Here is a 144,179-nt window from a genome sequence, read left to right on the forward strand (position 1 = left end):
ACACACAGACAGACACACAGACAGACAGACACACAGACACACAGACACACAGACACACACACAGACACACAGACAGACAGACACACAGACAGACAGACACACAGACACACAGACACACAGACACACAGACAGACAGACAGACAGACAGACAGACAGACAGACAGACACAGACAGACAGACAGACAGACACACAGACACACAGACAGACACACAGACACACAGACACACAGACACACAGACACACAGACACACAGACACACAGACACACAGACAGACAGACACACAGACACACAGACACACAGACAGACACACAGACACACAGACACACAGACACACAGACACACAGACAGACACACAGACACACAGACAGACACACAGACACACAGACACACAGACAGACACACAGACACACAGACACACAGACACACAGACACACAGACAGACACACAGACACACAGACAGACACACAGACACACAGACACACAGACACACAGACACACAGACAGTCAGACACACAGACACACAGACACACAGACAGACAGACACACAGACACACAGACACACAGACACACAGACACACAGACACACAGACACACACACAGACACACAGACAGACAGACACACAGACACACAGACACACAGACAGACACACAGACACACAGACAGACACACAGACACACAGACACACAGACACACAGACAGACACACAGACACACAGACACACAGACACACAGACAGACACACAGACACACAGACAGTCAGACAGACAGACAGACAGACAGACACACAGACAGTCAGACAGACAGACAGACAGACACACAGACACACAGACACACACACAGACACACAGACAGACAGACAGACAGACACACAGACACACAGACAGACACACAGACACACAGACACACAGACACACAGACAGACACACAGACACACAGACAGTCAGACAGACAGACAGACAGACACACAGACACACAGACACACAGACACACAGACACACAGACACACAGACAGTCAGACAGACACACAGACACACAGACAGTCAGACAGACACACAGACACACAGACACACAGACAGACACACAGACAGACACACAGACAGTCAGACAGACAGACAGACAGACACACAGACACACAGACAGACAGACACACAGACACACAGACACACAGACACACAGACAGTCAGACAGACACACAGACACACAGACAGTCAGACAGACACACAGACACACAGACACACAGACAGACACACAGACAGACACACAGACAGTCAGACAGACACACAGACACACAGACACACAGACACACAGACACACAGACACACAGACAGTCAGACAGACACACAGACACACAGACACACAGACACACAGACAGTCAGACAGACACACAGACACACAGACACACAGACACACAGACACACAGACAGTCAGACAGACACACAGACACACAGACAGTCAGACAGACACACAGACACACAGACAGACACACAGACAGACAGACACACAGACACACAGACACACAGACAGACACACAGTGTGTGTCTGTCTGTGTGTGTGTGTCTGTCTGTGTGTGTGTGTGTGTGTGTGTGTGTGTGTGTGTGTGTGTGTGTGTGTGTGTGTGTGTGTGTGTTGATGTTCTTGTGAGGACTGGGAAAAGTTAGGAAAGGTCCTGGGTTAGTGGCGGACACACACACACCGTACTATGCTCTGAAATGACTTCTTTTGGAATTAAATGTTTGTGTTTAATGTTCATGTTTGAAATCTTAATAAAATCTGGTTTAAATATAAACTTTGCCTGTAATTAATTAATTATCTTTAATTAGATTTTTAATGATCCAAGGTGTTGAGGTCATGTGGTGCGACCAATTTGAAAAATAAAGATATTAAATACTAAATATTTCATCTCCTGAACTAAAACATTAATATTTGATACAATATGCTGAAGTTAAAAGTAGTTTAAAAACATTTTTATCAGCATCATGCAGTTTACAGAAAAGAGATTTAATTTCATGACTGTGACATTATAGAGCTAAAATATGAAATCATTGTTGATTAAAAAAAACTCAAATGAAATAGAAAGACTTCATTCTAAGCACTTGACATGACTGAAATGGGGAAAAAAAGAAGTATGTTGGGAAAATTATTAATTTAGAAGAAAAAGATGGTCGCACCACATGACATTTTTTTAAGGCCACTGTTAAACCGTCTGGATGAAAAAACACTGAAATTCATCATTTCTAAGGGCAACATTGATTTTTGTACACAACATCCTTGATGTATTCAAATAATAAAATAATAATATTCAATAACAAAAAAATTTTTTTTTTTTTGTATTTTAAAATTGACATGTTGAAAAACTTTTAATGACACATCAACTTTGCAACAGCTGACACTGAACATAAAACAATAAATGTCTCTCTTTTCTCTTACACACACAACCTTTGAATCATTTTAATAGGAACATTTTTAACAATATATTTTCTGTGCACAAGGTGATGAGAGGTCGGTATGTTTCTTACAATGTAAACAACAGGAGGGTTGGACATGAAGCTAGAAACTTCACAGTCCTTTGGTTAAATGTGATATTCTGACATTTAACATTGGAGAACAAAAGGGATTTATGCAATGTAAATTTAAAAAAAAAAAAAAAAAAAAACTTAAAAATTCCAACAGAACAGAGTTTATTCATAGTACTAAACATATTTTGGATGGTTTTGACTCACCTTTTGTTTCTCCCAAAACATTATTCCTCTCTCCTACAACGTCCATTACATTACAGCATATGGACAATATGCAAATTAGACAATGACATCATTCAGCGACTTCTAGACCAGCCAATAGCTGCTTTCTTTACTTTGGACCAGCAAAGTGACCCAAAAGAGACACTTTGGCAGTCACTTCGTTTTGTTGTTTGTTTTCTACAGTTTTCTTCCTTTTGGTTTGTTCTTAGTCAAAGTAAAACATGAACATATGTTGGCTAAAACATAACTTTAAACTCCTTACTGGACAGACAGTTTAAACTGGACATTAATCTAAATGGACCAAACAGAGACAACAGATGTTAGTTTACATCTCACTCTGTAAGCCAGGCTGGGATAAGCCGTGGATTTGCACGTGCACTATTCATTGTGGCCGTGCACGTGGGCTTGTGCAGGTGTCCTCTCTGCTCCTCTGACCGACTGGGAGTGCTTTATGATGGGGAGAGGCTCCCACCGCTCGTTCCTGACAGTCACTGCTAAACAAGATGTGCTTTCAAGTCAGTCGCCAAAACACCAGAAACGTCTCCAGTAACTCCAGTAAAAGTTGCTAGTCGCTTTTAACAAAATAAGTTGCCAGATTTCACAAGAAAGTTGGCATCTGCGTCACGTGGTGTAACGATCCACCAGTGTCATTTGCTGAGGGAGAAAGAGGGAGCGCTTGTTTTGATGCAGGTGATGTCCCAGTTCGAAATGCGGTACATTCGTGGTGTTTTTTTGTTTTTTTTTAAATTGTCGTCATTTGAAAATGTGATCGTATACAAGTATGAACCGAGATCACGTTTTTTTTAATGATTAATTGTGCAGCTCTACAACCTAAGTGTTTGTACTTGTGTATTTGTTTTGTATTTGCGTATTGCTGGACCTGTTGTGTGATCCAGCTACACTGGGGGTCTCCTCGCTCTGCGTCCTCCTCAGGTTGGGTCTCTCAGACTGAAGTATCTCTGTAACACAAACACATCAGTTTCAGGTTGTGGAAACATAAATACTAACCATCAGTGTTCTAACAGGTACCATTCTGGATTGTCCCTACGACCGGGACGATGGAGGAGTCGCCCTACGACCCGGACGATGGAGGAGTCGCCCTACGACCCGGACGATGGAGGAGTCGCCCTACGACCCGGACGATGGAGGAGTCGCCCTAGGACCGGGACGATGGAGGAGTCGCCCTACGACCCGGACGATGGAGGAGTCGCCCTACGACCGGGACGAAGGAGGAGTCGCCCTACGACCCGGACGATGGAGGAGTCGCCCTACGACCCGGACGATGGAGGAGTCGCCCTACGACCCGGACGATGGAGGAGTCGCCCTACGACCCGGACGATGGAGGAGTCGCCCTACGACCCGGACGAAGGAGGAGTCGCCCTACGACCCGGACGATGGAGGAGTCGCCCTACGACCCGGACGAAGGAGGAGTCGCCCTACGACCCGGACGATGGAGGAGTCGCCCTACGACCGGACGATGGAGGAGTCGCCCTACGACCCGGACGATGGAGGAGTCGCCCTACGACCCGGACGATGGAGGAGTCGCCCTACGACCCGGACGATGGAGGAGTCGCCCTACGACCCGGACGAAGGAGGAGTCGCCCTACGACCCGGACGATGGAGGAGTCGCCCTACGACCCGGACGATGGAGGAGTCGCCCTACGACCGGGACGAAGGAGGAGTCGCCCTACGACCGGGACGAAGGAGGAGTCGCCCTACGACCCGGACGATGGAGGAGTCGCCCTACGACCGGGACGATGGAGGAGTCGCCCTACGACCGGGACGATGGAGGAGTCGCCCTACGACCGGGACGATGGAGGAGTCGCCCTACGACCGGGACGATGGAGGAGTCGCCCTACGACCGGGACGATGGAGGAGTCGCCCTACGACCGGGACGATGGAGGAGTCGCCCTACGACCGGGACGATGGAGGAGTCGCCCTACGACCCGGACGATGGAGGAGTCGCCCTACGACCGGGACGATGGAGGAGTCGCCCTACGACCCGGACGATGGAGGAGTCGCCCTACGACCGGGACGATGGAGGAGTCGCCCTACGACCGGGACGATGGAGGAGTCGCCCTACGACCGGGACGATGGAGGAGTCGCCCTACGACCGGGACGAAGGAGGAGTCGCCCTACGACCGGGACGAAGGAGGAGTCGCCCTACGACCGGGACGAAGGAGGAGTCGCCCTACGACCGGGACGATGGAGGAGTCGCCCTACGACCGGGACGATGGAGGAGTCGCCCTACGACCGGGACGATGGAGGAGTCGCCCTACGACCGGGACGATGGAGGAGTCGCCCTACGACCGGGACGATGGAGGAGTCGCCCTACGACCCGGACGATGGAGGAGTCGCCCTACGACCCGGACGATGGAGGAGTCGCCCTACGACCGGGACGATGGAGGAGTCGCCCTACGACCGGGACGATGGAGGAGTCGCCCTACGACCGGGACGATGGAGGAGTCGCCCTACGACCGGGACGATGGAGGAGTCGCCCTACGACCCGGACGATGGAGGAGTCGCCCTACGACCCGGACGATGGAGGAGTCGCCCTACGACCCGGACGATGGAGGAGTCGCCCTACGACCCGGACGATGGAGGACTCGCCCTACGACCCGGACGATGGAGGAGTCGCCCTACGACCCGGACGATGGAGGAGTCGCCCTACGACCCGGACGATGGAGGAGTCGCCCTACGACCGGGACGATGGAGGAGTCGCCCTACGACCCGGACGATGGAGGAGTCGCCCTACGACCGGGACGATGGAGGAGTCGCCCTACGACCGGGACGATGGAGGAGTCGCCCTACGACCCGGACGATGGAGGAGTCGCCCTACGACCGGGACGATGGAGGAGTCGCCCTACGACCCGGACGATGGAGGAGTCGCCCTACGACCGGGACGATGGAGGAGTCGCCCTACGACCGGGACGATGGAGGACTCGCCCTACGACCCGGACGATGGAGGACTCGCCCTACGACCCGGACGATGGAGGAGTCGCCCTACGACCCGGACGATGGAGGAGTCGCCCTACGACCGGGACGATGGAGGAGTCGCCCTACGACCGGGACGATGGAGGAGTCGCCCTACGACCGGGACGATGGAGGACTCGCCCTACGACCGGGACGATGGAGGACTCGCCCTACGACCGGGACGATGGAGGAGTCGCCCTACGACCGGGACGATGGAGGAGTCGCCCTACGACCCGGACGATGGAGGAGTCGCCCTACGACCCGGACGATGGAGGAGTCGCCCTACGACCCGGACGATGGAGGAGTCGCCCTACGACCCGGACGATGGAGGAGTCGCCCTACGACCGGGACGATGGAGGAGTCGCCCTACGACCCGGACGATGGAGGAGTCGCCCTACGACCGGGACGATGGAGGAGTCGCCCTACGACCCGGACGATGGAGGAGTCGCCCTACGACCCGGACGATGGAGGAGTCGCCCTACGACCGGGACGATGGAGGAGTCGCCCTACGACCGGGACGATGGAGGAGTCGCCCTACGACCGGGACGATGGAGGAGTCGCCCTACGACCGGGACGATGGAGGAGTCGCCCTACGACCCGGACGATGGAGGAGTCGCCCTACGACCGGGACGATGGAGGAGTCGCCCTACGACCGGGACGATGGAGGAGTCGCCCTACGACCCGGACGATGGAGGAGTCGCCCTACGACCGGGACGATGGAGGAGTCGCCCTACGACCGGGACGATGGAGGAGTCGCCCTACGACCGGGACGATGGAGGAGTCGCCCTACGACCGGGACGATGGAGGAGTCGCCCTACGACCCGGACGATGGAGGAGTCGCCCTACGACCGGGACGATGGAGGAGTCGCCCTACGACCCGGACGATGGAGGAGTCGCCCTACGACCGGGACGATGGAGGAGTCGCCCTACGACCGGGACGATGGAGGAGTCGCCCTACGACCGGGACGATGGAGGAGTCGCCCTACGACCCGGACGATGGAGGAGTCGCCCTACGACCGGGACGATGGAGGAGTCGCCCTACGACCGGGACGATGGAGGAGTCGCCCTACGACCGGGACGATGGAGGAGTCGCCCTACGACCGGGACGATGGAGGAGTCGCCCTACGACCGGGACGATGGAGGAGTCGCCCTACGACCGGGACGATGGAGGAGTCGCCCTACGACCGGGACGATGGAGGAGTCGCCCTACGACCGGGACGATGGAGGAGTCGCCCTACGACCGGGACGATGGAGGAGTCGCCCTACGACCGGGACGATGGAGGAGTCGCCCTACGACCGGGACGATGGAGGAGTCGCCCTACGACCGGGACGATGGAGGAGTCGCCCTACGACCGGGACGATGGAGGAGTCGCCCTACGACCCGGACGATGGAGGAGTCGCCCTACGACCGGGACGATGGAGGAGTCGCCCTACGACCGGGACGATGGAGGAGTCGCCCTACGACCGGGACGATGGAGGAGTCGCCCTACGACCGGGACGATGGAGGAGTCGCCCTACGACCGGGACGATGGAGGAGTCGCCCTACGACCGGGACGATGGAGGAGTCGCCCTACGACCGGGACGATGGAGGAGTCGCCCTACGACCGGGACGATGGAGGAGTCGCCCTACGACCGGGACGATGGAGGAGTCGCCCTACGACCGGGACGATGGAGGAGTCGCCCTACGACCGGGACGATGGAGGAGTCGCCCTACGACCGGGACGATGGAGGAGTCGCCCTACGACCGGGACGATGGAGGAGTCGCCCTACGACCGGGACGATGGATGTAGCTCGGTCTTCATGCAGTCAGAGCAGGAGGTGATCACCTCTGTTGCATGGTCAGACTGAAGTAGATGCTGGTTAATTCATCCTGGTTTACTTTCAGATATTAATGTCTGTCAATGTGGATGAAAACATTCCTAAAGTTAAAACTACTGTCGCGTGCTGTAGACTCTGAGTTAGAATAACTGGAGCTGCAGCTCTTAGTTCAAGTATTTGAAATGACCTTAACAGATTTGAGTTTATTATATGAATCTTTTTATGTCCATAAGATTTCACAATAACATAATAATAACAATAACACAATATCAAAATGTTTTTTGGGGCAAATTTTACGATACATTAGCTTAGCTTCAGAATGCGTGCACGGACATACAAATCATCCTCATCATCATACTCTTCATCTTGTTCTGACGTTTGGAATGGCTTGGGAAGAACGTTTTTCCTCAAAACCCTGTTCTGTAGTTTCCTAAAAACTTTTATTTACTTTACTTGACGACACAATGGCTGAGAAGAAAATTAGTTTTAGTCTATGCTTGTGAGATAGTGTTGTTAAATGTAAGAAATCAGTTTCATCAGTATTTCCTACATGTGTAACTATGACAGAAAATGAGATTCTACAGTTAAATGTTTCACGTCCTGCAACTGATGTGACTGCTTCCTGTGAACGCCTGACTTTTAGGCCCACTGAGATCTGATGCAACAAACATGCTAGTTGTGTTTAGAGGCACAAAGGGACCTCCCCACTGAACCTGCTCAGGATTACAGGCACAACACTACAGAGGGAAAGATCACAACGTTTCTGGGTTCCTACCTCCTTTACCAACATCCACCAGGTTCTGCTGTAGAGCAACAGCACACACATAAACACACAGATCCATCAAGGTGTGTTGACATGTAAAGTGTGACAGGAGGCGTTTATCCAGACCACACGTGGCCTTCTCGGCATCACGGCTGCTCCTGTGTTCATTCAGCAGGAAACACTGCTGCTTCTGTCCCTCCATGAAAAGCCCCCTGTTGGACTTGGCTTTGGCTGGAAGCTCCACAGCGTCACTTTAAAGGACTCTTAGTCTTCACTTCCAAACCAAAAGGATGGTAAAATGTGGAAAATAATGTTGACATGTGGAGACTTGAAGTCATGGTCTGAGGAAGGGTGCATTAATGCAGACGGTATATGTTCTTTCATTAGTTCAGTAAACTACTGGTAGAAAGGATGCAGCTGGTTTCACGGTGAACAGAACAGTTAACATGTTTGGCTGATTTTTAAACTTCAAGCTGTGAATTAAGCATGTTGTCTAGGAACGAACATTTTCCTTTTCCTGTTTTCAACACAAGCAGTTCAACACAGTGGTAATCACTCTGAAATCAGCCGATGCTCTGTGGATCATGTCTGTTCCAGTATTCAGCTTCAGCTAGTACACTAACGTTGGCACACAGCTAAAGCCAGGATCTTAGACTGTATATAAAAGATGGACGGAGCCTCCGTGACGTCACCCACAGCTTTCTGAAGAGCTGAATTGAAGCTTGGTGGGCGGTTCCTACCATCACCATCTTCTCGCCCGGAAAATACAAATATGGGCAAAGAGGTGGAGCTGAGAGGGGGGCTGTGAGCGTCATGGTGGATGATTGACATCGAGCGAACTCCAAGCTTTCTGTAGCTAAGAGCTAACCGAGCTAACCTGGAGATAACAGGAGATAACAGGAGCTAACCAGCTAACGGAGGTAAGCGGGCTAAAGCTAAGTCTTACTTGAAGCAGGAGATCGGGTACCAGTCAATCAAAAGGACACGCCCCTAAATATGCCGAACTTCGAGATTGAATTACTTTTAAACGGGCGAGTTAGAAAAAAATTCCCTCCCCCCACAGTTGTCATGAAGGTAAACCTGACCTATTAAACCTAAAATGGATTTTTGTACCAGGATGTAAAGATGTTTATTTCTGCTGTAAACATGTTTATTTCTGCTGTAAACATGTTTATTCCTGCTGTGAAGTTGGTCTTTTTAACATGGGAGTCTATGGGGATTTGCTCTGTTTTGCAGCCCCTAGTGGATGAAGGCGGAACTGCAGGTTTATACACTTCCACATAGGCTTCACTTTTAACCGCCGGAGGTTGCCGCTTGACCAGGATGCAAACGTCAGCATACAGCCATAGCTAGCACGCTAACGTTAGCACACAGCAGAGGCGTATAAAGTAGAAGTAGAAGTAGAAAGTAGACGTCCTGTCTGGTCACTGCAGGTAGATGAGCCTTTAAATGAAAACACCTGTTCTAAATGCATTGTTAGCTCTAAAAACGTAGGAGGGCCTCTACTTTATTTTTACTTCTACTTCTACTTGATACACCTCTGGAACACAGAGACTGCCAGGATGCATAAAACCCTTTTTGCTAAACAGAATTAAATCTGTTTTACTTGCTCAGGTAGAGATCTGCTCCAAGTTTTTATGTAAAATCAACAATGTAATGATAACTTACATCATTATGAAAACCGTCTAACAGAAGTAAACAGCTGTTAAACCCACCTGTTTACAGCTGCTATAATGCAACACTTTGAATGAACTTGATAGTTTTCCATTGCGATGTGGTGGAGCTGCTGCTCTCTTATCACTCTGTAAGTGTATTAGTGTGTGGTAAAGGCAGGACTCACTGTCAGCTGCTGGGCTGCCATTGGGCAACGAGCCCAAATCAACAACCATGCCATCCAGACAGACGTTGAGCTCTCCTCCAGCTACAACCGAGCCTTTGTTCTCCGTCTGCAGCACCAGACTCAGCTGGACGTTCTCCACTAGAGGGAGGAAAACAGAGAAGATGAGTGGTCAGATGAGGAAAGCAGTAAGGTTTCAGGTGAGAGGAATCGCAGTAATGTAGAGGAACCGCCCCTTTAAATCTCAACAACCATATGTCACAACTTTAGCTTCATTCAATTTCTGCATATGTGATTATTAAAATCATTGAGAAACAAATGTTATTATAAAATGTAGACTGTCTGACTCCTCGCTTTACAAGTACCCAAGAACTGTTGCTATGCGAATCCAAGCTTTTATAAAGGAAAACGTATCTGTTGCCACGCTAATCAAAGCTTTTATAAAGGACAACGTATCTGTTGCCACGCTAATCCAAGCTTTTATAAAGGACAAGGCATCCATTGCTATGCCAATCCAAGCTTTTTTGATGGACAACGCATCTGTTGCTACGCTAATCCACGCTTTTATAAAGGACAACGTATCTGTTGCTACGCTAATCCACGCTTTTATAAAGGAAAACGCATCTGTTGCTACGCTAATCCACGCTTTTATAAAGGAAAACGCATCTGTTGCTACGCTAATCCACGCTTTTATAAAGGAAAACGCATCTGTTGCTACGCTAATCCACGCTTTTATAAAGGACAACGCATCTGTTGCTACGCTAATCCACGCTTTTATAAAGGACAACGTATCTGTTGCTACGCTAATCCACGCTTTTATAAAGGAAAACGCATCTGTTGCTACGCTAATCCACGCTTTTATAAAGGAAAACGCATCTGTTGCTACGCTAATCCACGCTTTTATAAAGGAAAACGCATCTGTTGCTACGCTAATCCAAGCTTTTATGAAGGACAACGCATCTGTTGCTACGCTAATCCAAGCTTTAATACGGGACAACGCATCTGTTACTATGCGAATCCAAGCTTTTATGAAGGACAACGAATCTGCTGCTACACTAATCCAAGCTTTTATGAAGGACAACGAATCTGCTGCTACACTAATCCAAGCTTTTATGAAGGACAACGAATCTGCTGCTACACTAATCCAAGCTTTATGAAGGACAACGAATCTGCTGCTACACTAATCCAAGCTTTTATGAAGGACAACGCATCCATTGCAATGCGAATCCGAGCTTTTATGAAGGACAACGCATCTGTTGCTACGCTAATCCAAGTTTTTATGAAGGAGTACGCATCTGTTGCTACGCTAATACAAGCTTTTATAAAGGAGAAAGGTATCTTTTGCTACACTAATCCAAGCTTTTATAAAGGAGAACGCATCTGTTGCTACGCTAATCCAAGCTTTTATAAAGGACAACGCATCTGTTGCTACGCTAATCCACGCTTTTATAAAGGAAAACGCATCTGTTGCTACGCTAATCCAAGCTTTTATGAAGGACAACGCATCTGTTGCTACGCTAATCCAAGCTTTAATACGGGACAACGCATCTGTTACTATGCGAATCCAAGCTTTTATGAAGGACAACGAATCTGCTGCTACACTAATCCAAGCTTTTATGAAGGACAACGAATCTGCTGCTACACTAATCCAAGTTTTTATGAAGGAGAACACATCTGTTGCTACGCTAATACAAGCTTTTATACAGGACAACGCATCTGTTGCTTCGCTAATACAGGCTTTTATACAGGACAACGCATCTGTTGCTACGCAAATCCAAGTTTTTATGAAGGAACACGCATCTGTTGCTACGCTAATCCAAGTTTATTTAAAGGAGTACGCATCTGTTGCTACGCTAAACCAAGCTTTCATAAAGGAGAACACATCTGTTGCTACACTAATCCAAGCTTTTATAAACGACAACGCATCTGTTGCTACGCTAATCCGAGCTTTTATAAAGGACAACGCATCTGTTGCTACGCTAATCCAAGCTTTTCGAAAGGACAACGCATCTGTTGCTACGCAAATTCAAGCTTTCATAAAGGACAATGCATGTGTTGCTACGCTAATCCAAGCTTTTATTAAGGACAACGCATCTGTTGCTACGCTAATCCTAGCTTTTATAAAGGAGAAAAGTATCTTTTCCTACACTAATCCAAGCTTTTATAAAGGAAAACGCATCTGTTGCTATGCTAATCCAAGCTTTAATACAGCACAACGCATCTGTTGGTATGCAAATCCAAGCTTTTATAAAGGAGTATGCATCTGTTGCTATCCTAATCCAAGCTTTTATAAAGGACAACCTATCTGTGGCTACGGTAATCCAAGCTTTTATAAAGGAGAACACATCTGTTGCTACGCTAATCCAAGCTTTAATACAGGACAACGCATCTGTTGCTATGCAAATCCAAGCTTTTATGAAGGACAACATATCTGTTGCTACACTAATCCAAGCTTTTATAAAGGACAAAGCATTTCTTGCTATGCTAATCCAAGCATTTATAAATTAGAACGCATCTGTTGCTACGCTAATCCAAGTTTTTATGAAGGAGTACGCATCTGTTGCTACGCTAATCCAAGCTTTTATACAGGACATCGCATCTTTTGCTACGCTAATCCAAGCATTTATAAATTAGAACGCATCTGTTGCTACGCTAATCCAAGCTTTTATAGAGGAGAACGTATCTGTTGCTACGCTAATCCAACCTTTTATAAACGACAACGCGTCTGTTGCTACGCTAATCCAAGCTTTTATACAGGACAACGCATCTGTTGCTATGCTAATCAAAGCTTTTATGAAGGAGTGCGCATCTTTTGCTACGCTAATCCAAGCTTTTATACAGGACAACACATCTGTTGCTACGCTAACCCAAGCTTTTATAAATTACAACGCATCTGTTGCTACGCTGATCCAAGCTTTTATAAAGGAAAAAAGTATCTTTTGCTACGCTAATCCAAGCTTTTATAAAGGGGAACACATCTGTGGCTACGCTAATCCAAGCTTTTATACAGGACAAAGCATCTGTTGCTATGCGAATCCAAGCTTTTATACAGGACAACGCATCTGTTGCTATGCCAATCCAAGCTTTTATAGAGGAGAACGTATCTGTTGCTACGCTAATCCAAGCTTTTATAAACGACAACGCATCTGTTGCTACGCTAATCCGAGCTTTTATAAAGGACAACGCATCTGTTGCTACGCTAATCCAAGCTTTTCGAAAGGACAACGCATCTGTTGCTACGCAAATTCAAGCTTTCATAAAGGACAATGCATGTGTTGCTACGCTAATCCAAGCTTTTATTAAGGACAACGCATCTGTTGCTACGCTAATCCTAGCTTTTATAAAGGAGAAAAGTATCTTTTCCTACACTAATCCAAGCTTTTATAAAGGAAAACGCATCTGTTGCTATGCTAATCCAAGCTTTAATACAGCACAACGCATCTGTTGGTATGCGAATCCAAGCTTTTATAAAGGAGTATGCATCTGTTGCTACACTAATCCAAGCTTTTATAAAGGACAACCTATCTGTGGCTACGGTAATCCAAGCTTTTATAAAGGAGAACACATCTGTTGCTACGCTAATCCAAGCTTTAATACAGGACAACGCATCTGTTGCTATGCAAATCCAAGCTTTTATGAAGGACAACACATCTGTTGCTACACTAATCCAAGCTTTTATAAAGGACAAAGCATTTGTTGCTATGCTAATCCAAGTTTATTTAAAGGACAACGCATCTGTTGCTACGCTAATCCAAGCTTTTATAAAGGACAACGCATCCATTGCTATGCAAATCCAAGCTTTTATAAAGGACAACGTATCTGTGGCTACGGTAATCCAAGCTTTTTTAAAGGAGAACACATCTGTTGCTACGCTAATCCAAGCTTTAATACAGGACAACGCATCTTTTGCTACGCTAATCCAAGCATTTATAAATTAGAACGCATCTGTTGCTACGCTAATCCAAGCTTTTATAGAGGAGAACGTATCTGTTGCTACGCTAATCCAACCTTTTATAAACGACAACGCGTCTGTTGCTACGCTAATCCAAGCTTTTATACAGGACAACGCATCTGTTGCTATGCTAATCAAAGCTTTTATGAAGGAGTGCGCATCTTTTGCTACGCTAATCCAAGCTTTTATACAGGACAACACATCTGTTGCTACGCTAACCCAAGCTTTTATAAATTACAACGCATCTGTTGCTACGCTGATCCAAGCTTTTATAAAGGAAAAAAGTATCTTTTGCTACGCTAATCCAAGCTTTTATAAAGGGGAACACATCTGTGGCTACGCTAATCCAAGCTTTTATACAGGACAACGCATCTGTTGCTATGCGAATCCAAGCTTTTATACAGGACAACGCATCTGTTGCTATGCCAATCCAAGCTTTTATAGAGGAGAACGTATCTGTTGCTACGCTAATCCAAGCTTTTATGAACGACAACGCATCTGTTGCTACGCTAATCCGAGCTTTTATAAAGGACAACGCATCTGTTGCTACGCTAATCCAAGCTTTTCGAAAGGACAACGCATCTGTTGCTACGCAAATTCAAGCTTTCATAAAGGACAATGCATCTGTTGCTACGCTAATCCAAGCTTTTATAAAGGACAACGCATCTGTTGCTACGCTAATCCTAGCTTTTATAAAGGAGAAAAGTATTATTTCCTACTCTATTCCAAGCTTTTATAAAGGAGAACGCATCTGTTGCTACGCTAATCCAAGCTTTAATACAGGACAATTTATCCGTTGGTATGCAAATCCAAGCTTTTATGAAGGACAACGAATCTGTTGCTACACTAATCCAAGCTTTTATAAAGAAGAACGCATCTGTTGCTACGCTAATCAGAGCTTTTATAAAGGACAACGCATCTGTTGCTATGCTAATCCAAGCTTTTAGAAAGGACAACGCATCTGTTGCTACGCAAATTCAAGCTTTTATAAAGGACAATGCATCTGTTCCTACACTAATCCAAGCTTTTATAAAGGACAACGCATCTGTTGCTACGCTAATCCTAGCTTTTATAAAGGAGAAAAGTATCTTTTCCTACACTATTCCAAGCTTTTATAAAGGACAATGCATCTGTTGCTACGCTAATCCAAGCTTTTATAAAGGACAACGCATCTGTTGCTACGCTAATCCTAGCTTTTATAAAGGAGAAAAGTATCTTTTCCTACACTATTCCAAGCTTTTATAAAGGACAACGCATCTGTCGCTACACTAATCCAAGCATTTACAAAGCAGAAAGTATCTGTTGCTACAATAATCCAAGCTTTTATAAAGGACAACGCATCTGTTGCTACGCTAATCCAAGCTTTAATAAAAGACAATGCATATGTTGCTACGCGAATCCAAGCTTTTATATAGAAGTACGAATCTGTTGCTACACTAATCCAAGCTTTTATAAAGGACAACGCATCTGTTGCTACACTAATTCAAGCTTTTATAAAGCAGAAAGTATCTGTTGCTACGCTAACCCAAGCTTTTATAAATTACAACGCATCTGTTGCTACGCTGATCCAAGCTTTTATAAAGGAGAAAAGTATCTTTTGCTACGCTAATCCAAGCTTTTATAAAGGGGAACGCATCTGTGGCTACGCTAATCCAAGCCTTTATAGAGGAGAACGTATCTGTTGCTACGCTAATCCAAGCTTTTATAAACGACAACGCGTCTGTTGCTACGCTAATCCGAGCTTTTATAAAGGACAACGCATCTGTCGCTACGCTACTCCAAGCTTTTATAAAGGACAACGCATCTGTTGCTATGCTAATCCAAGCTTTAATACGGGACATCGCATATGTTGCGATGCAAATCCAAGCTTTTATGAAGGACAACGAATCTGTTGCTCCACTAATCCAAGTTTTTATAAAGGAGAACGCATCTGTTGCTACGCTAATCCAAGCTTTCATAAAGGAGAATGCATCTGTTGCTACGATAATCCAAGCTTTCATAAAGGAGAACACATCTGTTGCTACGCTAATCCAAGCTTTCATAAAGGACAACGCATCTGTTGCTACGCTAATCCAAGCTTTTACAAAGCAGAAAGTATCTGTTGCTACGATAATCCAAGCTTTTATAAAGCACAACACATCTGTTGCTACACTAATCCAAGCTTTTATAAAGGACAAAGCATTTGTTGCTATGCTAATCCAAGTTTATTTAAAGGACAACGCATCTGTTGCTACGCAAATCCAAGCTTTTATAAAGGAACACGCATCCATTGCTATGCAAATCCAAGCTTTTATAAAGGACAACGTATCATTTCCTACGCTAATCCAAGCTTTTATAAAGGACAACGCATCTGTTGCTACGCTAATCCAAGCTTTTATACAGGACAACGCATCTGTTGCTATGCTAATCAAAGCTGTTATGAAGGAGTGCGCATCTTTTGCTACGCTAATCCAAGCATTTATAAAGGACAACGCATCTGTTGCTCCGCTAATCCAAGCTTTTATAAATTAGAACGCATCTGTTGCTACGCTAATCCAAGTTTTGATGAAGGAGTACGCATCTGTTGCTACGCTAATACAAGCTTTTATACAGGACAACGCATCTGTTGCTCCGCTAATCCAAGCTTTTATAAATTAGAACGCATCTGTTGCTACGCTAATCCAAGCTTTTATAGAGGAGAACGTATCTGTTGCTACGCTAATCCAACCTTTTATAAACGACAACGCATCTGTTGCTACGCAAATTCAAGCTTTTATAAAGGACAACGCATCTGTTGCTCCGCTAATCCAAGCTTTTATAGAGGAGAACGTATCTGTTGCTACGCTAATCCAAGCTTTTATAAATTAGAACGCATCTGTTGCTACGCTAATCCAAGCTTTTATAGAGGAGAACGTATCTGTTGCTACGCTAATCCAACCTTTCATAAACGACAAAGCGTCTTTTGCTACGCCAATCCGAGCTTTTATAAAGGACAACGCATCTGTTGCTATGCTAATCCAAGCTTTTAGAAAGGACAACGCATCTGTTGCTACGCAAATTCAAGCTTTTATAAAGGACAATGCATCTGTTGCTACGCTAATCCAAGCTTTTATAAAGGACAACGCATCTGTTGCTACCGTAATCCAAGCTTTAATACAGGAGAAAAGTATTATTTCCTACTCTATTCCAAGCTTTTATAAAGGAGAACGCATCTGTTGCTACGCTAATCCAAGCTTTAATACAGGACAATTTATCCGTTGGTATGCAAATCCAAGCTTTTATGAAGGACAACGAATCTGTTGCTACACTAATCCAAGCTTTTATAAAGGAGAACGCATCTGTTGCTACGCTAATCAGAGCTTTTATAAAGGACAACGCATCTGTTGCTATGCTAATCCAAGCTTTTAGAAAGGACAACGCATCTGTTGCTACGCAAATTCAAGCTTTTATAAAGGACAATGCATCTGTTCCTACGCTAATCCAAGCTTTTATAAAGGACAACGCATCTGTTGCTACGCTAATCCTAGCTTTTATAAAGGACAACGTATCATTTGCTACGCTAATCCAAGCTTTTATACAGGACAACGCATCTGTTGCTATGCTAATCAAAGCTTTTATGAAGGAGTGCGCATCTTTTGCTACGCTAATCCAAGCATTTATAAAGGACAACGCATCTGTTGCTCCGCTAATCCAAGCTTTTATAAATTAGAACGCATCTGTTGCTACGCTAATCCAAGTTTTTATGAAGGAGTACGCATCTGTTGCTACGCTAATCCAAGCTTTTATACAGGACATTGCATCTTTTGCTACGCTAATCCAAGCATTTATAAAGGACAACGCATCTGTTGCTCCGCTAATCCAAGCTTTTATAAATTAGAACGCATCTGTTGCTACGCTAATCCAAGCTTTTATAGAGGAGAACGTATCTGTTGCTACGCTAATCCAACCTTTTATAAACGACAAAGCGTCTTTTGCTACACCAATCCGAGCTTTTATAAAGGACAACGCATCTGTTGCTATGCTAATCCAAGCTTTTAGAAAGGACAACGCATCTGTTGCTACGCAAATTCAAGCTTTTATAAAGGACAATGCATCTGTTGCTACGCTAATCCAAGCTTTTATAAAGGACAACGCATCTGTTGCTACGCTAATCCTAGCTTTTATAGAGGAGAAAAGTATTATTTCCTACACTATTCCAAGCTTTTATAAAGGAGAACGCATCTGTTGCTACGCTAATCCAAGCTTTAATACAGGACAATTTATCCGTTGGTATGCAAATCCAAGCTTTTATGAAGGACAACTAATCTGTTGCTACACTAATCCAAGCTTTTATAAAGGAGAACGCATCTGTTGCTACGCTAATCCAAGCTTTAATACAGGACAACGCATCTGTTGCTATGCAAATCCAAGCTTTTATGAAGGACAACGAATCTGTCGCTACACTAATCCAAGCATTTACAAAGCAGAAAGTATCTGTTGCTACGCTAATCCAAGCTTTTATAAAGCACAACACATCTGTTGCTACACTAATCCAAGCTTTTATAAAGGACAAAGCATTTGTTGCTATGCTAATCCAAGTTTATTTAAAGGACAATGCATCTGTTCCTACGCTAATCCAAGCTTTTATAAAGGACAACGCATCAATTGCTATGCAAATCCAAGCTTTTATAAAGGACAACGAATCTGTTGCTACGCTAATCCAAGCTTTAATACAGGACAACGCATCTGTTGCTATGCAAATCCAAGCTTTTATGAAGGACAACGAATCTGTCGCTACACTAATCCAAGCATTTAGAAAGCAGAAAGTATCTGTTGCTACGCTAATCCAAGCTTTTATAAAGGACAAAGCATTTGTTGCTATGCTAATCCAAGTTTATTTAAAGGACAACGCATCTGTTGCTCCGCTAATCCAAGCTTTTATAAATTAGAACGTATAAGTTGCTACGCTAATCCAAGCTTTAATACAGCACAACGCATCTGTTGGTATGCGAATCCAAGCTTTTATAAAGGAGTATGCATCTGTTGCTACACTAATCCAAGCTTTTATAAAGGACAACCTATCTGTGGCTACGGTAATCCAAGCTTTTATAAAGGAGAACGCATCTGTTGCTACGCTAATCCAAGCTTTAATACAGGACAACGCATCTGTTGCTATGCAAATCCAAGCTTTTATGAAGGACAACACATCTGTTGCTACACTAATCCAAGCTTTTATAAAGGACAAAGCATTTCTTGCTATGCTAATCCAAGTTTATTTAAAGGACAAGGCATCTGTTGCTACGCTAATCCAAGCTTTTATAAAGGACAAAGCATCAATTGCTATGCAAATCCAAGCTTTTATAAAGGACAACGTATCATTTGCTACGCTAATCCAAGCTTTTATAAAGGACAACGCATCTGTTGCTACGCTAATCCAAGCTTTTATACAGGACAACGCATCTGTTGCTATGCTAATCAAAGCTTTTATGAAGGAGTGCGCATCTTTTGCTACGCTAATCCAAGCATTTATAAGGGACAACGCATCTGTTGCTCCGCTAATCCAAGCTTTTATAGAGGAGAACGTATCTGTTGCTACGCTAATCCAAGCTTTTATAAATTAGAACGCATCTGTTGCTACGCTAATCCAAGCTTTTATAGAGGAGAACGTATCTGTTGCTACGCTAATCCAACCTTTCATAAACGACAAAGCGTCTTTTGCTACGCCAATCCGAGCTTTTATAAAGGACAACGCATCTGTTGCTATGCTAATCCAAGCTTTTAGAAAGGACAACGCATCTGTTGTTACGCAAATTCAAGCTTTTATAAAGGACAATGCATCTGTTGCTACGCTAATCCAAGCTTTTATAAAGGACAACGCATCTGTTGCTACGCTAATCCTAGCTTTTATAAAGGAGAAAAGTATTATTTCCTACTCTATTCCAAGCTTTTATAAAGGAGAACGCATCTGTTGCTACGCTAATCCAAGCTTTAATACAGGACAATTTATCCGTTGGTATGCAAATCCAAGCTTTTATGAAGGACAACGAATCTGTTGCTACACTAATCCAAGCTTTTATAAAGGAGAACGCATCTGTTGCTACGCTAATCAGAGCTTTTATAAAGGACAACGCATCTGTTGCTATGCTAATCCAAGCTTTTAGAAAGGACAACGCATCTGTTGCTACGCAAATTCAAGCTTTTATAAAGGACAATGCATCTGTTCCTACGCTAATCCAAGCTTTTATAAAGGACAACGCATCTTTTGGTACGCTAATCCTAGCTTTTATAAAGGAGAAAAGTATCTTTTCCTACACTATTCCAAGCTTTTATAAAGGACAATGCATCTGTTGCTACGCTAATCCAAGCTTTTATAAAGGACAACGCATCTGTTGCTACGCTAATCCTAGCTTTTATAAAGGAGAAAAGTATCTTTTCCTACACTATTCCAAGCTTTTATAAAGGACAACGCATCTGTCGCTACACTAATCCAAGCATTTACAAAGCAGAAAGTATCTGTTGCTACAATAATCCAAGCTTTTATAAAGGACAACGCATCTGTTGCTACGCTAATCCAAGCTTTAATAAAAGACAATGCATATGTTGCTACGCGAATCCAAGCTTTTATATAGAAGTACGAATCTGTTGCTACACTAATCCAAGCTTTTATAAAGGACAACGCATCTGTTGCTACACTAATTCAAGCTTTTATAAAGCAGAAAGTATCTGTTGCTACGCTAACCCAAGCTTTTATAAATTACAACGCATCTGTTGCTACGCTGATCCAAGCTTTTATAAAGGAGAAAAGTATCTTTTGCTACGCTAATCCAAGCTTTTATAAAGGGGAACGCATCTGTGGCTACGCTAATCCAAGCCTTTATAGAGGAGAACGTATCTGTTGCTACGCTAATCCAAGCTTTTATAAACGACAACGCGTCTGTTGCTACGCTAATCCGAGCTTTTATAAAGGACAACGCATCTGTCGCTACGCTACTCCAAGCTTTTATAAAGGACAACGCATCTGTTGCTATGCTAATCCAAGCTTTAATACGGGACATCGCATATGTTGCGATGCAAATCCAAGCTTTTATGAAGGACAACGAATCTGTTGCTCCACTAATCCAAGTTTTTATAAAGGAGAACGCATCTGTTGCTACGCTAATCCAAGCTTTCATAAAGGAGAACGCATCTGTTGCTACGCTAATCCAAGCTTTCATAAAGGAGAACACATCTGTTGCTACGCTAATCCAAGCTTTCATAAAGGACAACGCATCTGTTGCTACGCTAATCCAAGCTTTTACAAAGCAGAAAGTATCTGTTGCTACGATAATCCAAGCTTTTATAAAGCACAACACATCTGTTGCTACACTAATCCAAGCTTTTATAAAGGACAAAGCATTTGTTGCTATGCTAATCCAAGTTTATTTAAAGGACAACGCATCTGTTGCTACGCTAATCCAAGCTTTTATAAAGGAACACGCATCCATTGCTATGCAAATCCAAGCTTTTATAAAGGACAACGTATCATTTCCTACGCTAATCCAAGCTTTTATAAAGGACAACGCATCTGTTGCTACGCTAATCCAAGCTTTTATACAGGACAACGCATCTGTTGCTATGCTAATCAAAGCTGTTATGAAGGAGTGCGCATCTTTTGCTACGCTAATCCAAGCATTTATAAAGGACAACGCATCTGTTGCTCCGCTAATCCAAGCTTTTATAAATTAGAACGCATCTGTTGCTACGCTAATCCAAGTTTTGATGAAGGAGTACGCATCTGTTGCTACGCTAATACAAGCTTTTATACAGGACAACGCATCTGTTGCTCCGCTAATCCAAGCTTTTATAAATTAGAACGCATCTGTTGCTACGCTAATCCAAGCTTTTATAGAGGAGAACGTATCTGTTGCTACGCTAATCCAACCTTTTATAAACGACAACGCATCTGTTGCTACGCAAATTCAAGCTTTTATAAAGGACAACGCATCTGTTGCTCCGCTAATCCAAGCTTTTATAGAGGAGAACGTATCTGTTGCTACGCTAATCCAAGCTTTTATAAATTAGAACGCATCTGTTGCTACGCTAATCCAAGCTTTTATAGAGGAGAACGTATCTGTTGCTACGCTAATCCAACCTTTCATAAACGACAAAGCGTCTTTTGCTACGCCAATCCGAGCTTTTATAAAGGACAACGCATCTGTTGCTATGCTAATCCAAGCTTTTAGAAAGGACAACGCATCTGTTGCTACGCAAATTCAAGCTTTTATAAAGGACAATGCATCTGTTGCTACGCTAATCCAAGCTTTTATAAAGGACAACGCATCTGTTGCTACGCTAATCCTAGCTTTTATAAAGGAGAAAAGTATTATTTCCTACTCTATTCCAAGCTTTTATAAAGGAGAACGCATCTGTTGCTACGCTAATCCAAGCTTTAATACAGGACAATTTATCCGTTGGTATGCAAATCCAAGCTTTTATGAAGGACAACGAATCTGTTGCTACACTAATCCAAGCTTTTATAAAGGAGAACGCATCTGTTGCTACGCTAATCAGAGCTTTTATAAAGGACAACGCATCTGTTGCTATGCTAATCCAAGCTTTTAGAAAGGACAACGCATCTGTTGCTACGCAAATTCAAGCTTTTATAAAGGACAATGCATCTGTTCCTACGCTAATCCAAGCTTTTATAAAGGACAACGCATCTGTTGCTACGCTAATCCTAGCTTTTATAAAGGAGAAAAGTATCTTTTCCTACACTATTCCAAGCTTTTATAAAGGACAATGCATCTGTTGCTACGCTAATCCAAGCTTTTATAAAGGACAACGCATCTGTTGCTACGCTAATCCTAGCTTTTATAAAGGAGAAAAGTATCTTTTCCTACACTATTCCAAGCTTTTATAAAGGACAACGCATCTGTCGCTACACTAATCCAAGCATTTACAAAGCAGAAAGTATCTGTTGCTACAATAATCCAAGCTTTTATAAAGGACAACGCATCTGTTGCTACGCTAATCCAAGCTTTAATAAAAGACAATGCATATGTTGCTACGCGAATCCAAGCTTTTATATAGAAGTACGAATCTGTTGCTACACTAATCCAAGCTTTTATAAAGGACAACGCATCTGTTGCTACACTAATTCAAGCTTTTATAAAGCAGAAAGTATCTGTTGCTACGCTAACCCAAGCTTTTATAAATTACAACGCATCTGTTGCTACGCTGATCCAAGCTTTTATAAAGGAGAAAAGTATCTTTTGCTACGCTAATCCAAGCTTTTATAAAGGGGAACGCATCTGTGGCTACGCTAATCCAAGCCTTTATAGAGGAGAACGTATCTGTTGCTACGCTAATCCAAGCTTTTATAAACGACAACGAATCTGTTGCTACGCTAATCCGAGCTTTTATAAAGGACAACGCATCTGTCGCTACGCTACTCCAAGCTTTTATAAAGGACAACGCATCTGTTGCTATGCTAATCCAAGCTTTAATACGGGACATCGCATATGTTGCGATGCAAATCCAAGCTTTTATGAAGGAAAACGAATCTGTTGCTCCACTAATCCAAGTTTTTATAAAGGAGAACACATCTGTTGCTATGCTGATCCAAGCTTTCATAAAGGACAACGCATCTGTTGCTACGCTAATCCAAGCTTTTACAAAGCAGAAAGTATCTGTTGCTACGATAATCCAAGCTTTTATAAAGCACAACACATCTGTTGCTACACTAATCCAAGCTTTTATAAAGGACAAAGCATTTGTTGCTATGCTAATCCAAGTTTATTTAAAGGACAACTCATCTGTTGCTACGCTAATCCAATCTTTTATAAAGGAACACGCATCCATTGCTATGCAAATCCAAGCTTTTATAAAGGACAACGTATCATTTCCTACGCTAATCCAAGCTTTTATAAAGGACAACGCATCTGTTGCTACGCTAATCCAAGCTTTTATACAGGACAACGCATCTGTTGCTATGCTAATCAAAGCTGTTATGAAGGAGTGCGCATCTTTTGCTACGCTAATCCAAGCATTTATAAAGGACAACGCATCTGTTGCTCCGCTAATCCAAGCTTTTATAAATTAGAACGCATCTGTTGCTACGCTAATCCAAGTTTTGATGAAGGAGTACGCATCTGTTGCTACGCTAATACAAGCTTTTATACAGGACAACGCATCTGTTGCTCCGCTAATCCAAGCTTTTATAAATTAGAACGCATCTGTTGCTACGCTAATCCAAGCTTTTATAGAGGAGAACGTATCTGTTGCTACGCTAATCCAACCTTTTATAAACGACAACGCATCTGTTGCTATGCTAATCCAAGCTTTTAGAAAGGACAACGCATCTGTTGCTACGCAAATTCAAGCTTTTATAAAGGACAATGCATCTGTTGCTACGCTAATCCAAGCTTTTATAAAGGACAACGCATCTGTTGCTACGCTAATCCTAGCTTTTATAAAGGAGAAAAGTATTATTTCCTACTCTATTCCAAGCTTTTATAAAGGAGAACGCATCTGTTGCTACGCTAATCCAAGCTTTAATACAGGACAATTTATCCGTTGGTATGCAAATCCAAGCTTTTATGAAGGACAACGAATCTGTTGCTACACTAATCCAAGCTTTTATAAAGGAGAACGCATCTGTTGCTACGCTAATCAGAGCTTTTATAAAGGACAACGCATCTGTTGCTATGCTAATCCAAGCTTTTAGAAAGGACAACGCATCTGTTGCTACGCAAATTCAAGCTTTTATAAAGGACAATGCATCTGTTCCTACGCTAATCCAAGCTTTTATAAAGGACAACGCATCTGTTGCTACGCTAATCCTAGCTTTTATAAAGGAGAAAAGTATCTTTTCCTACACTATTCCAAGCTTTTATAAAGGACAATGCATCTGTTGCTACGCTAATCCAAGCTTTTATAAAGGACAACGCATCTGTTGCTATGCTAATCCTAGCTTTTATAAAGGAGAAAAGTATCTTTTCCTACACTATTCCAAGCTTTTATAAAGGACAACGCATCTGTCGCTACACTAATCCAAGCATTTACAAAGCAGAAAGTATCTGTAGCTACAATAATCCAAGCTTTTATAAAGGACAACGCATCTGTTGCTACGCTAATCCAAGCTTTAATAAAAGACAATGCATATGTTGCTATGCAAATCCAAGCTTTTATGAAGGACAACGAATCTGTCGCTACACTAATCCAAGCATTTACAAAGCAGAAAGTATCTGTTGCTACGCTAATCCAAGCTTTTATAAAGCACAACACATCTGTTGCTACACTAATCCAAGCTTTTATAAAGGACAAAGCATTTGTTGCTATGCTAATCCAAGTTTATTTAAAGGACAACGCATCTGTTGCTACACTAATCCAAGCTTTTATAAAGGACAAAGCATTTCTTGCTATGCTAATCCAAGTTTATTTAAAGGACAACGCATCTGTTGCTACGCTAATCCAAGCTTTTATAAAGGAACACGCATCCATTGCTATGCAAATCCAAGCTTTTATAAAGGACAACGTATCATTTGCTAAGGCTAATCCAAGCTTTTATACAGGACAACGCATCTGTTGCTATGCTAATCCAAGCTTTTATAAATTAGAACGCATCTGTTGCTACGCTAATCCAAGTTTTTATGAAGGAGTACGCATCTGTTGCTACGCTAATCCAAGCTTTTATACAGGACATCGCATCTTTTGCTACGCTAATCCAAGCATTTATAAAGGACAACGCATCTGTTGCTCCGCTAATCCAAGCTTTTATAAATTAGAACGCATCTGTTGCTACGCTAATCCAAGCTTTTATAGAGGAGAACGTATCTGTTGCTACGCTAATCCAACGTTTTATAAACGACAAAGCGTCTTTTGCTACGCCAATCCGAGCTTTTATAAAGGACAACGCATCTGTTGCTATGCTAATCCAAGCTTTTAGAAACAACAACGCATCTGTTGCTACGCAAATTCAAGCTTTTATAAAGGACAATGCATCTGTTGCTACGCTAATCCAAGCTTTTATAAAGGACAACGCATCTGTTGCTACGCTAATCCTAGCTTTTATAGAGGAGAAAAGTATTATTTCCTACACTATTCCAAGCTTTTATAAAGGAGAACGCATCTGTTGCTACGCTAATCCAAGCTTTAATACAGGACAATTTATCCGTTGGTATGCAAATCCAAGCTTTTATGAAGGACAACGAATCTGTTGCTACACTAATCCAAGCTTTTATAAAGGAGAACGCATCTGTTGCTACGCTAATCCAAGCTTTAATACAGGACAACGCATCTGTTGCTATGCAAATCCAAGCTTTTATGAAGGACAACGAATCTGTCGCTACACTAATCCAAGCATTTACAAAGCAGAAAGTATCTGTTGCTACGCTAATCCAAGCTTTTATAAAGCACAACACATCTGTTGCTACACTAATCCAAGCTTTTATAAAGGACAAAGCATTTGTTGCTATGCTAATCCAAGTTTATTTAAAGGACAACGCATCTGTTGCTACACTAATCCAAGCTTTTATAAAGGACAAAGCATTTGTTGCTATGCTAATCCAAGTTTATTTAAAGGACAACGCATCTGTTGCTCCGCTAATCCAAGCTTTTATAAATTAGAACGTATCTGTTGCTATGCTAATCCAAGCTTTAATACAGCACAACGCATCTGTTGGTATGGGAATCCAAGCTTTTATAAAGGAGTATGCATCTGTTGCTACACTAATCCAGGCTTTTATAAAGGACAACCTATCTGTGGCTACGGTAATCCAAGCTTTTATAAAGGAGAACGCATCTGTTGCTACGCTAATCCAAGCTTTAATACAGGACAACGCATCTGTTGCTACACTAATCCAAGCTTTTAGAAAGGACAAAGCATTTGTTGCTACGCTAATCCAAGCTTTTATAAAGGGGAACGCATCTGTGGCTACGCTAATACAAGCCTTTATAGAGGAGAACGTATCTGTTGCTACGCTAATCCAAGCTTTTATAAACGACAACGCGTCTGTTGCTACGCTAATCCGAGCTTTTATAAAGGACAACGCATCTGTTGCTATGCTAATCCAAGCTTTAATACGGGACATCGCATATGTTGCGATGCAAATCCAAGCTTTTATGAAGGACAACGAATCTGTTGCTCCACTAATCCAAGTTTTTATAAATGAGAACACATCTGTTGCTACGCTAATCCAAGCTTTCATAAAGGATAACGCATCTGTTGCTACGCTAATCCAAGCTTTTACAAAGCAGAAAGTATCTGTTGCTACGATAATCCAAGCTTTTATAAAGCACAACACATCTGTTGCTACACTAATCCAAGCTTTTATAAAGGACAAAGCATTTGTTGCTATGCTAATCCAAGTTTATTTAAAGGACAACGCATCTGTTGCTACGCTAATCCAATCTTTTTATAAAGGAACACGCATCCATTGCTATGCAAATCCAAGCTTTTATAAAGGACAACGTATCATTTCCTACGCTAATCCAAGCATTTATAAAGGACAACGCATCTGTTGCTCCGCTAATCCAAGCTTTTATAAAGGAGAACGCATCTGTTGCTACGCTAATCCAAGTTTTGATGAAGGAGTACGCATCTGTTGCTACGCTAATACAAGCTTTTATACAGGACAACGCATCTGTTGCTCCGCTAATCCAAGCTTTTATAAATTAGAACGCATCTGTTGCTACGCTAATCCAAGCTTTTATAGAGGAGAACGTATCTGTTGCTACGCTAATCCAACCTTTTATAAACGACAACGCATCTGTTGCTACGCAAATTCAAGCTTTTATAAAGGACAATGCATCTGTTGCTACGCTATTCCAAGCTTTTATAAAGGACAACGCATCTGTTGCTACGCTAATCCAAGCTTTAATACAGGACAATTTATCCGTTGGTATGCAAATCCAAGCTTTTATGAAGGACAACGAATCTGTTGCTACACTAATCCAAGCTTTTATAAAGGAGAACGCATCTGTTGCTACGCTAATCAGAGCTTTTATAAAGGACAACGCATCTGTTGCTATGCTAATCCAAGCTTTTAGAAAGGACAACGCATCTGTTGCTACGCAAATTCAAGCTTTTATAAAGGACAATGCATCTGTTCCTACGCTAATCCAAGCTTTTATAAAGGACAACGCATCTGTTGCTACGCTAATCCTAGCTTTTATAAAGGAGAAAAGTATCTTTTCCTACACTATTCCAAGCTTTTATAAAGGACAATGCATCTGTTGCTACGCTAATCCAAGCTTTTATAAAGGACAACGCATCTGTTGCTACGCTAATCCTAGCTTTTATAAAGGAGAAAAGTATCTTTTCCTACACTATTCCAAGCTTTTATAAAGGACAATGCATCTGTTGCTACGCTAATCCAAGCTTTTATAAAGGAGAACGCATCTGTTGCTATGCTAATCCAAGCTTTTAGAAAGGACAACGCATCTGTTGCTACGCAAATTCAAGCTTTTATAAGGGACAATGCATCTGTTCCTACGCTAATCCAAGCTTTTATAAAGGACAACGCATCTGTTGCTACGTTAATCCTAGCTTTTATAAAGGAGAAAAGTATCTTTTCCTACACTATTCCAAGCTTTTATAAAGGACAACGCATCTGTCGCTACACTAATCCAAGCATTTACAAAGCAGAAAGTATCTGTAGCTACAATAATCCAAGCTTTTATAAAGGACAACGCATCTGTTGCTACGCTAATCCAAGCTTTAATAAAAGACAATGCATATGTTGCTATGCAAATCCAAGCTTTTATGAAGGACAACGAATCTGTCGCTACACTAATCCAAGCATTTACAAAGCAGAAAGTATCTGTTGCTACGCTAATCCAAGCTTTTATAAAGCACAACACATCTGTTGCTACACTAATCCAAGCTTTTATAAAGGACAAAGCATTTGTTGCTATGCTAATCCAAGTTTATTTAAAGGACAACGCATCTGTTGCTACACTAATCCAAGCTTTTATAAAGGACAAAGCATTTCTTGCTATGCTAATCCAAGTTTATTTAAAGGACAACGCATCTGTTGCTACGCTAATCCAAGCTTTTATAAAGGAACACGCATCCATTGCTATGCAAATCCAAGCTTTTATAAAGGACAACGTATCATTTGCTAGGCTAATCCAAGCTTTTATACAGGACAACGCATCTGTTGCTATGCTAATCAAAGCTTTTATAAATTAGAACGCATCTGTTGCTACGCTAATCCAAGTTTTTATGAAGGAGTACGCATCTGTTGCTACGCTAATCCAAGCTTTTATACAGGACATCGCATCTTTTGCTACGCTAATCCAAGCATTTATAAAGGACAACGCATCTGTTGCTCCGCTAATCCAAGCTTTTATAAATTAGAACGCATCTGTTGCTACGCTAATCCAAGCTTTTATAGAGGAGAACGTATCTGTTGCTACGCTAATCCAACCTTTTATAAACGACAAAGCGTCTTTTGCTACGCCAATCCGAGCTTTTATAAAGGACAACGCATCTGTTGCTATGCTAATCCAAGCTTTTAGAAAGGACAACGCATCTGTTGCTACGCAAATTCAAGCTTTTATAAAGGACAATGCATCTGTTGCTACGCTAATCCAAGCTTTTATAAAGGACAACGCATCTGTTGCTACGCTAATCCTAGCTTTTATAAAGGAGAAAAGTATCTTTTCCTACACTATTCCAAGCTTTTATAAAGGACAATGCATCTGTTGCTACGCTAATCCAAGCTTTTATAAAGGAGAACGCATCTGTTGCTACGCTAATCAGAGCTTTTATAAAGGACAACGCATCTGTTGCTATGCTAATCCAAGCTTTTAGAAAGGACAACGCATCTGTTGCTACGCAAATTCAAGCTTTTATAAAGGACAATGCATCTGTTCCTACGCTAATCCAAGCTTTTATAAAGGACAACGCATCTGTTGCTACGTTAATCCTAGCTTTTATAAAGGAGAAAAGTATCTTTTCCTACACTATTCCAAGCTTTTATAAAGGACAATGCATCTGTCGCTACACTAATCCAAGCATTTACAAAGCAGAAAGTATCTGTAGCTACAATAATCCAAGCTTTTATAAAGGACAACGCATCTGTTGCTACGCTAATCCAAGCTTTAATAAAAGACAATGCATATGTTGCTATGCAAATCCAAGCTTTTATGAAGGACAACGAATCTGTCGCTACACTAATCCAAGCATTTACAAAGCAGAAAGTATCTGTTGCTACGCTAATCCAAGCTTTTATAAAGCACAACACATCTGTTGCTACACTAATCCAAGCTTTTATAAAGGACAAAGCATTTGTTGCTATGCTAATCCAAGTTTATTTAAAGGACAACGCATCTGTTGCTACACTAATCCAAGCTTTTATAAAGGACAAAGCATTTCTTGCTATGCTAATCCAAGTTTATTTAAAGGACAACGCATCTGTTGCTACGCTAATCCAAGCTTTTATAAAGGAACACGCATCCATTGCTATGCAAATCCAAGCTTTTATAAAGGACAACGTATCATTTGCTAGGCTAATCCAAGCTTTTATACAGGACAACGCATCTGTTGCTATGCTAATCAAAGCTTTTATAAATTAGAACGCATCTGTTGCTACGCTAATCCAAGTTTTTATGAAGGAGTACGCATCTGTTGCTACGCTAATCCAAGCTTTTATACAGGACATCGCATCTTTTGCTACGCTAATCCAAGCATTTATAAAGGACAACGCATCTGTTGCTCCGCTAATCCAAGCTTTTATAAATTAGAACGCATCTGTTGCTACGCTAATCCAAGCTTTTATAGAGGAGAACGTATCTGTTGCTACGCTAATCCAACCTTTTATAAACGACAAAGCGTCTTTTGCTACGCCAATCCGAGCTTTTATAAAGGACAACGCATCTGTTGCTATGCTAATCCAAGCTTTTAGAAAGGACAACGCATCTGTTGCTACGCAAATTCAAGCTTTTATAAAGGACAATGCATCTGTTGCTACGCTAATCCAAGCTTTTATAAAGGACAACGCATCTGTTGCTACGCTAATCCTAGCTTTTATAGAGGAGAAAAGTGTTATTTCCTACACTATTCCAAGCTTTTATAAAGGAGAACGCATCTGTTGCTACGCTAATCCAAGCTTTAATACAGGACAATTTATCCGTTGGTATGCAAATCCAAGCTTTTATGAAGGACAACGAATCTGTTGCTACACTAATCCAAGCTTTTATAAAGGAGAACGCATCTGTTGCTACGCTAATCCAAGCTTTAATACAGGACAACGCATCTGTTGCTATGCAAATCCAAGCTTTTATGAAGGACAACGAATCTGTCGCTACACTAATCCAAGCATTTACAAAGCAGAAAGTATCTGTTGCTACGCTAATCCAAGCTTTTATAAAGCACAACACATCTGTTGCTACACTAATCCAAGCTTTTATAAAGGACAAAGCATTTGTTGCTATGCTAATCCAAGTTTATTTAAAGGACAACGCATCTGTTGCTCCGCTAATCCAAGCTTTTATAAATTAGAACGTATCTGTTGCTACGCTAATCCAAGCTTTAATACAGCACAACGCATCTGTTGGTATGGGAATCCAAGCTTTTATAAAGGAGTATGCATCTGTTGCTACACTAATCCAGGCTTTTATAAAGGACAACCTTTCTGTGGCTACGGTAATCCAAGCTTTTATAAAGGAGAACGCATCTGTTGCTACGCTAATCCAAGCTTTAATACAGGACAACGCATCTGTTGCTACACTAATCCAAGCCTTTATAAACGACAAAGCATTTGTTGCTATGCTAATCCAAGTTTATTTAAAGGACAATGCATCTGTTGCTACGCTAATCCAAGCTTTTATAAAGGACAACGCATCAATTGCTATGCAAATCCAAGCTTTTATAAAGGACAACGTATCATTTGCTACGCTAATCCAAGCTTTTATAAAGGACAACGCATCTGTTGCTACGCTAATCCAAGCTTTAATACAGGACAACGCATCTGTTGCTATGCAAATCCAAGCTTTTATGAAGGACAACGAATCTGTCGCTACACTAATCTAAGCATTTAGAAAGCAGAAAGTATCTGTTGCTACGCTAATCCAAGCTTTTATAAAGGACAAAGCATTTGTTGCTATGCTAATCCAAGTTTATTTAAAGGACAACGCATCTGTTGCTCCGCTAATCCAAGCTTTTATAAATTAGAACGTATCTGTTGCTACGCTAATCCAAGCTTTAATACAGCACAACGCATCTGTTGGTATGCGAATCCAAGCTTTTATAAAGGAGTATGCATCTGTTGCTACACTAATCCAAGCTTTTATAAAGGAAAACCTATCTGTGGCTACGGTAATCTAAGCTTTTATAAAGGAGAACGTATCTGTTGCTACGCTAATCCAAGCTTTAATACAGGACAACGCATCTGTTGCTATGCAAATCCAAGCTTTTATGAAGGACAACACATCTGTTGCTACACTAATCCAAGCTTTTATAAAGGACAAAGCATTTGTTGCTATGCTAATCCAAGTTTATTTAAAGGACAATGCATCTGTTGCTACGCTAATCCAAGCTTTTATAAAGGACAACGCATCAATTGCTACGCTAATCCAAGCTTTTATAAAGGACAACGTATCATTTGCTACGCTAATCCAAGCTTTTATAAAGGACAACGCATCTGTTGCTACGCTAATCCAAGCTTTTAGAAAGGACAACGCATCTGTTGCTACGCAAATTCAAGCTTTTATAAAGGACAATGCATCTGTTGCTACGCTAATCCAAGCTCTTATAAAGGACAACGCATCTGTTGCTATGCTAATCCTAGCTTTTATAAAGGAGAAAAGTATCTTTTCCTACACTATTCCAAGCTTTTATAAAGGACAATGCATCTGTTGCTACGCTAATCCAAGCTTTTATAAAGGACAACGCATCTGTTGCTACGCTAATCCTAGCTTTTATAAAGGAGAAAAGTATCTTTTCCTACACTATTCCAAGCTTTTATAAAGGACAACGCATCTGTCGCTACACTAATCCAAGCATTTACAAAGCAGAAAGTATCTGTTGCTACAATAATCCAAGCTTTTATAAAGGACAACGCATCTGTTGCTACGCTAATCCAAGCTTTAATAAAAGACAATGCATATGTTGCTACGCGAATCCAAGCTTTTATATAGAAGTACGAATCTGTTGCTACACTAATCCAAGCTTTTATAAAGCAGAAAGTATCTGTTGCTACGCTAACCCAAGCTTTTATAAATTACAACGCATCTGTTGCTACGCTGATCCAAGCTTTTATAAAGGAGAAAAGTATCTTTTGCTACGCTAATCCAAGCTTTTATAAAGGGGAACGCATCTGTGGCTACGCTAATCCAAGCCTTTATAGAGGAGAACGTATCTGTTGCTACGCTAATCCAAGCTTTTATAAACGACAACGCGTCTGTTGCTACGCTAATCCGAGCTTTTATAAAGGACAACGCATCTGTCGCTACGCTACTCCAAGCTTTTATAAAGGACAACGCATCTGTTGCTATGCTAATCCAAGCTTTAATACGGGACATCGCATATGTTGCGATGCAAATCCAAGCTTTTATGAAGGACAACGAATCTGTTGCTCCACTAATCCAAGTTTTTATAAAGGAGAACACATCTGTTGCTACGCTAATCCAAGCTTTTACAAAGGACAACGCATCTGTTGCTACGCTAATCCAAGCTTTTACAAAGCAGAAAGTATCTGTTGCTACGATAATCCAAGCTTTTATAAAGCACAACACATCTGTTGCTACACTAATCCAAGCTTTTATAAAGGACAAAGCATTTGTTGCTATGCTAATCCAAGTTTATTTAAAGGACAACGCATCTGTTGCTACGCTAATCCAAGCTTTTATAAAGGACAACGCATCCATTGCTATGCAAATCCAAGCTTTTATAAAGGACAACGTATCATTTGCTACGCTAATCCAAGCTTTTATAAAGGACAACGCATCTGTTGCTACGCTAATCCAAGCTTTTATACAGGACAACGCATCTGTTGCTATGCTAATCAAAGCTGTTATGAAGGAGTGCGCATCTTTTGCTACGCTAATCCAAGCATTTATAAAGGACAACGCATCTGTTGCTACGCTAATCCAAGCATTTATAAAGGACAACGCATCTGTTGCTACGCTAATCCAAGTTTTGATGAAGGAGTACGCATCTGTTGCTACGCTAATACAAGCTTTTATAAAGGACATCGCATCTGTTGCTATGCTAATCCGAGTTTTTAAGAAGGACAACGAATCGGTTGCGACGCTAATCCGAGTTTTTAAGAAGGACAACGAATCGGTTGTGACGCTAATCCAAGTTTTTATACAGGACAACGTATCTGTTGCTACGCTAATCCAAGCTTTTATACAGGACAACGCATCTGTTGCTATGCTAATCAAAGCGTTTATGAAGGAGTGCGCATCTTTTGCTACGCTAATCCAAGCATTTATAAAGGACAACGCATCTGTTGCTCCGCTAATCCAAGCTTTTATAAATTAGAACGCATCTGTTGCTACGCTAATCCAAGCTTTTATAGAGGAGAACGGATCTGTTGCTACGCTAATCCAAGCTTTTATAAACGACAAAGCGTCTGTTGCTACGCGAATCCAAGCTTTTATAAAGGACAACGCATCTGTTGCTATGCTAATCCAAGCTTTTAGGAAGGACAACGCATCTGTTGCTACGCAAATTCAAGCTTTTATAAAGGACAATGCATCTGTTGCTACGCTAATCCAAGCTTTTATAAAGGACAACGCATCTGTTGCTACGCTAATCCTAGCTTTTATAAAGGAGAAAAGTATCTTTTCCTACACTATTCCAAGCTTTTATAAAGGAAACGCATCTGTTGCTACGCTAATCCAAGCTTTTATAAAGGAGTACACATCTGTCGCTACACTAATTCAAGCATTTACAAAGCAGAAAGTATTTGTTGCTACGATAATCCAAGCTTTTATAAAGGACAACGCATCTGTTGCTACGATAATCCAAGCTTTTATAAAGGACAACGCATCTGTTGCTACGCTAATCCAAGCTTTAATAAAAGACAACGCATATGTTGCTACGCGAATCCAAGCTTTTATATAGAAGTACGAATCTGTTGCTACACTAATCCAAGCTTTTATAAAGGACAACGCATCTGTTGCTACACTAATCCAAGCTTTTATAAAGCAGAAAGTATCTGTTGCTACGCTAACCCAAGCTTTTATGAATTACAACGCATCTGTTGCTACGCTGATCCAAGCTTTTATAAAGGAGAAAAGTATCTTTTGCTACGCTAATCCAAGCTTTTATAAAGGGGAACGCATCTGTGGCTATGCTAATCCAAGCCTTTATAGAGGAGAACGTATCTGTTGCTACGCTAATCCAAGCTTTTATAAACAACAACGCGTCTGTTGCTACGCTAATCCGACCTTTTATAAAGGACAACGCATCTGTCGCTACGCTACTCCAAGCTTTTATAAAGGACAACGCATCTGTTGCTATGCTAATCCAAGCTTTAATACGGGACATCGCATATGTTGCGATGCAAATGCAAGCTTTTATGAAGGACAACGAATCTGTTGCTCCAGTAATCCAAGTTTTTATAAAGGAGAACACATCTGTTGCTACGCTAATCCAAGCTTTTATAAAGGACAACGCATCTGTTGCTACGCTAATCCAAGCTTTTACAAAGCAGAAAGTATCTGTTGCTACGATAATCCAAGCTTTTATAAAGCACAACACATCTGTTGCTACACTAATCCAAGCTTTTATATAGGACAAAGCATTTGTTGCTATGCTAATCCAAGTTTATTTAAAGGACAACGCATCTGTTGCTACGCTAATCCAAGCTTTTATAAAGGACAACGCATCCATTGCTATGCAAATCCAAGCTTTTATAAAGGACAACGAATCGGTTGTGACGCTAATCCAAGTTTTTATACAGGACAACGCATCTGTTGCTACGCTAATCCAAGCTTTTATACAGGACAACGCATCTGTTGCTATGCTAATCAAAGCGTTTATGAAGGAGTGCGCATCTTTTGCTACGTTAATCCAAGCATTTATAAAGGACAACGCATCTGTTGCTCCGCTAATCCAAGCTTTTATAAATTAGAACGCATCTGTTGCTACGCTAATCCAAGCTTTTATAGAGGAGAACGGATCTGTTGCTACGCTAATCCAAGCTTTTATAAACGACAAAGCGTCTGTTGCTACGCGAATCCGAGCTTTTCTAAAGGACAACGCATCTGTTGCTATGCTAATCCAAGCTTTTAGGAAGGACAACGCATCTGTTGCTACGCAAATTCAAGCTTTTATAAAGGACAATGCATCTGTTGCTACGCTAATCCAAGCTTTTATAAAGGACAACGCATCTGTTGCTACGCTAATCCAAGCTTTTATAAATTAGAACGCATCTGTTGCTACGCTAATCCAAGCTTTTATAGAGGAGAACGGATCTGTTGCTACGCTAATCCAAGCTTTTATAAACGACAAACCGTCTGTTGCTACGCGAATCCGAGCTTTTATAAAGGACAACGCATCTGTTGCTATGCTAATCCAAGCTTTTAGGAAGGACAACGCATCTGTTGCTACGCAAATTCAAGCTTTTATAAAGGACAACGCATCTGTTGATACGCTAATCGAAGCTTTAACAAAAGACAACGCATATGTTGCTACGCGAATCCAAGCTTTTATATAGAAGTACGAATCTGTTGCTACACTAATCCAAGCTTTTATAAAGGACAACGCATCTGTTGCTACACTAATCCAAGCTTTTATAAAGCAGAAAGTATCTGTTGCTACGCTAACCCAAGCTTTTATGAATTACAACGCATCTGGTGCTACGCTGATCCAAGCTTTTATAAAGGAGAAAAGTATCTTTTGCTACGCTAATCCAAGCTTTTATAAAGGGGAACGCATCTGTGGCTATGCTAATCCAAGCCTTTATAGAGGAGAACGTATCTGTTGCTACGCTAATCCAAGCTTTTATAAACAACAACGCGTCTGTTGCTACGCTAATCCGACCTTTTATAAAGGACAACGCATCTGTCGCTACGCTACTCCAAGCTTTTTATAAAGGACATCGCATATGTTGCGATGCAAATGCAAGCTTTTATAAAGGAGAACACATCTGTTGCTACGCTAATCCAAGCTTCTATAAAGGACAACGCATCTGTTGCTACGCTAATCCAAGCTTTTACAAAGCAGAAAGTATCTGTTGCTACGATAATCCAAGCTTTTATAAAGCACAACACATCTGTTGCTACACTAATCCAAGCTTTTATAAAGGACAAAGCATTTGTTGCTATGCTAATCCAAGTTTATTTAAAGGACAACGCATCTGTTGCTACGCTAATCCAAGCTTTTATAAAGGACAACGCATCCATTGCTATGCAAATCCAAGCTTTTATAAAGGAAAACGTATCATTTGCTACGCTAATCCAAGCTTTTATAAAGGACAACGCATCTGTTGCTACGCTAATCCAAGCTTTTATACAGGACAACGCATCTGTTGCTATGCTAATCAAAGCTTTTATGAAGGAGTGTGCATCTTTTGCTACGCTAATCCAAGCATTTATAAAGGACAACGCATCTGTTGCTCCGCTAATCCAAGCTTTTATAAATTGGAACGCATCTGTTGCTACGCTAATCCAAGTTTTTATGAAGGAGTACGCATCTGTTCCTACGCTAATCTAAGCTTTTATACAGGACAACGCATCTGTTGCTATGCTAATCAGAGCTTTTATAGAGGACAACGCATCTTTTGCTACGATAATCCAAGCATTTATAAAGGACAACGCATCTGTTGCTCCGCTAATCCAAGCTTTTATAAATTAGAACGCATCTGTTGCTACGCTAATCCAAGCTTTTATAGAGGAGAACGTATCTGTTGCTACGCTAATCCAAGCTTTTATAAACGACAAAGCGTCTGTTGCTACGCTAATCCAAGCTTTTATAAACGACAAAGCGTCTGTTGCTACGCTAATCCGAGCTTTTATGAAGGACAACGCATCTGTTGCTATGCAAATTCAAGCTTTCATAAAGGACAATGCATCTGTTGCTACGCTAATCCAAGCTTTTATAAAGGACAACGCATCTGTTGCTACGCTAATCCAAGCTTTTATAAAGGAGAAAAGTATCTTTTCCTACACTATTCCAAGCTTTTATAAAGGAGAACGCATCTGTTGCTACGCTAATCCAAGCTTTTATACAGGACATCGCATCTGTTCCTATGCTAATCCGAGTTTTTAAGAAGGACAACGAATCGGTTGCGACACTAATCCAAGCTTTTATACAGGACAACGCATCTGTTGCTATGCTAATCAAAGCTTTTATGAAGGAGTGTGCATCTCTTGCTACGCTAATCCAAGCATTTAGAAAGGACAACGCATGTGTTGCTCCGCTAATCCAAGCTTTTATAAATTGGAACGCATCTGTTGCTACGCTAATCCAAGTTTTTATGAAGGAGTACGCATCTGTTGCTACGCTAATCCAAGCTTTTATACAGGACAACGCATCTGTTGCTATGCTAATCAAAACTTTTATGAAGGAGTGCGCATCTTTTGCTACGCTAATCCAAGCATTTATAAAGGACAACGCATCTGTTGCTCCGCTAATCCAAGCTTTTATAAATTAGAACGCATTTGTTGATACGCTAATCCAAGCTTTTATAGAGGAGAACGTATCTGTTGCTACGCTAATCCAAGCGTTTATAAACGACAAAGCGTCTGTTGCTACGCTAATCCGAGCTTTTATAAAGGACAACGCATCTGTTGCTACGCTAATCCAAGCTTTTAGAAAGGACAACGCATCTGTTGCTACGCAAATTAAAGCTTTTATAAAGGACAACGCATCTGTTGCTACGCTAATCCTAGCTTTTATAAAGGAGAAAAGTATCTTTTCCTACACTATTCCAAGCTTTTATAAAGGAGAACGCATCTGTTGCTACTCTAATCCAAGCTTTTATAAAGGACAACGCATCTGTTGCTACGCTAATCCTAGCTTTTATAAAGGACAACGCATCTGTTGCTACGCTAATCCTAGCTTTTATAAAGGAGAAAAGTATCTTTTCCTACACTATTCCAAGCTTTTATAAAGGAGTACGCATCTGTCGCTACACTAATCCAAGCATTTACAAAGCAGAAAGTTTCTGTTGCTACGATAATCCAAGCTTTTATGAAGGACAACGCATCTGTTGCTACGCTAATCCAAGCTTTAATAAAAGACAACGCATATGTTGCTACGCGAATCCAAGTTTTTCTATAGAAGTACGAATCTGTTGCTACACTAATCCAAGCTTTTATAAAGGACAACGCATCTGTTGCTACACTAATCCAAGCTTTTATAAAGCAGAAAGTATCTGTTGCTACGCTAACCCAAGCTTTTATAAATTACAAAGCATCTGTTGCTACGCTGATCCAAGCTTTTATAAAGGAGAAAAGTATCTTTTGCTACGCTAATCCAAGCTTTTATAAAGGACAACGCATCTGTTGCTACGCTAATCCAAGCTTTTACAAAGCAGAAAGTATCTGTTGCTACGCTAATCCAAGCTTTTATGAAGCACAACACATCTGTTGCTACACTAATCCAAGCTTTTATAAAGGACAAAGCATTTGTTGCTATGCTAATCCAAGTTTATTTAAAGGACAACGCATCTGTTGCTACGCTAATCCAAGCTTTTATAAAGGACAACGCATCCATTGCTATGCAAATCCAAGCTTTTATAAAGGACAACGTATCATTTGCTACGCTAATCCAAGCTTTTATAAAGGACAACGCATCTGTTGCTACGCTAATCCAAGCTTTTATACAGGACAACGCATCTGTTGCTATGCTAATCAAAGCTTTTATGAAGGAGTGTGCATCTTTTGCTACGCTAATCCAAGCATTTATAAAGGACAACGCATCTGTTGCTCCGCTAATCCAAGCTTTTATAAATTAGAACGCATCTGTTGCTACGCTAATCCAAGTTTTTATGAAGGAGTACGCATCTGTTGCTACGCTAATCCAAGCTTTTATACAGGACATCGCATCTGTTGCTATGCTAATCCGAGTTTTTAAGAAGGACAACGAATCGGTTGCGACGCTAATCCAAGTTTTTATACAGGACAACGCATCTGTTGCTACGCTAATCCAAGCTTTTATACAGGACAACGCATCTGTTGCTATGCTAATCAAAGCTTTTATACAGGACAACGCATCTTTTGCTACGCTAATCCAAGCATTTATAAAGGACAACGCATCTGTTGCTCCGCTAATCCAAGCTTTTATAAATTAGAACGCATCTGTTGCTACGCTAATCCAAGCTTTTATAGAGGAGAATGTATCTGTTGCTCCGCTAATCCAAGCTTTTATAAATTAGAACGCATCTGTTGTTACGCTAATCCAAGCTTTGATAGAGAAGAACGTATCTGTTGCTACGCTAATCCAAGCTTTTATAAACGACAAAGCGTCTGTTGCAACGCTAATCCGAGCTTTTATAAAGGACAACGCATCTGTTGCTATGCTAATCCAAGCTTTTAGAAAGGACAACGCATCTGTTGCTATGCAAATTCAAGCTTTTATAAAGGACAATGCATCTGTTGCTACGCTAATCCAAGCTTTTATAAAGGACAACGCATCTGTTGCTATGCTAATCCAAGCTTTTATACAGGACATCGCATCTGTTGCTATGCTAATCCGAGTTTTTAAGAAGGACAACGAATCGGTTGCAACACTAATCCAAGTTTTTATACAGGACAACGCATCTGTTGCTACGCTAATCCAAGCTTTTATACAGGACAACGCATCTGTTGCTATGCTAATCAAAGCTTTTATGAAGGAGTGCGCATCTTTTGCTACGCTAATCCAAGCATTTATAAAGGACAACGCATCTGTTGCTCCGCTAATCCAAGCTTTTATAAATTAGAACGCATCTGTTGCTACGCTAATCCAAGCTTTTATAGAGGAGAACGTATCTGTTGCTACGCTAATCCAAGCTTTTACAAAGCAGAAAGTATCTGTTGCTACGCTAATCCAAGCTTTTATAAAGCACAACACATCTGTTGCTACACTAATCCAAGCTTTTATAAAGGACAAAGCATTTGTTGCTATGCTAATCCAAGTTTATTTAAAGGACAACGCATCTGTTGCTACGCTAATCCAAGCTTTTATAAAGGACAACGCATCCATTGCTATGCAAATCCAAGCTTTTATAAAGGACAACGTATCATTTGCTACGCTAATCCAAGCTTTTATAGAGGACAACGCATCTGTCGCTACGCTAATCCAAGCTTTTATACAGGACAACGCATCTGTTGCTATGCTAATCAAAGCTTTTACACAGGACAACGCATCTTTTGCTACGCTAATCCAAGCATTTATAAAGGACAACGCATCTGTTGCTACGCTAATCCAAGCTTTTATAAATTAGAACGCATCTGTTGCTACGCTAATCCAAGCTTTTATATAGGAGAATATATCTGTTGCTATGCTAATCCAAGCTTTTAGAAAGGACAACGCATCTGTTGCTCCGCTAATCCAAGCTTTTATAAAGGACAACGCATCTGTTGCTATGCTAATCCAAGCTTTTAGAAAGGACAACGCATCTGTTGCTACGCAAATTCAAGCTTTTATAAAGGACAATGCATCTGTTGCTACGCTAATCAAAGCTTTTATAAAGGACAACGCATCTGTTGCTACGCTAATCCAAGCTTTTATACAGGACATCGCATCTGTTGCTATGCTAATCCGAGTTTTTAAGAAGGACAACGAATCGGTTGCGACACTAATCCAAGTTTTTATACAGGACAACGCATCTGTTGCTACGCTAATCCAAGCTTTTATACAGGACAACTCATCTGTTGCTACGCTAATGCTAGCTTTTATAGAGGAGAAAAGTATCTTTTCCTACACTATTCCAAGCTTTTATAAAGGAGAACGCATCTGTTGCTACGCTAATCCAAGCTTTAATACAGGACAACTTATCCGTTGGTATGCAAATCCAAGCTTTTATGAAGGACAACGAATCTGTTGCTACACTAATCCAAGCTTTTATAAAGGAGAACGCATCTGTCGCTACACTAATCCAAGCATTTACAAAGCAGAAAGTATCTGTTGCTACGATAATCCAAGCTTTTATAGAGGACAACGCATCTGTTGCTACGCTAATCCAAGCTTTAATACAGGACATTGCATATGTTGCTATGCAAATCCAAGTTTTTATGAAGGACAACGCATCTGTTGCTACCCTAATCCGAGCTTTTATAAAGGACAACGCATCTGTTGCTACGCTAATCCAAGCTTTTCGAAAGGACAACGCATCTGTTGCTACGCAAATTCAAGCTTTTATAAAGGACAATGCATGTGTTGCTACGCTAATCCAAGCTTTTATAAAGGACAACGCATCTGTTGCTACGCTAATCCTAGCTTTTATGAAGGAGAAAAGTATCTTTTCCTACACTAATCCAAGCTTTTATAAAGGAGTACGCATCTGTCGCTACACTAATCCAAGCATTTACAAAGCAGAAAGTATCTGTTGCTACGATAATCAAAGCTTTTATAAAGGACAACGCATCTGTTGCTACGCTACTCCAAGCTTTTATAGAGGACAAAGCATCTGTTGCTACGCTAATCCAAGCTTTAATACGGGACATTGCATATGTTGCTATGCAAATCCAAGTTTTTATGAAGGACAACGAATCTGTTGCTACACTAATCGAAGCTTTTATAAAGGAGAACGCATCTGTTGCTACGCTAATCCAAGCTTTTATAAAGGAGTACGCATCTGTCGCTACACTAATCCAAGCATTTACAAAGCAGAAAGTATCTGTTGCTACGATAATCCAAGCTTTTATAGAGGACAACGCATCTGTTGCTACGCTAATCCAAGCTTTAATACGGGACATTGCATATGTTGCTATGCAAATCCAAGTTTTTATGAAGGACAACACATCTGTTGCTACGCTAATCCGAGTTTTTATAAAGGACAACGCATCTGTTGCTACGCTAATCCAAGCTTTTCGAAAGGACAACGCATCTGTTGCTACGCAAATTCAAGCTTTTATAAAGGACAATGCATGTGTTGCTACGCTAATCCAAGCTTTTATAAAGGACAACGCATCTGTTGCTACGCTAATCCTAGCTTTTATAAAGGAGAAAAGTATCTTTTCCTACACTAATCCAAACTTTTATAAAGGAAAACACATCTGTTGCTACGCTAATCCATGCTTTAATACAGCAAAACGCATCTGTTGGTATGCGAATCCAAGCTTTTATGAAGGACAACGAATCTGTTGCTACACTAATCCAAGCTTTTATAAAGGAGAACGCATCTCTTGCTACGCTAATCCAAGCTTTTATAAAGGAGTATGCATCTCTTGCTACACTAATCCAAGCTTTTATAAAGGAGAACGCATCTGTTGCTACGCTAATCCAAGCTTTAATACAGGACAACGCATCTGTTGCTATGCAAATCCAAGCTTTTATGAAGGACAACGAATCTGTCGCTACACTAATCCAAGCATTTACAAAGCAGAAAGTATCTGTTGCTACGATAATCCAAGCTTTTATAAAGCACAACAAATCTGTTGCTACACTAATCCAAGCTTTTATAAAGGACAAAGCATTTGTTGCTATGCTAATCCAAGTTTATTTAAAGGAAAACGCATCTCTTGCTACGCTAATCCAAGCTTTTATAAATTAGAACGCATCTGTTGCTACGCTAATCCAAGCTTTTATATAGGAGAATATATCTGTTGCTATGCTAATCCAAGCTTTTAGAAAGGACAACGCATCTGTTGCTCCGCTAATCCAAGCTTTTATAAAGGACAACGCATCTGTTGCTATGCTAATCCAAGCTTTTAGAAAGGACAACGCATCTGTTGCTACGCAAATTCAAGCTTTTATAAAGGACAATGCATCTGTTGCTACGCTAATCAAAGCTTTTATAAAGGACAACGCATCTGTTGCTACGCTAATCCAAGCTTTTATACAGGACATCGCATCTGTTGCTATGCTAATCCGAGTTTTTAAGAAGGACAACGAATCGGTTGCGACACTAATCCAAGTTTTTATACAGGACAACGCATCTGTTGCTACGCTAATCCAAGCTTTTATACAGGACAACTCATCTGTTGCTACGCTAATGCTAGCTTTTATAGAGGAGAAAAGTATCTTTTCCTACACTATTCCAAGCTTTTATAAAGGAGAACGCATCTGTTGCTACGCTAATCCAAGCTTTAATACAGGACAACTTATCCGTTGGTATGCAAATCCAAGCTTTTATGAAGGACAACGAATCTGTTGCTACACTAATCCAAGCTTTTATAAAGGAGAACGCATCTGTCGCTACACTAATCCAAGCATTTACAAAGCAGAAAGTATCTGTTGCTACGATAATCCAAGCTTTTATAGAGGACAACGCATCTGTTGCTACGCTAATCCAAGCTTTAATACAGGACATTGCATATGTTGCTATGCAAATCCAAGTTTTTATGAAGGACAACGCATCTGTTGCTACCCTAATCCGAGCTTTTATAAAGGACAACGCATCTGTTGCTACGCTAATCCAAGCTTTTCGAAAGGACAACGCATCTGTTGCTACGCAAATTCAAGCTTTTATAAAGGACAATGCATGTGTTGCTACGCTAATCCAAGCTTTTATAAAGGACAACGCATCTGTTGCTACGCTAATCCTAGCTTTTATGAAGGAGAAAAGTATCTTTTCCTACACTAATCCAAGCTTTTATAAAGGAGTACGCATCTGTCGCTACACTAATCCAAGCATTTACAAAGCAGAAAGTATCTGTTGCTACGATAATCAAAGCTTTTATAAAGGACAACGCATCTGTTGCTACGCTACTCCAAGCTTTTATAGAGGACAAAGCATCTGTTGCTACGCTAATCCAAGCTTTAATACGGGACATTGCATATGTTGCTATGCAAATCCAAGTTTTTATGAAGGACAACGAATCTGTTGCTACACTAATCGAAGCTTTTATAAAGGAGAACGCATCTGTTGCTACGCTAATCCAAGCTTTTATAAAGGAGTACGCATCTGTCGCTACACTAATCCAAGCATTTACAAAGCAGAAAGTATCTGTTGCTACGATAATCCAAGCTTTTATAGAGGACAACGCATCTGTTGCTACGCTAATCCAAGCTTTAATACGGGACATTGCATATGTTGCTATGCAAATCCAAGTTTTTATGAAGGACAACACATCTGTTGCTACGCTAATCCGAGTTTTTATAAAGGACAACGCATCTGTTGCTACGCTAATCCAAGCTTTTCGAAAGGACAACGCATCTGTTGCTACGCAAATTCAAGCTTTTATAAAGGACAATGCATGTGTTGCTACGCTAATCCAAGCTTTTATAAAGGACAACGCATCTGTTGCTACGCTAATCCTAGCTTTTATAAAGGAGAAAAGTATCTTTTCCTACACTAATCCAAACTTTTATAAAGGAAAACACATCTGTTGCTACGCTAATCCATGCTTTAATACAGCAAAACGCATCTGTTGGTATGCGAATCCAAGCTTTTATGAAGGACAACGAATCTGTTGCTACACTAATCCAAGCTTTTATAAAGGAGAACGCATCTCTTGCTACGCTAATCCAAGCTTTTATAAAGGAGTATGCATCTCTTGCTACACTAATCCAAGCTTTTATAAAGGAGAACGCATCTGTTGCTACGCTAATCCAAGCTTTAATACAGGACAACGCATCTGTTGCTATGCAAATCCAAGCTTTTATGAAGGACAACGAATCTGTCGCTACACTAATCCAAGCATTTACAAAGCAGAAAGTATCTGTTGCTACGATAATCCAAGCTTTTATAAAGCACAACAAATCTGTTGCTACACTAATCCAAGCTTTTATAAAGGACAAAGCATTTGTTGCTATGCTAATCCAAGTTTATTTAAAGGAAAACGCATCTCTTGCTACGCTAATCCAAGCTTTTATAAAGGACAATGCATCCATTGCTATGCAAATCCAAGCTTTTATAAAGGACAACGTATCATTTGCTACGCTAATCCAAGCACTTATAAAGGACAACGCATCTGTTGCTCCGCTAATCCAAGCTTTTATAAATTAGAACGCATCTGTTGCTACGCTAATCCAAGTTTTTATGAAGGAGTACGCATCTGTTGCTACGCCAATACAAGCTTTTATACAGGACATCGCATCTGTTGCTATGCTAATCCGAGTTTTTAAGAAGGACAACGAATCGGTTGCGACGCTAATCCAAGCTTTTATACAGGACAACGCATCTGTTGCTATGCTAATCAAAGCTTTTATGAAGGAGTGTGCATCTTTTGCTACGCTAATCCAAGCATTTATAAAGGACAACGCATCTGTTGCTCCGCTAATCCAAGCTTTTATAAATTAGAACGCATCTGTTGCTACGCTAATCCAAGCTTTTATAAAGAACGTATCTGTTGCTACGCTAATCCAAGCTTTTATAAACGACAAAGCGTCTGTTGCTACGCTAATCCGAGCTTTCATAAAGGAGAACGCATCTGTTGCTACGCTAATCCAAGCTTTTATAAAGGAGTACGCATCTGTCGCTACACTAATCCAAGCTTTTATAAAGCAGAAAGTATCTGTTGCTACGATAATCAAAGCTTTTATAAAGGACAACGCATCTGTTGCTACGCTACTCCAAGCTTTTATAGAGGACAACGCATCTGTTGCTACGCTAATCCAAGCTTTAATACGGGACATTGCATATGTTGCTATGCAAATCCAAGTTTTTATGAAGGACAACGAATCTGTTGCTACACTAATCCAAGTTTTTATAAAGGAGAACGCATCTGTTGCTACGCTAATCCAAGCTTTTATAGAGGACAACGCATCTGTTGCTACGCTAATCCAAGCTTTAATACGGGACATTGCATATGTTGCTATGCAAATCCAAGTTTTTATGAAGGACAACGAATCTGTTGCTACACTAATCCAAGCTTTTATAAAGGAGAACGCATCTGTTGCTACCCTAATCCAAGCTTTTATAAAGGAGTACGCATGTGTCGCTACACTAATCCAAGCATTTACAAAGCAGAAAGTATCTGTTGCTACGTTAATCCAAGCTTTTATAAAGGACAACGCATCTGTTGCTACGCTAATGCAAGCTTTAATAAAAGACAATGCATATGTTGCTACGCGAATCAGGGCTTTTATATAGAAGTACGAATCTGTTGCTACACTAATCCAAGCTTTTATAAAGGACAACGCATCTGTTGTTACACTAATCCAAGCTTTTATAAATTACAACGCATCTGTTGCTACGCTGATCCAAGCTTTTATAAAGGAGAAAAGTATCTTTTGCTACGCTAATCCAAGCTTTTATAAAGGGGAACGCATCTGTGGCTACGCTAATCCAAGCCTTTATAGAGGAGAACGTATCTGTTGCTACGCTAATCCAAGCTTTTATAAACGACAACGCGTCTGTTGCTACGCTAATCCAAGCTTTTATAAAGGACAACGTATCTGTCGCTACGCTACTCCAAGTTTTTATAAAGGACAACGCATCTGTTGCTATGCTAATCCAAGCATTAATATGGGACATCGCATATGTTGCGATGCAAATCCAAGCTTTTATGAAGGACAACGAATCTGTTGCTCCACTAATCCAAGTTTTTATAAAGGAGAACACATCTGTTGCTACGCTAATCCAAGCTTTTATAAAGGACAACGCATCTGTTGCTACGCTATTCCAAGCTTTTATAAAGGAGAAAGGTATCTTTTGCTACACTAATCCAAGCTTTTATAAAGGAGAACGCATCTGTTGCTACGCTAATTCAACCTTTTATAAAGGACAACGCATCTGTTGCTACGCTAATCCAAGCTTTAATACGGGACATCGCATATGTTGCTATGCCAATCCAAGCTTTTATGAATCACAACGCATCTGTTGCTACGCTACTCCAAGCTTTTATAGAGGACAACGCATCTGTTGCTACGCTAATCCAAGGTTTAATACGGGACATTGCATCTGTTGCTATGCTAATCCGAGTTTGTAAGAAGGACAACGAATCGGTTGCGACGCTAATCCAAGTTTTTATATAGGACAACGCATCTGTTGCTACGCTAATCCAAGCTTTTATACAGGACAACGCGTCTGTTGCTATGCTAATCAAAGCTTTTATGAAGGAGTGCGCATCTTTTGCTACGCTAATCCAAGCATTTATAAAGGACAACGCATCTGTTGCTCCGCTAATCCAAGCTTTTATAAATTAGAACGCATCTGTTGCTACGCTAATCCAAGCTTTTATAAAGGACAACGCATCTGTTGCTACGCTAATCCGAGCTTTTATAAAGGACAACGCATCTGTTGCTGCGCAAATTCAAGCTTTTATAAAGGACAACGCATCTGTTGCTACGCTAATCCAAGCTTTAATACGGGACATTGCATATGTTGCTATGCAAATCCAAGTTTTTATGAAGGACAACGAATCTGTTGCTACACTAATCCAAGCTTTTATAAAGGAGAACGCATCTGTTGCTACGCTAATCCAAGCTTTTATAAAGGAGTACGCATATGTCGCTACACTAATCCAAGCATTTACAAAGCAGAAAGTATCTGTTGCTACGATAATCCAAGATTTTATAAAGGACAACGCATCTGTTGCTACGCTAATCCAAGCTTTTATAAAGGACAATGCATCTGTTGCTACGCTAATCCAAGCTTTTATAAAGGAGTACGCATCTGTCGCTACACTAATCCAAGCATTTACAAAGCAGAAAGTATCTGTTGCTACGATAATCCAAGCTTTTATAGAGGACAACGCATCTGTTGCTACGCTAATCCAAGCTTTAATACGGGACATTGCATATGTTGCTATGCAAATCCAAGTTTTTATGAAGGACAACGCATCTGTTGCTACGCTAATCCGAGCTTTTATAAAGGACAACGCATCTGTTGCTACGCTAATCCAAGCTTTTCGAAAGGACAACGCATCTGTTGCTACGCAAATTCAAGCTTTTATAAAGGACAATGCATGTGTTGCTACGCTAATCCAAGCTTTTATAAAGGACAACGCATCTGTTGCTACGCTAATCCTAGCTTTTATAAAGGAGAAAAGTATCTTTTCCTACACTAATCCAAACTTTTATAAAGGAAAACACATCTGTTGCTACGCTAATCCAAGCTTTAATACAGCAAAACGCATCTGTTGGTATGCGAATCCAAGCTTTTATGAAGGACAACGAATCTGTTGCTACACTAATCCAAGCTTTTATAAAGGTGAACGCATCTCTTGCTACGCTAATCCAAGCTTTTATAAAGGAGTATGCATCTGTTGCTACACTAATCCAAGCTTTTATAAAGGACAACCTATCTGTGGCTACGGTGATCCAAGCTTTTATAAAGGAGAACGCATCTGTTGCTACGCTAATCCAAGCTTTAATACAGGACAACGCATCTGTTGCTATGCAAATCCAAGCTTTTATGAAGGACAACGAATCTGTCGCTACACTAATCCAAGCATTTACAAAGCAGAAAGTATCTGTTGCTACGATAATCCAAGCTTTTATAAAGCACAACACATCTGTTGCTACACTAATCCAAGCTTTTATAAAGGACAAAGCATTTGTTGCTATGCTAATCCAAGTTTATTTAAAGGAAAACGCATCTCTTGCTACGCTAATCCAAGCTTTTATAAAGGACAATGCATCCATTGCTATGCAAATCCAAGCTTTTATAAAGGACAACGTATCATTTGCTACGCTAATCCAAGCACTTATAAAGGACAACGCATCTGTTGCTCCGCTAATCCAAGCTTTTATAAATTAGAACGCATCTGTTGCTACGCTAATCCAAGTTTTTATGAAGGAGTACGCATCTGTTGCTACGCCAATACAAGCTTTTATACAGGACATCGCATCTGTTGCTATGCTAATCCGAGTTTTTAAGAAGGACAACGAATCGGTTGCGACGCTAATCCAAGCTTTTATGAAGGAGTGTGCATCTTTTGCTACGCTAATCCAAGCATTTATAAAGGACAACGCATCTGTTGCTCCGCTAATCCAAGCTTTTATAAATTAGAACGCATCTGTTGCTACGCTAATCCAAGCTTTTATAAAGAACGTATCTGTTGCTACGCTAATCCAAGCTTTTATAAACGACAAAGCGTCTGTTGCTACGCTAATCCGAGCTTTCATAAAGGAGAACGCATCTGTTGCTACGCTAATCCAAGCTTTTATAAAGAACGTATCTGTTGCTACGCTAATCCAAGCTTTTATAAACGACAAAGCGTCTGTTGCTACGCTAATCCGAGCTTTCATAAAGGAGAACGCATCTGTTGCTACGCTAATCCAAGCTTTTATAAAGGACAACGAATCTGTTGCTCCACTAATCCAAGCTTTTATAAAGGAGAAAGGTATCTTTTGCTACACTAATCCAAGCTTTTATAAAGGAGAACGCATCTGTTGCTACGCTAATTCAACCTTTCATAAAGGAGAACGCATCTGTTGCTATGCTAATCCAAGCTTTTATAAAGGAGTACGCATCTGTCGCTACACTAATCCAAGCATTTACAAAGCAGAAAGTATCTGTTGCTACGCTAATCCAAGCTTTAATACGGGACATTGCATCTGTTGCTATGCTAATCCGAGTTTGTAAGAAGGACAACGAATCGGTTGCGACGCTAATCCAAGTTTTTATATAGGACAACGCATCTGTTGCTACGCTAATCCAAGCTTTTATACAGGACAACGCATCTGTTGCTATGCTATTCCAAGCTTTAATACGGGACATCGCATTTGTTGCGATGCAAATCCAAGCTTTTATGAAGGACAACGAATCTGTTGCTCCACTAATCCAAGCTTTTATAAAGGAGAAAGGTATCTTTTGCTACACTAATCCAAGCTTTTATAAAGGAGAACGCATCTGTTGCTACGCTAATTCAACCTTTCATAAAGGAGAACGCATCTGTTGCTATACTAATCCAAGCTTTTATAAAGGAGTACGCATCTGTCGCTACACTAATCCAAGCATTTACAAAGCAGAAAGTATCTGTTGCTACGATAATCAAAGCTTTTATAAAGGACAACGCATCTGTTGCTACGCTACTCCAAGCTTTTATAGAGGACAACGCATCTGTTGCTACGCTAATCCAAGCTTTAATACGGGACATTGCATATGTTGCTATGCAAATCCAAGTTTTTATGAAGGACAACGAATCTGTTGCTACACTAATCCAAGCTTTTATAAAGGAGAAAGCATCTGTTGCTACCCTAATCCAAGCTTTTATAAAGGAGTACGCATGTGTCGCTACACTAATCCAAGCATTTACAAAGCAGAAAGTATCTGTTGCTACGATAATCCAAGCTTTTATAAAGGACAACGCATCAGTTGCTACGCTAATCCAAGCTTTAATAAAAGACAATGCATATGTTGCTACGCGAATCAGGGCTTTTATATAGAAGTACGAATCTGTTGCTACACTAATCCAAGCTTTTATAAAGGACAACGCATCTGTTGTTACACTAATCCAAGCTTTTATAAATGACAACGCATCTGTTGCTACGCTAACCCAAGCTTTTATAAATTACAACGCATCTGTTGCTACGCTGATCCAAGCTTTTATAAAGGAGAAAAGTATCTTTTGCTACGCTAATCCAAGCTTTTATAAAGGGGAACGCATCTGTGGCTACGCTAATCCAAGCCTTTATAGAGGAGAACGTATCTGTTGCTACGCTAATCCAAGCTTTTATAAACGACAACGCGTCTGTTGCTACGCTAATCCAAGCTTTTATAAAGGACAACGTATCTGTAGCTACGCTACTCCAAGTTTTTATAAAGGACAACGCATCTGTTGCTATGCTAATCCAAGCATTAATATGGGACATCGCATATGTTGCGATGCAAATCCAAGCTTTTATGAAGGACAACGAATCTGTTGCTCCACTAATCCAAGTTTTTATAAAGGAGAACACATCTGTTGCTACGCTAATCCAAGCTTTTATAAAGGACAACGCATCTGTTGCTACGCTATTCCAAGCTTTTATAAAGGAGAAAGGTATCTTTTGCTACACTAATCCAAGCTTTTATAAAGGAGAACGCATCTGTTGCTACGCTAATTCAACCTTTTATAAAGGACAACGCATCTGTTGCTACGCTAATCCAAGCTTTAATACGGGACATCGCATATGTTGCTATGCCAATCCAAGCTTTTATGAATCACAACGCATCTGTTGCTACGCTACTCCAAGCTTTTATAGAGGACAACGCATCTGTTGCTACGCTAATCCAAGCTTTAATACGGGACATTGCATCTGTTGCTATGCTAATCCGAGTTTGTAAGAAGGACAACGAATCGGTTGCGACGCTAATCCAAGTTTTTATATAGGACAACGCATCTGTTGCTACGCTAATCCAAGCTTTTATACAGGACAACGCATCTGTTGCTATGCTAATCAAAGCATTTATAAAGGACAACGCATCTGTTGCTCCGCTAATCCAAGCTTTTGTAAATTAGAACGCATCTGTTGCTACGCTAATCCAAGCTTTTATAAAGGACAACGCATCTGTTGCTACGCTAATCCGAGCTTTTATAAAGGACAACGCATCTGTTGCTGCGCAAATTCAAGCTTTTATAAAGGAGAACGCATCTGTTGCTACGCTAATCCAAGCTTTTATAAAGGAGTACGCATATGTCGCTACACTAATCCAAGCATTTACAAAGCAGAAAGTATCTGTTGCTACGATAATCCAAGATTTTATAAAGGACAACGCATCTGTTGCTACGCTAATCCAAGCTTTTATAAAGGACAATGCATCTGTTGCTACGCTAATCCAAGCTTTTATAAAGGACAACGCATCTGTTGCTACGCTAATCCAAGCTTTTATAAAGGAGAAAAGTATCTTTTCCTACACTATTCCAAGCTTTTATAAAGGAGAATGCATCTGTTGCTACGCTAATCCAAGCTTTAATACAGGACAACTTATCCGTTGATATGCAAATCCAAGCTTTTATGAAGGACAACGAATCTGTTGCTACACTAATCCAAGCTTTTATAAAGGAGAACGCATCTGTTGCTACGCTAATCCAAGCTTTTATAAAGGAGTACGCATCTGTCGCTACACTAATCCAAGCATTTACAAAGCAGAAAGTATCTGTTGCTACGATAATCCAAGCTTTTATAAAGGACAACGCATCTGTTGCTACGCTAATCCAAGCTTTAATAAAAGACAACGCATATGTTGCTACGCGAATCCAAGCTTTTATATAGAAGTACGAATCTGTTGCTACACTAATCCAAGCTTTTATAAAGGACAACGCATCTGTTGCTACACTAATCCAAGCTTTTATAAAGCAGAAAGTATCTGTTGCTACGCTAACCCAAGCTTTTCTAAATTACAACGCATCTGTTGCTACGCTGATCCAAGCTTTTATAAAGGAGAAAAGTATCTTTTCCTACGCTAATCCAAGCTTTTATAAAGGGGAACGCATCTGTGGCTACGCTAATCCAAGCCTTTATAGAGGAGAACGTATCTGCTGCTAAGCTAATCCAAGCTTTGATAAACGACAACGCGTCTGTTGCTACGCTAATCCGAGCTTTTATAAAGGACAACGCATCTGTCGCTACGCTACTCCAAGTTTTTATAAAGGACAACGCATCTGTTGCTATGCTATTCCAAGCTTTAATACGGGACATCGCATTTGTTGCGATGCAAATCCAAGCTTTTATGAAGGACAACGAATCTGTTGCTCCACTAATCCAAGTTTTTATAAAGGAGAACACATCTGTTGCTACGCTAATCCAAGCTTTTATAAAGGACAACGCATCTGTTGCTACGCTAATCCAAGATTTTATAAAGGAGAAAGGTATCTTTTGCTACACTAATCCAAGCTTTTATAAAGGAGAACGCATCTGTTGCTACGCTAATCCAAGCTTTTATAAAGGAGTACGCATCTGTCGCTACACTGATCCAAGCATTTGCAAAGCAGAAAGTATCTGTTGCTACGATAATCCAAGCTTTTATAAAGGACAACGCATCTGTTGCTACGCTAATCCAAGCTTTAATACGGGACATTGCATATGTTGCTATGCAAATCCAAGTTTTTATGAAGGACAACGAATCTGTTGCTACACTAATCCAAGCTTTTATAAAAGAGAACGCATCTGTTGCTACGCTAATCCAAGTTTTTATGAAGGAGTACGCTTCTGTTGCTACGCTAATACAAGCTTTTATACAGGACAAAGCATCTGTTGCTATGCTAATCCAAGCTTTTATGAAGGAGTACGCATCTTTTGCTACGCTAATCCAAGCATTTATAAAGGACAACGCAACTGTTGCTCCGCTAATCCAAGCTTTTATAAATTAGAACGAATCTGTTGCTACGCTAATCCAAGTTTTTATGAAGGAGTACGCATCTGTTGCTACGCTAATACACGCTTTTATACAGGACAAGGCATCTGTTGCTATGCTAATCCAAGCTTTTATGAAGGAGTACGCATCTGTTGCTACGCTAATCCAAGCTTTTATACAGGACAACGCATCTGTTGCTATGCTAATCCGAGTTTTTAAGAAGCACAACGAATCGGTTGCTACGCTAATCCAAGCTTTTATAAAGGACAACGCATCTGTTGCTAGGCTAATCCAAGCTTTAATGAAAGACAACGCATCTGTTGGTATGCGAATCCAAGCTTTTACGAAGGACAACGCATCTGTTGCTACACTACTCCAAGCTTTTATAAAGGACAACGCATCTGTTGCTACGCTAATCCAAGCTTTTATAATGGACAACACATCTGTTGCTACGCTAATCCAAGCTTTTATAAAGGACAACGTATCTGTTGCTACGCTAATTTAAGCTTTTATAAAGGACAACGCATCTGTTGCTACGCTAATCCAAGCTTTTATAAATGACAACGCATCTGTTGCTACGCTAACCCAAGCTTTTATAAATTACAACGCATCTGTTGCTACGCTGATCCAAGCTTTTATAAAGGAAAAAAGTATCTTTTGCTACGCTAATCCAAGCTTTTATAAAGGAGAAAAGTATCTTTTCCTACAGTATTCCAAGCTTTTATAAAGGAGAACGCATCTGTTGCTACGCTAATCCAAGCTTTTATAAAGGAGTACGCATCTGTCGCTACACTAATCCAAGCATTTACAAAGCAGAAAGTATCTGTTGCTACGATAATCCAAGCTTTTATAAAGGACAACGCATCTGTTGCTACGCTAATCCAAGCTTTAATAAAAGACAATGCATCTGTTGCTACGCTAATCCAAGCTTTTATAAAGGAGAAAGGTATCTTTTGCTACACTAATCCAAGCTTTTATAAAGGAGAAAGCATCTGTTGCTACGCTAATCCAAGCTTTTATAAAGGAGTACGCATCTGTCGCTACACTGATCCAAGCATTTACAAAGCAGAAAGTATCTGTTGCTACGATAATCCAAGCTTTTATAAAGGACAACGCATCTGTTGCTACGCTACTCCAAGCTTTTATAGAGGACAACGCATCTGTCGCTACGCTAATCCAAGCTTTAATACGGGACATTGCATATGTTGCTATGCAAATCCAAGTTTTTATGAAGGACAACGAATCTGTTGCTACGCTAATCCAAGTTTTTATGAAGGAGTACGCATCTGTTGCTACGCTAATACAAGCTTTTATACAGGACAACGCATCTGTTGCTATGCTAATCCAAGCTTTTATGAAGGAGTACGCATCTTTTGCTACGCTAATCCAAGCATTTATAAAGGACAACGCAACTGTTGCTCCGCTAATCCAAGCTTTTATAAATTAGAACGAATCTGTTGCTACGCTAATCCAAGTTTTTATGAAGGAGTACGCATCTGTTGCTACGCTAATACAAGCTTTTATACAGGACAAGGCATCTGTTGCTATGCTATTCCAAGCTTTTATGAAGGAGTACGCATCTGCTGCTACGCTAATACAAGCTTTTATACAGGACAACGCATCTGTTGCTATGCTAATCCGGGTTTTTAAGAAGGACAACGAATCGGTTGCTACGCTAATCCAAGCTTTTATACAGGACAACGCATCTGTTGCTACGCTAATCCAAGCTTTAATAAAAGACAACGCATCTGTTGGTATGCGAATCCAAGCTTTTACGAAGGACAACGCATCTGTTGCTACACTACTCCAAGCTTTTATAAAGGACAACGCATCTGTTGCTATGCTAATCCAAGCTTTTATAATGGACAACACATCTGTTGCTACGCTAATCCAAGCTTTTATTAAGGACAACGCATCTGTTGGTATGCGAATCCAAGCTTTTATGAAGGACAACGCATCTGTTGCTACGCTAACCCAAGCTTTTATAAATTACAACGCATCTGTTGCTACGCTGATCCAAGCTTTTATAAAGGAAAAAAGTATCTTTTGCTACGCTAATCCAAGCTTTTATAAATTAGAACGAATCTGTTGCTACGCTAATCCAAGTTTTTATGAAGGAGTACGCATCTGTTGCTACGCTAATACAAGCTTTTATACAGGACAAGGCATCTGTTGCTATGCTATTCCAAGCTTTTATGAAGGAGTACGCATCTGTTGCTACGCTAATCCAAGCTTTTATACAGGACAACGCATCTGTTGCTATGCTAATCCGGGTTTTTAAGAAGGACAACGAATCGGTTGCTACGCTAATCCAAGCTTTTATAAAGGACAACGCATCTGTTGCTACGCTAATCCAAGCTTTAATAAAAGACAACGCATCTGTTGGTATGCGAATCCAAGCTTTTACGAAGGACAACGCATCTGTTGCTACACTACTCCAAGCTTTTATAAAGGACAACGCATCTGTTGCTATGCTAATCCAAGCTTTTATAATGGACAACACATCTGTTGCTACGCTAATCCAAGCTTTTATAAAGGACAACGCATCTGTTGGTATGCGAATCCAAGCTTTTATGAAGGACAACGCATCTGTTGCTACGCTAACCCAAGCTTTTATAAATTACAACGCATCTGTTGCTACGCTGATCCAAGCTTTTATAAAGGAAAAAAGTATCTTTTGCTACGCTAATCCAAGCTTTTATAAAGGGGAACGCATCTGTGGCTACGCTAATCCAAGCTTTTATACAGGACAACGCATCTGTTGCTATGCCAATCCAAGCTTTTATAGAGGAGAACGTATCTGTTGCTACGCTAATCCAAGCATTTATAAACGACAACGCATCTGTTGCTACGCTAATCCGAGCTTTTATAAAGGACAACACATCTGTTGCTACGCTAATCCAAGCTTTTCGAAAGGACAACGCATCTGTTGCTACGCAAATTCAAGCTTTTATAAAGGACAATGCATCTGTTGCTACGCTAATCCAAGCTTTTATGAAGGAGTACGCATCTTTTGCTACGCTAATCCAAGCATTTATAAAGGACAACGCAACTGTTGCTCCGCTAATCCAAGCTTTTATAAATTAGAACGAATCTGTTGCTACGCTAATCCAAGTTTTTATGAAGGAGTACGCATCTGTTGCTACGCTAATACAAGCTTTTATACAGGACAAGGCATCTGTTGCTATGCTATTCCAAGCTTTTATGAAGGAGTACGCATCTGTTGCTACGCTAATCCAAGCTTTTATACAGGACAACGCATCTGTTGCTATGCTAATCCGGGTTTTTAAGAAGGACAACGAATCGGTTGCTACGCTAATCCAAGCTTTTATAAAGGACAACGCATCTGTTGCTACGCTAATCCAAGCTTTAATAAAAGACAACGCATCTGTTGGTATGCGAATCCAAGCTTTTACGAAGGACAACGCATCTGTTGCTACACTACTCCAAGCTTTTATAAAGGACAACGCATCTGTTGCTATGCTAATCCAAGCTTTTATAATGGACAACACATCTGTTGCTACGCTAATCCAAGCTTTTATAAAGGACAACGCATCTGTTGGTATGCGAATCCAAGCTTTTATGAAGGACAACGCATCTGTTGCTACGCTAACCCAAGCTTTTATAAATTACAACGCATCTGTTGCTACGCTGATCCAAGCTTTTATAAAGGAAAAAAGTATCTTTTGCTACGCTAATCCAAGCTTTTATAAATTAGAACGAATCTGTTGCTACGCTAATCCAAGTTTTTATGAAGGAGTACGCATCTGTTGCTACGCTAATACAAGCTTTTATACAGGACAAGGCATCTGTTGCTATGCTATTCCAAGCTTTTATGAAGGAGTACGCATCTGTTGCTACGCTAATCCAAGCTTTTATACAGGACAACGCATCTGTTGCTATGCTAATCCGGGTTTTTAAGAAGGACAACGAATCGGTTGCTACGCTAATCCAAGCTTTTATAAAGGACAACGCATCTGTTGCTACGCTAATCCAAGCTTTAATAAAAGACAACGTATCTGTTGCTACGCTAATCCAAGCATTTATAAACGACAACGCATCTGTTGCTACGCTAATCCGAGCTTTTATAAAGGACAACACATCTGTTGCTACGCTAATCCAAGCTTTTCGAAAGGACAACGCATCTGTTGCTACGCTAATCCAAGCTTTAATAAAAGACAACGCATCTGTTGCTATGCTAATCCAAGCTTTTATAATGGACAACACATCTGTTGCTACGCTAATCCAAGCTTTTATAAAGGACAACGCATCTGTTGGTATGCGAATCCAAGCTTTTATGAAGGACAACGCATCTGTTGCTACGCTAACCCAAGCTTTTATAAATTACAACGCATCTGTTGCTACGCTGATCCAAGCTTTTATAAAGGAAAAAAGTATCTTTTGCTACGCTAATCCAAGCTTTTATAAAGGGGAACGCATCTGTGGCTACGCTAATCCAAGCTTTTATACAGGACAACGCATCTGTTGCTATGCGAATCCAAGCTTTTATACAGGACAGCGCATCTGTTGCGATGCCAATCCAAGCTTTTATAGAGGAGAACGTATCTGTTGCTACGCTAATCCAAGCATTTATAAACGACAACGCATCTGTTGCTACGCTAATCCGAGCTTTTATAAAGGACAACACATCTGTTGCTACGCTAATCCAAGCTTTTCGAAAGGACAACGCATCTGTTGCTACGCAAATTCAAGCTTTTATAAAGGACAATGCATCTGTTGCTACGCTAATCCAAGCTTTTATAAAGGACAACGCATCTGTTGCTACGTTAATCCAAGCTTTAATACAGCACAACGCATCTGTTGGTATGCGAATCCAAGCTTTTATAAAGGACAACGCATCTGTTGCTACGCTAATCCAACCTTTTATAAAGGAGAACGCATCGTTTGCTACGCTAATTCAAGCTTTTATACAGGACAACGCATCTGTTGCTACGCTAATCCAAGCTTTAATAAAAGACAACGCATCTGTTGCTACGCTAATCCAAGCTTTTATAAAGGACAACGCATCTGTTGGTACGCTAATCCTAGCTTTTATAAAGGAGAAAAGTATCTTTTCCTACAGTATTCCAAGCTTTTATAAAGGAGAACGCATCTGTTGCTACGCTAATCCAAGCTTTTATAAAGGAGTACGCATCTGTCGCTACACTAATCCAAGCATTTACAAAGCAGAAAGTATCTGTTGCTACGATAATCCAAGCTTTTATAAAGGAGAACACATCTGTTGCTACGCTAATCCAAGCTTTAATAAAAGACAACGCATCTGTTGCTACGCTAATCCAAGCTTTAATACGGAACATCGCATATGTTGCTATGCCAATCCAAGCTTTTATGAAGGACAACGCATCTGTTGCTACGCTACTCCAAGCTTTTATAGAGGACAACGCATCTGTTGCTACGCTAATACAAGCTTTTATGAAGGACAACGAATGTGTTGCTACGCTAATCCAAGCTTTTATAAGGAAGTACGAATCTGTTGCTACGCTAATCCAAGCTTTTATAAAGTACATCGCATCTGTTGCTACGCTAATCCAAGCTTTTATAAAGGACAACGCATCTGTTGCTACGCTAATCCAACCTTTTATAAAGGAGAACGCATCGTTTGCTACGCTAATTCAAGCTTTTATACAGGACAACGCATCTGTTGCTACGCTAATCCAAGCTTTAATAAAAGACAACGCATCTGTTGCTACGCTAATCCAAGCTTTTATAAAGGACAACGCATCTGTTGGTACGCTAATCCTAGCTTTTATAAAGGAGAAAAGTATCTTTTCCTACAGTATTCCAAGCTTTTATAAAGGAGAACGCATCTGTTGCTACGCTAATCCAAGCTTTTATAAAGGAGTACGCATCTGTCGCTACACTAATCCAAGCATTTACAAAGCAGAAAGTATCTGTTGCTACGATAATCCAAGCTTTTATAAAGGAGAACACATCTGTTGCTACGCTAATCCAAGCTTTAATAAAAGACAACGCATCTGTTGCTACGCTAATCCAAGCTTTAATACGGAACATCGCATATGTTGCTATGCCAATCCAAGCTTTTATGAAGGACAACGCATCTGTTGCTACGCTACTCCAAGCTTTTATAGAGGACAACGCATCTGTTGCTACGCTAATACAAGCATTTATGAAGGACAACGAATGTGTTGCTACGCTAATCCAAGCTTTTATAAGGAAGTACGAATCTGTTGCTACGCTAATCCAAGCTTTTATAAAGTACATCGCATCTGTTGCTACGCTAATCCAAGCTTTTATAAAGGACAACGCATCTGTTGCTACGCTAATCCAACCTTTTATAAAGGAGAACGCATCGTTTGCTACGCTAATTCAAGCTTTTATACAGGACAACGCATCTGTTGCTACGCTAATCCAAGCTTTAATAAAAGACAACGCATCTGTTGCTACGCTAATCCAAGCTTTTATAAAGGACAACGCATCTGTTGGTACGCTAATCCTAGCTTTTATAAAGGAGAAAAGTATCTTTTCCTACAGTATTCCAAGCTTTTATAAAGGAGAACGCATCTGTTGCTACGCTAATCCAAGCTTTTATAAAGGAGTACGCATCTGTCGCTACACTAATCCAAGCATTTACAAAGCAGAAAGTATCTGTTGCTACGATAATCCAAGCTTTTATAAAGGAGAACACATCTGTTGCTACGCTAATCCAAGCTTTAATAAAAGACAACGCATCTGTTGCTACGCTAATCCAAGCTTTAATACGGAACATCGCATATGTTGCTATGCCAATCCAAGCTTTTATGAAGGACAACGCATCTGTTGCTACGCTACTCCAAGCTTTTATAAATTAGAACGAATCTGTTGCTACGCTAATCCAAGTTTTTATGAAGGAGTACGCATCTGTTGCTACGCTAATACAAGCTTTTATACAGGACAAGGCATCTGTTGCTATGCTATTCCAAGCTTTTATGAAGGAGTACGCATCTGTTGCTACGCTAATCCAAGCTTTTATACAGGACAACGCATCTGTTGCTATGCTAATCCGGGTTTTTAAGAAGGACAACGAATCGGTTGCTACGCTAATCCAAGCTTTTATAAAGGACAACGCATCTGTTGCTACGCTAATCCAAGCTTTAATAAAAGACAACGCATCTGTTGGTATGCGAATCCAAGCTTTTACGAAGGACAACGCATCTGTTGCTACACTACTCCAAGCTTTTATAAAGGACAACGCATCTGTTGCTATGCTAATCCAAGCTTTTATAATGGACAACACATCTGTTGCTACGCTAATCCAAGCTTTTATAAAGGACAACGCATCTGTTGGTATGCGAATCCAAGCTTTTATGAAGGACAACGCATCTGTTGCTACGCTAACCCAAGCTTTTATAAATTACAACGCATCTGTTGCTACGCTGATCCAAGCTTTTATAAAGGAAAAAAGTATCTTTTGCTACGCTAATCCAAGCTTTTATAAAGGGGAACGCATCTGTGGCTACGCTAATCCAAGCTTTTATACAGGACAACGCATCTGTTGCTATGCGAATCCAAGCTTTTATACAGGACAGCGCATCTGTTGCGATGCCAATCCAAGCTTTTATAGAGGAGAACGTATCTGTTGCTACGCTAATCCAAGCATTTATAAACGACAACGCATCTGTTGCTACGCTAATCCGAGCTTTTATAAAGGACAACACATCTGTTGCTACGCTAATCCAAGCTTTTCGAAAGGACAACGCATCTGTTGCTACGCAAATTCAAGCTTTTATAAAGGACAATGCATCTGTTGCTACGCTAATCCAAGCTTTTATGAAGGAGTACGCATCTTTTGCTACGCTAATCCAAGCATTTATAAAGGACAACGCAACTGTTGCTCCGCTAATCCAAGCTTTTATAAATTAGAACGAATCTGTTGCTACGCTAATCCAAGTTTTTATGAAGGAGTACGCATCTGTTGCTACGCTAATACAAGCTTTTATACAGGACAAGGCATCTGTTGCTATGCTATTCCAAGCTTTTATGAAGGAGTACGCATCTGTTGCTACGCTAATCCAAGCTTTTATACAGGACAACGCATCTGTTGCTATGCTAATCCGGGTTTTTAAGAAGGACAACGAATCGGTTGCTACGCTAATCCAAGCTTTTATAAAGGACAACGCATCTGTTGCTACGCTAATCCAAGCTTTAATAAAAGACAACGCATCTGTTGGTATGCGAATCCAAGCTTTTACGAAGGACAACGCATCTGTTGCTACACTACTCCAAGCTTTTATAAAGGACAACGCATCTGTTGCTATGCTAATCCAAGCTTTTATAATGGACAACACATCTGTTGCTACGCTAATCCAAGCTTTTATAAAGGACAACGCATCTGTTGGTATGCGAATCCAAGCTTTTATGAAGGACAACGCATCTGTTGCTACGCTAACCCAAGCTTTTATAAATTACAACGCATCTGTTGCTACGCTGATCCAAGCTTTTATAAAGGAAAAAAGTATCTTTTGCTACGCTAATCCAAGCTTTTATAAATTAGAACGAATCTGTTGCTACGCTAATCCAAGTTTTTATGAAGGAGTACGCATCTGTTGCTACGCTAATACAAGCTTTTATACAGGACAAGGCATCTGTTGCTATGCTATTCCAAGCTTTTATGAAGGAGTACGCATCTGTTGCTACGCTAATCCAAGCTTTTATACAGGACAACGCATCTGTTGCTATGCTAATCCGGGTTTTTAAGAAGGACAACGAATCGGTTGCTACGCTAATCCAAGCTTTTATAAAGGACAACGCATCTGTTGCTACGCTAATCCAAGCTTTAATAAAAGACAACGCATCTGTTGGTATGCGAATCCAAGCTTTTACGAAGGACAACGCATCTGTTGCTACACTACTCCAAGCTTTTATAAAGGACAACGCATCTGTTGCTATGCTAATCCAAGCTTTTATAATGGACAACACATCTGTTGCTACGCTAATCCAAGCTTTTATAAAGGACAACGCATCTGTTGGTATGCGAATCCAAGCTTTTATGAAGGACAACGCATCTGTTGCTACGCTAACCCAAGCTTTTATAAATTACAACGCATCTGTTGCTACGCTGATCCAAGCTTTTATAAAGGAAAAAAGTATCTTTTGCTACGCTAATCCAAGCTTTTATAAAGGGGAACGCATCTGTGGCTACGCTAATCCAAGCTTTTATACAGGACAACGCATCTGTTGCTATGCGAATCCAAGCTTTTATACAGGACAGCGCATCTGTTGCGATGCCAATCCAAGCTTTTATAGAGGAGAACGTATCTGTTGCTACGCTAATCCAAGCATTTATAAACGACAACGCATCTGTTGCTATGCTAATCCGAGCTTTTATAAAGGACAACACATCTGTTGCTACGCTAATCCAAGCTTTTCGAAAGGACAACGCATCTGTTGCTACGCAAATTCAAGCTTTTATAAAGGACAATGCATCTGTTGCTACGCTAATCCAAGCTTTTATAAAGGACAACGCATCTGTTGCTACGTTAATCCAAGCTTTAATACAGCACAACGCATCTGTTGGTATGCGAATCCAAGCTTTTATAAAGGACAACGCATCTGTTGCTACGCTAATCCAACCTTTTATAAAGGAGAACGCATCGTTTGCTACGCTAATTCAAGCTTTTATACAGGACAACGCATCTGTTGCTACGCTAATCCAAGCTTTAATAAAAGACAACGCATCTGTTGCTACGCTAATCCAAGCTTTTATAAAGGACAACGCATCTGTTGGTACGCTAATCCTAGCTTTTATAAAGGAGAAAAGTATCTTTTCCTACAGTATTCCAAGCTTTTATAAAGGAGAACGCATCTGTTGCTACGCTAATCCAAGCTTTTATAAAGGAGTACGCATCTGTCGCTACACTAATCCAAGCATTTACAAAGCAGAAAGTATCTGTTGCTACGATAATCCAAGCTTTTATAAAGGAGAACACATCTGTTGCTACGCTAATCCAAGCTTTAATAAAAGACAACGCATCTGTTGCTACGCTAATCCAAGCTTTAATACGGAACATCGCATATGTTGCTATGCCAATCCAAGCTTTTATGAAGGACAACGCATCTGTTGCTACGCTACTCCAAGCTTTTATAGAGGACAACGCATCTGTTGCTACGCTAATACAAGCTTTTATGAAGGACAACGAATGTGTTGCTACGCTAATCCAAGCTTTTATAAGGAAGTACGAATCTGTTGCTACGCTAATCCAAGCTTTTATAAAGTACATCGCATCTGTTGCTACGCTAATCCAAGCTTTTATAAAGGACAACGCATCTGTTGCTACGCTAATCCAACCTTTTATAAAGGAGAACGCATCGTTTGCTACGCTAATTCAAGCTTTTATACAGGACAACGCATCTGTTGCTACGCTAATCCAAGCTTTAATAAAAGACAACGCATCTGTTGCTACGCTAATCCAAGCTTTTATAAAGGACAACGCATCTGTTGGTACGCTAATCCTAGCTTTTATAAAGGAGAAAAGTATCTTTTCCTACAGTATTCCAAGCTTTTATAAAGGAGAACGCATCTGTTGCTACGCTAATCCAAGCTTTTATAAAGGAGTACGCATCTGTCGCTACACTAATCCAAGCATTTACAAAGCAGAAAGTATCTGTTGCTACGATAATCCAAGCTTTTATAAAGGAGAACACATCTGTTGCTACGCTAATCCAAGCTTTAATAAAAGACAACGCATCTGTTGCTACGCTAATCCAAGCTTTAATACGGAACATCGCATATGTTGCTATGCCAATCCAAGCTTTTATGAAGGACAACGCATCTGTTGCTACGCTACTCCAAGCTTTTATAGAGGACAACGCATCTGTTGCTACGCTAATACAAGCTTTTATGAAGGACAACGAATGTGTTGCTACGCTAATCCAAGCTTTTATAAGGAAGTACGAATCTGTTGCTACGCTAATCCAAGCTTTTATAAAGTACATCGCATCTGTTGCTACGCTAATCCAAGCTTTTATAAAGGACAACGCATCTGTTGCTACGCTAATCCAAGCTTTTATAAAGTACAACGCATCTGTTGCTACGCTAATCCAAGCTTTTATAAAGGACAACGCATCTGTTGCTACGCTACTCCAAGCTTTTATAGAGGACAACGCATCTGTTGCTACGCTAATACAAGCTTTTATGAAGGACAACGAATGTGTTGCTACGCTAATCCAAGCTTTTATAAGGAAGTACGAATCTGTTGCTACGCTAATCCAAGCTTTTATAAAGTACATCGCATCTGTTGCTACGCTAATCCAAGCTTTTATAAAGGACAACGCATCTGTTGCTACGCTAATCCAACCTTTTATAAAGGAGAACGCATCGTTTGCTACGCTAATTCAAGCTTTTATACAGGACAACGCATCTGTTGCTACGCTAATCCAAGCTTTAATAAAAGACAACGCATCTGTTGCTACGCTAATCCAAGCTTTTATAAAGGACAACGCATCTGTTGGTACGCTAATCCTAGCTTTTATAAAGGAGAAAAGTATCTTTTCCTACAGTATTCCAAGCTTTTATAAAGGAGAACGCATCTGTTGCTACGCTAATCCAAGCTTTTATAAAGGAGTACGCATCTGTCGCTACACTAATCCAAGCATTTACAAAGCAGAAAGTATCTGTTGCTACGATAATCCAAGCTTTTATAAAGGAGAACACATCTGTTGCTACGCTAATCCAAGCTTTAATAAAAGACAACGCATCTGTTGCTACGCTAATCCAAGCTTTAATACGGAACATCGCATATGTTGCTATGCCAATCCAAGCTTTTATGAAGGACAACGCATCTGTTGCTACGCTACTCCAAGCTTTTATAGAGGACAACGCATCTGCTGCTACGCTAATCCAAGCTTTTATAAAGGAGTACGAATGTGTTGCTACGCTAATCCAAGCTTTTATAAAGAAGTACGAATCTGTTGCTACGCTAATCCAAGCTTTTATAAAGTACAACGCATCTGTTGCTACGCTAATCCAAGCTTTTATAAAGGACAACGCATCTGTTGCTACGCTAATCCAACCTTTTATAAAGGAGAACGCATCGTTTGCTACGCTAATTCAAGCTTTTATACAGGACAACGCATCTGTTGCTACGCTAATCCAAGCTTTAATAAAAGACAATGCATCTGTTGCCACGCTAATCCAAGGTTTTATAAAGGCATCTTTTATACTAGCAGCTGGAAACGTTCGGCAGTAATCTGAGATAAATACACAACCTTCTGACCTCCACTGGGGTTAAGTCACTGCTTCATAGGACTGTGACTGTATGATTTTTTCCCCCGATTCGATTCGATTCCAATTTTCAATGTTTAATTCTCACGATTGGTCGATATTGTGGATTTTTGTAAATTAGAAAAAAAAAAATGTACAAAACATTTTTTTTTGCTCGTTATTTTTCTTGATTTCAAGGAGGAAAAAACAACACAGTAGCTAAACCATCATTCTGCTGCTACATGGGAACATGCTATAATTATTTTTATTTGAAAAATAAATTCTTTTTTTTTTAAACAAAAAAAATTATTTTAAAATTGTGAAGCAAAAAATCCCAATGTTCAATTTTTTTATTCGATTTTCCCACCACTACTGCATCATGTGGCTGATTGTTATGAATTAATAACCTGTTTTTGTCTTTCAGTTTTAACCTGTGTGAAGAGATGCTGCTCACACCAGCAGCCTCTTTGCATCATGTCAGGAAATCTTGAACACTGATAGATTTGCAGAAATAAAATTATTCTTATTATACTATTATTTTATGTTTTTATGGGTGTGGAACCATTGGAATCTGTGTTGTGGCAGTATCCTCCCAGGTATCAAACATGACTGAGCTGCACAAGCGGGATGTTTTATGCCTTCGAGCATCCAGCAAAGCGAGGCGGAGTCCCACCTGGTTCTTACACGATGATTTGACTCAGACATGGTGACTTCTTGCAAATCGTTTCATTTCAGTTACATCTTCCCAGGATGTCACTTATCTCTGAGCAGCACTGTGGGTAAACATGCTAACAACATTGTGAGCGTGTGCAGTGATTACTTTTGCCGTCATATGTGCGCAGCGTCTCCAGCAGGTCAATGGTAGCGCTGCCAAGCAGCTCCTTTCTCAAGGTGTGACAGCTCCACAACTTGAGGTCCAGACGACTCTGAGGAGTCACGTTCCTGCCAGACATCGACATGCACGTTTAACATCCTGATCGATAAAGGTTCTCGCTACATGGTAGTTCTGATTTACATGTTTTTCCTGATCACATCATCATGTCGGTCTTACAGGGTGAGGTCCTCGTTCCACTGCAGCTCCAGGTGCCCGCTGCGTTTGCCAGTTTTTTTGGTTTCGCTGGTCAGGCCGTCAGCGGTCACCTCCACGAAGGAGCTGAGTCGTGACGAACGGCTGGGAAGCTTGGGGGACTGTGGCTTTGCCGACACCACTGAAGACACACACACACGTTCCCCATTTTACATGTTATACACTCACAGAACATGTCATACACGATCCACATACAACATGTTAAACACGCCATGGACATGGACCAGCTAGGCGTGATGCTGCTGCTGTTCTCGGTCAGAAAACTTTACTGTAAGCAGCTTAATGCAGTTTCATGTGCTGAACATGAAGTAACAGGATTCAGAATGTCGGGTGGGGCGTCTCCTTCATCACAAACAGTTTATAACATGATTTCAGGCGTTTCCTGGGTTTCATGGAAGTGACGTGACAGCTGCAGGTTTTCTGCTTTTCCAAACTCCTGCACTGCCCCCTAGTGGCAGAAAGAAGACATGCAGGACACTTTTCTATTCTATTCTATTTAGAACTGCAACTAATGATTATTTTAATAGTCGACTAATCTGTAAACATTTTTTCAATTAGTTGAGTATTCAGGATTATTTGTGACCCGCCCACCATCTGTGCTTCCAGGTGACGCAGCTCTTCTTACACCACTCTCCTCATCTGCATCATGTGAATGTCCTCCTGATTCCCAGTAAGTCACTGGGTTTGCAGCTGTGGTTGGAGAGGGGGGCAGTGATTCCACCTCCTTCCCCCCAGCAGGCGTGTCCCGGCAGAGAGGGGAAGTGGTCCAGGAAGACCACCCCGACAGAAATTAGACTAAGGGAGCATTCACATCAGGAATGTCCAATTGGGGACTCGATTGTGGGCTCTGCTCAGTTGTAGGGTGGTGTATCCATGCGGAACGAGTTCACACTGCACGTTGGTCAAACAAGCCAGATGACTGGAACATCTGGGGACAACTGGGGACATCTGGGATGACTGGAACATCTGGGGACAACTGGGGACATCTGGGATGACTGGAACATCTGGGGACAACTGGGGACATCTGGGATGACTGGAACATCTGGGGACAACTGGGGACATCTGGGATGACTGGAACATCTGGGGACAACTGGGGACATCTGGGATGACTGGAACATCTGGGGACAACTGGGGACATCTGGGATGACTGGAACATCTGGGGACAACTGGGGACATCTGGGATGACTGGAACATCTGGGGACAACTGGGGACATCTGGGATGACTGGAACATCTGGGGACAACTGGGGACATCTGGGATGACTGGAACATCTGGGGACAACTGGGGACATCTGGGATGACTGGAACATCTGGGGACAACTGGGGACATCTGGGATGACTGGAACATCTGGGGACAACTGGGGACATCTGGGATGACTGGAACATCTGGGGACAACTGGGGACATCTGGGATGACTGGAACATCTGGGGACAACTGGGGACATCTGGGATGACTGGAACATCTGGGGACAACTGGGGACATCTGGGATGACTGGAACATCTGGGGACAACTGGGGACATCTGGGATGACTGGAACATCTGAAAGATCTGGAAACACACTGGAAAACAACGTGGAAGGAGGTACAAAGAGAGGAAGTCTATGGAGGTGAAGGCTGACCACTAATAGACTGGTTTTGACCAGGTCTGAGACCACGTGGTGGTATGAGAACTAAATCGCTATGGAAACATGATTCAGCAGTATTGTCTTGTTGAACAGCGATTGAGTTGTGATCATCAGAAGCACCGTTGGACCAGTTCCTCTCCGGCTCCATGGTTGTAGACTTCCTTCTCCTCAACACTGAAGGACTTTCAGACAAAATCTTTCTAGAAAGTTCTAGACTTGTAAAGAGAACTGAGACCAAACACAGACCCAAAACCTTTTCGAGCCATTACCTTTCAGGATCAGCTGAGACTTCTCAGCAGTCTGGACAGAACCAGGTCTGGTCACGCTGGCAGCCGCCATGACATCACAGCTCTGTAACCAGAGAAAAGCACGTCATAACAACACACTGCCATTGGCTCACACAGCCAGGTGTCCTGAGGTGAGACTGGAACACAACCAGGTAAAACCATGCATAGTTAACGTTTACGGTCCAAATGTTGATGACGACTCATAGGGCAGGGCGATATATCGAATATACTGGAGATATCGTGGCTAGTCCCCTGTGCGATATAGAAAATGTCTAGATTCATCATATTGGAGTATCCTGTTGTCACGCAGGTGTTTTTAGCTGTGGGGGGGGGGTTTCCTCCCTCCTCCTCGACTCTGCACCGCTTTGCACAGAGAGTTAAAGCAAGCGCACCTCGTTACGTACATAACGTGAGCTACGTGCTACGTCATGAGAGGCAGCATGGAGACACTTTCTCGCTAAATCTGGCGACTTCTTGTGAAAAGCGACAAATCTAGAGACTTTTACAGGAGTTACTGGAGACTTTCCTGGTGTTTTGGCGACTGACTTTAAAGCGCATATTGTAAAGTTATTGTCAGAAGGAGAGTCTCTCCCCGTCCTAAAGCACTCAGTCGCTCCGGCTGCAGCTGCAGCCAGTCAGAGGAGCAGAGAGGACACCTGCACGACTCCACCTACAGTCACAATGAACAGCCAAATCCGCCACTGATCCCGCTCTGGATTACAGAGTGGGACGGAAATTACAACGTTTTTCACGTCACGCAAAAATGATTAATTATATCTGATTACATTCACAGCCTCTGTCACTTACTCACCTCATCCACTGTGTGTGACACAAGCATATTTATCTGGCTCCTCATGTCTCTAGAAAGTACAGAAAGCAGTGGGAATCAAACCCTGAATTAAAAACTGTCTGAAGCCGTTTATTGGAGACGATACGAGGACATTCTGCCTGGATTATAAGACTGATTTCTACGCTAAACTCTGCGATTAAAAAATACACGACAACTCAAAAACGTATCCATAAAGCAAAGCCTTATAATAGTTCATCATTTGAAAAGTCCCCCCTAGAGCACCTATTTTCATACGTTGCATTTATTATATCATGCAAAGTCACTTTATTTTGTTTTAAAATGACATGTTTCTGCCACTGCTTTAACTGTTCAATAAATACGGTTTTGATCAGTTTGCTTCGTTACAATTTCATCCTTTTGGCATGAATGTTTAAAATCAGCATATCTTAATGCAGTATGAACAGTTATGTTTTAATGGAGACACAAAATCATCTTACTGATGTGACTGTATGCACCAAAGCATTTACCTTAGCCTTGAATTAATATCGAGATATATATCGTATATCGTGACATGCCATAAAAATATCGGGATATTACTAAAAGGTCATATCGCCCAGCCCTAGCGGCGACTCCTTCCATTCCTTTCTTGCAGCACTCTCAAACCACCTAGATGATACGGTCATGGTGGGAGGAGACCTCAACCTCGTCTTGAACTCTGGTGTGGATAGGCTCAGCACTACAGGAAATACCAGGGATTGGCAATCTGTCAATACTGTCAAACAATACATGAAGAATTTTGGTCTTTGTGATGCATAGCGATCTCACAACCCTACTTTAGGAGAATACACATTCTTCTCATCAGTTCACCACTCATATTCTCGATTAGATCACTACCTCTACCAACCTTAAAATGGGAATATGACAGACCTTCTGGTGACAGATATCTTTAAACACCTTCACAATGATTAAAAACCCAAACTTACGACTTATACAAGATAAAATTCTTCACAGGACACATTACACAGGCAAAAGAATGTTCCAGATGGGTCCTGCAGCATATAACCTCTGTTCACAGTGCACAGATAGCAGACCAGGAACCTCATTTATCAAACTGTGCGTAGCAACACTGACTACAGGCGGCGTACGTACGGAAAACAGGAAATGCGGCGCAAAAAAACTTCCCGATTTACAAAGCGGTGCACACGCACGTCCCACGCCAGTTTCCTTCATAAATCAGGATCAACAGGAAGTTTAACACAGTGAGGGAACATCTGGCCACGCCCACATGGTGGCTATAAAAGGTCAGGTGAACACCCTGATAAATATTAATCCATCTCATTTCCATGATGGTTCTGCAGGAAAAAAAGAGGAATTTTCTGGAAAATGAGGAAGAAATTCTAACAGATAAAGTTGTAAAATGTAAAAGTATTTTATCTGGTGGAGACGGGATGGACATCAGCACCAGCAGAAAGACAGAGGAGGTCAGCAGGGGACAGATGCTGTCAGCGTCTCATCAGACCACCGGACTTATCCAGAAAGGACAAATAAAGTGGTCAGACAATAAAATGTAGGGAGAAAGTGCATCTTGGTCCACAGGAGGAGGAAGGGGGGGCGCTGCCCACTCCCACAGATTAGAAGCTGGCGGGAAAATGAAGGAATCCAGAGATACGCTGGAACAAAATGCTCCAGATGATGCTGGAAGTGCTTCATTCCTTTGTTTCAGATTATAAAATGAACGGACATAAATGAGACGTCTCTGACTCCAGTTTATTTACTGGGAACATACTGGTGTTCCTGTGTGTCCCAGCTGGGTTGCAGCGCTGCAGATGTGGTCGGAGAGGGGGGGGCAGTGGGTCCACCTTGTGTCCTAGCTGCGGTGTCCTCGCAGAGGAACCAATAATCACCATGAAGGAGGAGGTGCAGGAGATGGAGAGGAATAAACACCACCCTGACAGAAACCACACTAAAGATAAACTTGTGAATAAATGAGAATTCTCCTCCTCTGATGTGTTGCATCACTTCTAGACGTTTGGCAGCAGCGTTTGGTTCCAACGTGAGAGGATGATTGACAACACAATCATTCAGATTGGATGATTGATCAGGTGAACGCAGGTGAAGCGCTGACGCCATTTAGTAGCATGTTATGTAGCGTCTCCACTATCTGCACACATCTGCAGCTGTACAACAGGTTTCCTCCTGGGCATGGAGGCACCTCCACCTGCCTCCATCTGCCCGATGGCCGCTACACCACGTCTGGCTGTGGAGAACATCGTTCTGTTCCTCTGCTCTGGGTTGGGAAAAGGAGCGGACCCGACCGGTCAGTCCCTTCCCTTTGGAAGGTGCCGGACTGGAGTCCAGAGTCTCCATGTTCCATGTCCACCAGCAGGGACAGATAAGCCACTGTGCGTCTTTACGCATTGGTGGTGGGATGAGGGCGGACGAGGGGTTTGGGTTGGATAAAAAGATCATCTTGAACAGAAACACATTATAGTCTGGTCATTCAGCACATTAAAGAAAAACAGGAAGCCTACGCAACTGAAACCAGCAGCAGACGGAAAGCAGAGCCGTTTCTACACATCTGGACCAGAGCCACATTTCATCCCTCTGACAGAACCTGGACCGCACCGCGATCCTGCACCGCACCGCCATCCTGCACCGCACCACGATCCTGCACCGCACCGCGATCCTGCACCGCACCGCGATCCTGCACCGCACCACGATCCTGCACCGCACCACGATCCTGCACCGCACCGCCATCCTGCACCGCACCGCCATCCTGCACCGCACCGCGATCCTGCACCGCACCGCGATCCTGCACCGCACCACAATCCTGCACCGCACCACAATCCTGCACCGCACCACGATCCTGCACCGCACCACGATCCTGCACCGCACCACGATCCTGCACCGCACCGCGATCCTGCACCGCACCGCAATCCTGCACCGCACCGCCATCCTGCACCGCACCGCGATCCTGCACCGCACCGCGATCCTGCACCGCACCGCGATCCTGCTCCGCACCACGATCCTGCACCGCACCGCGATCCTGCACCGCACCGCGATCCTGCACCGCACCACGATCCTGCACCGCACCGCGATCCTGCACCGCACCGCAATCCTGCACCGCACCGCCATCCTGCACCGCACCGCGATCCTGCACCGCACCGCGATCCTGCACCGCACCACGATCCTGCACCGCACCACGATCCTGCACCGCACCGCCATCCTGCACCGCACCGCCATCCTGCACCGCACCGCGATCCTGCACCGCACCGCGATCCTGCACCGCACCGCGATCCTGCACCGCACCACAATCCTGCACCGCACCACAATCCTGCACCGCACCACAATCCTGCACCGCACCACGATCCTGCACCGCACCGCGATCCTGCACCGCACCCTGCACCGCACCGCGATCCTGCACCGCACCGCAATCCTGCACCGCACCACAATCCTGCACCGCACCACAATCCTGCACCGCACCGCCATCCTGCACCGCACCGCGATCCTGCACCGCACCACGATCCTGCACCGCACCGCCATCCTGCACCGCACCGCGATCCTGCACCGCACCGCCATCCTGCACCGCACCACGATCCTGCACCGCACCGCCATCCTGCACCGCACCGCGATCCTGCACCGCACCACGATCCTGCACCGCACCACGATCCTGCACCGCACCACGATCCTGCACCGCACCACGATCCTGCACCGCACCACGATCCTGCACCGCACCGCAATCCTGCACCGCGATCCTGCACCGCACCGCGATCCTGCACCGCACCGCGATCCTGCACCGCACCACGATCCTGCACTGCACCACAATCCTGCACCGCACCACAATCCTGCACCACAATCCTGCACTGCACCACAATCCTGCACCGCACCACAATCCTGCACCGCACCGCGATCCTGCACCGCACCACAATCCTGCACCGCACCACGATCCTGCACCACAATCCTGCACTGCACCACAATCCTGCACCGCACCACAATCCTGCACCGCACCGCGATCCTGCACCGCACCGCGATCCTGCACCGCGATCCTGCACCGCACCGCGATCCTGCACCGCACCGCGATCCTGCACCGCACCGCGATCCTGCACCGCACCACAATCCTGCACCGCAATCCTGCACCGCACCACAATCCTGCACCGCACCACGATCCTGCACCGCACCACGATCCTGCACCGCACCGCAATCCTGCACCGCACCACGATCCTGCACCGCACCACGATCCTGCACCGCACCGCGATCCTGCACCGCACCGCGATCCTGCACCGCACCGCGATCCTGCACCGCACCGCCATCCTGCACCGCACCACGATCCTGCACCGCACCGCGATCCTGCACCGCACCGCGATCCTGCACCGCACCGCGATCCTGCACCGCACCGCGATCCTGCACCGCACCACAATCCTGCACCGCACCACAATCCTGCACCGCACCATGATCCTGCACCGCACCATGATCCTGCACCGCACCGCCATCCTGCACCGCACCGCGATCCTGCACCACAATCCTGCACCGCACCGCGATCCTGCACCGCACCGCGATCCTGCACCACAATCCTGCACCGCACCGCGATCCTGCACCGCACCGCGATCCTGCACCGCACCGCGATCCTGCACCGCACCGCGATCCTGCACTGCACCGCGATCCTGCACCGCGATCCTGCACCGCACCGCGATCCTGCACCGCGATCCTGCACTGCAAATAGTTCCTACCAATCCCGGGGCCTCATTTATAAAGCTGTATGCATGTACAAAACCCTGCGTTCACTAATTCACTAAACTTTCGGGATTTATAAAAACATGACATGGTGGAACAATGTCTCCATGGCAACCCTGACCTGCCGTACGCAACAAAACATCTGGAGAAACAGGAAACGGCAAAAACCAACTGCAGAAGAAAAAAACCAAAGAAATGCTGTGAAATTTCAGACATTTGTGAAAAATTCAAAATAAACTTTCACATAAAATGTTGAACATTAAAAAGATGTTTTAAAAGAAAGAAAAGCAGATCTGATATCGATCCTCCACCAGGAAAACAACAGATTTAACAACAGAAATGCTATGAATGAACACAAATTAGTTCTATGTGAACAAGTCTAAACCAGTTAGTCTGGATCAGTTAGTCTGGATCTATTAAACTGGATCAGTTAGTCTGGATCTGTTAAACTGGATCAGTTAGTCTGGATCTGTTAAACTGGATCAGTTAGTCTGGATCTATTAAACTGGATCAGTTAGTCTGGATCTATTAAACTGGATCAGTTAGTCTGGATCTGTTAAACTGGATCAGTTAGTCTGGATCTATTAAACTGGATCAGTTAGTCTGGATCTGTTAAACTGGATCAGTTAGTCTGGATCTGTTAAACTGGATCAGTTAGTCTGGATCTATTTAACTGGATCAGTTAGTCTGGATCTATTAAACTGGATCAGTTAGTCTGGATCTATTAAACTGGATCAGTTAGTCTGGATCTGTTAAACTGGATCAGTTAGTCTGGATCTATTAAACTGGATCAGTTAGTCTGGATCTATTAAACTGGATCAGTTAGTCTGGATCTATTAAACTGGATCAGTTAGTCTGGATCTATTAAACTGGATCAGTTAGTCTGGATCTATTAAACTGGATCAGTTAGTCTGGATCAGTTAGTCTGGATCTGTTAAACTGGATCAGTTAGTCTGGATCTGTTAAACTGGATCAGTTAGTCTGGATCTATTAAACTGGATCAGTTAGTCTGGATCTATTAAACTGGATCAGTTAGTCTGGATCAGTTAGTCTGGATCTGTTAAACTGGATCAGTTAGTCTGGATCTGTTAAACTGGATCAGTTAGTCTGGATCTATTAAACTAGATCAGTTAGTCTGGATCAGTTAGTCTGGATCTGTTAAACTGGATCAGTTAGTCTGGATCTATTAAACTGGATCAGTTAGTCTGGATCTATTAAACTGGATCAGTTAGTCTGGATCTATTAAACTGGATCAGTTAGTCTGGATCTATTAAACTGGATCAGTTAGTCTGGATCTATTAAACTGGATCAGTTAGTCTGGATCTATTAAACTGGATCAGTTAGTCTGGATCTATTAAACTGGATCAGTTAGTCTGGATCAGTTAGTCTGGATCTGTTAAACTGGATCAGTTAGTCTGGATCTGTTAAACTGGATCAGTTAGTCTGGATCTATTAAACTAGATCAGTTAGTCTGGATCAGTTAGTCTGGATCTGTTAAACTGGATCAGTTAGTCTGGATCTATTAAACTGGATCAGTTAGTCTGGATCTGTTAAACTGGATCAGTTAGTCTGGATCTATTAAACTGGATCAGTTAGTCTGGATCTATTAAACTGGATCAGTTAGTCTGGATCAGTTAGTCTGGATCTGTTAAACTGGATCAGTTAGTCTGGATCTGTTAAACTGGATCAGTTAGTTTGGATCTGTTAAACTGGATCAGTTAGTCTGGATCTATTAAACTGGATCAGTTAGTCTGGATCTATTAAACTGGATCAGTTAGTCTGGATCTATTTAACTGGATCAGTTAGTCTGGATCTATTAAACTGGATCAGTTAGTCTGGATCTATTAAACTGGATCAGTTAGTCTGGATCAGTTAGTCTGGATCTGTTAAACTGGATCAGTTAGTCTGGATCTGTTAAACTGGATCAGTTAGTCTGGATCTGTTAAACTGGATCAGTTAGTCTGGATCTGTTAAACTGGATCAGTTAGTCTGGATCTATTAAACTGGATCAGTTAGTCTGGATCAGTTAGTCTGGATCTGTTAAACTGGATCAGTTAGTCTGGATCTGTTAAACTGGATCAGTTAGTCTGGATCTGTTAAACTGGATCAGTTAGTTTGGATCTATTAAACTGGATCAGTTAGTCTGGATCTATTAAACTGGATCAGTTAGTCTGGATCTGTTAGTCTGGATCTGTTAAACTGGATCAGTTAGTCTGGATCTGTTAAACTGGATCAGTTAGTCTGGATCTGTTAAACTGGATCAGTTAGTTTGGATCTGTTAAACTGGATCAGTTAGTCTGGATCTATTTAACTGGATCAGTTAGTCTGGATCTGTTAAACTGGATCAGTTAGTCTGGATCTGTTAAACTGGATCAGTTAGTCTGGATCTGTTAAACTGGATCAGTTAGTCTGGATCTGTTAAACTGGATCAGTTAGTCTGGATCTGTTAAACTGGATCAGTTAGTTTGGATCTGTTAAACTGGATCAGTTAGTCTGGATCTATTTAACTGGATCAGTTAGTCTGGATCTATTTAACTGGATCAGTTAGTCTGGATCTGTTAAACTGGATCAGTTAGTCTGGATCTGTTAAACTGGATCAGTTAGTCTGGATCTGTTAAACTGGATCAGTTAGTTTGGATCTGTTAAACTGGATCAGTTAGTCTGGATCTATTTAACTGGATCAGTTAGTCTGGATCTATTTAACTGGATCAGTTAGTCTGGATCTATTTAACTGGATCAGTTAGTCTGGCCCCTATGAGCATGCGGGGGACTGGCTCCTGGTGTGGATGGATCCCGAGGTATTGTTTCCTCACATCAGCACCAAGTCAGAATTTTTATCACTTACTGAATGTTTTTAGTTGTTTTATTAAACAGAATTCAGTTAAAGAGACAGTATTCAGGGAATGATGTTTTTCGGGGAATGTGGGTGGGTGGGTGTGTGTGTGTGGGGGGGGGGGGGGGGGGGGGGTGTCTTTGCTCTATGTGCTTCTGTGTGTGTGTGTGTGTGTGTGTGTGAGGAAAGAGCTTGTGTCTATTATTTTTAAATGCCTTGTTATCCACTGTTTGTTTTAATCCTTATGACTTGATTTTATCCTGAAAAGCACTTTGTGTTGCCTGAGGCATGAAAAGTGCTCAAGAAATAAAGTTTGATTTGATTAAACTGGATCAGTTAGTCTGGATCAGTTAGTCTGGATCTAATAAACTGGATCAGTTAGTCTGGATCTGTTAAACTGGATCAGTTAGTCCGGATCAGTTAGTCTGGATCAGTTAGTCTGGATCAGTTAGTCTGGATCAGTTAGACTGGATCAGTTAGTCTGGATCAGTTAGTCTGGATCAGTTAGTCTGGATCTATTAGTCTGGATCAGTTAGTCTGGATCAGTTAGTCTGGATCAGTTAGTCTGGATCTATTAGTCTGGATCAGTTAGTCTGGATCTATTAGTCTGGATCAGTTAGTCTGGATCTATTAAACTGGATCAGTTAGTCCGGATCAGTTAATCTGGATCTATTAAACTGGATCTGTTAAGATGGATCTATTAAACTGGATCAGTTAGTCCAGATCAGTTAGTCTGGATCTATTAGACTGGATCAGTTAGTCTGGATCTATTAGTCTGGATCAGTTAGTCTGGATCTATTAGTCTGGATCAGTTAGTCTGGATCTATTAAACTGGATCAGTTAGTCCGGATCAGTTAATCTGGATCTATTAAACTGGATCAGTTAATCTGGATCTATTAGACTGGATCAGTTTGTCTGGATCTGTTAAGATGGATCAGTTAGTCTGGATCTATTAGACTGGATCAGTTTGTCTGGATCTGTTAAGATGGATCAGTTAGTCTGGATCAGTTAGTCTGGATCTATTAGACTGGATCAGTTGTCTGGATCAGTTTGGATCTATTAAACTGAAGTTAGTCTGGATCTATTAGACTGGATCAGTTGTCTGGATCAGTTAGTCTGGATCTATTAAACTGAATCAGTTAGTCCGGATCAGTTAGTCTGGATCTATTAAACTGGATCAGTTAGTCTGGATCTATTAAACTGAATCAGTTAGTCCGGATCAGTTAGTCTGGATCTATTAAACTGGATCAGTTAGTCTGGATCTATTATACTGGATCAGTTTGTCTGGATCTGTTAAGATGGATCTATTAAACTGGATCAGTTAGTCTGGATCAGTTAGTCTGGATCTATTAGTCTGGATCAGTTAGTCTGGATCTATTAAACTGAATCAGTTAGTCCGGATCAGTTAGTCTGGATCTATTAAACTGGATCAGTTAGTCTGGATCTATTATACTGGATCAGTTTGTCTGGATCTGTTAAGATGGATCTATTAAACTGGATCAGTTAGTCCGGATCAGTTAGTCTGGATCTATTAGTCTGGATCAGTTAGTCTGGATCTATTAGTCTGGATCTATTAGTCTGGATCAGTTAGTCTGGCTCTATTAGACTGGATCAGTTAGTCTGGATCTATTAGTCTGGATCAGTTAGTCTGGATCTATTAGTCTGGATCAGTTAGTCTGGATCTATTAAACTGGATCAGTTAGTCTGGATCTATTAGTCTGGATCAGTTAGTCTGGATCTATTAGACTGGATCAGTTAGTCTGGATCTATTAGACTGGATCAGTTAGTCTGGATCTATTAGTCTGGATCAGTTAGTCTGGATCTATTAAACTGGATCAGTTAGTCTGGATCTATTAGTCTGGATCAGTTAGTCTGGATCTATTAAACTGGACCAGTTCGTCTCTACATATCAGCGCTAAACCCTTCAGTTCAGATGCTCATCCTGCTAACAGCTCTAGGTCACCTGTGGTTTTCGTCTTCCAGGTGTGTTCCTGGAGTAATTACAGATGAAAACTGGTTGCAGTCAGTTCCAAAGCTGCTGCTGACTCGATCAGCACAACAACAACAAAACCTCCCCGCATCTTCCGTAAACGTTGCGGATCAGCCGCACGCAGCTTTGATCTGCGTTCATTTCTGGCGCCGCTTCACGCCACTGGTGACGTCATGGCTCGCGCTATGCTTGTGTATTCTGATGAAAACACCTGGTTGGTTTATTCTGATGAAAACACCTGGCTGCTGCTGCGCCACAACACAAACACGGAACATGACTGAGGGAATTCTGCGCACCACAGTCAACAAGCGCGCTACAAAGACATTGATGCTTCCTATCGTTATTTTCAAAATAAAACTGTTTGCTTTTTTTTCTTTCTTTTTTTTTTTTAATCACCGTGTGTTTTCACCAAAACAATGTCCTACTGTCTTACATCATTAACCATTTCCTCATAAAATATCTGATTGTACGTTAATAAAACATGATTGATTGTTAATGTAAAATAGTCCCTCAAACGTTCCACAAACCAGTTTATGTTTTACCTGATGAGCAGCTGTCACATTTATCACCCGGTGTATTGTAAGGTTGGCTCAAATTAATACTAAATATTCAGTCTCCGGTTTAATGCATTTTAGTGTATTATTTTAGAGGCATTGGGGAGAGATGCACCAAGTTCCAAGAAATACTACTAGTACTAATAATACTCATATTACCACCACTACTAATAATTATTAATACGATAATAATTATTTCTTATTATCATTATTATTATTATCATTACTGTTGTTGTTGTTGTTATGAATACGAATTCCTCCTAACTACCAAGTTGCTTTACTCTGAAGGAACTTTTACTCTGAAGGAACTGTCCGTGACGTCACGTGGACGTTCGGATGACTTGACGGAAGCTAGCGGTTAGCCAGCTAGCTTCGTAGTGCTTTTAGTAAAGGACATGTCGATAAAACCTGTTCTAAACACCAGAAAGGAAGTCCAGACACACTCATAGTGTCGCGATTCACGCCAGCAGACCCAGTAAGAACTGACAAGGTGGAAACTGGAGCGTAAAGGTGAAAATATTCCTACCTTTCTCAGCTGAGCTCCGCCGTTGTCGTTACTGAACTTTCATTTCCGCCTCTTCACTGACAAAACCACGTGACCGGGTTTACGTCACCCGCTGCAAAAAGAGTTGTGCTTTATCATCCATCCATCCATCCTGCTTATCATCCATCCATCCTGCTTATCATCCATCCATCCTGCTTATCATCCATCCATCCATCCTGCTTATCATCCATCCATCCATCCTGCTTATCATCCATCCATCCTGCTTATCATCCATCCATCCATCCTGCTTATCATCCATCCATCCTGCTTATCATCCATCTATCATCCATCCATCCTGCTTATCATCCATCCATTCATCCTGCTTATCATTCATCCATCCTGCTTATCATCCATCCATCCTGCTTATCATCCATCTATCATCCATCCATCCATCCATCCTGCTTATCATCCATCCATCCTGCTTATCATCCATCCATCCTGCTTATCATCCATCTATCATCCATCCATCCATCCATCCATCCTGCTTATCATCCATCCATCCATCCATCCATCTATCATCCATCCATCCATCCTGATTATCATCCATCCATCCTGCTTATAATCCTTGCATATATCCATCTTACTTAAAATCCATTCATCCATCCATGAAGTGGGACAGGAGGTTCTCATGGGGATGTGTTGGAATGGGAGATTCTCATCATGATCTGGTGGAACGGGAGGTTCTCATGGTGATGTGTTGGAACGGGAGGTTCTCATGGTGATGTGGTGGAACGGGAGGTTCTCATGGTGATGAGGTGGAACGGGAGGTTCTCATGGTGATGAGGTGGAACGGGAGATTCTCATGGTGATGAGGTGGAACGGGAGATTCTCATGGTGATGAGGTGGAACGGGAGATTCTCATGGTGATGAGGTGGAACGGGAGATTCTCATGGTGATGTGGTGGAACGGGAGGTTCTCATGGTGATGAGGTGGAACGGGAGATTCTCATGGTGATGTGTTGGAACGGGAGATTCTCATCATGATCTGGTGGAACGGGAGGTTCTCATGGTGATGTGGTGGAACGGGAGGTTCTCATGGTGATGTGGTGGAACGGGAGATTCTCATGGTGATGAGGTGGAACGGGAAGTTCTCATGGTGATGTGGTGGAACGGGAGGTTCTCATGGTGATGAGGTGGAACGGCAAGTTCTCATGGTGATGAGGTGGAACGGGAGATTCTCATGGTGATGAGGTGGAACGGCAAGTTCTCATGGTGATGAGGTGGAAAGGGAGATTCTTATGGTGATGTGGTGGAACGGGAGGTTCTCATGGTGATGTGGTGGAACGGGAGGTTCTCATGGTGATGTGGTGGAACGGGAGATTCTCGTGGTGATGAGGTGGAACGGGAGATTCTCATGGTGATGTGGTGGAACGGGAGATTCTCATGGTGATGAGGTGGAACGGCAAGTTCTCATGGTGATGAGGTGGAACGGGAGATTCTTATGGTGATGTGGTGGAACGGGAGGTTCTCATGGTGATGTGGTGGAACGGGAGGTTCTCATGGTGATGAGGTGGAACGGGAGGTTCTCATGGTGATGTGGTGGAACGGGAGGTTCTCATGGTGATGTGGTGGAACGGGAGGTTCTCATGGTGATGTGGTGGAACGGGAGGTTCTCATGGTGATGTGGTGGAACGGGAGATTCTCATCATGATCTGGTGGAACGGGAGGTTCTCATGGTGATGTGGTGGAACGGGAGGTTCTCATGGTGATGTGGTGGAACGGGAGGTTCTCATGGTGATGTGGTGGAACAGGAGATTCTCATCATGATCTGGTGGAACGGGAGGTTCTCATGGTGATGTGGTGGAACGGGAGGTTCTCATGGTGATGAGGTGGAACGGGAGGTTCTCATGGTGATGAGGTGGAACGGGAGGTTCTCATGGTGATGTGGTGGAACGGGAGGTTCTCATGGTGATGTGGTGGAACGGGAGATTCTCATCATGATGAGGTGGAACGGGAGGTTCTCATGGTGATGAGGTGGAACGGGAGGTTCTCATGGTGATGTGGTGGAACGGGAGGTTCTCATGGTGATGTGGTGGAACGGGAGGTTCTCATGGTGATGTGGTGGAACGGGAGGTTCTCGTGGTGATGAGGTGGAACGGGAGATTCTCGTGGTGATGTGGTGGAACGGGAGATTCTCATCATGATCTGGTGGAACGGGAGGTTCTCATGGTGATGTGTTGGAACGGGAGGTTCTCATGGTGATGTGGTGGAACGGGAGATTCTCATCATGATGAGGTGGAACGGGAGGTTCTCATGGTGATGAGGTGGAACGGGAGGTTCTCATGGTGATGTGGTGGAACGGGAGGTTCTCATGGTGATGTGGTGGAACGGGAGGTTCTCATGGTGATGTGGTGGAACGGGAGGTTCTCATGGTGATGAGGTGGAACGGGAGGTTCTCATGGTGATGTGGTGGAACGGGAGGTTCTCATGGTGATGTGGTGGAACGGGAGGTTCTCATGGTGATGTGGTGGAACGGGAGGTTCTCATGGTGATGTGGTGGAACGGGAGGTTCTCATGGTGATGTGGTGGAACGGGAGGTTCTCATGGTGATGAGGTGGAACGGGAGATTCTCGTGGTGATGTGGTGGAACGGGAGATTCTCATCATGATCTGGTGGAACGGGAGGTTCTCATGGTGATGTGTTGGAACGGGAGGTTCTCATGGTGATGTGGTGGAACGGGAGATTCTCGTGGTGATGTGGTGGAACGGGAGATTCTCATGGTGATGTGTTGGAATGGGAGATTCTCATGGTGATGTGTTGGAATGGGAGATTCTCATCATGATCTGGTGGAACGGGAGGTTCTCATGGTGATGAGGTGGAACGGGAGATTCTCATGGTGATGAGGTGGAACGGGAGAATCTCATGGTGATGAGGTGGAACGGGAGATTCTTATGGTGATGAGGTGGAACGGGAGATTCTCATGGTGATGTGGTGGAACGGGAGGTTCTCATGGTGATGAGGTGGAACGGGAGGTTCTCATGGTGATGTGGTGGAACGGGAGGTTCTCATGGTGATGAGGTGGAACGGGAGGTTCTCATGGTGATGTGGTGGAACGGGAGGTTCTCATGGTGATGTGGTGGAACGGGAGGTTCTCATGGTGATGTGTTGGAACGGGAGATTCTCATCATGATCTGGTGGAACGGGAGGTTCTCATGGTGATGTGGTGGAACGGGAGATTCTCATGGTGATGTGGTGGAACGGGAGGTTCTCATGGTGATGTGTTGGAACGGGAGATTCTCATCATGATCTGGTGGAACGGGAGGTTCTCATGGTGATGTGGTGGAACGGGAGATTCTCGTGGTGATGTGGTGGAAAGGGAGATTCTCATGGTGATGTGTTGGAACGGGAGGTTCTCATGGTGATGTGGTGGAACGGGAGGTTCTCATGGTGATGTGTTGGAACGGGAGATTCTCATGGTGATGTGTTGGAACGGGAGGTTCTCATGGTGATGTTGTGGAACCGGAGATTCTCATGGTGATGAGGTGGAACGGGAGATTCTCATCATGATCTGGTGGAACGGGAGGTTCTCATGGTGATGTGGTGGAACGGGAGGTTCTCATGGTGATGAGGTGGAACGGAAGATTCTCATGGTGATGAGGTGGAACGGGAGATTCTCATGGTGATGTGGTGGAACGGGAGATTCTCATGGAGATGAGGTGGAACGGGAGATTCTCATGGTGATGAGGTGGAACGGGAGATTCTCATGGTGATGAGGTGGAACGGGAAGTTCTCATGGTGATGTGTTGGAACGGGAGGTTCTCATGGTGATGTGGTGGAACGGGAGATTCTCGTGGTGATGTGGTGGAACGGGAGATTCTCATGGTGATGAGGTGGAACGGGAGGTTCTCATGGTGATGAGGTGGAACGGGAGATTCTCGTGGTGATGTGGTGGAACGGGAGATTCTCGTGGTGATGTGGTGGAACGGGAGGTTCTCATGGTGATGAGGTGGAACGGGAGATTCTCGTGGTGATGTGGTGGAACGGGAGGTTCTCATGGTGATGTGTTGGAACGGGAGATTCTCATGGTGATGTGTTGGAACGGGAGATTCTCATCATGATCTGGTGGAACGGGAGGTTCTCATGGTGATGTGGTGGAACGGGAGATTCTCATGGTGATGTGGTGGAACGGGAGGTTCTCATGGTGATGTGTTGGAACGGGAGATTCTCATCATGATCTGGTGGAACGGGAGGTTCTCATGGTGATGTGGTGGAACGGGAGATTCTCATGGTGATGTGTTGGAACGGGAGGTTCTCATGGTGATGTGTTGGAACGGGAGATTGTCATCATGATCTGGTGGAACGGGAGGTTCTCATGGTGATGTGTTGGAACGGGAGATTGTCATCATGATCTGGTGGAACGGGAGATTCTCGTGGTGATGTGGTGGAACGGGAGATTCTCGTGGTGATGTGTTGGAACGGGAGGTTCTCATGGTGATGTGTTGGAACGGGAGATTCTCATGGTGATGAGGTGGAACGGGAGGTTCTCATGGTGATGTGTTGGAACGGGAGATTCTCATCATGATCTGGTGGAACGGGAGGTTCTCATGGTGATATGGTGGAACGGGAGATTCTCATGGTGATGTGTTGGAACGGGAGGTTCTCATGGTGATGTGTTGGAACGGGAGGTTCTCATGGTGATGTGTTGGAACGGGAGATTGTCATCATGATCTGGTGGAACGGGAGGTTCTCATGGTGATGTGGTGGAACGGGAGATTCTCATGGTGATGTGTTGGAACGGGAGGTTCTCATGGTGATGTGTTGGAACGGGAGATTGTCATCATGATCTGGTGGAACGGGAGGTTCTCATGGTGATGTGGTGGAACGGGAGATTCTCATGGTGATGTGGTGGAACGGGAGGTTCTCATGGTGATGTGGTGGAACGGGAGATTCTCATGGTGATGTGGTGGAACGGGAGATTCTCATGGTGATGTGTTGGAACGGGAGGTTCTGATGGTGATGTGTTGGAACGGGAGATTCTCACCATGATCTGGTGGAACGGGAGGTTCTCATGGTGATGTGGTGGAACGGGAGGTTCTCATGGTGATGTGGTGGAACGGGAGATTCTCATGGTGATGTGGTGGAACGGGAGATTCTCATGGTGATGTGTTGGAACGGGAGGTTCTCATGGTGATGTGTTGGAACGGGAGATTCTCATCATGATCTGGTGGAACGGGAGATTCTCGTGGTTATGTGGTGGAACGGGAGATTCTCATGGTGATGTGTTGGAACGGGAGGTTCTCATGGTGATGTGGTGGAACGGGAGGTTCTCATGGTGATGTGGTGGAACGGGAGGTTCTCATGGTGATGTGGTGGAACGGGAGATTCTCATCATGATCTGGTGGAACGGGAGGTTCTCATGGTGATGTGGTGGAACGGGAGGTTCTCATGGTGATGAGGTGGAACGGGAGGTTCTCATGGTGATGTGGTGGAACGGGAGGTTCTCATGGTGATGTGGTGGAACGGGAGATTCTCATCATGATCTGGTGGAACGGGAGGTTCTCATGGTGATGAGGTGGAACGGGAGATTCTCATGGTGATGTGTTGGAACGGGAGGTTCTCATGGTGATGTGGTGGAACGGGAGGTTCTCATGGTGATGTGGTGGAACGGGGGGTTCTCATGGTGATGTGGTGGAACGGGAGGTTCTCATGGTGATGTGGTGGAACGGGAGGTTCTCATGGTGATGTGGTGGAACGGGAGGTTCTCATGGTGATGTGGTGGAACGGGAGGTTCTCATGGTGATGAGGTGGAACGGGAGATTCTCGTGGTGATGTGGTGGAACGGGAGATTCTCATCCTGATCTGGTGGAACGGGAGGTTCTCATGGTGATGTGTTGGAACGGGAGGTTCTCATGGTGATGTGGTGGAACGGGAGATTCTCGTGGTGATGTGGTGGAACGGGAGATTCTCATGGTGATGTGTTGGAATGGGAGATTCTCATGGTGATGTGTTGGAATTGAAGATTCTCATCATGATCTGGTGGAACGGGAGATTCTCATGGTGATGTGTTGGAATTGAAGATTCTCATCATGATCTGGTGGAACGGGAGGTTCTCATGGTGATGTGTTGGAACGGGAGGTTCTCATGGTGATGTGGTGGAACGGGGGGTTCTCATGGTGATGTGGTGGAACGGGAGGTTCTCATGGTGATGTGGTGGAACGGGAGGTTCTCATGGTGATGTGGTGGAACGGGAGGTTCTCATGGTGATGTGGTGGAACGGGAGGTTCTCATGGTGATGAGGTGGAACGGGAGATTCTCGTGGTGATGTGGTGGAACGGGAGATTCTCATCATGATCTGGTGGAACGGGAGGTTCTCATGGTGATGTGTTGGAACGGGAGGTTCTCATGGTGATGTGGTGGAACGGGAGATTCTCGTGGTGATGTGTTGGAATGGGAGATTCTCATGGTGATGTGTTGGAATGGGAGATTCTCATCATGATCTGGTGGAACGGGAGGTTCTCATGGTGATGTGTTGGAACGGGAGGTTCTCATGGTGATGAGGTGGAACGGGAGATTCTCATGGTGATGAGGTGGAACGGGAGAATCTCATGGTGATGAGGTGGAACGGGAGATTCTCATGGTGATGAGGTGGAACGGGAGATTCTCATGGTGATGTGGTGGAACGGGAGGTTCTCATGGTGATGAGGTGGAACGGGAGGTTCTCATGGTGATGAGGTGGAACGGGAGATTCTCATGGTGATGAGGTGGAACGGGAGGTTCTCATGGTGATGTGGTGGAACGGGAGGTTCTCATGGTGATGTGTTGGAACGGGAGATTCTCATCATGATCTGGTGGAACGGGAGGTTCTCATGGTGATGTGGTGGAACGGGAGATTCTCGTGGTGATGTGGTGGAACGGGAGATTCTCATCCTGATCTGGTGGAACGGGAGGTTCTCATGGTGATGTGTTGGAACGGGAGGTTCTCATGGTGATGTGGTGGAACGGGAGATTCTCGTGGTGATGTGGTGGAACGGGAGATTCTCATCATGATCTGGTGGAACGGGAGGTTCTCATGGTGATGTGGTGGAACGGGAGATTCTCATGGTGATGTGGTGGAACGGGAGGTTCTCATGGTGATGTTTTGGAACGGGAGATTCTCATCATGATCTGGTGGAACGGGAGGTTCTCATGGTGATGTGTTGGAACGGGAGATTCTCATCATGATCTGGTGGAACGGGAGATTCTCATGGTGATGTGTTGGAACGGGAGGTTCTCATGGTGATGTGGTGGAACGGGAGGTTCTCATGGTGATGTGGTGGAACGGGAGGTTCTCATGGTGATGAGGTGGAACGGGAGATTCTCATGGTGATGTGGTGGAACGGGATGTTCTCATGGTGATGTGGTGGAACGGGAGGTTCTCATGGTGATGTGGTGGAACGGGAGGTTCTCATGGTGATGAGGTGGAACGGGAGATTCTCGTGGTGATGTGGTGGAACGGGAGATTCTCATCATGATCTGGTGGAACGGGAGGTTCTCATGGTGATGTGTTGGAACGGGAGGTTCTCATGGTGATGTGGTGGAACGGGAGATTCTCGTGGTGATGTGTTGGAATGGTGAGATTCTCATGGTGATGTGTTGGAATGGGAGATTCTCATGGTGATGTGTTGGAATGGGAGATTCTCATGGTGATGTGTTGGAATGGGAGATTCTCATCATGATCTGGTGGAACGGGAGGTTCTCATGGTGATGTGTTGGAACGGGAGGTTCTCATGGTGATGAGGTGGAACGGGAGATTCTCATGGTGATGAGGTGGAACGGGAGATTCTCATGGTGATGAGGTGGAACGGGAGATTCTCATGGTGATGTGGTGGAACCGGAGGTTCTCATGGTGATGAGGTGGAACGGGAGGTTCTCATGGTGATGAGGTGGAACGGGAGATTCTCATGGTGATGAGGTGGAACGGGAGGTTCTCATGGTGATGTGGTGGAACGGGAGGTTCTCATGGTGATGTGTTGGAACGGGAGATTCTCATCATGATCTGGTGGAACGGGAGGTTCTCATGGTGATGTGGTGGAACGGGAGATTCTCATGGTGATGTGGTGGAACGGGAGGTTCTCATGGTGATGTGTTGGAACGGGAGATTCTCATCATGATCTGGTGGAACGGGAGGTTCTCATGGTGATGTGTTGGAACGGGAGATTCTCGTGGTGATGTGGTGGAACGGGAGGTTCTCATGGTGATGTTTTGGAACGGGAGATTCTCATCATGATCTGGTGGAACGCGAGATTCTCATGGTGATGTGTTGGAACGGGAGGTTCTCATGGTGATGTGGTGGAACGGGAGGTTCTCATGGTGATGTGGTGGAACGGGAGGTTCTCATGGTGATGAGGTGGAACGGGAGATTCTCATGGTGATGTGGTGGAACGGGAGGTTCTCATGGTGATGTGGTGGAACGGGAGGTTCTCATGGTGATGTGGTGGAACGGGAGGTTCTCATGGTGATGAGGTGGAACGGGAGGTTCTCATGGTGATGAGGTGGAACGGGAGGTTCTCATGGTGATGAGGTGGAACCGGAGGTTCTCATGGTGATGAGGTGGAACGGGAGATTCTCGTGGTGATGTGGTGGAACGGGAGATTCTCATCATGATCTGGTGGAACGGGAGGTTCTCATGGTGATGTGTTGGAACGGGAGGTTCTCATGGTGATGTGGTGGAACGGGAGATTCTCGTGGTGATGTGTTGGAATGGGAGATTCTCATGGTGATGTGTTGGAATGGGAGATTCTCATGGTGATGTGTTGGAATGGGAGATTCTCATGGTGATGTGTTGGAACGGGAGATTCTCATCATGATCTGGTGGAACGGGAGGTTCTCATGGTGATGTGTTGGAACGGGAGGTTCTCATGGTGATGTGGTGGAACGGGAGATTCTCGTGGTGATGTGTTGGAATGGGAGATTCTCATGGTGATGTGTTGGAATGGGAGATTCTCATGGTGATGTGTTGGAATGGGAGATTCTCATGGTGATGTGTTGGAACGGGAGGTTCTCATGGTGATGAGGTGGAACGGGAGATTCTCATGGTGATGAGGTGGAACGGGAGAATCTCATGGTGATGAGGTGGAACGGGAGATTCTCATGGTGATGTGGTGGAACGGGAGATTCTCGTGGTGATGTGGTGGAACGGGAGATTCTCATGGTGATGTGTTGGAATGGGAGATTCTCATGGTGAAGTGTTGGAATTGAAGATTCTCATCATGATCTGGTGGAACGGGAGATTCTCATGGTGATGTGTTGGAATTGAAGATTCTCATCATGATCTGGTGGAACGGGAGGTTCTCATGGTGATGTGTTGGAACGGGAGGTTCTCATGGTGATGTGGTGGAACGGGGGGTTCTCATGGTGATGTGGTGGAACGGGAGGTTCTCATGGTGATGTGGTGGAACGGGAGGTTCTCATGGTGATGTGGTGGAACGGGAGGTTCTCATGGTGATGTGGTGGAACGGGAGGTTCTCATGGTGATGAGGTGGAACGGGAGATTCTCGTGGTGATGTGGTGGAACGGGAGATTCTCATCATGATCTGGTGGAACGGGAGGTTCTCATGGTGATGTGTTGGAACGGGAGGTTCTCATGGTGATGTGGTGGAACGGGAGATTCTCGTGGTGATGTGTTGGAATGGGAGATTCTCATGGTGATGTGTTGGAATGGGAGATTCTCATCATGATCTGGTGGAACGGGAGGTTCTCATGGTGATGTGTTGGAACGGGAGGTTCTCATGGTGATGAGGTGGAACGGGAGATTCTCATGGTGATGAGGTGGAACGGGAGAATCTCATGGTGATGAGGTGGAACGGGAGATTCTCATGGTGATGAGGTGGAACGGGAGATTCTCATGGTGATGTGGTGGAACGGGAGGTTCTCATGGTGATGAGGTGGAACGGGAGGTTCTCATGGTGATGAGGTGGAACGGGAGATTCTCATGGTGATGAGGTGGAACGGGAGGTTCTCATGGTGATGTGGTGGAACGGGAGGTTCTCATGGTGATGTGTTGGAACGGGAGATTCTCATCATGATCTGGTGGAACGGGAGGTTCTCATGGTGATGTGGTGGAACGGGAGATTCTCGTGGTGATGTGGTGGAACGGGAGATTCTCATCCTGATCTGGTGGAACGGGAGGTTCTCATGGTGATGTGTTGGAACGGGAGGTTCTCATGGTGATGTGGTGGAACGGGAGATTCTCGTGGTGATGTGGTGGAACGGGAGATTCTCATCATGATCTGGTGGAACGGGAGGTTCTCATGGTGATGTGGTGGAACGGGAGATTCTCATGGTGATGTGGTGGAACGGGAGGTTCTCATGGTGATGTTTTGGAACGGGAGATTCTCATCATGATCTGGTGGAACGGGAGGTTCTCATGGTGATGTGTTGGAACGGGAGATTCTCATCATGATCTGGTGGAACGGGAGATTCTCATGGTGATGTGTTGGAACGGGAGGTTCTCATGGTGATGTGGTGGAACGGGAGGTTCTCATGGTGATGTGGTGGAACGGGAGGTTCTCATGGTGATGAGGTGGAACGGGAGATTCTCATGGTGATGTGGTGGAACGGGATGTTCTCATGGTGATGTGGTGGAACGGGAGGTTCTCATGGTGATGTGGTGGAACGGGAGGTTCTCATGGTGATGAGGTGGAACGGGAGATTCTCGTGGTGATGTGGTGGAACGGGAGATTCTCATCATGATCTGGTGGAACGGGAGGTTCTCATGGTGATGTGTTGGAACGGGAGGTTCTCATGGTGATGTGGTGGAACGGGAGATTCTCGTGGTGATGTGTTGGAATGGTGAGATTCTCATGGTGATGTGTTGGAATGGGAGATTCTCATGGTGATGTGTTGGAATGGGAGATTCTCATGGTGATGTGTTGGAATGGGAGATTCTCATCATGATCTGGTGGAACGGGAGGTTCTCATGGTGATGTGTTGGAACGGGAGGTTCTCATGGTGATGAGGTGGAACGGGAGATTCTCATGGTGATGAGGTGGAACGGGAGATTCTCATGGTGATGAGGTGGAACGGGAGATTCTCATGGTGATGTGGTGGAACCGGAGGTTCTCATGGTGATGAGGTGGAACGGGAGGTTCTCATGGTGATGAGGTGGAACGGGAGATTCTCATGGTGATGAGGTGGAACGGGAGGTTCTCATGGTGATGTGGTGGAACGGGAGGTTCTCATGGTGATGTGTTGGAACGGGAGATTCTCATCATGATCTGGTGGAACGGGAGGTTCTCATGGTGATGTGGTGGAACGGGAGATTCTCATGGTGATGTGGTGGAACGGGAGGTTCTCATGGTGATGTGTTGGAACGGGAGATTCTCATCATGATCTGGTGGAACGGGAGGTTCTCATGGTGATGTGTTGGAACGGGAGATTCTCGTGGTGATGTGGTGGAACGGGAGGTTCTCATGGTGATGTTTTGGAACGGGAGATTCTCATCATGATCTGGTGGAACGCGAGATTCTCATGGTGATGTGTTGGAACGGGAGGTTCTCATGGTGATGTGGTGGAACGGGAGGTTCTCATGGTGATGTGGTGGAACGGGAGGTTCTCATGGTGATGAGGTGGAACGGGAGATTCTCATGGTGATGTGGTGGAACGGGAGGTTCTCATGGTGATGTGGTGGAACGGGAGGTTCTCATGGTGATGTGGTGGAACGGGAGGTTCTCATGGTGATGAGGTGGAACGGGAGGTTCTCATGGTGATGAGGTGGAACGGGAGGTTCTCATGGTGATGAGGTGGAACCGGAGGTTCTCATGGTGATGAGGTGGAACGGGAGATTCTCGTGGTGATGTGGTGGAACGGGAGATTCTCATCATGATCTGGTGGAACGGGAGGTTCTCATGGTGATGTGTTGGAACGGGAGGTTCTCATGGTGATGTGGTGGAACGGGAGATTCTCGTGGTGATGTGTTGGAATGGGAGATTCTCATGGTGATGTGTTGGAATGGGAGATTCTCATGGTGATGTGTTGGAATGGGAGATTCTCATGGTGATGTGTTGGAACGGGAGGTTCTCATGGTGATGAGGTGGAACGGGAGATTCTCATGGTGATGAGGTGGAACGGGAGAATCTCATGGTGATGAGGTGGAACGGGAGATTCTCATGGTGATGAGGTGGAACGGGAGATTCTCATGGTGATGTGGTGGAACGGGAGGTTCTCATGGTGATGAGGTGGAACGGGAGGTTCTCATGGTGATGAGGTGGAACGGGAGATTCTCATGGTGATGAGGTGGAACGGGAGGTTCTCATGGTGATGTGGTGGAACGGGAGGTTCTCATGGTGATGTGTTGGAACGGGAGATTCTCATCATGATCTGGTGGAACGGGAGGTTCTCATGGTGATGTGGTGGAACGGGAGATTCTCATGGTGATGTGGTGGAACGGGAGGTTCTCATGGTGATGTGTTGGAACGGGAGATTCTCATCATGATCTAGTGGAACGGGAGGTTCTCATGGTGATGTGGTGGAACGGGAGGTTCTCATGGTGATGTGGTGGAAAGGGAGATTCTCATGGTGATGTGTTGGAACGGGAGGTTCTCATGGTGATGTGGTGGAACGGGAGGTTCTCATGGTGATGTGTTGGAACGGGAGATTCTCATGGTGATGTGTTGGAACGGGAGGTTCTCATGGTGATGTGGTGGAACGGGAGATTCTCATGGTGATGTGGTGGAACGGGAGATTCTCATGGTGATGAGGTGGAACGGGAGATTCTCATCATGATCTGGTGGAACGGGAGGTTCTCATGGTGATGTGGTGGAACGGGAGATTCTCGTGGTGATGTGGTGGAACGGGAGATTCTCATGGTGATGAGGTGGAACGGGAAGTTCTCATGGTGATGTGTTGGAACGGGAGGTTCTCATGGTGATGAGGTGGAACGGGAGATTCTCGTGGTGATGTGTTGGAACGGGAGATTCTCATGGTGATGAGGTGGAACGGGAGATTCTCATGGTGATGAGGTGGAACGGGAGGTTCTCATGGTGATGAGGTGGAACGGGAGATTCTCGTGGTGATGTGGTGGAACGGGAGATTCTCGTGGTGATGTGGTGGAATGGGAGGTTCTCATGGTGATGTGGTGGAACGGGAGGTTCTCATGGTGATGTGTTGGAACGGGAGATTCTCATCATGATCTGGTGGAACGGGAGGTTCTCATGGTGATGTGGTGGAACGGGAGATTCTCATGGTGATGTGTTGGAACGGGAGGTTCTCATGGTGATGTGTTGGAACGGGAGATTCTCATCATGATCTGGTGGAACGGGAGGTTCTCATGGTGATGTGGTGGAACGCGAGGTTCTCATGGTGATGTGGTGGAACGGGAGGTTCTCATGGTGATGTGTTGGAACGGGAGATTCTCATGGTGATGTGTTGGAACGGGAGGTTCTCATGGTGATGTGGTGGAACGGGAGATTCTCATGGTGATGTGTTGGAACGGGAGGTTCTCATGGTGATGAGGTGGAACGGGAGATTCTCATGGTGATGTGTTGGAACGGGAGATTCTCATCATGATCTGGTGGAACGGGAGGTTCTCATGGTGATGTGGTGGAACGGGAGATTCTCATGGTGATGAGGTGGAACGGGAAGTTCTCATGGTGATGTGGTGGAACGGGAGATTCTCGTGGTGATGAGGTGGAACGGGAGATTCTCATGGTGATGAGGTGGAACGGCAAGTTCTCATGGTGATGAGGTGGAACGGGAGATTCTTATGGTGATGAGGTGGAACGGGAGATTCTCATGGTGATGAGGTGGAACGGCAAGTTCTCATGGTGATGAGGTGGAACGGGAGATTCTCATGGTGATGAGGTGGAACGGCAAGTTCTCATGGTGATGAGGTGGAACGGGAGATTCTTATGGTGATGTGGTGGAACGGGAGGTTCTCATGGTGATGTGGTGGAACGGGAGGTTCTCATGGTGATGAGGTGGAACGGGAGGTTCCCATGGTGATGTGGTGGAACGGGAGGTTCTCATGGTGATGTGGTGGAACGGGAGATTCTCGTGGTGATGAGGTGGAACGGGAGATTCTCATGGTGATGTGGTGGAACGGGAGATTCTCATGGTGATGAGGTGGAACGGCAAGTTCTCATGGTGATGAGGTGGAACGGGAGATTCTTATGGTGATGTGGTGGAACGGGAGGTTCTCATGGTGATGTGGTGGAACGGGAGGTTCTCATGGTGATGAGGTGGAACGGGAGGTTCTCATGGTGATGTGGTGGAACGGGAGGTTCTCATGGTGATGTGGTGGAACGGGAGGTTCTCATGGTGATGTGGTGGAACGGGAGGTTCTCATGGTGATGTGGTGGAACGGGAGATTCTCATCATGATCTGGTGGAACGGGAGGTTCTCATGGTGATGTGGTGGAACGGGAGGTTCTCATGGTGATGTGGTGGAACGGGAGGTTCTCATGGTGATGTGGTGGAACGGGAGGTTCTCATCATGATCTGGTGGAACGGGAGGTTCTCATGGTGATGTGGTGGAACGGGAGGTTCTCATGGTGATGAGGTGGAACGGGAGGTTCTCATGGTGATGAGGTGGAACGGGAGGTTCTCATGGTGATGTGGTGGAACGGGAGGTTCTCATGTGATGTGGTGGAACGGGAGATTCTCTTCATGATGAGGTGGAACGGGAGGTTCTCATGGTGATGTGGTGGAACGGGAGGTTTTCATGGTGATGAGGTGGAACGGGAGGTTCTCATCCTGATCTGGTGGAACGGGAGGTTCTCATGGTGATGTGTTGGAACGGGAGGTTCTCATGGTGATGTGGTGGAACGGGAGATTCTCGTGGTGATGTGGTGGAACGGGAGATTCTCATGGTGATGTGTTGGAATGGGAGATTCTCATGGTGATGTGTTGGAATGGGAGATTCTCATGGTGATGTGTTGGAATGGGAGATTCTCATCATGATCTGGTGGAACGGGAGGTTCTCATGGTGATGTGTTGGAACGGGAGGTTCTCATGGTGATGTGGTGGAACGGGGGGTTCTCATGGTGATGTGGTGGAACGGGAGGTTCTCATGGTGATGTGGTGGAACGGGAGGTTCTCATGGTGATGTGGTGGAACGGGAGGTTCTCATGGTGATGTGGTGGAACGGGAGGTTCTCATGGTGATGAGGTGGAACGGGAGATTCTCGTGGTGATGTGGTGGAACGGGAGATTCTCATCATGATCTGGTGGAACGGGAGGTTCTCATGGTGATGTGTTGGAACGGGAGGTTCTCATGGTGATGTGGTGGAACGGGAGATTCTCGTGGTGATGTGTTGGAATGGGAGATTCTCATGGTGATGTGTTGGAATGGGAGATTCTCATCATGATCTGGTGGAACGGGAGGTTCTCATGGTGATGTGTTGGAACGGGAGGTTCTCATGGTGATGAGGTGGAACGGGAGATTCTCATGGTGATGAGGTGGAACGGGAGAATCTCATGGTGATGAGGTGGAACGGGAGATTCTCATGGTGATGAGGTGGAACGGGAGATTCTCATGGTGATGTGGTGGAACGGGAGGTTCTCATGGTGATGAGGTGGAACGGGAGGTTCTCATGGTGATGAGGTGGAACGGGAGATTCTCATGGTGATGAGGTGGAACGGGAGGTTCTCATGGTGATGTGGTGGAACGGGAGGTTCTCATGGTGATGTGTTGGAACGGGAGATTCTCATCATGATCTGGTGGAACGGGAGGTTCTCATGGTGATGTGGTGGAACGGGAGATTCTCATGGTGATGTGGTGGAACGGGAGGTTCTCATGGTGATGTTTTGGAACGGGAGATTCTCATCATGATCTGGTGGAACGGGAGGTTCTCATGGTGATGTGTTGGAACGGGAGATTCTCATCATGATCTGGTGGAACGGGAGGTTCTCATGGTGATGTGTTGGAACGGGAGATTCTCATCGTGATCTGGTGGAACGGGAGATTCTCATGGTGATGTGTTGGAACGGGAGGTTCTCATGGTGATGTGGTGGAACGGGAGGTTCTCATGGTGATGTGGTGGAACGGGAGGTTCTCATGGTGATGAGGTGGAACGGGAGATTCTCATGGTGATGTGGTGGAACGGGAGGTTCTCATGGTGATGTGGTGGAACGGGAGGTTCTCATGGTGATGTGGTGGAACGGGAGGTTCTCATGGTGATGAGGTGGAACGGGAGATTCTCGTGGTGATGTGGTGGAACGGGAGATTCTCATCATGATCTGGTGGAACGGGAGGTTCTCATGGTGATGTGTTGGAACGGGAGGTTCTCATGGTGATGTGGTGGAATGGGAGATTCTCATGGTGATGTGTTGGAATGGGAGATTCTCATGGTGATGTGTTGGAATGGGAGATTCTCATGGTGATGTGTTGGAATGGGAGATTCTCATGGTGATGTTTTGGAATGGGAGATTCTCATGGTGATGTGTTGGAATGGGAGATTCTCATCATGATCTGGTGGAACGGGAGGTTCTCATGGTGATGTGTTGGAACGGGAGGTTCTCATGGTGATGAGGTGGAACGGGAGATTCTCATGGTGATGAGGTGGAACGGGAGATTCTCATGGTGATGAGGTGGAACGGGAGATTCTCATGGTGATGTGGTGGAACGGGAGGTTCTCATGGTGATGAGGTGGAACGGGAGGTTCTCATGGTGATGAGGTGGAACGGGAGATTCTCATGGTGATGAGGTGGAACGGGAGGTTCTCATGGTGATGTGGTGGAACGGGAGGTTCTCATGGTGATGTGTTGGAACGGGAGATTCTCATCATGATCTGGTGGAACGGGAGGTTCTCATGGTGATGTGGTGGAACGGGAGATTCTCATGGTGATGTGGTGGAACGGGAGGTTCTCATGGTGATGTGTTGGAACGGGAGATTCTCATCATGATCTGGTGGAACGGGAGGTTCTCATGGTGATGTGTTGGAACGGGAGATTCTCGTGGTGATGTGGTGGAACGGGAGGTTCTCATGGTGATGTGGTGGAACGGGAGGTTCTCATGGTGATGAGGTGGAACGGGAGATTCTCATGGTGATGTGTTGGAACGGGAGGTTCTCATGGTGATGTGGTGGAACGGGAGGTTCTCATGGTGATGTGGTGGAACGGGAGGTTCTCATGGTGATGAGGTGGAACGGGAGATTCTCATGGTGATGTGGTGGAACGGGAGGTTCTCATGGTGATGTGGTGGAACGGGAGGTTCTCATGGTGATGTGGTGGAACGGGAGGTTCTCATGGTGATGAGGTGGAACGGGAGATTCTCGTGGTGATGTGGTGGAACGGGAGATTCTCATCATGATCTGGTGGAACGGGAGGTTCTCATGGTGATGTGTTGGAACGGGAGGTTCTCATGGTGATGTGGTGGAACGGGAGATTCTCGTGGTGATGTGTTGGAATGGGAGATTCTCATGGTGATGTGTTGGAATGGGAGATTCTCATGGTGATGTGTTGGAATGGGAGATTCTCATGGTGATGTGTTGGAATGGGAGATTCTCATCATGATCTGGTGGAACGGGAGGTTCTCATGGTGATGTGTTGGAACGGGAGGTTCTCATGGTGATGAGGTGGAACGGGAGATTCTCATGGTGATGAGGTGGAACGGGAGAATCTCATGGTGATGAGGTGGAACGGGAGATTCTCATGGTGATGAGGTGGAACGGGAGATTCTCATGGTGATGTGGTGGAACGGGAGGTTCTCATGGTGATGAGGTGGAACGGGAGGTTCTCATGGTGATGAGGTGGAACGGGATATTCTCATGGTGATGAGGTGGAACGGGAGGTTCTCATGGTGATGTGGTGGAACGGGAGGTTCTCATGGTGATGTGTTGGAACGGGAGATTCTCATCATGATCTGGTGGAACGGGAGGTTCTCATGGTGATGTGGTGGAACGGGAGATTCTCATGGTGATGTGGTGGAACGGGAGGTTCTCATGGTGATGTGTTGGAACGGGAGATTCTCATCATGATCTAGTGGAACAGGAGGTTCTCATGGTGATGTGTTGGAACGGGAGATTCTCGTGGTGATGTGGTGGAAAGGGAGATTCTCATGGTGATGTGTTGGAACGGGAGGTTCTCATGGTGATGTGGTGGAACGGGAGGTTCTCATGGTGATGTGGTGGAAAGGGAGATTCTCATGGTGATGTGTTGGAACGGGAGGTTCTCATGGTGATGTGGTGGAACGGGAGGTTCTCATGGTGATGTGTTGGAACAGGAGATTCTCATGGTGATGTGTTGGAACGGGAGGTTCTCATGGTGATGTGGTGGAACGGGAGATTCTCATGGTGATGTGGTGGAACGGGAGATTCTCATGGTGATGAGGTGGAACGGGAGATTCTCATCATGATCTGGTGGAACGGGAGGTTCTCATGGTGATGTGGTGGAACGGGAGGTTCTCATGGTGATGAGGTGGAACGGGAGATTCTCGTGGTGATGTGGTGGAACGGGAGATTCTCATGGTGATGAGGTGGAACGGGAAGTTCTCATGGTGATGTGTTGGAACGGGAGGTTCTCATGGTGATGAGGTGGAACGGGAGATTCTCGTGGTGATGTGTTGGAACGGGAGATTCTCATGGTGATGAGGTGGAACGGGAGATTCTCATGGTGATGAGGTGGAACGGGAGGTTCTCATGGTGATGAGGTGGAACGGGAGATTCTCGTGGTGATGTGGTGGAACGGGAGATTCTCGTGGTGATGTGGTGGAACGGGAGGTTCTCATGGTGATGTGGTGGAACGGGAGATTCTCATGGTGATGTGGTGGAACAGGAGGTTCTCATGGTGATGTGTTGGAACGGGAGATTCTCATCATGATCTGGTGGAACGGGAGGTTCTCATGGTGATGTGGTGGAACGGGAGATTCTCATGGTGATGTGTTGGAACGGGAGGTTCTCATGGTGATGTGTTGGAACGGGAGATTCTCATCATGATCTGGTGGAACGGGAGGTTCTCATGGTGATGTGGTGGAACGGGAGGTTCTCATGGTGATGTGGTGGAACGGGAGGTTCTCATGGTGATGTGTTGGAACGGGAGATTCTCATGGTGATGTGTTGGAACGGGAGGTTCTCATGGTGATGTGGTGGAACGGGAGATTCTCATGGTGATGTGTTGGAACAGGAGGTTCTCATGGTGATGAGGTGGAACGGGAGATTCTCATGGTGATGTGTTGGAACGGGAGATTCTCATCATGATCTGGTGGAACGGGAGGTTCTCATGGTGATGTGGTGGAACGGGAGATTCTCATGGTGATGAGGTGGAACGGGAAGTTCTCATGGTGATGTGGTGGAACGGGAGATTCTCGTGGTGATGAGGTGGAACGGGAGATTCTCATGGTGATGAGGTGGAACGGGAAGTTCTCATGGTGATGTGGTGGAACGGCAAGTTCTCATGGTGATGAGGTGGAACGGGAGATTCTTATGGTGATGAGGTGGAACGGGAGATTCTCATGGTGATGAGGTGGAACGGCAAGTTCTCATGGTGATGAGGTGGAACGGGAGATTCTCATGGTGATGAGGTGGAACGGCAAGTTCTCATGGTGATGAGGTGGAACGGGAGATTCTTATGGTGATGTGGTGGAACGGGAGGTTCTCATGGTGATGTGGTGGAACGGGAGGTTCTCATGGTGATGAGGTGGAACGGGAGGTTCCCATGGTGATGTGGTGGAACGGGAGGTTCTCATGGTGATGTGGTGGAACGGGAGATTCTCGTGGTGATGAGGTGGAACGGGAGATTCTCATGGTGATGTGGTGGAACGGGAGATTCTCATGGTGATGAGGTGGAACGGCAAGTTCTCATGGTGATGAGGTGGAACGGGAGATTCTTATGGTGATGTGGTGGAACGGGAGGTTCTCATGGTGATGTGGTGGAACGGGAGGTTCTCATGGTGATGAGGTGGAACGGGAGGTTCTCATGGTGATGTGGTGGAACGGGAGGTTCTCATGGTGATGTGGTGGAACGGGAGGTTCTCATGGTGATGTGGTGGAACGGGAGGTTCTCATGGTGATGTGGTGGAACGGGAGATTCTCATCATGATCTGGTGGAACGGGAGGTTCTCATGGTGATGTGGTGGAACGGGAGGTTCTCATGGTGATGTGGTGGAACGGGAGGTTCTCATGGTGATGTGGTGGAACGGGAGGTTCTCATCATGATCTGGTGGAACGGGAGGTTCTCATGGTGATGTGGTGGAACGGGAGGTTCTCATGGTGATGAGGTGGAACGGGAGGTTCTCATGGTGATGAGGTGGAACGGGAGGTTCTCATGGTGATGTGGTGGAACGGGAGGTTCTCATGTGATGTGGTGGAACGGGAGATTCTCTTCATGATGAGGTGGAACGGGAGGTTCTCATGGTGATGTGGTGGAACGGGAGGTTTTCATGGTGATGAGGTGGAACGGGAGGTTCTCATGGTGATGTGGTGGAACGGGAGGTTCTCATGGTGATGTGGTGGAACGGGAGGTTCTCATGGTGATGTGGTGGAACGGGAGATTCTCATGGTGATGTGGTGGAACGGGAGATTCTCATGGTGATGAGGTGGAACGGGAGGTTCTCATGGTGATGAGGTGGAACGGGAGGTTCTCGTGGTGATGTGGTGGAACGGGAGGTTCTCATGGTGATGTGTTGGAACAGGAGATTCTCGTGGTGATGAGGTGGAACGGGAGGTTCTCATGGTGATGTGTTGGAACGGGAGATTCTCATCATGATCTGGTGGAACGGGAGGTTCTCATGGTGATGTGGTGGAACGGGAGATTCTCATGGTGATGTGGTGGAACGGGAGGTTCTCATGGTGATGTGTTGGAACGGGAGATTCTCGTGGTGATGTGGTGGAACGGGAGATTCTCATCATGATCTGGTGGAACGGGAGGTTCTCATGGTGATGTGTTGGAACGGGAGGTTCTCATGGTGATGTGGTGGAATGGGAGATTCTCATGGTGATGTGTTGGAATGGGAGATTCTCATGGTGATGTGTTGGAATGGGAGATTCTCATGGTGATGTGTTGGAATGGGAGATTCTCATGGTGATGTTTTGGAATGGGAGATTCTCATGGTGATGTGTTGGAATGGGAGATTCTCATCATGATCTGGTGGAACGGGAGGTTCTCATGGTGATGTGTTGGAACGGGAGGTTCTCATGGTGATGAGGTGGAACGGGAGATTCTCATGGTGATGAGGTGGAACGGGAGATTCTCATGGTGATGAGGTGGAACGGGAGATTCTCATGGTGATGTGGTGGAACGGGAGGTTCTCATGGTGATGAGGTGGAACGGGAGGTTCTCATGGTGATGAGGTGGAACGGGAGATTCTCATGGTGATGAGGTGGAACGGGAGGTTCTCATGGTGATGTGGTGGAACGGGAGGTTCTCATGGTGATGTGTTGGAACGGGAGATTCTCATCATGATCTGGTGGAACGGGAGGTTCTCATGGTGATGTGGTGGAACGGGAGATTCTCATGGTGATGTGGTGGAACGGGAGGTTCTCATGGTGATGTGTTGGAACGGGAGATTCTCATCATGATCTGGTGGAACGGGAGGTTCTCATGGTGATGTGTTGGAACGGGAGATTCTCGTGGTGATGTGGTGGAACGGGAGGTTCTCATGGTGATGTTTTGGAACGGGAGATTCTCATCATGATCTGGTGGAACGCGAGATTCTCATGGTGATGTGTTGGAACGGGAGGTTCTCAAGGTGATGTGGTGGAACGGGAGGTTCTCATGGTGATGTGGTGGAACGGGAGGTTCTCATGGTGATGAGGTGGAACGGGAGATTCTCATGGTGATGTGGTGGAACGGGAGGTTCTCATGGTGATGTGGTGGAACGGGAGGTTCTCATGGTGATGTGGTGGAACGGGAGGTTCTCATGGTGATGAGGTGGAACGGGAGATTCTCGTGGTGATGTGTTGGAATGGGAGATTCTCATGGTGATGTGTTGGAATGGGAGATTCTCATGGTGATGTGTTGGAATGGGAGATTCTCATGGTGATGTGTTGGAACGGGAGATTCTCATCATGATCTGGTGGAACGGGAGGTTCTCATGGTGATGTGTTGGAACGGGAGGTTCTCATGGTGATGTGGTGGAACGGGAGATTCTCATCATGATCTAGTGGAACGGGAGGTTCTCATGGTGATGTGTTGGAACGGGAGATTCTCGTGGTGATGTGGTGGAAAGGGAGATTCTCATGGTGATGTGTTGGAACGGGAGGTTCTCATGGTGATGTGGTGGAACGGGAGGTTCTCATGGTGATGTGGTGGAAAGGGAGATTCTCATGGTGATGTGTTGGAACGGGAGGTTCTCATGGTGATGTGGTGGAACGGGAGGTTCTCATGGTGATGTGTTGGAACAGGAGATTCTCATGGTGATGTGTTGGAACGGGAGGTTCTCATGGTGATGTGGTGGAACGGGAGATTCTCATGGTGATGTGGTGGAACGGGAGATTCTCATGGTGATGAGGTGGAACGGGAGATTCTCATCATGATCTGGTGGAACGGGAGGTTCTCATGGTGATGTGGTGGAACGGGAGGTTCTCATGGTGATGAGGTGGAACGGGAGATTCTCGTGGTGATGTGGTGGAACGGGAGATTCTCATGGTGATGAGGTGGAACGGGAAGTTCTCATGGTGATGTGTTGGAACGGGAGGTTCTCATGGTGATGAGGTGGAACGGGAGATTCTCGTGGTGATGTGTTGGAACGGGAGATTCTCATGGTGATGAGGTGGAACGGGAGATTCTCATGGTGATGAGGTGGAACGGGAGGTTCTCATGGTGATGAGGTGGAACGGGAGATTCTCGTGGTGATGTGGTGGAACGGGAGATTCTCGTGGTGATGTGGTGGAACGGGAGGTTCTCATGGTGATGTGGTGGAACGGGAGATTCTCATGGTGATGTGGTGGAACAGGAGGTTCTCATGGTGATGTGTTGGAACGGGAGATTCTCATCATGATCTGGTGGAACGGGAGGTTCTCATGGTGATGTGGTGGAACGGGAGATTCTCATGGTGATGTGTTGGAACGGGAGGTTCTCATGGTGATGTGTTGGAACGGGAGATTCTCATCATGATCTGGTGGAACGGGAGGTTCTCATGGTGATGTGGTGGAACGGGAGGTTCTCATGGTGATGTGTTGGAACGGGAGATTCTCATGGTGATGTGTTGGAATGGGAGGTTCTCATGGTGATGTGGTGGAACGGGAGATTCTCATGGTGATGTGTTGGAACAGGAGGTTCTCATGGTGATGAGGTGGAACGGGAGATTCTCATGGTGATGTGTTGGAACGGGAGATTCTCATCATGATCTGGTGGAACGGGAGGTTCTCATGGTGATGTGGTGGAACGGGAGATTCTCATGGTGATGAGGTGGAACGGGAAGTTCTCATGGTGATGTGGTGGAACGGGAGATTCTCGTGGTGATGAGGTGGAACGGGAGATTCTCATGGTGATGAGGTGGAACGGGAAGTTCTCATGGTGATGTGGTGGAACGGCAAGTTCTCATGGTGATGAGGTGGAACGGGAGATTCTTATGGTGATGAGGTGGAACGGGAGATTCTCATGGTGATGAGGTGGAACGGCAAGTTCTCATGGTGATGAGGTGGAACGGGAGATTCTCATGGTGATGAGGTGGAACGGCAAGTTCTCATGGTGATGAGGTGGAACGGGAGATTCTTATGGTGATGTGGTGGAACGGGAGGTTCTCATGGTGATGTGGTGGAACGGGAGGTTCTCATGGTGATGAGGTGGAACGGGAGGTTCCCATGGTGATGTGGTGGAACGGGAGGTTCTCATGGTGATGTGGTGGAACGGGAGATTCTCGTGGTGATGAGGTGGAACGGGAGATTCTCATGGTGATGTGGTGGAACGGGAGATTCTCATGGTGATGAGGTGGAACGGCAAGTTCTCATGGTGATGAGGTGGAACGGGAGATTCTTATGGTGATGTGGTGGAACGGGAGGTTCTCATGGTGATGTGGTGGAACGGGAGGTTCTCATGGTGATGAGGTGGAACGGGAGGTTCTCATGGTGATGTGGTGGAACGGGAGGTTCTCATGGTGATGTGGTGGAACGGGAGGTTCTCATGGTGATGTGGTGGAACGGGAGGTTCTCATGGTGATGTGGTGGAACGGGAGATTCTCATCATGATCTGGTGGAACGGGAGGTTCTCATGGTGATGTGGTGGAACGGGAGGTTCTCATGGTGATGTGGTGGAACGGGAGGTTCTCATGGTGATGTGGTGGAACGGGAGGTTCTCATCATGATCTGGTGGAACGGGAGGTTCTCATGGTGATGTGGTGGAACGGGAGGTTCTCATGGTGATGAGGTGGAACGGGAGGTTCTCATGGTGATGAGGTGGAACGGGAGGTTCTCATGGTGATGTGGTGGAACGGGAGGTTCTCATGTGATGTGGTGGAACGGGAGATTCTCTTCATGATGAGGTGGAACGGGAGGTTCTCATGGTGATGTGGTGGAACGGGAGGTTTTCATGGTGATGAGGTGGAACGGGAGGTTCTCATGGTGATGTGGTGGAACGGGAGGTTCTCATGGTGATGTGGTGGAACGGGAGGTTCTCATGGTGATGTGGTGGAACGGGAGATTCTCATGGTGATGTGGTGGAACGGGAGATTCTCATGGTGATGAGGTGGAACGGGAGGTTCTCATGGTGATGAGGTGGAACGGGAGGTTCTCGTGGTGATGTGGTGGAACGGGAGGTTCTCATGGTGATGTGTTGGAACAGGAGATTCTCATGGTGATGAGGTGGAACGGGAGGTTCTCATGGTGATGTGTTGGAACGGGAGATTCTCATCATGATCTGGTGGAACGGGAGGTTCTCATGGTGATGTGGTGGAACGGGAGATTCTCATGGTGATGTGGTGGAACGGGAGGTTCTCATGGTGATGTGTTGGAACGGGAGATTCTCATCATGATCTGGTGGAACGGGAGGTTCTCATGGTGATGTGGTGGAACGGGAGATTCTCATGGTGATGTGGTGGAACGGGAGATTCTCATGGTGATGTGTTGGAACGGGAGGTTCTCATGGTGATGTGTTGGAACGGGAGATTCTCATCATGATCTGGTGGAACGGGAGGTTCTCATGGTGATGTGGTGGAACGGGAGGTTCTCATGGTGATGTGTTGGAACGGGAGATCCTCATCATGATCTGGTGGAACGGGAGATTCTCATCATGATCTGGTGGAACGGGAGATTCTCATGGTGATGTGGTGGAACGGGAGATTCTCATGGTGATGTGTTGGAACGGGAGATTCTCATCATGATCTGGTGGAACGGGAGGTTCTCATGGTGATGTGGTGGAACGGGAGGTTCTCATGGTGATGTGGTGGAACGGGAGATTCTCATGGTGATGTGGTGGAACGGGAGATTCTCATGGTGATGTGTTGGAACGGGAGGTTGTCATGGTGATGTGTTGGAATGGGAGATTCTCATCATGATCTGGTGGAACGGGAGATTCTCGTGGTGATGTGGTGGAACGGGAGATTCTCATGGTGATGTGTTGGAACGGGAGGTTCTCATGGTGATGTGGTGGAACGGGAGGTTCTCATGTGATGTGTTGGAACGGGAGGTTCTCATGGTGATGTGGTGGAACGGGAGATTCTCATCATGATCTGGTGGAACGGGAGGTTCTCATGGTGATGTGGTGGAACGGGAGGTTCTCATGGTGATGAGGTGGAACGGGAGGTTCTCATGGTGATGAGGTGGAACGGGAGGTTCTCATGGTGATGTGGTGGAACGGGAGGTTATCATGGTGATGTGGTGGAACGGGAGATTCTCATCATGATCTGGTGGAACGGGAGATTCTCATGGTGATGTGTTGGAACGGGAGGTTCTCATGGTGATGTGGTGGAACGGGAGGTTCTCATGGTGATGTGGTGGAACGGGAGGTTCTCATGGTGATGAGGTGGAACGGGAGATTCTCATGGTGATGTGGTGGAACGGGAGGTTCTCATGGTGATGTGGTGGAACGGGAGGTTCTCATGGTGATGTGGTGGAACGGGAGGTTCTCATGGTGATGAGGTGGAACGGGAGATTCTCGTGGTGATGTGGTGGAACGGGAGATTCTCCTCATGATCTGGTGGAACGGGAGGTTCTCATGGTGATGTGTTGGAACGGGAGGTTCTCATGGTGATGTGGTGGAACGGGAGATTCTCGTGGTGATGTGTTGGAATGGGAGATTCTCATGGTGATGTGTTGGAATGGGAGATTCTCATGGTGATGTGTTGGAATCGGAGATTCTCATGGTGATGTGTTGGAATGGGAGATTCTCATCATGATCTGGTGGAACGGGAAGTTCTCATGGTGATGTGTTGGAACGGGAGGTTCTCATGGTGATGAGGTGGAACGGGAGATTCTCATGGTGATGAGGTGGAACGGGAGATTCTCATGGTGATGAGGTGGAACGGGAGATTCTCATGGTGATGTGGTGGAACGGGAGGTTCTCATGGTGATGAGGTGGAACGGGAGGTTCTCATGGTGATGAGGTGGAACCTGGAGATTCTCGTGGTGATGAGGTGGAACGGGAGGTTCTCATGGTGATGTGGTGGAACGGGAGGTTCTCATGGTGATGTGTTGGAATGGGAGATTCTCATCATGATCTGGTGGAACGGGAGGTTCTCATGGTGATGTGGTGGAACGGGAGATTCTCATGGTGATGTGGTGGAACGGGAGGTTCTCATGGTGATGTGTTGGAACGGGAGATTCTCATCATGATCTGGTGGAACGGGAGGTTCTCATGGTGATGTGGTGGAAAGGGAGATTCTCATGGTGATGTGTTGGAACAGGAGGTTCTCATGGTGATGTGGTGGAACGGGAGGTTCTCATGGTGATGTGGTGGAAAGGGAGATTCTCATGGTGATGTGTTGGAACGGGAGGTTCTCATGGTGATGTGGTGGAACGGGAGGTTCTCATGGTGATGTGTTGGAACGGGAGATTCTCATGGTGATGTGTTGGAACGGGAGGTTCTCATGGTGATGTGGTGGAACGGGAGATTCTCATGGTGATGTGGTGGAACGGGAGATTCTCATGGTGATGAGGTGGAACGGGAGATTCTCATCATGATCTGGTGGAACGGGAGGTTCTCATGGTGATGTGGTGGAACGGGAGGTTCTCATGGTGATGAGGTGGAACGGGAGATTCTCGTGGTGATGTGGTGGAACGGGAGATTCTCATGGTGATGAGGTGGAACGGGAAGTTCTCATGGTGATGTGTTGGAACGGGAGGTTCTCATGGTGATGAGGTGGAACGGGAGATTCTCGTGGTGATGTGTTGGAACGGGAGATTCTCATGGTGATGAGGTGGAACGGGAGATTCTCATGGTGATGAGGTGGAACGGGAGGTTCTCATGGTGATGAGGTCGAACGGGAGATTCTCGTGGTGATGTGGTGGAACGGGAGATTCTCGTGGTGATGTGGTGGAATGGGAGGTTCTCATGGTGATGTGTTGGAACGGGAGATTCTCATGGTGATGAGGTGGAACGGGAGGTTCTCATGGTGATGTGTTGGAACGGGAGATTCTCATCATGATCTGGTGGAACGGGAGGTTCTCATGGTGATGTGGTGGAACGGGAGATTCTCATCATGATCTGGTGGAACGGGAGGTTCTCATGGTGATGTGGTGGAACGGGAGATTCTCATGGTGATGTGTTGGAACGGGAGGTTCTCATGGTGATGTGGTGGAACGGGAGGTTCTCATGGTGATGTGGTGGAACGGGAGGTTCTCATGGTGATGTGTTGGAACGGGAGATTCTCATGGTGATGTGTTGGAACGGGAGGTTCTCATGGTGATGTGGTGGAACGGGAGATTCTCATGGTGATGTGTTGGAACAGGAGGTTCTCATGGTGATGAGGTGGAACGGGAGATTCTCATGGTGATGTGTTGGAACGGGAGGTTCTCATGGTGATGTGGTGGAACGGGAGATTCTCGTGGTGATGAGGTGGAACGGGAGATTCTCATGGTGATGAGGTGGAACGGGAGATTCTTATGGTGATGAGGTGGAACGGGAGATTCTCATGGTGATGAGGTGGAACGGCAAGTTCTCATGGTGATGAGGTGGAACGGGAGATTCTCATGGTGATGAGGTGGAACGGCAAGTTCTCATGGTGATGAGGTGGAACGGGAGATTCTTATGGTGATGTGGTGGAACGGGAGGTTCTCATGGTGATGTGGTGGAACGGGAGGTTCTCATGGTGATGAGGTGGAACGGGAGGTTCTCATGGTGATGTGGTGGAACGGGAGGTTCTCATGGTGATGTGGTGGAACGGGAGATTCTCGTGGTGATGAGGTGGAACGGGAGATTCTCATGGTGATGTGGTGGAACGGGAGATTCTCATGGTGATGAGGTGGAACGGCAAGTTCTCATGGTGATGAGGTGGAACGGGAGATTCTTATGGTGATGTGGTGGAACGGGAGGTTCTCATGGTGATGTGGTGGAACGGGAGGTTCTCATGGTGATGAGGTGGAACGGGAGGTTCTCATGGTGATGTGGTGGAACGGGAGGTTCTCATGGTGATGTGGTGGAACGGGAGGTTCTCATGGTGATGTGGTGGAACGGGAGGTTCTCATGGTGATGTGGTGGAACGGGAGATTCTCATCATGATCTGGTGGAACGGGAGGTTCTCATGGTAATGTGGTGGAACGGGAGGTTCTCATGGTGATGTGGTGGAACGGGAGGTTCTCATGGTGATGTGGTGGAACGGGAGATTCTCATGGTGATGTGTTGGAACAGGAGGTTCTCATGGTGATGAGGTGGAACGGGAGATTCTCATGGTGATGTGTTGGAACGGGAGGTTCTCATGGTGATGTGGTGGAACGGGAGATTCTCGTGGTGATGAGGTGGAACGGGAGATTCTCATGGTGATGAGGTGGAAGGGCAAGTTCTCATGGTGATGAGGTGGAACGGGAGATTCTTATGGTGATGAGGTGGAACGGGAGATTCTCATGGTGATGAGGTGGAACGGCAAGTTCTCATGGTGATGAGGTGGAACGGGAGATTCTTATGGTGATGTGGTGGAACGGGAGGTTCTCATGGTGATGTGGTGGAACGGGAGGTTCTCATGGTGATGAGGTGGAACGGGAGGTTCTCATGGTGATGTGGTGGAACGGGAGGTTCTCATGGTGATGTGGTGGAACGGGAGGTTCTCATGGTGATGTGGTGGAACGGCAAGTTCTCATGGTGATGAGGTGGAACGGGAGGTTCTCATGGTGATGTGGTGGAACGGGAGATTCTCATCATGATCTGGTGGAACGGGAGGTTCTCATGGTGATGTGGTGGAACGGGAGGTTCTCATGGTGATGTGGTGGAACGGGAGGTTCTCATGGTGATGTGGTGGAACGGGAGGTTCTCATCATGATCTGGTGGAACGGGAGGTTCTCATGGTGATGTGGTGGAACGGGAGGTTCTCATGGTGATGAGGTGGAACGGGAGGTTCTCATGGTGATGAGGTGGAACGGGAGGTTCTCATGGTGATGTGGTGGAACGGGAGGTTCTCATGTGATGTGGTGGAACGGGAGATTCTCATCATGATGAGGTGGAACGGGAGGTTCTCATGGTGATGTGGTGGAACGGGAGGTTTTCATGGTGATGAGGTGGAACGGGAGGTTCTCATGGTGATGTGGTGGAACGGGAGGTTCTCATGGTGATGTGGTGGAACGGGAGGTTCTCATGGTGATGTGGTGGAACGGGAGATTCTCATGGTGATGTGTTGGAATGGGAGATTCTCATGGTGATGTGTTGGAATGGGAGATTCTCATCATGATCTGGTGGAACGGGAAGTTCTCATGGTGATGTGTTGGAACGGGAGGTTCTCATGGTGATGAGGTGGAACGGGAGATTCTCATGGTGATGAGGTGGAACGGGAGAATCTCATGGTGATGAGGTGGAACGGGAGATTCTCATGGTGATGAGGTGGAACGGGAGATTCTCATGGTGATGTGGTGGAACGGGAGGTTCTCATGGTGATGAGGTGGAACGGGAGGTTCTCATGGTGATGAGGTGGAACGGGAGGTTCTCATGGTGATGAGGTGGAACGGGAGGTTCTCATGGTGATGTGGTGGAACGGGAGGTTCTCATGGTGATGTGTTGGAACGGGAGATTCTCATCATGATCTGGTGGAACGGGAGGTTCTCATGGTGATGTGGTGGAACGGGAGATTCTCATGGTGATGTGGTGGAACGGGAGGTTCTCATGGTGATGTGTTGGAACGGGAGATTCTCATCATGATCTGGTGGAACGGGAGGTTCTCATGGTGATGTGTTGGAACGGGAGATTCTCGTGGTGATGTGGTGGAAAGGGAGATTCTCATGGTGATGTGTTGGAACGGGAGGTTCTCATGGTGATGTGGTGGAACGGGAGGTTCTCATGGTGATGTGTTGGAACGGGAGGTTCTCATGGTGATGTGGTGGAACGGGAGGTTGTCATGGTGATGTGTTGGAACGGGAGATTCTCATGGTGATGTGTTGGAACGGGAGGTTCTCATGGTGATGTGGTGGAACGGGAGATTCTCATGGTGATGTGGTGGAACGGGAGATTCTCATGGTGATGAGGTGGAACGGGAGATTCTCATCATGATCTGGTGGAACGGGAGGTTCTCATGGTGATGTGGTGGAACGGGAGGTTCTCATGGTGATGAGGTGGAACGGGAGATTCTCGTGGTGATGTGGTGGAACGGGAGATTCTCATGGTGATGAGGTGGAACGGGAAGTTCTCATGGTGATGTGTTGGAACGGGAGGTTCTCATGGTGATGAGGTGGAACGGGAGATTCTCGTGGTGATGTGTTGGAACGGGAGATTCTCATGGTGATGAGGTGGAACGGGAGATTCTCATGGTGATGAGGTGGAACGGGAGGTTCTCATGGTGATGAGGTGGAACGTGAGATTCTCGTGGTGATGTGGTGGAACGGGAGATTCTCGTGGTGATGTGGTGGAATGGGAGGTTCTCATGGTGATGTGTTGGAACGGGAGATTCTCATGGTGATGAGGTGGAACGGGAGGTTCTCATGGTGATGTGTTGGAACGGGAGATTCTCATCATGATCTGGTGGAACGGGAGGTTCTCATGGTGATGTGGTGGAACGGGAGATTCTCATGGTGATGTGGTGGAACGGGAGGTTCTCATGGTGATGTGTTGGAACGGGAGATTCTCATCATGATCTGGTGGAACGGGAGGTTCTCATGGTGATGTGGTGGAACGGGAGATTCTCATGGTTATGTGTTGGAACGGGAGGTTCTCATGGTGATGTGTTGGAACGGGAGATTCTCATCATGATCTGGGTGAACGGGAGGTTCTCATGGTGATGTGGTGGAACGGGAGGTTCTCATGGTGATGTGGTGGAACGGGAGGTTCTCATGGTGATGTGTTGGAACGGGAGATTCTCATGGTGATGTGTTGGAACGGGAGGTTCTCATGGTGATGTGGTGGAACGGGAGATTCTCATGGTGATGTGTTGGAACAGGAGGTTCTCATGGTGATGAGGTGGAACGGGAGATTCTCATGGTGATGTGTTGGAACGGGAGATTCTCATCATGATCTGGTGGAACGGGAGGTTCTCATGGTGATGTGGTGGAACGGGAGATTCTCATGGTGATGAGGTGGAACGGGAAGTTCTCATGGTGATGTGGTGGAACGGGAGATTCTCGTGGTGATGAGGTGGAACGGGAGATTCTCATGGTGATGAGGTGGAAGGGCAAGTTCTCATGGTGATGAGGTGGAACGGGAGATTCTCATCATGATCTGGTGGAACGGGAGGTTCTCATGGTGATGTGTTGGAACGGGAGGTTCTCATGGTGATGTGGTGGAACGGGGGGTTCTCATGGTGATGTGGTGGAACGGGAGGTTCTCATGGTGATGTGGTGGAACGGGAGGTTCTCATGGTGATGTGGTGGAACGGGAGGTTCTCATGGTGATGTGGTGGAACGGGAGGTTCTCATGGTGATGAGGTGGAACGGGAGATTCTCGTGGTGATGTGGTGGAACGGGAGATTCTCATCATGATCTGGTGGAACGGGAGGTTCTCATGGTGATGTGTTGGAACGGGAGGTTCTCATGGTGATGTGGTGGAACGGGAGATTCTCGTGGTGATGTGTTGGAATGGGAGATTCTCATGGTGATGTGTTGGAATGGGAGATTCTCATGGTGATGTGTTGGAATGGGAGATTCTCATGGTGATGTGTTGGAATGGGAGATTCTCATCATGATCTGGTGGAACGGGAGGTTCTCATGGTGATGTGTTGGAACGGGAGGTTCTCATGGTGATGAGGTGGAACGGGAGATTCTCATGGTGATGAGGTGGAACGGGAGATTCTCATGGTGATGTGGTGGAACGGGAGGTTCTCATGGTGATGAGGTGGAACGGGAGGTTCTCATGGTGATGAGGTGGAACGGGAGATTTTCATGGTGATGAGGTGGAACGGGAGGTTCTCATGGTGATGTGGTGGAACGGGAGGTTCTCATGGTGATGTGTTGGAACGGGAGATTCTCATCATGATCTGGTGGAACGGGAGGTTCTCATGGTGATGTGGTGGAACGGGAGATTCTCATGGTGATGTGGTGGAACGGGAGATTCTCATCATGATCTGGTGGAACGGGAGGTTCTCATGGTGATGTGTTGGAACGGGAGGTTCTCATGGTGATGTGGTGGAACGGGGGGTTCTCATGGTGATGTGGTGGAACGGGAGGTTCTCATGGTGATGAGGTGGAACGGGAGGTTCTCATGGTGATGTGGTGGAACGGGAGGTTCTCATGGTGATGTGTTGGAACGGGAGATTCTCATCATGATCTGGTGGAACGGGAGGTTCTCATGGTGATGTGTTGGAACGGGAGGTTCTCATGGTGATGTGGTGGAACGGGGGGTTCTCATGGTGATGTGGTGGAACGGGAGGTTCTCATGGTGATGTGGTGGAACGGGAGGTTCTCATGGTGATGTGGTGGAACGGGAGGTTCTCATGGTGATGTGGTGGAACGGGAGGTTCTCATGGTGATGAGGTGGAACGGGAGATTCTCGTGGTGATGTGGTGGAACGGGAGATTCTCATCATGATCTGGTGGAACGGGAGGTTCTCATGGTGATGTGTTGGAACGGGAGGTTCTCATGGTGATGTGGTGGAACGGGAGATTCTCGTGGTGATGTGTTGGAATGGGAGATTCTCATGGTGATGTGTTGGAATGGGAGATTCTCGTGGTGATGTGTTGGAATGGGAGATTCTCATGGTGATGTGTTGGAATGGGAGATTCTCATCATGATCTGGTGGAACGGGAGGTTCTCATGGTGATGTGTTGGAACGGGAGGTTCTCATGGTGATGAGGTGGAACGGGAGATTCTCATGGTGATGAGGTGGAACGGGAGATTCTCATGGTGATGTGGTGGAACGGGAGGTTCTCATGGTGATGAGGTGGAACGGGAGGTTCTCATGGTGATGAGGTGGAACGGGAGATTCTCATGGTGATGAGGTGGAACGGGAGGTTCTCATGGTGATGTGGTGGAACGGGAGGTTCTCATGGTGATGTGTTGGAACGGGAGATTCTCATCATGATCTGGTGGAACGGGAGGTTCTCATGGTGATGTGGTGGAACGGGAGATTCTCATGGTGATGTGGTGGAACGGGAGGTTCTCATGGTGATGTGTTGGAACGGGAGATTCTCATCATGATCTGGTGGAACGGGAGATTCTCATGGTGATGTGGTGGAACGGGGGGTTCTCATGGTGATATGGTGGAACGGGAGATTCTCGTGGTGATGTGTTGGAACGGGAGGTTCTCATGGTGATGTGGTGGAACGGGAGGTTCTCGTGGTGATGTGTTGGAACGGGAGGTTCTCATGGTGATGTGGTGGAACGGGAGGTTCTCATGGTGATGTGTTGGAACGGGAGATTCTCATGGTGATGTGTTGGAACGGGAGGTTCTCATGGTGATGTGGTGGAACGGGAGATTCTCATGGTGATGTGTTGGAACGGGAGATTCTCATGGTGATGAGGTGGAACGGGAGGTTCTCATGGTGATGTGTTGGAACAGGAGATTCTCATGGTGATGAGGTGGAACGGGAGGTTCTCATGGTGATGTGTTGGAACGGGAGATTCTCATGGTGATGAGGTGGAACGGGAGATTTTCATGGTGATGAGGTGGAACGGGAGGTTCTCATGGTGATGTGTTGGAACGGGAGATTCTCATGGAGATGAGATGGAATGGGAGATTCTCATGGTGATGTGGTGGAATGGGAGGTTCTCATGGTGATGTGTTGGAACGGGAGATTCTCATGGTGATGAGGTGGAACGGGAGGTTCTCATGGTGATGTGTTGGAACGGGAGATTCTCATCATGATCTGGTGGAACGGGAGGTTCTCATGGTGATGTGGTGGAACGGGAGATTCTCATGGTGATGTGGTGGAACGGGAGGTTCTCATGGTGATGTGTTGGAACGGGAGATTCTCATCATGATCTGGTGGAACGGGATGTTCTCATGGTGATGTGGTGGAACGGGAGATTCTCATGGTGATGTGTTGGAACGGGAGGTTCTCATGGTGATGTGGTGGAACGGGAGGTTCTCATGGTGATGTGTTGGAACGGGAGATTCTCATGGTGATGAGGTGGAACGGGAGGTTCTCATGGTGATGTGTTGGAACGGGAGATTCTCATGGTGATGAGGTGGAACGGGAGATTTTCATGGTGATGAGGTGGAACAGGAGGTTCTCATGGTGATGTGTTGGAACGGGAGATTCTCATGGAGATGAGATGGAATGGGAGATTCTCATGGTGATGAGGTGGAACTGGAGATTCTCATGGTGATGAGGTGGAATGGGAGATTCTCATGGTGATGAGGTGAAACGGGAGGTTCTCATGGTGATGAGGTGAAGCGGGAGATTCTCGTGGTGATGAGGTGGAACGGGAGATTCTCACCATGATCTGGTGGAACGGGAGGTTCTCATGGTGATGTGGTGGAACGGGAGATTCTCATGGTTATGTGTTGGAACGGGAGGTTCTCATGGTGATGTGTTGGAACGGGAGATTCTCATCATGATCTGGTGGAACGGGAGGTTCTCATGGTGATGTGGTGGAACGGGAGGTTCTCATGGTGATGTGGTGGAACGGGAGGTTCTCATGGTGATGTGTTGGAACGGGAGATTCTCATGGTGATGTGTTGGAACGGGAGGTTCTCATGGTGATGTGGTGGAACGGGAGATTCTCATGGTGATGTGTTGGAACAGGAGGTTCTCATGGTGATGAGGTGGAACGGGAGATTCTCATGGTGATGTGTTGGAACGGGAGATTCTCATCATGATCTGGTGGAACGGGAGGTTCTCATGGTGATGTGGTGGAACGGGAGATTCTCATGGTGATGAGGTGGAACGGGAAGTTCTCATGGTGATGTGGTGGAACGGGAGATTCTCGTGGTGATGAGGTGGAACGGGAGATTCTCATGGTGATGAGGTGGAAGGGCAAGTTCTCATGGTGATGAGGTGGAACGGGAGATTCTTATGGTGATGAGGTGGAACGGGAGATTCTCATGGTGATGAGGTGGAACGGCAAGTTCTCATGGTGATGAGGTGGAACGGGAGGTTCTCATGGTGATGAGGTGGAACGGCAAGTTCTCATGGTGATGAGGTGGAACGGGAGATTCTTATGGTGATGTGGTGGAACGGGAGGTTCTCATGGTGATGTGGTGGAACGGGAGGTTCTCATGGTGATGAGGTGGAACGGGAGGTTCTCATGGTGATGTGGTGGAACGGGAGGTTCTCATGGTGATGTGGTGGAACGGGAGATTCTCGTGGTGATGAGGTGGAACGGGAGATTCTCATGGTGATGTGGTGGAACGGGAGATTCTCATGGTGATGAGGTGGAACGGCAAGTTCTCATGGTGATGAGGTGGAACGGGAGATTCTTATGGTGATGTGGTGGAACGGGAGGTTCTCATGGTGATGTGGTGGAACGGGAGGTTCTCATGGTGATGAGGTGGAACGGGAGGTTCTCATGGTGATGTGGTGGAACGGGAGGTTCTCATGGTGATGTGGTGGAACGGGAGGTTCTCATGGTGATGTGGTGGAACGGGAGGTTCTCATGGTGATGTGGTGGAACGGGAGATTCTCATCATGATCTGGTGGAACGGGAGGTTCTCATGGTGATGTGGTGGAACGGGAGGTTCTCATGGTGATGTGGTGGAACGGGAGGTTCTCATGGTGATGTGGTGGAACGGGAGGTTCTCATCATGATCTGGTGGAACGGGAGGTTCTCATGGTGATGTGGTGGAACGGGAGGTTCTCATGGTGATGAGGTGGAACGGGAGGTTCTCATGGTGATGAGGTGGAACGGGAGGTTCTCATGGTGATGTGGTGGAACGGGAGGTTCTCATGTGATGTGGTGGAACGGGAGATTCTCATCATGATGAGGTGGAACGGGAGGTTCTCATGGTGATGTGGTGGAACGGGAGGTTTTCATGGTGATGAGGTGGAACGGGAGGTTCTCATGGTGATGTGGTGGAACGGGAGGTTCTCATGGTGATGTGGTGGAACGGGAGGTTCTCATGGTGATGTGGTGGAACGGGAGATTCTCATGGTGATGTGGTGGAACGGGAGATTCTCATGGTGATGTGGTGGAACGGGAGGTTCTCATGGTGATGAGGTGGAACGGGAGGTTCTCGTGGTGATGTGGTGGAACGGGAGGTTCTCATGGTGATGTGTTGGAACGGGAGATTCTCATGGTGATGAGGTGGAACGGGAGGTTCTCATGGTGATGTGTTGGAACGGGAGATTCTCATCATGATCTGGTGGAACGGGAGGTTCTCATGGTGATGTGGTGGAACGGGAGATTCTCATGGTGATGTGGTGGAACGGGAGGTTCTCATGGTGATGTGTTGGAACGGGAGATTCTCATCATGATCTGGTGGAACGGGAGGTTCTCATGGTGATGTGGTGGAACGGGAGATTCTCATGGTGATGTGGTGGAATGGGAGGTTCTCATGGTGATGTGTTGGAACGGGAGGTTCTCATGGTGATGTGGTGGAACGGGAGATTCTCATGGTGATGTGTTGGAACAGAAGGTTCTCATGGTGATGAGGTGGAACGGGAGATTCTCATGGTGATGTGTTGGAACGGGAGATTCTCATCATGATCTGGTGGAACGGGAGGTTCTCATGGTGATGTGGTGGAACGGGAGATTCTCGTGGTGATGAGGTGGAACGGGAGATTCTCATGGTGATGAGGTGGAAGGGCAAGTTCTCATGGTGATGAGGTGGAACGGGAGATTCTTATGGTGATGAGGTGGAACGGGAGATTCTCATGGTGATGAGGTGGAACGGCAAGTTCTCATGGTGATGAGGTGGAACGGGAGGTTCTCATGGTGATGAGGTGGAACGGCAAGTTCTCATGGTGATGAGGTGGAACGGGAGATTCTTATGGTGATGTGGTGGAACGGGAGGTTCTCATGGTGATGTGGTGGAACGGGAGGTTCTCATGGTGATGAGGTGGAACGGGAGGTTCTCATGGTGATGTGGTGGAACGGGAGGTTCTCATGGTGATGTGGTGGAACGGGAGATTCTCGTGGTGATGAGGTGGAACGGGAGATTCTCATGGTGATGTGGTGGAACGGGAGATTCTCATGGTGATGAGGTGGAACGGCAAGTTCTCATGGTGATGAGGTGGAACGGGAGATTCTTATGGTGATGTGGTGGAACGGGAGGTTCTCATGGTGATGTGGTGGAACGGGAGGTTCTCATGGTGATGAGGTGGAACGGGAGGTTCTCATGGTGATGTGGTGGAACGGGAGGTTCTCATGGTGATGTGGTGGAACGGGAGGTTCTCATGGTGATGTGGTGGAACGGGAGGTTCTCATGGTGATGTGGTGGAACGGGAGATTCTCATCATGATCTGGTGGAACGGGAGGTTCTCATGGTGATGTGGTGGAACGGGAGGTTCTCATGGTGATGTGGTGGAACGGGAGGTTCTCATGGTGATGTGGTGGAACGGGAGGTTCTCATCATGATCTGGTGGAACGGGAGGTTCTCATGGTGATGTGGTGGAACGGGAGGTTCTCATGGTGATGAGGTGGAACGGGAGGTTCTCATGGTGATGAGGTGGAACGGGAGGTTCTCATGGTGATCTGGTGGAACGGGAGGTTCTCATGTGATGTGGTGGAACGGGAGATTCTCATCATGATGAGGTGGAACGGGAGGTTCTCATGGTGATGTGGTGGAACGGGAGGTTTTCATGGTGATGAGGTGGAACGGGAGGTTCTCATGGTGATGTGGTGGAACGGGAGGTTCTCATGGTGATGTGGTGGAACGGGAGGTTCTCATGGTGATGTGGTGGAACGGGAGATTCTCATGGTGATGTGGTGGAACGGGAGATTCTCATGGTGATGTGGTGGAACGGGAGGTTCTCATGGTGATGAGGTGGAACGGGAGGTTCTCGTGGTGATGTGGTGGAACGGGAGGTTCTCATGGTGATGTGTTGGAACGGGAGATTCTCATGGTGATGAGGTGGAACGGGAGGTTCTCATGGTGATGTGTTGGAACGGGAGATTCTCATCATGATCTGGTGGAACGGGAGGTTCTCATGGTGATGTGGTGGAACGGGAGATTCTCATGGTGATGTGGTGGAACGGGAGGTTCTCATGGTGATGTGTTGGAACGGGAGATTCTCATCATGATCTGGTGGAACGGGAGGTTCTCATGGTGATGTGGTGGAACGGGAGATTCTCATGGTGATGTGGTGGAACGGGAGATTCTCATGGTGATGTGTTGGAACGGGAGGTTCTCATGGTGATGTGTTGGAACGGGAGATTCTCATCATGATCTGGTGGAACGGGAGGTTCTCATGGTGATGTGGTGGAACGGGAGGTTCTCATGGTGATGTGTTGGAACGGGAGATTCTCATCATGATCTGGTGGAACGGGAGGTTCTCATGGTGATGTGTTGGAACGGGAGGTTCTCATGGTGATGTGGTGGAACGGGGGGTTCTCATGGTGATGTGGTGGAACGGGAGGTTCTCATGGTGATGTGTTGGAACGGGAGATTCTCATCATGATCTGGTGGAACGGGAGGTTCTCATGGTGATGTGGTGGAACGGGAGATTCTCATGGTGATGTGTTGGAACGGGAGGTTCTCATGGTGATGTGTTGGAACGGGAGATTCTCATAATGATCTGGTGGAACGGGAGGTTCTCATGGTGATGTGGTGGAACGGGAGGTTCTCATGGTGATGTGTTGGAACGGGAGATTCTCATCATGATCTGGTGGAACGGGAGGTTCTCATGGTGATGTGTTGGAACGGGAGGTTCTCATGGTGATGTGGTGGAACGGGGGGTTCTCATGGTGATGTGGTGGAACGGGAGGTTCTCATGCTGATGAGGTGGAACGGGAGGTTCTCATGGTGATGTGGTGGAACGGGAGGTTCTCATGTGATGTGGTGGAACGGGAGATTCTCATCATGATGAGGTGGAACGGGAGGTTCTCATGGTGATGTGGTGGAACGGGAGGTTTTCATGGTGATGAGGTGGAACGGGAGGTTCTCATGGTGATGTGGTGGAACGGGAGGTTCTCATGGTGATGTGGTGGAACGGGAGATTCTCATGGTGATGTGGTGGAACGGGAGATTCTCATGGTGATGAGGTGGAACGGGAGGTTCTCATGGTGATGAGGTGGAACGGGAGGTTCTCGTGGTGATGTGGTGGAACGGGAGGTTCTCATGGTGATGTGTTGGAACGGGAGATTCTCATGGTGATGAGGTGGAACGGGAGGTTCTCATGGTGATGTGTTGGAACGGGAGATTCTCATCATGATCTGGTGGAACGGGAGGTTCTCATGGTGATGTGGTGGAACGGGAGATTCTCATGGTGATGTGGTGGAACGGGAGGTTCTCATGGTGATGTGTTGGAACGGGAGATTCTCATCATGATCTGGTGGAACGGGAGGTTCTCATGGTGATGTGGTGGAACGGGAGATTCTCATGGTGATGTGGTGGAACGGGAGATTCTCATGGTGATGTGTTGGAACGGGAGGTTCTCATGGTGATGTGTTGGAACGGGAGATTCTCATCATGATCTGGTGGAACGGGAGGTTCTCATGGTGATGTGGTTGAACGGGAGGTTCTCATGGTGATGTGTTGGAACGGGAGGTTCTCATGGTGATGTGGTGGAACGGGAGGTTCTCATGGTGATGTGTTGGAACGGGAGATTCTCATGGTGATGAGGTGGAACGGGAGGTTCTCATGGTGATGTGTTGGAACGGGAGATTCTCATGGTGATGAGGTGGAACGGGAGATTTTCATGGTGATGAGGTGGAACGGGAGGTTCTCATGGTGATGTGTTGGAACGGGAGATTCTCATGGAGATGAGATGGAATGGGAGATTCTCATGGTGATGAGGTGGAACTGGAGATTCTCATGGTGATGAGGTGGAATGGGAGATTCTCATGGTGATGAGGTGAAACGGGAGGTTCTCATGGTGATGAGGTGAAGCGGGAGATTCTCGTGGTGATGAGGTGGAACGGGAGATTCTCATCATGATCTGGTGGAACGGGAGGTTCTCATGGTGATGTGGTGGAACGGGAGATTCTCATGGTTATGTGTTGGAAGGGGAGGTTCTCATGGTGATGTGTTGGAACGGGAGATTCTCATCATGATCTGGTGGAACGGGAGGTTCTCATGGTGATGTGGTGGAACGGGAGGTTCTCATGGTGATGTGGTGGAACGGGAGGTTCTCATGGTGATGTGTTGGAACGGGAGATTCTCATGGTGATGTGTTGGGACGGGAGGTTCTCATGGTGATGTGGTGGAACGGGAGATTCTCATGGTGATGTGTTGGAACAGGAGGTTCTCATGGTGATGAGGTGGAACGGGAGATTCTCATGGTGATGTGTTGGAACGGGAGATTCTCATCATGATCTGGTGGAACGGGAGGTTCTCATGGTGATGTGGTGGAACGGGAGATTCTCATGGTGATGAGGTGGAACGGGAAGTTCTCATGGTGATGTGGTGGAACGGGAGATTCTCGTGGTGATGTGGTGGAACGGGAGATTCTCATGGTGATGAGGTGGAACGGGAGGTTCTCATGGTGATGAGGTGGAACGGGAGGTTCTCGTGGTGATGTGGTGGAACGGGAGGTTCTCATGGTGATGTGTTGGAACGGGAGATTCTCATGGTGATGAGGTGGAACGGGAGGTTCTCATGGTGATGTGTTGGAACGGGAGATTCTCATCATGATCTGGTGGAACGGGAGGTTCTCATGGTGATGTGGTGGAACGGGAGATTCTCATGGTGATGTGGTGGAACGGGAGGTTCTCATGGTGATGTGTTGGAACGGGAGATTCTCATCATGATCTGGTGGAACGGGAGGTTCTCATGGTGATGTGGTGGAATGGGAGATTCTCATGGTGATGTGGATGAACGGGAGATTCTCATGGTGATGTGTTGGAACGGGAGGTTCTCATGGTGATGTGTTGGAACGGGAGATTCTCATCATGATCTGGTGGAACGGGAGGTTCTCATGGTGATGTGGTTGAACGGGAGGTTCTCATGGTGATGTGTTGGAACGGGAGGTTCTCATGGTGATGTGGTGGAACGGGAGGTTCTCATGGTGATGTGTTGGAACGGGAGATTCTCATGGTGATGAGGTGGAACGGGAGGTTCTCATGGTGATGTGTTGGAACGGGAGGTTCTCATGGTGATGAGGTGAAGCGGGAGATTCTCGTGGTGATGAGGTGGAACGGGAGATTCTCATCATGATCTGGTGGAACGGGAGGTTCTCATGGTGATGTGGTGGAACGGGAGATTCTCATGGTTATGTGTTGGAACGGGAGGTTCTCATGGTGATGTGTTGGAACGGGAGATTCTCATCATGATCTGGTGGAACGGGAGGTTCTCATGGTGATGTGGTGGAACGGGAGGTTCTCATGGTGATGTGGTGGAACGGGAGGTTCTCATGGTGATGTGGTGGAACGGGAGATTCTCATCATGATGAGGTGGAACGGGAGGTTCTCATGGTGATGTGGTGGAACGGGAGGTTTTCATGGTGATGAGGTGGAACGGGAGGTTCTCATGGTGATGTGGTGGAACGGGAGGTTCTCATGGTGATGTGGTGGAACGGGAGATTCTCATGGTGATGTGGTGGAACGGGAGATTCTCATGGTGATGAGGTGGAACGGGAGGTTCTCATGGTGATGAGGTGGAACGGGAGGTTCTCGTGGTGATGTGGTGGAACGGGAGGTTCTCATGGTGATGTGTTGGAACGGGAGATTCTCATGGTGATGAGGTGGAACGGGAGGTTCTCATGGTGATGTGTTGGAACGGGAGATTCTCATCATGATCTGGTGGAACGGGAGGTTCTCATGGTGATGTGGTGGAACGGGAGATTCTCATGGTGATGTGGTGGAACGGGAGGTTCTCATGGTGATGTGTTGGAACGGGAGATTCTCATCATGATCTGGTGGAACGGGAGGTTCTCATGGTGATGTGGTGGAACGGGAGATTCTCATGGTGATGTGGTGGAACGGGAGATTCTCATGGTGATGTGTTGGAACGGGAGGTTCTCATGGTGATGTGTTGGAACGGGAGATTCTCATCATGATCTGGTGGAACGGGAGGTTCTCATGGTGATGTGGTTGAACGGGAGGTTCTCATGGTGATGTGTTGGAACGGGAGGTTCTCATGGTGATGTGGTGGAACGGGAGGTTCTCATGGTGATGTGTTGGAACGGGAGATTCTCATGGTGATGAGGTGGAACGGGAGGTTCTCATGGTGATGTGTTGGAACGGGAGATTCTCATGGTGATGAGGTGGAACGGGAGATTTTCATGGTGATGAGGTGGAACGGGAGGTTCTCATGGTGATGTGTTGGAACGGGAGATTCTCATGGAGATGAGATGGAATGGGAGATTCTCATGGTGATGAGGTGGAACTGGAGATTCTCATGGTGATGAGGTGGAATGGGAGATTCTCATGGTGATGAGGTGAAACGGGAGGTTCTCATGGTGATGAGGTGAAGCGGGAGATTCTCGTGGTGATGAGGTGGAACGGGAGATTCTCATCATGATCTGGTGGAACGGGAGGTTCTCATGGTGATGTGGTGGAACGGGAGATTCTCATGGTTATGTGTTGGAACGGGAGGTTCTCATGGTGATGTGTTGGAACGGGAGATTCTCATCATGATCTGGTGGAACGGGAGGTTCTCATGGTGATGTGGTGGAACGGGAGGTTCTCATGGTGATGTGGTGGAACGGGAGGTTCTCATGGTGATGTGTTGGAACGGGAGATTCTCATGGTGATGTGTTGGGACGGGAGGTTCTCATGGTGATGTGGTGGAACGGGAGATTCTCATGGTGATGTGTTGGAACAGGAGGTTCTCATGGTGATGAGGTGGAACGGGAGATTCTCATGGTGATGTGTTGGAACGGGAGATTCTCATCATGATCTGGTGGAACGGGAGGTTCTCATGGTGATGTGGTGGAACGGGAGATTCTCATGGTGATGAGGTGGAACGGGAAGTTCTCATGGTGATGTGGTGGAACGGGAGATTCTCGTGGTGATGTGGTGGAACGGGAGATTCTCATGGTGATGAGGTGGAACGGGAGGTTCTCATGGTGATGAGGTGGAACGGGAGGTTCTCGTGGTGATGTGGTGGAACGGGAGGTTCTCATGGTGATGTGTTGGAACGGGAGATTCTCATGGTGATGAGGTGGAACGGGAGGTTCTCATGGTGATGTGTTGGAACGGGAGATTCTCATCATGATCTGGTGGAACGGGAGGTTCTCATGGTGATGTGGTGGAACGGGAGATTCTCATGGTGATGTGGTGGAACGGGAGGTTCTCATGGTGATGTGTTGGAACGGGAGATTCTCATCATGATCTGGTGGAACGGGAGGTTCTCATGGTGATGTGGTGGAATGGGAGATTCTCATGGTGATGTGGATGAACGGGAGATTCTCATGGTGATGTGTTGGAACGGGAGGTTCTCATGGTGATGTGTTGGAACGGGAGATTCTCATCATGATCTGGTGGAACGGGAGGTTCTCATGGTGATGTGGTTGAACGGGAGGTTCTCATGGTGATGTGTTGGAACGGGAGGTTCTCATGGTGATGTGGTGGAACGGGAGGTTCTCATGGTGATGTGTTGGAACGGGAGATTCTCATGGTGATGAGGTGGAACGGGAGGTTCTCATGGTGATGTGTTGGAACGGGAGGTTCTCATGGTGATGAGGTGAAGCGGGAGATTCTCGTGGTGATGAGGTGGAACGGGAGATTCTCATCATGATCTGGTGGAACGGGAGGTTCTCATGGTGATGTGGTGGAACGGGAGATTCTCATGGTTATGTGTTGGAACGGGAGGTTCTCATGGTGATGTGTTGGAACGGGAGATTCTCATCATGATCTGGTGGAACGGGAGGTTCTCATGGTGATGTGGTGGAACGGGAGGTTCTCATGGTGATGTGGTGGAACGGGAGGTTCTCATGGTGATGTGTTGGAACGGGAGATTCTCATGGTGATGTGTTGGGACGGGAGGTTCTCATGGTGATGTGGTGGAACGGGAGATTCTCATGGTGATGTGTTGGAACAGGAGGTTCTCATGGTGATGAGGTGGAACGGGAGATTCTCATGGTGATGTGTTGGAACGGGAGATTCTCATCATGATCTGGTGGAACGGGAGGTTCTCATGGTGATGTGGTGGAACGGGAGATTCTCATGGTGATGAGGTGGAACGGGAAGTTCTCATGGTGATGTGGTGGAACGGGAGATTCTCGTGGTGATGAGGTGGAACGGGAGATTCTCATGGTGATGAGGTGGAAGGGCAAGTTCTCATGGTGATGAGGTGGAACGGGAGATTCTTATGGTGATGAGGTGGAACGGGAGATTCTCATGGTGATGAGGTGGAACGGCAAGTTCTCATGGTGATGAGGTGGAACGGGAGATTCTCATGGTGATGAGGTGGAACGGCAAGTTCTCATGGTGATGAGGTGGAACGGGAGATTCTTATGGTGATGTGGTGGAACGGGAGGTTCTCATGGTGATGTGGTGGAACGGGAGGTTCTCATGGTGATGAGGTGGAACGGGAGGTTCTCATGGTGATGTGGTGGAACGGGAGGTTCTCATGGTGATGTGGTGGAACGGGAGATTCTCGTGGTGATGAGGTGGAACGGGAGATTCTCATGGTGATGTGGTGGAACGGGAGATTCTCGTGGTGATGAGGTGGAACGGCAAGTTCTCATGGTGATGAGGTGGAACGGGAGATTCTTATGGTGATGTGGTGGAACGGGAGGTTCTCATGGTGATGTGGTGGAACGGGAGGTTCTCATGGTGATGAGGTGGAACGGGAGGTTCTCATGGTGATGTGGTGGAACGGGAGGTTCTCATGGTGATGTGGTGGAACGGGAGGTTCTCATGGTGATGTGGTGGAACGGGAGATTCTCATCATGATCTGGTGGAACGGGAGGTTCTCATGGTGATGTGGTGGAACGGGAGGTTCTCATGGTGATGTGGTGGAACGGGAGGTTCTCATGGTGATGTGGTGGAACGGGAGGTTCTCATCATGATCTGGTGGAACGGGAGGTTCTCATGGTGATGTGGTGGAACGGGAGGTTCTCATGGTGATGAGGTGGAACGGGAGGTTCTCATGGTGATGAGGTGGAACGGGAGGTTCTCATGGTGATGTGGTGGAACGGGAGGTTCTCATGTGATGTGGTGGAACGGGAGATTCTCATCATGATGAGGTGGAACGGGAGGTTCTCATGGTGATGTGGTGGAACGGGAGGTTTTCATGGTGATGAGGTGGAACGGGAGGTTCTCATGGTGATGTGGTGGAACGGGAGGTTCTCATGGTGATGTGGTGGAACGGGAGGTTCTCATGGTGATGTGGTGGAACGGGAGATTCTCATGGTGATGTGGTGGAACGGGAGATTCTCATGGTGATGTGGTGGAACGGGAGGTTCTCATGGTGATGAGGTGGAACGGGAGGTTCTCGTGGTGATGTGGTGGAACGGGAGGTTCTCATGGTGATGTGTTGGAACGGGAGATTCTCATGGTGATGAGGTGGAACGGGAGGTTCTCATGGTGATGTGTTGGAACGGGAGATTCTCATCATGATCTGGTGGAACGGGAGGTTCTCATGGTGATGTGGTGGAACGGGAGATTCTCATGGTGATGTGGTGGAACGGGAGGTTCTCATGGTGATGTGGTGGAACGGGAGATTCTCATGGTGATGATGTGGAACGGGAGATTCTCATGGTGATGAGGTGGAACGGGAGGTTCTCATGGTGATGTGGTGGAACGGGAGGTTCTCATGGTGATTAGGTGGAACGGGAGATTCTAATGGTGATGAGGTGGAACGGCAAGTTCTCATGGTGATGAGGTGGAACGGGAGATTCTCATGGTGATGAGGTGGAACGGGAGATTCTCATGGTGATGAGGTGGAACGGGAGATTCTTATGGTGATATGGTGGAACGGGAGGTTCTCATGGTGATGTGGTGGAACGGGAGGTTCTCATGGTGATGAGGTGGAACGGGAGGTTCTCATGGTGATGTGGTGGAACGGGAGGTTCTCATGGTGATGTGGTGGACCGGGAGGTTCTCATGGTGATGTGGTGGAACGGGAGATTCTCATGGTGATGTGGTGGAACGGGAGGTTCTCATGGTGATGTGGTGGAACGGGAGGTTCTCATGGTGATGTGGTGGAACGGGAGATTCTCATGGTGATGTGTTGGAACGGGAGGTTCTCATGGTGATGTGGTGGAACGGGAGATTCTCATGGTGATGAGGTGGAACGGGAGGTTCTCATGGTGATGTGGTGGAAATGGAGATTCTCATCATGATCTGGTGGAACGGGAGGTTCTCATGGTGATGTGGTGGAACGGGAGGTTCTCATGGTGATGTGGTGGAACGGGAGATTCTCATGGTGATGTGTTGGAATGGGAGGTTCTCATGGTGATGTGGTGGAACGGGAGATTCTCATGGTGATGAGGTGGAACGGGAGGTTCTCATGGTGATGTGGTGGAACGGGAGGTTCTCATGGTGATGTGGTGGAACGGGAGGTTCTCATGGTGATGAGGTGGAACGGGAGATTCTCATGGTGATGAGGTGGAACGGCAAGTTCTCATGGTGATGAGGTGGAACGGGAGATTGTCATGGTGATGAGGTGGAACGGGAGATTCTCATGGTGATGAGGTGGAACGGGAGATTCTCATGGTGATGAGGTGGAACGGGAGATTCTTATGGTGATATGGTGGAACGGGAGGTTCTCATGGTGATGTGGTGGAACGGGAGGTTCTCATGGTGATGAGGTGGAACGGGAGATTCTCATGGTGATGAGGTGGAACGGGAGATTCTTATGGTGATATGGTGGAACGGGAGGTTCTCATGGTGATGTGGTGGAACGGGAGGTTCTCATGGTGATGTGGTGGAACGGGAGGTTCTCATGGTGATGTGGTGCAACGGGAGGTTCTCATGGTGATGTGGTGGAACGGGAGATTCTCATGGTGATGTGGTGGAACGGGAGATTCTCATGGTGATGTGGTGGAACGGGAGGTTCTCATGGTGATGAGGTGGAACGGGAGATTCTCATGGTGATGAGGTGGAACGGGAGGTTCTCATGGTGATGAGGTGGAACGGGAGGTTCTCATGGTGATGTGGTGGAACGGGAGGTTCTCATGGTGATGAGGTGGAACGGGAGATTCTCATGGTGATGAGGTGGAACGGCAAGTTCTCATGGTGATGAGGTGGAACGGGAGATTCTCATGGTGATGAGGTGGAACGACAGATTCTCATGGTGATGAGGTGGAACGGGAGATTCTTATGGTGATATGGTGGAACGGGAGGTTCTCATGGTGATGTGGTGGAACGGGAGGTTCTCATGGTGATGAGGTGGAACGGGAGGTTCTCATCGTGATGTGGTGGAACGGGAGGTTCTCATGGTGATGTGGTGGAACGGGAGGTTCTCATGGTGATGTGGTGGAACGGGAGATTCTCATGGTGATGTGGTGGAACGGGAGGTTCTCATGGTGATGTGGTGGAACGGGAGGTTCTCATGGTGATGTGGTGGAACGGGAGATTCTCATGGTGATGTGGTGGAACGGGAGGTTCTCATGGTGATGTGGTGGAACGGGAGGTTCTCATGGTGATGTGGTGGAACGGGAGATTCTCATCATGATCTGGTGGAACGGGAGGTTCTCATGGTGATGTGGTGGAACGGGAGGTTCTCATGGTGATGTGGTGGAACGGGAGGTTCTCATGGTGATGTGGTGGAACGGGAGGTTCTCATGGTGATGTGGTGGAACGGGGGGTTCTCATGGTGATGTGGTGGAACGGGAGGTTCTCATGGTGATGTGTTGGAACGGGAGGTTCTCATGGTGATGTGGTGGAACGGGAGGTTCTCATGGTGATGAGGTGGAACGGGAGATTCTCGTGGTGATGTGTTGGAACGGGAGGTTCTCATGGTGATGTGGTGGAACGGGAGATTCTCATGGTGATGTGGTGGAACGGGAGATTCTCATCATGATCTGGTGGAACGGGAGGTTCTCATGGTGATGTGGTGGAACGGGAGATTCTCATGGTGATGTGTTGGAACGGGAGGTTCTCATGGTAATGTGGTGGAACGGGAGGGTCTCATGGTGATGTGGTGGAACGGGAGGTTCTCATGGTGATGTGGTGGAACGGGAGATTCTCATGGTGATGTGGTGGAACGGGAGATTCTCGTGGTGATGTGTTGGAACGGGAGGTTCTCATGGTGATGTGGTGGAACGGGAGGTTCTCATGGTGATGTGTTGGAACGGGAGATTCTCATCATGTTCTGTTGGAACGGGAGGTTCTCATGGTGATGTGGTGGAACGGGAGATTCTCATGGTGATGTGTTGGAACGGGAGTTTCTCATGGTGATGTGGTGGAACGGGAGATTCTCACGGTGATGAGGTGGAACGGGAGATTTTCATGGTGATGTGGTGGAACGGGAGGTTCTCATGGTGATGTGGTGGAACGGGAGGTTCTCATGGTGATGTGTTGGAACGGGAGATTCTCATGGTGATGTGTTGGAACGGGAGATTCTCATCATGATCTGGTGGAACGGGAGGTTCTCATGGTGATGTGTTGGAACGGGAGGTTCTCATGGTGATGTGGTGGAACGGGGGGTTCTCATGGTGATGTGGTGGAACGGGAGGTTCTCATGCTGATGAGGTGGAACGGGAGGTTCTCATGGTGATGTGGTGGAACGGGAGGTTCTCATGTGATGTGGTGGAACGGGAGATTCTCATCATGATGAGGTGGAACGGGAGGTTCTCATGGTGATGTGGTGGAACGGGAGGTTTTCATGGTGATGAGGTGGAACGGGAGGTTCTCATGGTGATGTGGTGGAACGGGAGGTTCTCATGGTGATGTGGTGGAACGGGAGATTCTCATGGTGATGTGGTGGAACGGGAGATTCTCATGGTGATGAGGTGGAACGGGAGGTTCTCATGGTGATGAGGTGGAACGGGAGGTTCTCGTGGTGATGTGGTGGAACGGGAGGTTCTCATGGTGATGTGTTGGAACGGGAGATTCTCATGGTGATGAGGTGGAACGGGAGGTTCTCATGGTGATGTGTTGGAACGGGAGATTCTCATCATGATCTGGTGGAACGGGAGGTTCTCATGGTGATGTGGTGGAACGGGAGATTCTCATGGTGATGTGGTGGAACGGGAGGTTCTCATGGTGATGTGTTGGAACGGGAGATTCTCATCATGATCTGGTGGAACGGGAGGTTCTCATGGTGATGTGGTGGAACGGGAGATTCTCATGGTGATGTGGTGGAACGGGAGATTCTCATGGTGATGTGTTGGAACGGGAGGTTCTCATGGTGATGTGTTGGAACGGGAGATTCTCATCATGATCTGGTGGAACGGGAGGTTCTCATGGTGATGTGGTTGAACGGGAGGTTCTCATGGTGATGTGTTGGAACGGGAGGTTCTCATGGTGATGTGGTGGAACGGGAGGTTCTCATGGTGATGTGTTGGAACGGGAGATTCTCATGGTGATGAGGTGGAACGGGAGGTTCTCATGGTGATGTGTTGGAACGGGAGATTCTCATGGTGATGAGGTGGAACGGGAGATTTTCATGGTGATGAGGTGGAACGGGAGGTTCTCATGGTGATGTGTTGGAACGGGAGATTCTCATGGAGATGAGATGGAATGGGAGATTCTCATGGTGATGAGGTGGAACGGGAGATTCTCATGGTGATGAGGTGGAATGGGAGATTCTCATGGTGATGAGGTGAAACGGGAGGTTCTCATGGTGATGAGGTGAAGCGGGAGATTCTCGTGGTGATGAGGTGGAACGGGAGATTCTCATCATGATCTGGTGGAACGGGAGGTTCTCATGGTGATGTGGTGGAACGGGAGATTCTCATGGTTATGTGTTGGAACGGGAGGTTCTCATGGTGATGTGTTGGAACGGGAGATTCTCATCATGATCTGGTGGAACGGGAGGTTCTCATGGTGATGTGGTGGAACGGGAGGTTCTCATGGTGATGTGGTGGAACGGGAGGTTCTCATGGTGATGTGTTGGAACGGGAGATTCTCATGGTGATGTGTTGGGACGGGAGGTTCTCATGGTGATGTGGTGGAACGGGAGATTCTCATGGTGATGTGTTGGAACAGGAGGTTCTCATGGTGATGAGGTGGAACGGGAGATTCTCATGGTGATGTGTTGGAACGGGAGATTCTCATCATGATCTGGTGGAACGGGAGGTTCTCATGGTGATGTGGTGGAACGGGAGATTCTCATGGTGATGAGGTGGAACGGGAAGTTCTCATGGTGATGTGGTGGAACGGGAGATTCTCGTGGTGATGTGGTGGAACGGGAGATTCTCATGGTGATGAGGTGGAACGGGAGGTTCTCATGGTGATGAGGTGGAACGGGAGGTTCTCGTGGTGATGTGGTGGAACGGGAGGTTCTCATGGTGATGTGTTGGAACGGGAGATTCTCATGGTGATGAGGTGGAACGGGAGGTTCTCATGGTGATGTGTTGGAACGGGAGATTCTCATCATGATCTGGTGGAACGGGAGGTTCTCATGGTGATGTGGTGGAACGGGAGATTCTCATGGTGATGTGGTGGAACGGGAGGTTCTCATGGTGATGTGTTGGAACGGGAGATTCTCATCATGATCTGGTGGAACGGGAGGTTCTCATGGTGATGTGGTGGAATGGGAGATTCTCATGGTGATGTGGATGAACGGGAGATTCTCATGGTGATGTGTTGGAACGGGAGGTTCTCATGGTGATGTGTTGGAACGGGAGATTCTCATCATGATCTGGTGGAACGGGAGGTTCTCATGGTGATGTGGTTGAACGGGAGGTTCTCATGGTGATGTGTTGGAACGGGAGGTTCTCATGGTGATGTGGTGGAACGGGAGGTTCTCATGGTGATGTGTTGGAACGGGAGATTCTCATGGTGATGAGGTGGAACGGGAGGTTCTCATGGTGATGTGTTGGAACGGGAGGTTCTCATGGTGATGAGGTGAAGCGGGAGATTCTCGTGGTGATGAGGTGGAACGGGAGATTCTCATCATGATCTGGTGGAACGGGAGGTTCTCATGGTGATGTGGTGGAACGGGAGATTCTCATGGTTATGTGTTGGAACGGGAGGTTCTCATGGTGATGTGTTGGAACGGGAGATTCTCATCATGATCTGGTGGAACGGGAGGTTCTCATGGTGATGTGGTGGAACGGGAGGTTCTCATGGTGATGTGGTGGAACGGGAGGTTCTCATGGTGATGTGGTGGAACGGGAGATTCTCATCATGATGAGGTGGAACGGGAGGTTCTCATGGTGATGTGGTGGAACGGGAGGTTTTCATGGTGATGAGGTGGAACGGGAGGTTCTCATGGTGATGTGGTGGAACGGGAGGTTCTCATGGTGATGTGGTGGAACGGGAGATTCTCATGGTGATGTGGTGGAACGGGAGATTCTCATGGTGATGAGGTGGAACGGGAGGTTCTCATGGTGATGAGGTGGAACGGGAGGTTCTCGTGGTGATGTGGTGGAACGGGAGGTTCTCATGGTGATGTGTTGGAACGGGAGATTCTCATGGTGATGAGGTGGAACGGGAGGTTCTCATGGTGATGTGTTGGAACGGGAGATTCTCATCATGATCTGGTGGAACGGGAGGTTCTCATGGTGATGTGGTGGAACGGGAGATTCTCATGGTGATGTGGTGGAACGGGAGGTTCTCATGGTGATGTGTTGGAACGGGAGATTCTCATCATGATCTGGTGGAACGGGAGGTTCTCATGGTGATGTGGTGGAACGGGAGATTCTCATGGTGATGTGGTGGAACGGGAGATTCTCATGGTGATGTGTTGGAACGGGAGGTTCTCATGGTGATGTGTTGGAACGGGAGATTCTCATCATGATCTGGTGGAACGGGAGGTTCTCATGGTGATGTGGTTGAACGGGAGGTTCTCATGGTGATGTGTTGGAACGGGAGGTTCTCATGGTGATGTGGTGGAACGGGAGGTTCTCATGGTGATGTGTTGGAACGGGAGATTCTCATGGTGATGAGGTGGAACGGGAGGTTCTCATGGTGATGTGTTGGAACGGGAGATTCTCATGGTGATGAGGTGGAACGGGAGATTTTCATGGTGATGAGGTGGAACGGGAGGTTCTCATGGTGATGTGTTGGAACGGGAGATTCTCATGGAGATGAGATGGAATGGGAGATTCTCATGGTGATGAGGTGGAACTGGAGATTCTCATGGTGATGAGGTGGAATGGGAGATTCTCATGGTGATGAGGTGAAACGGGAGGTTCTCATGGTGATGAGGTGAAGCGGGAGATTCTCGTGGTGATGAGGTGGAACGGGAGATTCTCATCATGATCTGGTGGAACGGGAGATTCTCATGGTTATGTGTTGGAACGGGAGGTTCTCATGGTGATGTGTTGGAACGGGAGATTCTCATCATGATCTGGTGGAACGGGAGGTTCTCATGGTGATGTGGTGGAACGGGAGGTTCTCATGGTGATGTGGTGGAACGGGAGGTTCTCATGGTGATGTGTTGGAACGGGAGATTCTCATGGTGATGTGTTGGGACGGGAGGTTCTCATGGTGATGTGGTGGAACGGGAGATTCTCATGGTGATGTGTTGGAACAGGAGGTTCTCATGGTGATGAGGTGGAACGGGAGATTCTCATGGTGATGTGTTGGAACGGGAGATTCTCATCATGATCTGGTGGAACGGGAGGTTCTCATGGTGATGTGGTGGAACGGGAGATTCTCATGGTGATGAGGTGGAACGGGAAGTTCTCATGGTGATGTGGTGGAACGGGAGATTCTCGTGGTGATGTGGTGGAACGGGAGATTCTCATGGTGATGAGGTGGAACGGGAGGTTCTCATGGTGATGAGGTGGAACGGGAGGTTCTCGTGGTGATGTGGTGGAACGGGAGGTTCTCATGGTGATGTGTTGGAACGGGAGATTCTCATGGTGATGAGGTGGAACGGGAGGTTCTCATGGTGATGTGTTGGAACGGGAGATTCTCATCATGATCTGGTGGAACGGGAGGTTCTCATGGTGATGTGGTGGAACGGGAGATTCTCATGGTGATGTGGTGGAACGGGAGGTTCTCATGGTGATGTGTTGGAACGGGAGATTCTCATCATGATCTGGTGGAACGGGAGGTTCTCATGGTGATGTGGTGGAATGGGAGATTCTCATGGTGATGTGGATGAACGGGAGATTCTCATGGTGATGTGTTGGAACGGGAGGTTCTCATGGTGATGTGTTGGAACGGGAGATTCTCATCATGATCTGGTGGAACGGGAGGTTCTCATGGTGATGTGGTTGAACGGGAGGTTCTCATGGTGATGTGTTGGAACGGGAGGTTCTCATGGTGATGTGGTGGAACGGGAGGTTCTCATGGTGATGTGTTGGAACGGGAGATTCTCATGGTGATGAGGTGGAACGGGAGGTTCTCATGGTGATGTGTTGGAACGGGAGGTTCTCATGGTGATGAGGTGAAGCGGGAGATTCTCGTGGTGATGAGGTGGAACGGGAGATTCTCATCATGATCTGGTGGAACGGGAGGTTCTCATGGTGATGTGGTGGAACGGGAGATTCTCATGGTTATGTGTTGGAACGGGAGGTTCTCATGGTGATGTGTTGGAACGGGAGATTCTCATCATGATCTGGTGGAACGGGAGGTTCTCATGGTGATGTGGTGGAACGGGAGGTTCTCATGGTGATGTGGTGGAACGGGAGGTTCTCATGGTGATGTGTTGGAACGGGAGATTCTCATGGTGATGTGTTGGGACGGGAGGTTCTCATGGTGATGTGGTGGAACGGGAGATTCTCATGGTGATGTGTTGGAACAGGAGGTTCTCATGGTGATGAGGTGGAACGGGAGATTCTCATGGTGATGTGTTGGAACGGGAGATTCTCATCATGATCTGGTGGAACGGGAGGTTCTCATGGTGATGTGGTGGAACGGGAGATTCTCATGGTGATGAGGTGGAACGGGAAGTTCTCATGGTGATGTGGTGGAACGGGAGATTCTCGTGGTGATGAGGTGGAACGGGAGATTCTCATGGTGATGAGGTGGAAGGGCAAGTTCTCATGGTGATGAGGTGGAACGGGAGATTCTTATGGTGATGAGGTGGAACGGGAGATTCTCATGGTGATGAGGTGGAACGGCAAGTTCTCATGGTGATGAGGTGGAACGGGAGATTCTCATGGTGATGAGGTGGAACGGGAAGTTCTCATGGTGATGTGGTGGAACGGGAGATTCTCGTGGTGATGTGGTGGAACGGGAGATTCTCATGGTGATGAGGTGGAACGGGAGGTTCTCATGGTGATGAGGTGGAACGGGAGGTTCTCGTGGTGATGTGGTGGAACGGGAGGTTCTCATGGTGATGTGTTGGAACGGGAGATTCTCATGGTGATGAGGTGGAACGGGAGGTTCTCATGGTGATGTGTTGGAACGGGAGATTCTCATCATGATCTGGTGGAACGGGAGGTTCGCATGGTGATGTGGTGGAACGGGAGATTCTCATGGTGATGTGGTGGAACGGGAGGTTCTCATGGTGATGTGTTGGAACGGGAGATTCTCATCATGATCTGGTGGAACGGGAGGTTCTCATGGTGATGTGGTGGAATGGGAGATTCTCATGGTGATGTGGATGAACGGGAGATTCTCATGGTGATGTGTTGGAACGGGAGGTTCTCATGGTGATGTGTTGGAACGGGAGATTCTCATCATGATCTGGTGGAACGGGAGGTTCTCATGGTGATGTGGTTGAACGGGAGGTTCTCATGGTGATGTGTTGGAACGGGAGGTTCTCATGGTGATGTGGTGGAACGGGAGGTTCTCATGGTGATGTGTTGGAACGGGAGATTCTCATGGTGATGAGGTGGAACGGGAGGTTCTCATGGTGATGTGTTGGAACGGGAGGTTCTCATGGTGATGAGGTGAAGCGGGAGATTCTCGTGGTGATGAGGTGGAACGGGAGATTCTCATCATGATCTGGTGGAACGGGAGGTTCTCATGGTGATGTGGTGGAACGGGAGATTCTCATGGTTATGTGTTGGAACGGGAGGTTCTCATGGTGATGTGTTGGAACGGGAGATTCTCATCATGATCTGGTGGAACGGGAGGTTCTCATGGTGATGTGGTGGAACGGGAGGTTCTCATGGTGATGTGGTGGAACGGGAGGTTCTCATGGTGATGTGTTGGAACGGGAGATTCTCATGGTGATGTGTTGGGACGGGAGGTTCTCATGGTGATGTGGTGGAACGGGAGATTCTCATGGTGATGTGTTGGAACAGGAGGTTCTCATGGTGATGAGGTGGAACGGGAGATTCTCATGGTGATGTGTTGGAACGGGAGATTCTCATCATGATCTGGTGGAACGGGAGGTTCTCATGGTGATGTGGTGGAACGGGAGATTCTCATGGTGATGAGGTGGAACGGGAAGTTCTCATGGTGATGTGGTGGAACGGGAGATTCTCGTGGTGATGAGGTGGAACGGGAGATTCTCATGGTGATGAGGTGGAAGGGCAAGTTCTCATGGTGATGAGGTGGAACGGGAGATTCTTATGGTGATGAGGTGGAACGGGAGATTCTCATGGTGATGAGGTGGAACGGCAAGTTCTCATGGTGATGAGGTGGAACGGGAGATTCTCATGGTGATGAGGTGGAACGGCAAGTTCTCATGGTGATGAGGTGGAACGGGAGATTCTTATGGTGATGTGGTGGAACGGGAGGTTCTCATGGTGATGTGGTGGAACGGGAGGTTCTCATGGTGATGAGGTGGAACGGGAGGTTCTCATGGTGATGTGGTGGAACGGGAGGTTCTCATGGTGATGTGGTGGAACGGGAGATTCTCGTGGTGATGAGGTGGAACGGGAGATTCTCATGGTGATGTGGTGGAACGGGAGATTCTCGTGGTGATGAGGTGGAACGGCAAGTTCTCATGGTGATGAGGTGGAACGGGAGATTCTTATGGTGATGTGGTGGAATGGGAGGTTCTCATGGTGATGTGGTGGAACGGGAGGTTCTCATGGTGATGAGGTGGAACGGGAGGTTCTCATGGTGATGTGGTGGAACGGGAGGTTCTCATGGTGATGTGGTGGAACGGGAGGTTCTCATGGTGATGTGGTGGAACGGGAGATTCTCATCATGATCTGGTGGAACGGGAGGTTCTCATGGTGATGTGGTGGAACGGGAGGTTCTCATGGTGATGTGGTGGAACGGGAGGTTCTCATGGTGATGTGGTGGAACGGGAGGTTCTCATCATGATCTGGTGGAACGGGAGGTTCTCATGGTGATGTGGTGGAACGGGAGGTTCTCATGGTGATGAGGTGGAACGGGAGGTTCTCATGGTGATGAGGTGGAACGGGAGGTTCTCATGGTGATGTGGTGGAACGGGAGGTTCTCATGTGATGTGGTGGAACGGGAGATTCTCATCATGATGAGGTGGAACGGGAGGTTCTCATGGTGATGTGGTGGAACGGGAGGTTTTCATGGTGATGAGGTGGAACGGGAGGTTCTCATGGTGATGTGGTGGAACAGGAGGTTCTCATGGTGATGTGGTGGAACGGGGGGTTCTCATGGTGATGTGGTGGAACGGGAGATTCTCATGGTGATGTGGTGGAACGGGAGATTCTCATGGTGATGTGGTGGAACGGGAGGTTCTCATGGTGATGAGGTGGAACGGGAGGTTCTCGTGGTGATGTGGTGGAACGGGAGGTTCTCATGGTGATGTGTTGGAACGGGAGATTCTCATGGTGATGAGGTGGAACGGGAGGTTCTCATGGTGATGTGTTGGAACGGGAGATTCTCATCATGATCTGGTGGAACGGGAGGTTCTCATGGTGATGTGGTGGAACGGGAGATTCTCATGGTGATGTGGTGGAACGGGAGGTTCTCATGGTGATGTGGTGGAACGGGAGATTCTCATGGTGATGATGTGGAACGGGAGATTCTCATGGTGATGAGGTGGAACGGGAGGTTCTCATGGTGATGTGGTGGAACGGGAGGTTCTCATGGTGATTAGGTGGAACGGGAGATTCTAATGGTGATGAGGTGGAACGGCAAGTTCTCATGGTGATGAGGTGGAACGGGAGATTCTCATGGTGATGAGGTGGAACGGGAGATTCTCATGGTGATGAGGTGGAACGGGAGATTCTTATGGTGATATGGTGGAACGGGAGGTTCTCATGGTGATGTGGTGGAACGGGAGGTTCTCATGGTGATGAGGTGGAACGGGAGGTTCTCATGGTGATGTGGTGGAACGGGAGGTTCTCATGGTGATGTGGTGGACCGGGAGGTTCTCATGGTGATGTGGTGGAACGGGAGATTCTCATGGTGATGTGGTGGAACGGGAGGTTCTCATGGTGATGTGGTGGAACGGGAGGTTCTCATGGTGATGTGGTGGAACGGGAGATTCTCATGGTGATGTGTTGGAACGGGAGGTTCTCATGGTGATGTGGTGGAACGGGAGATTCTCATGGTGATGAGGTGGAACGGGAGGTTCTCATGGTGATGTGGTGGAAATGGAGATTCTCATCATGATCTGGTGGAACGGGAGGTTCTCATGGTGATGTGGTGGAACGGGAGGTTCTCATGGTGATGTGGTGGAACGGGAGATTCTCATGGTGATGTGTTGGAATGGGAGGTTCTCATGGTGATGTGGTGGAACGGGAGATTCTCATGGTGATGAGGTGGAACGGGAGGTTCTCATGGTGATGTGGTGGAACGGGAGGTTCTCATGGTGATGTGGTGGAACGGGAGGTTCTCATGGTGATGAGGTGGAACGGGAGATTCTCATGGTGATGAGGTGGAACGGCAAGTTCTCATGGTGATGAGGTGGAACGGGAGATTGTCATGGTGATGAGGTGGAACGGGAGATTCTCATGGTGATGAGGTGGAACGGGAGATTCTCATGGTGATGAGGTGGAACGGGAGATTCTTATGGTGATATGGTGGAACGGGAGGTTCTCATGGTGATGTGGTGGAACGGGAGGTTCTCATGGTGATGAGGTGGAACGGGAGATTCTCATGGTGATGAGGTGGAACGGGAGATTCTTATGGTGATATGGTGGAACGGGAGGTTCTCATGGTGATGTGGTGGAACGGGAGGTTCTCATGGTGATGTGGTGGAACGGGAGGTTCTCATGGTGATGTGGTGCAACGGGAGGTTCTCATGGTGATGTGGTGGAACGGGAGATTCTCATGGTGATGTGGTGGAACGGGAGATTCTCATGGTGATGTGGTGGAACGGGAGGTTCTCATGGTGATGAGGTGGAACGGGAGATTCTCATGGTGATGAGGTGGAACGGGAGGTTCTCATGGTGATGAGGTGGAACGGGAGGTTCTCATGGTGATGTGGTGGAACGGGAGGTTCTCATGGTGATGAGGTGGAACGGGAGATTCTCATGGTGATGAGGTGGAACGGCAAGTTCTCATGGTGATGAGGTGGAACGGGAGATTCTCATGGTGATGAGGTGGAACGACAGATTCTCATGGTGATGAGGTGGAACGGGAGATTCTTATGGTGATATGGTGGAACGGGAGGTTCTCATGGTGATGTGGTGGAACGGGAGGTTCTCATGGTGATGAGGTGGAACGGGAGGTTCTCATCGTGATGTGGTGGAACGGGAGGTTCTCATGGTGATGTGGTGGAACGGGAGGTTCTCATGGTGATGTGGTGGAATGGGACATTCTCATGGTGATGTGGTGGAACGGGAGGTTCTCATGGTGATGTGGTGGAACGGGAGGTTCTCATGGTGATGTGGTGGAACGGGAGATTCTCATGGTGATGTGGTGGAACGGGAGGTTCTCATGGTGATGTGGTGGAACGGGAGGTTCTCATGGTGATGTGGTGGAACGGGAGATTCTCATCATGATCTGGTGGAACGGGAGGTTCTCATGGTGATGTGGTGGAACGGGAGGTTCTCATGGTGATGTGGTGGAACGGGAGGTTCTCATGGTGATGTGGTGGAACGGGAGGTTCTCATGGTGATGTGGTGGAACGGGGGGTTCTCATGGTGATGTGGTGGAACGGGAGGTTCTCATGGTGATGTGTTGGAACGGGAGGTTCTCATGGTGATGTGGTGGAACGGGAGGTTCTCATGGTGATGAGGTGGAACGGGAGATTCTCGTGGTGATGTGTTGGAACGGGAGGTTCTCATGGTGATGTGGTGGAACGGGAGATTCTCATGGTGATGTGGTGGAACGGGAGATTCTCATCATGATCTGGTGGAACGGGAGGTTCTCATGGTGATGTGGTGGAACGGGAGATTCTCATGGTGATGTGTTGGAACGGGAGGTTCTCATGGTGATGTGGTGGAACGGGAGGGTCTCATGGTGATGTGGTGGAACGGGAGGTTCTCATGGTGATGTGGTGGAACGGGAGATTCTCATGGTGATGTGGTGGAACGGGAGATTCTCGTGGTGATGTGTTGGAACGGGAGGTTCTCATGGTGATGTGGTGGAACGGGAGGTTCTCATGGTGATGTGTTGGAACGGGAGATTCTCATCATGTTCTGTTGGAACGGGAGGTTCTCATGGTGATGTGGTGGAACGGGAGATTCTCATGGTGATGTGTTGGAACGGGAGTTTCTCATGGTGATGTGGTGGAACGGGAGATTCTCACGGTGATGAGGTGGAACGGGAGATTTTCATGGTGATGTGGTGGAACGGGAGGTTCTCATGGTGATGTGGTGGAACGGGAGGTTCTCATGGTGATGTGTTGGAACGGGAGATTCTCATGGTGATGTGTTGGAACGGGAGGTTCTCATGGTGATGTGGTGGAACGGGAGGTTCTCATGGTGATGTGTTGGAACGGGAGATTCTCATGGTGATGTGTTGGAACGGGAGGTTCTCATGGTGATGTGGTGGAACGGGAGATTCTCATGGTGATGTGTTGGAACGGGAGGTTCTCATGGTGATGTGGTGGAACGGGAGGTTCTCATGGTGATGTGTTGGAACGGGAGGTTCTCATGGTGATGTGGTGGAACGGGAGATTCTCATGGTGATGTGTTGGAACGGAAGGTTCTCATGGTGATGTGGTGGAACGGGAGGTTCTCATGGTGATGTGGTGGAACGGGAGGTTCTCATGGTGATGTGGTGGAACGGGAGGTTCTCATGGTGATGTGTTGGAACGGGAGATTCTCATGGTGATGTGTTGGAACGGGAGGTTCTCATGGTGATGAGGTGGAACGGGAGGTTCTCATGGTGATGTGTTGGAACGGGAGATTCTCATGGTGATGTGTTGGAACGGGAGGTTCTCATGGTGATGTGGTGGAACGGGAGATTCTCATGGTGATGAGGTGGAACGGCAAGTTCTCATGGTGATGAGGTGGAAAAGGAGATTCTCATGGTGATGTGGTGGAACGGGAGATTCTCATGGTGATGTGTTGGAACGGGAGGTTCTCATGGTGATGTGGTGGAACGGGAGGTTCTCATGGTGATGTGTTGGAACGGGAGATTCTCATGGTGATGAGGTGGAACGGGAGGTTCTCATGGTGATGTGTTGGAACGGGAGATTCTCATGGTGATGAGATGGAACGGGAGATTTTCATGGTGATGAGGTGGAACGGGAGGTTCTCATGGTGATGTGTTGGAACGGGAGATTCTCATGGAGATGAGATGGAATGGGAGATTCTCATGGTGATGAGGTGGAACTGGAGATTCTCATGGTGATGAGGTGGAATGGGAGATTCTCATGGTGATGAGGTGAAACGGGAGGTTCTCATGGTGATGAGGTGAAGCGGGAGATTCTCGTGGTGATGAGGTGGAACGGGAGATTATAGTGGTGATGAGGTGGAATGAAAGATTCTCGTGGTGATGAGGTGGAATGGGAGATTCTCATGATGAAGAGGTGAAACGGGAGATTGTCATGGTGATGAGGTGGAATGGGAGATTATAGTGGCGATGACGTGGAATGAAAGATTCTCGTGGTGATGAGGTGGAATGGGAGATTCTCATGGTGATGAGGTGGAACGGAAGATTCTCATGGTGATGAGGTGGAACGGAAGATTCTCATGGTGATGAGGTGGAATGGGAGATTCTCATGGTGATGAGGTGGAACGGGAGATTCTCATGGTGATGTGGTGGAACGGGAGATTCTCATGGTGATGAGGTGGAATGGCAAGTTCTCATGGTGATGAGGTGGAAAAGGAGATTCTCATGGTGATGTGTTGGAACGGGAGGTTCTGATGGTGATGTGGTGGAACGGGAGATTCTCATGGTGATGTGTTGGAACGGGAGATTCTCATGGTGATGTGGTGGAACGGGAGATTCTCATGGTGATGTGGTGGAACGGGAGGTTCTCATGGTGATTAGGTGAAACGGGAGATTCTCATGGTGATGTGGTGGAACGGGAGATTCTCATGGTGATGATGTGGAACGGCAAGTTCTCATGGTGATGAGGTGGAAAAGGAGATTCTCATGGTGATGTGTTGGAACGGGAGATTCTCATGGTGATGTGTTGGAACGGGAGGTTCTCATGGTGATGTGGTGGAACGGGAGATTCTCATGGTGATGATGTGGAACGGGAGATTCTCATGGTGATGAGGTGGAACGGGAGGTTCTCATGGTGATGAGGTGGAACGGGAGGTTCTCATGGTGATGAGGTGGAACGGGAGATTCTCATGGTGATGAGGTGGAACGGCAAGTTGTCATGGTGATGAGGTGGAACGGGAGATTCTCATGGTGATGAGGTGGAACGGGAGATTCTCATGGTGATGAGGTGGAACGGGAGATTCTTATGGTGATATGGTGGAACGGGAGGTTCTCATGGTGATGAGGTGGAACGGGAGGTTCTCATGGTGATGTGGTGGAACGGGAGGTTCTCATGGTGATGTGGTGGAACGGGAGGTTCTCATGGTGATGTGGTGGAACGGGAGATTCTCATGGTGATGTGGTGGAACGGGAGGTTCTCATGGTGATGTGGTGGAAATGGAGATTCTCATCATGATATGGTGGAACGGGAGGTTCTCATGGTGATGTGGTGGAACGGGAGGTTCTCATGGTGATGTGGTGGAACGGGAGGTTCTCATGGTGATGTGGTGGAACGGGAGATTCTCATGGTGATGTGTTGGAACGGGAGGTTCTCATGGTGATGTGGTGGAACGGGAGATTCTCATGGTGATGAGGTGGAACGGGAGGTTCTCATGGTGATGTGGTGGAACGGGAGGTTCTCATGGTGATGAGGTGGAACGGGAGGTTCTCATGGTGATGTGGTGGAACGGGAGGTTCTCATGGTGATGTGGTGGAACGGGAGATTCTCATGGTGATGTGTTGGAATGGGAGGTTCTCATGGTGATGTGGTGGAACGGGAGATTCTCATGGTGATGAGGTGGAACGGGAGGTTCTCATGGTGATGTGGTGGAACGGGAGGTTCTCATGGTGATGTGGTGGAACGGGAGGTTCTCATGGTGATGAGGTGGAACGGCAAGTTCTCATGGTGATGAGGTGGAACTGGAGATTGTCATGGTGATGAGGTGGAACGGCAGATTCTCATGGTGATGAGGTGGAACGGGAGATTCTTATGGTGATATGGTGGAACGGGAGGTTCTCATGGTGATGTGGTGGAACGGGAGGTTCTCATGGTGATGAGGTGGAACGGGAGGTTCTCATGGTGATGAGGTGGAACGGGAGATTCTCATGGTGATGAGGTGGAACGGGAGGTTCTCATGGTGATGACGTGGAACGGGAGGTTCTCATGGTGATGTGGTGGAACGGGAGGTTCTCATGGTGATGAGGTGGAACGGGAGATTCTCATGGTGATGAGGTGGAACGGCAAGTTCTCATGGTGATGAGGTGGAACGGGAGATTCTCATGGTGATGAGGTGGAACGGCAGATTCTCATGGTGATGAGGTGGAACGGGAGATTCTT

The 144,179-nt window shown here is 46.3% G+C and overlaps 1 protein-coding gene across 1 annotated transcript; it reads right to left on the reverse strand.

The window, feature by feature from the left end:
- Nucleotides 1-3,118: 3,118 nt before the first annotated feature.
- LOC306769742 (NEDD4-like E3 ubiquitin-protein ligase WWP2) lies at nucleotides 3,119-80,988 on the reverse strand (the record flags this gene model as incomplete). The annotated part of the gene is made up of 7 exons (XM_079258437.1): nucleotides 80,931-80,988; nucleotides 69,489-69,570; nucleotides 67,563-67,719; nucleotides 67,332-67,453; nucleotides 10,135-10,272; nucleotides 3,586-3,699; nucleotides 3,119-3,231 (listed from the first exon to the last, which is right to left on the reverse strand). The coding sequence occupies exons 2-7, from the start codon at nucleotides 69,556-69,558 to the stop codon at nucleotides 3,119-3,121; spliced, it is 714 nt and encodes a 237-aa protein (XP_079114563.1). The 5' UTR covers nucleotides 69,559-69,570; nucleotides 80,931-80,988.
- Between the last annotated feature and the right edge of the window lie 63,191 nt (nucleotides 80,989-144,179).

This window comes from Telmatherina bonti, assembly GCF_933228915.1.
Source record: "Telmatherina bonti genome assembly, chromosome: 2".
Classification (NCBI taxonomy): Eukaryota; Metazoa; Chordata; class Actinopteri; order Atheriniformes; family Telmatherinidae; genus Telmatherina; species Telmatherina bonti.